We start from the raw sequence: 135,000 nt of genomic DNA, 5'->3' as shown, positions 1-135,000 counted from the left end.
TTATTTTATTTCAGAAATGGTTATCAGAAACACGTCACATTCATTATAATGTTTCAACAAAGGCCCATTACAAAAATAAATAAATAAATAAATACCATTAAAAAATATATAAACAAATCAAAGATTAGTCCATTGAAATTGAGGGGAAAAAAAAAAAGTCTCCAAGATCAAAGGAATGGAAAAATAAGCACATGAAGGAGATACTGAAATAATTCTTCCTTTTTTTTTTTTTTCTTTTCCCTCAAATCTTTCTGTCAGCTCAGCATTTGAATTGGATAGAAATATTAGTATTAATCTGGTGTTTATATTGGATTAGAACATTCCTGACTTTTAGAGAGTCCAAGGTAAATATTTTAAACAGAGCCTTATCAGAATCAATTTTCTTGATGGTCTTGTTTGTACTTTTCTCTTCTGCTGGCCAAAATGTATCTGATTATTTCTAATCCATCCTGGGAGGAACAAACCATTCTTTAAATTTGTGTCAAGGTAAATATTACTTTTTCAAAGATATTTTAGCCTTATTTCCTGTGCTTGTGTGGCAACTTAATTCAGAAGGAACTTCAGGTTTAGCTGACTGAGCATGAGAAAGTCAGACCTCTTTATTTTGTTAAAGTGAATTGAATTTAGCCACGAATTAATTTCATATGAGTACATTTACACACACACACAAAAAAAAAAAAAAAAGGAAAAAAAAAAGGAGTCGTGAAAAGGGCCAAGCATCTCTTGATCTCTTGCTAAACACATCTTTACACTGGGCTGTCCATCATTATGGTTGACTGTCAGTGTTCTAGTCAACAATATGCAGAACATAGCGGAAATATTTTCTGAATAATGGTAAAAGCCTGATTTCCATTAAACTAACTGTTATTATTATTGAAGGAATGACCTCATGGAGCCTTGTGACAGGGGAGCAGACTCACTCTGGTACCCAGGAATGCAGCTTTATGTCTTATCTGAAAGCCTGTGCTGTCTTCCTTTTCCATAGCATATGGGTTATTTGGCAAAAAGTCTCTTTTTTTGTAAGGCCCCAGAGGGTGAGCATTTAAAGCAGCTCTGAAATGTACCATTGATCTCCTTACCCAGTGTTTGAGAGAGTGAAAAACGTTGTTTGGAAATGTTTCACAAAACAAAGGTAAGCTTTCAGATTCACCAATTCCACAGAACATATACTACATGATGTAATCCAGATGTGTCTCATATTGGAACTTTTATATGGAAAGCCTTTCTTTCCCTGTCAGAAAGGAAAAATAATTCCCAAAGAAATCTGAGAAGTGTTTAGCAGTTTAATTCTCTTCTCATGAACTCAATAATTAATTATTCAATTAATTAATTAACTTTTATTAATTATTTAATAATAATAATTATAATTAATTATTTAAAACTCATGTGGTTTTAAGCCAATGTAATGGCTCCCTGTAAAAGGGGAGGAACAGAATCACCCCATGATGATTATGCTTGTGTGACTGTTTTTCATTACAGCAGAAATTTTATTTTCAGGTCTTTTGTCAGAGTCTAAAGGATAATCAATCAGTGGCCTGTGAAAAGTGGATTTGATAGACTTAGTTGGTTTCTATATGACAGGAATCAATGTCACAAAGAAGTCATCCTACTTTTGATATTTTTGGCCAAACACAGTAATGCCGAATTTTACGTTGATGAATGGATATGGAAAAATAAGTTCCAATATATCTCGCTGATTGCCTCCCAGAAAGTTTAAAGGTGTGTTGGAAGAGAAATATCGTGAGACTTGCATAGCTGCTGGCTTTCCTCAGTCTTTTCTGGGGAAAAAAATGAATTTTGTCTGTAAAAGTGGCACATTTCTTGAGCAGTAATTTGACTTTAAAAATCTCCTAATGTAGATTTTTTCATGATATACCAAAGTTTTTTTCCTTGCCAGAAATTTTCTAATTGAAACCTCCTACTTTCATTTCTCTGTCCTTTTTCTTTACCTACCCTACTACACAAAAAAATATAGACAACTTTGTGTACAGCTTGCATCACATCCCAATAGGCTTGCTTTCCCAGCATAAATCATTGAGATCCTCAGTAAAGCAACCCTGTTGGAGGGGAAAAAAGGGTCAACCTAACACTCATGACTGTGGAGACAGAGCAAGAAACCTTACCCAAACTGTCTGTGCAGCCTGTAAAGCTTTTGTATGCACTCAAAATGCTTGAAATATAACGCACTCAGTGTAAAGATCAAAATATAACCTCAGGAAAGCAGAAGAGATGTGAGCATACCAACTTATTCTTAATACTTGAGAGTGTTCATGCTGAGCAGCAGTTGAAGGACATAACCTTTATCATTAGCGCTGTTTCCAACACATCCCCTTGATTTGCCTAAATAAATATTGTTTTTGCTTTGCCACTCAAATATCTAATTCAGTATATACAACATATCCAGTAGACACAGTTCTCTCAATTTGTGTCTTTGCAAATAATTCCACTGATTTCCAGGGAAGTGATGCTTATGAGTGAGAGAACAAAAATAAATCATCACGGTCTCTAACAGATTTACTTATTTATTTATTTTTAACATTCACTCCTCCTAACTCATTGAAAATTCTTCATTGTTTTTGATAATTTACAACAGAAACAATGTGAACCACCACATTGTCCCTTTTTTCAAAATGTGGTAAATAACATTGCTGAAGCAATGTGATATGACCATTCAAAGGCACCCGGGGAGTGGAAGGAAAATAAACCTTCAGCCAGTCTCAAGTATCACAGCATTCCAGCATGTCTCATGTGGGTACATTACCACTACAACATCATGCTATGTGTGATAGTGCAAGTCAGGGGTTATTCATTATTTCAGCCTGAGCAATAAACACAATTACCACAACATCTAATGATAAATAAATTAACTGAATCACACTGAGAATAAGAGTAGTGTTTGAGGCCATAGAGAGAAGGAAATGTTCAGGTTCATTCAAACATACTTTTTTAAAGAACTCTGCCTTCAGTTCTTCTGTAGGAATGTTTTCCTACACCTTAAAATACAATCCTTTCATTAGTACATGTCCTATCTGTCAAGGCTAGAAATGGTCAGAAGCAATTCATTTGAAAATGGAATTTCTAGTTGACTATCAGTTTCTCTACAACAGAAGCAGTGATAGCAAAGCACTGTTTACACTACAGCATACAGCCTCATCAATCTTTGTACTCTGATGAGAGTTTCCACCTACTGGAAGTCTTTTCACTCAGATGCCCCCACTCAGCTCACCACTAATGTGCAGCACTTAACAAACATGCCTGTGGTTTCTGAGTCTGGTCTGTCCCTCTGAATTTGCTCATGTTTCTGGAGCTGGGCTGATCTTGTGAGGACTAGGTGTTGGTCTCGTGATGTTGCACAGATTATGCTCACATGTGACCCCATGTCTGTAACAGCTGCCTATAGTAGCAGTGTCACTGGCCACAGTGTCTTGAAAGCTGTTCCAGGAACAGTTCTGGTGATATTTCTAGGAGTAATACCATGTGTGACTTGCTCTCAGAGCACATTTGCGGGTACTTCTATTGCCCAGTTACAGGATGATCTGTCAGCCTGTGTGACCCCTAAACATTTTAACAAAGAATGTAAAGAAGAATGACCTACCTGTTGAGCCAAAAACCCTGCGGATATTCCTTGCGCCCAGGGTTCTGTGCTCAGCAAAGAGCTTTGAGAACTCAGATACCTGTAAGCAAGATTTTTTTTTCCCCACTCATTATATTACAAACCATAGAGTCACAGAACAGTCCAAGTTGTGGAAGGACCTTGAAAGATCATCTGGGCCAATCTTTCGTGGAAAAGGGTACATGAATGAGATTATCTAGCACCTTGTCCAGTCAAGTCTTGAAAAGGACATTTCTGTACTGAATGTAACTCTTCAAACTGAACTGGAGCATATACATAATGAAATAGCAGACCTGCTTTCCCCCATAGTGGTAGTTTTAATTACCGAAATACCTCTCATGAGAGAATTCATTGGTAGTAGCACTGATCTTAAAATAAACTGAGGACACAGGCAAGACAAACTTTGTGGGAACAGACAGCATAATTTCTTAGAAAGTTACCATATCTGGAAAAAAACAAACAAACAAACAAACAAAAAACTTTCAAGCACATAAGGCTTTCTTAGGTCATTTACTTTTTACTTTTTTTTTTTTTTTAATATCTTTGTAGTAACAGAGGTTAATTTCACAGTGAATACATTTTTTTCTTCAGCTGCCAAGATATTAGTTGTATTAGAGGAATGGCAGTGTCAAAATCATATTTTATGACAAAAAAGTAAATAAAAAATCTTGTATCTGAAAAACATTTTCTTTTTGCTTTCTAGAAGCTTGCATACTCCTTAATCCCAATACTTTGCTCAAGATCCAGAGCTGAATGTCAGTGATGCTGCACAAGTATATTATTATCCATTTCTTAATTCTTATATTAATTTAGAAGCAGGAATTTGTTGCCCAGGGCTACTCAGAAAGCAAGTCAAATAATATACAGTGAAAAAACAAAAATCATGGGGACATGCTACAAGCCACAACTGAGTCATAATACTCAACTCTCTGGTTTAAAAAAAAAAATAGGAGAAGAGGAAGAGAAAGAGGAAAAACGAAACATTTAAAAAGCTATGTTTGCTTGAAGGAAAATGCAGTAACTTTTTAAGGTCATAAAAATAGTAAGATATGATCCAAGCTGAGTAAATCTGTGGAAAAGTCTGAAAAACAGACTAGAATGCTTTTAGTGGTATTTCTTTCAACTTTTTCTTTTTGTGAGTGCTGAAAAAGTGAAGGCTTGTTCCATGTGTTACGGTTTAAATGGGGTTACCTGTGATGTCTGGAAAAAAATGATTGGCCAGGGAAAATCTGTGAACTGAAGAGGCATGTTTGAGCTACCAAGGTTAGCATCGGACATGCTACCTCTGATTTCTATCACACCTATTTAAGTTTTTCAAAGGCAGATGTTTAGCTTTTTAAAAGGGACTAGGACTATGCCAGAAGCCTAATGAACTAGACCCCAGAAAGGTTGAATTTTTTCTTGAATTCCACTGAGCTAATGCCATGGAGTTCAAAGGGAGCTGACTCAAGTTTTGTAGGATGCTGCATTTTTACAATGTGTAAAAAAAAAAAAAATTAAAAAAATTGCATAACATGGATTTTGAAAAAAAAAATTAAATAAGGTATAATCTAATATGATAAAGTATCTTTAGACACCTGTGCCTGTATATTTCAATCTAGTTATAGTCTAAGCTGTCCCAACCTCTTCATAATCAAGGTTGAGATGAGGAGAGTTTTAACAAAAATACAGTTTCAACAGAGCCTATGCTGTTAGTAGTTTGGGAATTATTTTGCTCTACAATTTTAACTCAGTAAAAAAATTAAAAGTATTACGCAAACGTCTAATAGAAGAAGCATCCCAGGGATGTCAAAATGAATCATTTTATAATTCTTCAATTCTTTCAAATTTTTGGTAACTGAAAGAAAAGCCAATGAAATGAATGACAATCAAACAAAAATGACAAAACAAAAAAGCAAACACAAAACCAAACCAAAACAACAACAACAAAAAACACCCCATAATTTTTCTCTTGTCTAGACCACCAGTGACACATGTAATTCTTTCTTTATCTAAAGAAAGACATTTACAGCTTAATTATCTTACTAAAACAACTTTTAACCTACCCGGCAGAGTACTTAAAGATTGCTTTTTTCCTGAAAGTGAGGTTGAGAAAGTTATAATTTGACTAAATTTTTCGAGTCAGCCCTCTTTTCATATGACGTTCCACAATACCTAAAACATCACAGTTCATTGCACAGCTTCCCATTCCCATTTCAGCTCCACACTGTGATCTGTTTTGTCCCTGAGCTGTCAAATGCGCAGTGAGTTAAGGTATTTACCGATGACCTATGTTAAACATCTACACTGCAGGTGTGAGGTAGACCATGACAAATGGGGAAAAGTTAATAATTCTGCAATAGATTCATTTGACATATAGTTGATATCTCTATCATAATGAGATTAATTTCACCTAAAAAATAGCAACTTTACTCCACTGAGTATAAAATGAATCCCCAAATCTGGTTCAGAAATAAATATCTATACTGTTGATTAATGTATGAAATGAGGAACTTCAGCCTTGATACTTTTGAGAGTTTCTATTTCATTTTAGAAGGGACCTAATCAGTCAGTGTCGTGAAAACTAAGCATCAAGACAAATATTCTAATTGGTCTAGAAACACCTGAGAAAGTAAACAAAGTAAAGAAACACAAGAAAATAAATAAAAGTAAAAAATAAACTTAAAAATAAAATAAAAAACATAAAAATAAAATCAATTTTTTGGGGAAAAAAAATGTGAATACATTAGCAACCTTATTTTGTATTTCTGAATGACCTAGAACATGAAATGAAAGCATACATGCTTGTGTGTGTGTCTGTATATAAAGCTGGCACTGGAAAGAGTGGAATAAGAACAGTGAAATCCCTAAATCACTGTGGTTGATATCAGTCATTCCAGTGGATCTGGCAGTATTGCTTGGAATTTTATTAAGAGGCACTTACTTATTTTTCAGTACTGGTATATTGCTTGAAAAACTAATGCATCTCATACTGAGATGGTTATAAGTATTTTTGTGAGACTACAGGGCACAAGCTACATGTTCTGAGACCTGAAACACATGGATCATACAGAAGTTAAAACACCTTCCTTCTGCTGGTTCAAACACAGACAGGCCTTTTTGGATTTTGAACATTGTAGAAATAAAAGGATAGCAACAGAGATCTCTGAAACACTTGGAGATTACCTAGGGGAGAGTAGGGATGAGAGAGGAGTGTTTTCATGATATATCTTGTTTGATGCAAGGGCACTATTGTACCCAACCATTCTTTCTATCTCTCTGCACTTCAACTTGACACAGCTCTGACACGGAGACCAGATGGAAAACCTGTTTTATCTCTAGACTTGGGAGATGTTCTTGGACAATAATCCCTGCAATGCAAACACTTCCAGTCAATGGGTCTTGATTTCATACTAGGCTAAGCAGAGCAATTTATTGCAAGTGGTTACACTGCAATGTAAGACCTATTTTGCTTCTATTCTTTTATTTTAATGGCACTCTACCTGAATGTTTTGAACTAAGGAAGAAAAAGGAAGCAAATTAATAAAACATATCCAAAATACTTCTGTCTTTGAGAAGGAAAGTGTTTCTGGAATTAAAATTTTCCTTGAGGCCTTTGAAAATTACGTATGAAAGAATCCAGCACAGCACCCTGGTCTAAGTCCCTTCTTCACAGAAAACCCAGTCTGAGCTGTTGTTTAGTTCAGCTGTGAAAAGCTGGAGCTAAAACTGTCCATAGACTTTAGGCTTCTGATGATCCCAGTTGCTCGTGAGTGCTGGGACTGACACACTGCTGTTTGCACTGTACAGTGAATGCACCGTGTCTACAATTGTTATGGAAGGAAACAGTATTTGTGATTATGTTGCATGTTTGTTGGCATATGCCTATTCTACCCAATACATTTTGAATCTTTTTTTCTTAGGGAAAATCTTTTTTTCTTAGGGAAAAACCCTTGAAGATCTAATGTTCCAAAAATATTTTGTGCAACTGGTGTCAGGGGAGAGGAGAAAATCCTCTTAAGAGAAAGTCTACAGCATCAGCTCAACCCTTATTAAACTAACAAGGGAAAGGGTTGTTACAAATATCCTACTCACCAAAGTCTCTTCAGGCAGAATTCATGACCTATTTGACAAGACGTGAGACAAATCCATGGAAATCAGGCTCCATTTACTCCACTGCTAACGAGATTCCTTGTTTTAATGCTGGCAGTGAGGATTTGGCACTCATTTTGCAAGTAGTAACCAGAGACCAGAGAGCAAATGCAGTGGCCATTGAGAAAAACCTGGAAACTATTAGGAAATGATGAGATTTGGTGAGTTGTACTCCTGAGAAATGGCAATTCCCTACATTCATTGGTACCAAGATTCTCAATAGCTTGCTAAAAATTTCCCATCCTCAACTGAGAATATCAAAAGCAAAAACTTCATCTGTGGCACGTTGAAACCAAGATGCATCATTATCTAAAGAAATGAGATTCATTTTCACATTTTTTGTTTTCTCTTCCTGGACAAAGACTGCAGATATTTATGGGAAAGCATGCTTGCTTATATCTTTCATGTAAGAAGTCTAATTTATAGAAATAATCCTATTGCTCTGTGACTCCTCAAACACACACACACATATATATATATTTAATAATATCTGAATTATCTTGTCTTTAGCCTGGAAAAGAGAAGACTAAGGGGAGACCTCATCAATGTGTACAAATATTTGAGGGGGGAGGGTGTCAAGAGGACGGAGCCAGTCTCTTTTCAGTTGTGCCCAGCGACAGGATGAGAGGCAACGGGCACAAACTGAAGCACAGGAAGTTCTGGCTGAATATGAGAGGGCATTTATTTACTGTGAGGGTGAGAGAGCACTGGAACAGGTTGCCCTGAGAGGCTGTGGAGTCTCCTCCTCTGGAGATATTCAAAACACACCTAGATGCCATCCTGCACAATGTGCTCTAGGTGATCCTGCTTGGCGGGGGGGTTGTAATAGATGATCTTCAGAGGTCCCTTCCAGCCATGGACATTCTGTGATTCTGTGAACTTGGAGCTGAATTTGCAATTGTTGTCCTTTTAACCGTGAAGGCCTGACTGGAATGTAAGCCATACCACCTACCCATCACTTTTTATAAATGCTAACTCTAGTGATGTCTTCTCTGTTAATAGCATTTAACTCAAATTTTTACTATAAAATGAGTGGAAATTGCTTCCCTCATCTCTGAATTCCAGTACTAACTTTCTGTTAGTGCATTCACCCTTGGCATCTCCTATACAAATCCAATACTGAGTTTTTATTGCCACAGATATATCTGCTTTATAAAGGCTACCCTAGACTGCCTCTCATCCTCTGCATTGTCCACCAGTTAGTCCATTAGGCATTTATACAGTTCTAGCCCAGGAAAAATAGAATTGAAAAAAATGAATTGATCTGGAAAATGTATCAGTGCCTTTTAACATTCACTAGCTCTCTTCTGATATCTCTACTGAATTTACAGTATATTTTTAATAATCTGCAAATGGATCAGCTAGCAATATTCTTCCCGTGTTTGCTGTTACAGCTGCAACTAATCTGAGGACGTAAAGCCAGCCAAAAGTCTCAGCAAACCTTGTATAGACATGCAAATGCATCTTTACCCTATGCCATTGATGCTTTAAGCAGAGCTGAATAAAAACAGAGGTAATCTTTAAATCTTCAATGACCAATTTCTCTTGTCAGTGGAATAAAGGATTTTCTCAGAAGAACTGATTGAAAGAAAAGTTTTTTTCTATCTCAGTATATATATGTAATTTTTGTGTTACATTCATAAACACTTAATATTTGCTCAAACTTATTCTCAATAAGAATGGATAAAAGTCTTGCAGGCTTCAGTATCCATAATACAATGGGGAGATTCACATGGCCAATATTCCCATTCACCTGCCTTTTGTGGCCCAGCTGCCCAGTTACATGTTAGAGCTTGGACAACTTACAACACAAAACAGAGTCAGGCTCCCAGCTTCTACAAGCCTTTCTCATACTGCCAGTTTCTTGAAGGCAACAGACTTACATTAAGGGACCGATTTGAAATAGGCTCTCCCATGTGCTCTCTCAACAGTCTGCTGCAAACACCCAGCACTGTCTGAACCCTCTACAGACATGAGGTATCCTGCAAACTCAATGCAAATTTCCGTTATAAAAAGTTATTACAGAGGCAAAGGTCTTGCTGACTTCAGTCATTTTTATAATTATCTTCCGTCCCAGCATGTAAGCAGATGTTTTTCTGATGCAAACCTACAAGAGATGACTAATAATGTTCTAGACACGACATTTTCAGCTTTCTCAGCAAACCCTAACAGTCACAACTGATCCTCCCTGTTTTGTCCTAGAGACACTTGAAGGAAATACAAAAATATAAAAATATTTAAAACAAAACAAAAAAAAAAACAGTGCAAGGTGCAAGAACTACTTATAACAGGATATGCCAGCTTGTCTCAAAAAATATTGGGGCTGTATTGAGGTTTCCTACACCAAAATCTACAGTGATCATAGCAAATATATTGTAGTGTTTCTTACTTGTCTGAAAGCAAAAAGTCTTGAAGCAATAGAAGATAACTATAAGTTCTACTGGGAATGAATACAGACATTTCCAGAACACCTTAAAAATCTGAATAAATGAGCAATTCCATTGTGTCGTGTTGAGGTCTTTGTATTGTGTTTGTGAGATTATCACTTTGCATTAACCAAGATTCAACTCCCCTAAAACTGGCTGTCTGAAAGCAGTGTCAAGCCTAAGTTGTTTTTTCTAAGACCCCCTTCAGTAGCCAGTAAGGCTTGATAAGCAGTGCATAATTTACTGTTTTAACAGTAAATATGGGATTATATGTACCTCAGGAACGTCTCCCCATTTATTATAGAGGGATGAATGAACTTAGACTGAAGAGATAGCTTTTAGTTAGCTAAATAAATTAATGTCAGCAATGTCAGAAGAGAGAATTCTTCTATCTTCTTAAAAAATGAAGGAATATATAACATGACATACATTCTGCAACGTTATTATTATTATACTAATAATTCATATTAATTACATCATATTAATTATTTTTATTATTTCTGCTTTTTTTTGGTATCTTAATTTTTAAGTTAAAACTGTGAATTTGGACTCATGATTTTTGGATGCTGGAGGTAACTACAGACAACCATTTCACATCTGGATATGGCTAAAAGCCCTAACTGGCAGCAGGATGCCTGTTAGAAACAAAAGAGAAGATGTAAGTCCATAATCTTTTTATACTAGTATATTCCATATACAACTAGTGCATTTCACTTCTTAATTAATAGTAAGCAGAGATGGGAAACATAAATACGCTTTAGTTTTTCTTTGCCTGTGACAGGTGATGTACTATTTGTTAGAACTATGTGCTGTCTTCAAAGCATGTCATCTGTGTTGCTGTACATTGCACTAACAAAGGCTTTACTACCTTATAAATTCTGTCACACTCAGCACTGGATTTCTTTTTTGGCTACGGCTTTAGATACTTGCTGCCTGCAGCTAGAATTTGCAATAAGGCTGAGCATTTATGTACAAATTTTCTATACAAATTAAGATCTTCCCCTGGGCCCACAGGAAGATCATTGCAAGTGTTAAACACTCCACATAACCCCAACCCACACCAAGGGAGAACCTGATTGGTTAAATTGTTGTTTAACCTGCTGCCCAGTTGTGAGTGGTCAGCAGCTGTATGGGACTGTAAGAGTTAGCACTGCATGCAGGAACTCAAACCCAGGCAATATGGGGTCAGTTCCCTTCACTCGCACGTAACCGGCAGTGAGAACTGCAATAGCCTCGCTACTCTCTGTTCACGCAGCTGGCTAAACTCACAGGCTGGAGAAGACCACACAGGAAATGTTAGACAAAGAGTTGGACAGTGTCATTGGTAGAGTAAGGCTGTTTAACTGTCTCTTGTGGAAGCTATGCCTAAATAGATCCCAAAAGTAGTGGGACTTGGCAAAGATTTAAAAAATGAATAAAAAGTGGTGAGGTGTTTTTTTTTGTTTTTTTTTGTTTTTTTTTTTTTTTTTAATGTTGCAAAGGAAGGCTTTGCAGTTCTGATCTCTCCCTGATGGTGTTTATGCACATAAGCACAAGCAGGCGGTGAAACATTAATCAAAAGGCACGGCTCTATTTTACAGCAAATACCCTCTTCACTGCATTCAATGGCCATGGTCATCTGTCCGTTGTATTTTGAAAGGTGATCTGCTTTAAATAGAACAAGCAAGGAGCAGGAAGGAAAGGTTAAGTTGTTCAGGTAGACTTTATTTTAGAAAGAACAAAGCAAGCTAACAAATAATGAAGCCCACCTGTTTAGGCAGAGCTTTCCTGAAGCTCTTTCAGAAAAGGACTAAGAAAAAACATCACATTTTTCTCCAATAACCATGAAGTGTTTGGCTATTCTCTAGTGTTATTAAGCTGTCAGCACCTGGGAGAAAAAGCGAGAATCAAATACAATATACAAATATCAGTTTTGTGGTTTGCATTTGATTCTCAGCAAACAGCTGTGAGTTTGTGAGTTTTCCATGAGAGACAGAGAGGACCTCTTTGTTAAGGGCCAACATTTCCATTCAACATGTCACAAGACAGACCATGATGTCACCATTTGAATATTTTTTTAGAGCTTAAACTGTAATTTCGTTGCTACATATTGCTTACCTTTAGCTAGGTGATAAGCAGTTATTTCCTCCCATAAAAGTTGATAAAAATTTAAGTAATATACAATTCAGTAGATGTTTGCTTTCAAAATATTTACATTTTAAGAAAACTAAAAAAGTTCTGACCTTCAAGAATGCAGCTTGGCTGCAAACATCATTGAAAATTTGCCCCTGCTGGAGAAATTAGTTGTATAAGTGGTTGGAGACCACTTCATGCTGTGAGGCTTTTAATTATAGCTACCCATTCAGTATAAAACACAGAGAAATAACACAGTTATTCATTTTCTTGGTGTTCGGCAAATACATGCATGCAGGTAATGCCTAGCTAATTACCTGTGGTTTGAACATGAAAAGTGTTCCATTCAAGAGCAAAAAATATTGTTTTCATTGCCAGCTGGGAGGAAAAGAAACTGAAAAGAGATCCTGCAAACAAAAACTGTTATTCCCATGACTGAATTTTTAGAGATTTGTGTTTGAAAGATGATAGTGATGAACTACTCAGGGAACAATCCATTGTTTCCTGAAACTTTCTTTGTTTTGGTCTAGGACAAGATCTTCCACAAGCCAATAGGACAATGACAACATTCATAAGCATATCATGTGAAGAGAATGGATCCTGGTAGTCAGTAAAATTTATCACATAACACTGCTATCTTAGTACAGTTATATCAGAATAATGGCAATTTGCAAGTAGTCTTCTTTATTCTACTGTTTTAAGGCCTTCAATTACAAGTCTCAAACACTAACCAAGAGGAAAAGAAGATGCCTTCTTTAGGCTCACTCCATATGATCAGTCATGCCAGGACATTCCTCACTCCCTCCATCATACCCCTGTGGTCCAGCAATCACTCATGGAAAGAAACGTCCAAATTACTTCACAAGATTTAAGACAGCATGCCCTCAGTCCTACATGTCAGTATAGAACAAGTGGGCAGTTAATGTTAGTGAGAAATCTGGAGAAATGTTTAATCTAGTTTGTAAGGGAATATAAAAGTTGAAAGTAAGATTTAATTTTCACATTTTTTTTTCAATTAAAAAAATGTTTTTATTACTCTTGAAGTATCTCAAATGTGAATATTTTACTTGGTGCCCTTATGAGATGGAATTTTAAATTAGTTTTAAATAACATGATGTATACAGAGGTGAAGACAAATTCAAATTGAATGGATTCATTAGCAGAAAAAAAAAAAAAAGAAAGGAAAGGGGAAGGGGAAGGGGAAGAAAGAATAAGAGAAAGACCTTTCTTTCAAGACATTGCTTGTGACCCAAAAGCTAATGTTTTTTGTTTTTTTGCTAGAGCTAGCCTTTATATTCACCAGCTGTGTACTGCATCATTACTCAGAAGAGCTGCTATCCACAACTTTATTGCAGTCAAAATCAGTTGATATTGATGAGTATATCTAATATTTACTTGCCATGCTTCATGCTTCCTAAAGTGTTCCTTTGGTTTTATCTGCAATAATGTCAGAAGAGAGTTCTTCCTATCACCACTCTAGAGTTTTCTGTTTTTCTTGTAATTTTTAAATGCAAATGAAAGAAATTGACATAGATATTTGCTTCACTCTGTACACTCTTAGTTTCACTGCAACAATTATGGTTTTGCAAAAAAATTTCTTTCACTTTGTGTGTAGATAAACAGCTCAAATAGACATGAATGCAGACGGCTTAATAGCTATATTTTTTTGGATATACCTTCTTCTATCTCCATAATATACAGTGCCTTCATGCAATTTCAAAAAAAATAGTAATGCAAAATTTTAACTACTCAGCCATTCGTGATAGATTTAAAAATATATACAGGGCATCTTACACTGAGAGGACATGAAATAAGTTCTAGTAGTTTCACCACCTATAGGTAGAGGAGACATTGGACTGACAAGGTACAGCATCAGAGTCAGGATATGCGACTGACATTATTTAGGAGACATAGGATTTAATTGATTACTCTGATCTACAATACTTGTCTCTGCTCTGAGATTGAAGGCCAAGATTTTTCTCAGTGCTTCTGTTCTAGCAAAGCTTTTTTTTTTTTTTTCCTTCCTAAAAGTAAACTACAAGAAGTAAATAGAATTTATAAAAGTGAAAATAAAGCCACAGAAGAAAAAAAAAATGTTCTTGCTCTTTTGCTATATAACAACAGTCATAGTCTTATCAGCTCTCACAATCTTACTGCAAGTTTAATAGTTTTGGTGCCAGTCTTGTATTGTCAAAGAATCATAGAATCATAGAATCAAAAATCATAGAATATCCCGAGTTGGAAGGGACCAATAAGGATCATCAAGTCCAGCTCCTGGCACCGCACAGGTCTGCCCAAAAGTTTAGACCATGTGACTAAGTGCACAGTCCAATCGCTTCTTAAATTCAGACAGGCTTGGTGCAGTGACTACTTCACTGGGGAGCCTGCTCCAGTGTGCAACCACCCTCTTGGTGAAGAACCTCTTCCTGATGTCCAGCCTAAACTTCCCCTGCCTCAGCTTAACACCATTCCCATGGGTCTTGTCACTGGTGATAACGGAGAATAGGTCACCTGCCTCTCCACTCCCCCTTGCGAGGAAGTCGTACACTGCGATGAGGTCTCCCTTCAGCCTCCTCTTCTCCAGGCTGAACAGGCCAAGTGACCTGAGCCGCTCCTCATATGTCTTCCCCTCTAGGCCCTTCACCATCTTCGTCGCCCTCCTCTGGACACTCTCCAACAGTTTAATGTCCTTTTTGTACTGTGGTGTCCAGAACTGCACACAGTACTCGAGGTGAGGCCGCACCAGCGCAGAGTAGAGCGGGACAATCACTTCCCTCAACTGACTAGCAATGCTGTGCTTGATGCACCCCAGGATACGGTTGGCCCTCCTGGCTGCCAGGGCACACTGCTGGCTCATATTCAACTTGCTGTCAACCACAACCCCCAGATCCCTCTCTGCGGGGCTGCTCTCCAGCGTCGCGTCGCCCAGCCTGTACGTATAGCCAGGGTTGCCCTGTCCCAGGTGCAGGACCCGGCACTTGCTTTTGTTAAACTTCATGTGGTAGGTGATCTCCCAGCTCTCCAATCTGTCCAGATCTCTCTGCAAGGCTTTTCCACCCTCAGCCGAGTCCACAACTCCTCCAAGTTTGGTGTCGTTGGCAAATTTGCTCAAAACACCTTCTAGTCCTACATCCAAATCATTTATAAAAACATTGAAGAGGAATGGCCCTAAAATGGAGTCTTGAGGGACCCCTCTATTGACCATCTGCCAGCCAGATGTGGCCCCATTTACCACAACCCTTTGAGCCCTGCCCGTCAGCCAATTGCTCACCCATCGTATGATGTTTTTGTTTAGCTGTATGCTGGACATTTTGTCCAGTAGGATCCTATGGGAAACCGTGTCAAAAGCTTTGTGGAAGTCCAAAAAGATCACATCAGCTGGTTTCCCTTGATCAACTAGATGGGCGATCTTATCATAAAAGGAGATCAAATTTGTTAGGCAGGACCTACCCCTCATGAACCCATGTTGGCTGGGACCAATGACTGCATTGTCCCCCAGGTGCGCTTCAATAACTTCAAGGATCATCCTCTCCATAATTTTACCAGGCACTGACGTGAGACTGACAGGCCTGTAATTGCTAGGGTCTTCTTTCTTACCCTTCTTGAAAATTGGCACCACATTTGCCAGCTTCCAGTCCAATGGGACCTCTCCAGATTCCCAAGATCATTGAAAAATAATTGAGAGAGGTCCCGCGATGACATCAGCCAGCTATTTAAGCACCCTGGGATGAATTCCATCCAGACCCATGGACTTGTATGGATCCAGGTGGAGCAGCAAATCCCACACACGTTCAGGGTCAGCTGGGAGTTTGTCATTCCCACCGTCATTGTCCTCCAGCTCAGGGTACCCTGGGTCCTGAAGCCCATCATCAGTGTTGAAGACAGAGGCGAAGAAGGCATTAAACATCTCTGCTTTGCCTATGTCATTGTCTGTGAGGAGACCCTCCCCATCTAGTAGCAGACCTATGTTTTCTTTGGTTCTCCTTTTTCTGTTCACATATATTAAAAAACCTTTTTTATTGTCTCCCACAGACATCAGAAAGCAGTTTGGCTTGGAAGATGCCCTTAAAGATCACCTAGTCTAACCCCAATGTCATGGGCAGGGACATCTTTTACTAGATTAGACTGCTCAAAGCCCCGAAAAGCTTGACTTTCAACTCTTCTAGTGATGGGCCACCTACAACTACTCTGGGTGGCCTGTTCCAGCGTCACTAGACAAATTATAGCATATATGGCAGCATGCACCATAAACCCAAGAGTGCTCCAAACAAAAATGGGAATTAATAGAATATGAAGAAAATAACCTTTTTGCCTTTATTAGCATTTTCGGTTTTTGTTGCACTCAATAAAGACAACTAATGATTCACTTGTCCCATTTGAAGAACATTCCTTTAGAAATATTTTGATATTTTCACTGCACTGTAAAACTTTTAATTACATTTTTCTATAAAATCTGCACAAAATCTAGCCATCGTGTTGTCTATAAGACTATGTTTACATTTCCTGGCTTCATTTCTTTCTGCTAAGTGACTTTGGAGAAATTTTCCAAATAAAATTACAGAAAAACATGCATGGCCATTCAAAAACTAAAGGGAAAAAAAAAGAGAGAGAGAGAGAGAGAGAGAGGAATTAAGGGTACTGGTAAGTATCAAGAAAAAATTGCAAGTATCAGAATAAATAAATAAAAAAAAAGTCCCTTCCATCTCAAGCCATTCTATCCTAAATTAGTAGCTGTCACTATATCAGCAATGGCTATTAATTTTACCTGGCAGTTCTTTTCAGTTTATTCCAGGAGTTAGACATTGTCTTGTATAGAAAATGTGTCATCTTGCTAAAAGTCAGAAGGAAAATGAGCTTTTGGAAATAGTCGAAAACTCTGCCATTCCTTTATGCATCACATCAGCTGTTGAATATTCCTTCTAATGATGTTGTGATGTCCTTATGTAAGTGGGTATTCCAGTTACTCAATATTCCACTGATATGTTCTGAGCACTTGCTTTGCCCCTGCCCCCAGAAACATCTCTCTTCTACGTACACTTAAGCACTACATAAACAAATCAACTTCTTAATTTGCTTCTGGAATGACAATTATTGCTCTGATTGATAGGCAACATGAACTTATGGGTGTCAGGTGATTTACCAAACAGTTCTCAGGCTTTTTATAACACATTAGCTTTTAAAGCTAACAAATCAAAATGGAATCTCTGAAAAAGAGATGGATGGATGGGTGGTGCTGCATCTCCTCATTCCTTCAGTCATCCACATGAATCTCAAAACTTTCCTTTACATCATTATGTTTAAAGTCTTAAGAGACTGGAACAAATAAAAGGAATATTTGGTTTCCCAACAAATGAAAAGACCCAAGAGTGTACAAACTGCCATTTGAGAACCAAACACTGATCTTGTTGAATATAACGTTAAAATTCCCATTGATTTAAATGAGATCAGAATTAAGCCCTAGGGGCTTAAAAAAAAAAAAAAAAGGAGGAGGGGTGGGGGAAGCTTAATCTCACCTTTAGGTTGGACGACAAGGTTTTTATAAGATTCTGCAAAGCACTGATCTAACTGCACCTTATCCCATAGTAGAGCTTATGTCAGTCAGTGCAGCTGTACAAAGACTTCTTTGAGTCAAATGCCAGGAATTCGCTGGAAATGAAATGTCACTCAGCTAACTGTATCACTTATTCAGCCTACAAGACAAAAAATATTCCAATGCTGTTCACAGAAAGGGAATAATATTTTGCACACCGTTCACATTTTGTGTTCTTCCTTGTCACAGCAGCTGAATCTGAATGACATCTTGTTTAATTGTTCTCCAAAATTTCTGAACATCTGAAGTTGTTTAGTTCTTGTCCCTATGCATCACTACACTGAGTTTTAGAGAACAAACAAATATTTGGGTGGAGTCTGCACTGATGTAGTTAAATTTCAAGTAAAGAAAGCATGTTTTCAACCACAATCAATTCCTAACCATTCGGCTTCATTTCACTGTCATCTGTGGTATGCTTTGATACGTTTAACAAGCTGTCTCCGTCTTAACCACAATACCTTGGAGTATTACCATTTTTACATTTATCAGCATGTTGAACTTAACATTTTTCCTGTAGGAGTAAGAGTGGACATACTTTCTCTACGTAACACAAACAGCTGTGAGCTTGCAGTGCTTCAGAACACTGTTTGTTATTTAAAAAAAAAAAAAGTATATATAGGAATTGTGGAAAATGAGCTGAAAGATATATTTCATTCATAGCAGATGCTACATGAATTGTATGATAATAAAATCTATTTCAGTGAAAAATATACACAGCAGAATAACCCCTCAAAGGCAGGCAGGCAGGCAGGAAGGAAGGAAGGGAAACAAAAAAAACCTATAAAAGTGAGTGCTAGGGGAGGAAGAATGAGAACAACTAGGTGTTGAACTAACTTAAAACCGATTCCACTCATACAATTATCCATAAGATAGCACTGGCGTCAACAAGATGTCTGAGGTCCATGTGCTAACAGCCAGGAAGGAAGCAAGGAAGGAAGGAAGGATATCAGTAGTAATCTTAGTTGTTTGGTAATAAATCAAGATTTAAAGATCCACAGGTAATCTTTTTGTTGTACAGCTACACAATCCAATTTATTTTTATCTACAAATAAATGTGTAACATGTATCATTGGAGGAAGGTAAGTAACATGAGATACATTTTTAACAGAAGCTAACAAATGCTTTGTCTAATTTATGTGAGTTGTGGTAGACCAACTCATTGACACAAGACTTGATAGAATTGAGTCTATGAATATGAAAACACTCAGGGATTTCACTCAGGAATTTCACCACAGGATGTGTGCCTAATTCCTACTTGATTTAGTAGAATCTGGCTGTATTAATTTAAACACAGCCACTTGAGAATATCCCCTAGTATGTCAGATTTCCAGTTGTTGTATTTCTACACTATTACTAAATTAACACAGTCCTCCGTAGAATCTAAGGGCTGTCCAAGTTTTTTGACTTAACACTATAGAGTTTTTTCTTTCTCATTTGATTGAATAATATATATATCCAAATTTGTAAGTTCCTTTATTTACTTATTTACTAACTATTGAGAATTTTAGTTAACAGCTACTCATTCTGCATTTTAAGTATGACCATGTGAAACATTTCATCAAGCCCAGCATGAGACACACCTTGGTCAGTCCTTTGTGCTCACAGTGTTTTGCACCTGCTGCTCACACAAATCCTTATCCTAGAAAAACTTAGTCTTTGTGAGCCCATAGGGCTGCTTAAATTTCAAGTACTTTTAGTTAAGTGTATACAGAGCAAATACGGTTTGACATGGTGTGTTTATTAATTTCAGATTTCTTCCTTTCTTCTGTTTTTCGAGTACGTTGAAGGTCCCCAGCATATTTCAGATTTAGGCAAAAGAGAAAGGAAAAGAAGGAAGGAAGGAAGGAAGGAAGGAAGGAAGGAAGGAAGGAAGGAAGGAAGGAAGGAAGGAAGGAAGGAAGGAAGGAAGGAAGGGAGGGAGGGAGGGAGGGAGGGAGGGAGGAAGGAAGGAAGAGAAAATAATAATGAAAAAATACCTATCGTTATTTGTATACAACAACAATAGAAAATGAGCATCACAGGGCCCAGCAAACTGGGACATATTAAATTGGTCTCCAAACAACTTAAATAATTTGATACTTTGCCTACTGGACAGCTATCAATTTTTGAACTGGAACAAAAAGAGAGACATTCAGAAAAATCTAATTTACTTTTCCTCAGTCTAATGTACTTGCCAATCTTCTGTACTTGCCAAATGTAAATAAAGAAACTCTTCACTCTATTTTCATTTTTTTATGTCACTCTCTAGCACACTCCCAGATAGCCATGTAGATGCCTGTTGAAATATAATTTATTTGAAAATATTTTAGACCATTGATTCGGAGAATGGTGTCTTGGGTAAATTGACAATGAGTATATAGAGATGTAGAGGACTTGCTCTTTAAGTGAGCAAGAGAAGCATATGCTGATGCTTGGAAAGTAAGTGTTCTTCCTGTGTGGGAAAGGTTCAAGATGCTGTTACTAAGCAAACATAACAAAATAATGTTAATGGTTTTATTTGATTTACTTGCTTTTGATTTTCATTTAGTTGATATTATGCTAGATATAATTCCTGTTATGAAGTATTTAAATTGTAAAACACTATTAGCATTTATGTGCTGTCTTTACAGATACCTTTTTTTTTTCTTTTAATACTGGAATTAGACAGTTTATTGTCTAGAATATTCTGCTAAGATATGCAAACAATATTTCTTCTGTCCTGCCACAGCATCTCCCTGTAGCAATAGCACATTGAGTAAATTGTTCAAATAACATTGAGATATTTGTATGTGAAGGTAATTAATTACTATCATAAACTAATTAATTTAGGGGAATGAGAATCCAATTTGAATTAAAAATGGAATCTTTCTACTCAAAAAAGTTAAGCTTTTTTTTTTTTTTTTTTTTTTTTTGGCAGTCTCAAGACTTTTCTTTCTTTTTCTTTAAAAAATCAGAAGTTTTTTGAAAGCAACCCATTCCTAAAAAGCTTCAGTTTCAACAGCTTGCCATTTTCCAAAGGAAAGTGTTTCATCCCAACATTCTCCAACAGCTCTAAACATTTCTCTAGTGTTGGGCCAGCACACATGGGAAGTGTTCATTTCCACTGGCTGTATGAAAAATTGGTTTCAGGACACAGATGTTTGCAGTACAATAAAACTACTAATTTGTATTTGAGTATTAACTTCTTTTCAGATATTCCACTATGGAAAAGTGTGCTTTCTTGCATTTTCCATCTTCCCTCTTTATAACAACACTGGTTTACTTTTCATGCCAGAGTTGTAGAGTCATTAAGAACCCAAGTTAAACAAATCCTGAACTTTTTTTTTTTTTGAGTTTTATCGAAAAGCCTACTATTTCCATACAGCCAAAAATGTAGAATTCATGATTCCATCCATTCAGAAAATTACATTGTACTTTATTAGTACCTGTTAAGGAATAAATTTAAAGAGAAGTTTTATCATAGAACAAGTCAATCCTGCAGTCCATGTAGTTAATAACATTCCTGGGTATTTCACATTTCATTCTATTAATTGCCTGTATTCTCAATTATTTAAATAGTGATCCCAACTTCAGTAGCAGTTTCATTATTCTCAGGGAATATGTTGATTTTTTTTTCTGTCTCCTGCATGGTGCAGACCTTTGAAACTATGATTTAACATTTCTTTCAATTATTCTTAATGTATTTGAACTGTTTGTTTGTTTTCTTGTTTGCTTTTCTAAATTACATTCCGTTTTAGCATTCAGTGCTTAAAAGTACATACTTAGGTTGAAACCCTTGATGCACAGATGCCACTAGAAGTTGTGACACAGATTTAGTGAAGTTGGGCACGTCTCCAGGACTCCCAGGTGGAAGGGCTTCTTCAATCTGCACGTGGAAGACATCATAGGAGCAGGTAGTTTGGCTGGGCTGAGCAGGGCTCCATATGGAAGAGACATTTCTTATTGCTTTTCCTTGGCAAAGAGGTCAAAAAAGGAGCTCAACAGGTGGAAAAGGCCTTCTTCCATTTCCCTCCCTGTTTCTCTACACATGAGAATGGCTATGCACCACAAGGTGAGGGACAGGCATAAATATCCTTTAATGGAGAAAATTTCATTTTTTCACAACCTTACTATGTGTCCTTCCTAATCTCTTGACAGGTAACTCTCCCGTTTCCTTGAGGGATGAAGTTTCATCAAGCTATGCAACTGCTTTTGAACTTCTAACAATTTGGGCTTTTTTCGTTCTTCAGGAACTTCTTTCAAAGAAAAAAAAAATATAACTGAGAAGTCTAATTTCTGGTTTTGTTTTTGTTTGTTTGCTTGTTTGTTTGTTTTCCTAATTTTCTATAGGGTAGAACATCAGAAGTTCCAAGTGAATTCAGAAGTCAGGCTTTTTACTCTGGTCTCTTATACAGAGATAACATTTCATCCACTATCAATTCTGAGGAAGTTCAGTGACTGGAACAGGACATTTTTTATTGCTCTGTTGACTTCTCTAAGACCATTTTAGACCTGTTTCTGCAGTTAACAATTCTGATCTTAGGCATAATTTTCAATACAGAAGCACCCTTTGGCTTTTTCACAGAACTACCAGTTTTTAGAATATGTCTCTCTGCACCTTACTTGTAAGACCTTCTCTACCTATAAGGTAGTCCAGTGTCTCACACAGAAAATGCATCAACACTCTCACAATAATTAAACTTTTTGGAAGATTCCTGATTCTGCGAGTTGCTGCAGGATTCCTCTCTCTTCCTGACAGATCAAGTCTGTCCAGGTTTTAGGGATAAATCTCAACTCCAAGCAAAACCAAAATCTCTGCTAGTCAGGCTCAATTAAGTCCTTTCATCAGTGTCAGTATGATTTGCCAGGCATTTTTCTGCCTGCTTCATCATTAACAAATACTGTGGATACTTCCAAGACCAGAAAGTAGTATTTTGGATTATTTCAAATCTGAACGGGTTTTTGAGCTTTCCATGCAGTCATAATGCAGCTGAAAGTTGTAATCCATCTGAGGAGCTGGATTATTTCTACATTACTTTCAGAGCAAGTTGATGCCAATTTATACAAGCACCTCATACTTTTTTAATACCCTAATTAACATGGAGGAAATCACTGCTTGTTGTGTTCTAATGTTCACATATTAGAATCTGTGAACGTTCCGCAAAACTGTTCTCATTGTTTTATAATTAACAAACAGATTGTTATATAGTGAATCAGCTTAGCAAAGGTTGATTGCTAGATACAAATCTCTTTACCATCAGGCAGAACACAATAGGCAAGATCAATGCTTTCCAATAAAATATGTATTTAAATGAGTCACCAAGATTTTTTGGCAGCCAGTAGAAAGAGATAGGAACTTCCAAAAGATGATCCTTGCTATCTGACACATTGTTCTTCAGAGGCAACAATTTGTCCTTCAGAAGTGACCATTGACTAGAGTAAAGAAACAGAAGATAGATTAGATAGCTGAGATTAGATATCCAACTTTCACCAAGCTCTGAAAAGTCATTATGTGCAATGTTACTTTCTTCTTACATACAGTTTTATAATAAAGACAATGTCCTGTAAACAAGATGATTTTTACCATGTCTGCTATGCACATAGAAATGCATTTTTTTTCACTTCTCCTTAAAGACCATCTAATTAGACCCCTCCCGCTATGGGGCGAGGGGGCTGTGGAGGTGGGGTTGGAATTCTCCAAATGATCCTAGAAATATTTCCTGGTGACACCAGCTACCTGTAGTGGTGTACACATTAGGACTTTAACAGTCATTAACTAAGTGGTAGCTCTGCTGAATTCACTTAGTGTATTCATTTTGATAGCATCTCATCCTCTGCACAGACAGTTTTCCCCAATAAAAGCAGGGAGTTTTACAGTTAACTATAGAACAGATCTATTTATTCTTAAAGACCAGAACAGTTTCTGTCTGTGAATTTCCATGGGGAAATGACTCTCCAGTTGTTGGGAATTATTCCTGAAAGCTGTAGCTGTAATTGCTTCAGAATGGTATTGAGAACATATAAAATAATGCTGACATTTAAGCTGTAGTGAGAAATCATAAAAACAAATCAGAAAATTTTCTAGGAGATATGCAATGTAGGGCAAATTTTCCTTCTCAAGTCGTCTGCACACATTCCGTTATTGTTGAAGGAGACAATTTTCCCTTGCATTTCAAAGACATAAAGAAATCCCAGATGGAAATAGGCTAATTGTAAATGAAATCCAAATATAAACCGGTGGGAAAGCTGCAATCACAAAACAATCATACATGATTCCATTACAATCCCGCAGTTAATGCTTCACTGATTCATCACATCCTGACTAAGGATATTTCCACAGATGTTTTGAACAACAGGGAAAACTCCTCTGGGACTCAGTGGGCTAATGGCCCAGGGTATGGGGTTGGAGGGATTTATGGCAGTGCCGCGTCGACACCTCCAACCAATAGATGGTTATTCAGAGGCTTTTTCCCCCTCCCTGTTACTTTGGCCACTTCATCTACTCATTTGTGAACCTTCTTTCCTCTTTTGCTCCCTACAGTCCTACCATTATTAACAGAAACTTTTGTACCACTTTGGAAAAAAACTTTTGAAGGTTCTGAATTAATGGTTTTAGTTTTTTTGTTTGATTTTTTGAATTTGTTTTGTTTTGTTTTGTTTATATGTCATGTGAAATAAGTTCTCACACCATTGTAAAAGATGGTAAGTCTCTGAAGTGATGATCATCATTGCTCTCATTACATTGTAGAACCTGTATGTATCTTTACTTTGACAAACAGCAATTTCTGTTGACTGCTTTTACAGATGAATTATAATCCTTAATTCTAATTGCATTCCATGTAGTCATCACAGATCTAAATTTCTAAATTGGTCCCATTCAGCTTTCCCAAACATTGACTCTAATACACAACCATTCTTTTCCAACTCACAGTACTTATGAATCATCTAATGAAATTAATGTAAATGAAAAAAAAAAAAAAAAGCAATCTCAGAAAAATATTATTTTATAAACTCTTTTCCTGGCTGAAGTTCCATCCAAAAAAATAAAAAATAAAAAGTTATTTCCAAAATTCTTTGTCCAGGGCATCTACAAAAAATTTAGAAGACATTGTTATTAGTAGATACATGTATATCTTCCTTATCATATGCCAGATCTTACCATCACCTCTCTCACTCTCTCATAGGTCTTTGTCTGTTAAAAGCTATACTAAACCCCATAGGTTCTTTAGAAAATGTCCCGAAGCATCAACTTCTTTCAAATTGGCAGTGAAAGTTAATACATCATTTTACTCCAGTCCTCAGATTTAATATGAATTACTTAAAACTCATAATCTCTCATGCTCTGTCACCTGTCAAGCAGGACTTTAACAGCATTCCAGACATTTTAACTGAAATACCTCTCTTGAATGTCTGATTTTCTCTGCTGCATTTTTCTGCTTTAAAATATTTGACTTTTCCAAGATCAATCTGGTGTGAGAACTAGACAACTGTTCAGATATAAATTCACAATATGTTTTCATGTCATATAGATTTTACAATCAATGACAAAAAATTATAGATGAAGATACTATTTATCTCAAAACAAACAAATAAACAAATAAATAATGAAAAGAAAAACACCAGAACACTATAAAAAAAAATGTGGCAAATGCTGAAAAAACAAGCAGAACTCGTAATGTTCAAATATTCTATTGGGGAGTAGGTTAGTTCTTTAATTCAATAAAAGAACATTATAAATCTATATGAATGTGCAAATAACTCCTAACTATACAGTCTGTTTCATCTGTTGTGCATTTATCTTCTAATACAGTAGTGACTAGATTCATAAAGGCATTAGACACTGAGGCTTCACTTTTAGTGAAATGGGTATAAAATATTAACTCACCAAATAAGAAACACCCTCCCTATGCACCAACTAAGTACCCAGTGAAAGAGGTCTGTAATTAGTGGAGCTCCCACATTCTTCAGTAATATAAATAATCAAATAAGAAATGGTGCTGTATTAAAATTTAAATTCAGGTAAATATCCATACTTCCCAACATATGCAGAAAATTGAGAGTTAATTTCAGGTTACTTTTTATTTTCTTATTAAAAAAATCTTGAGTATATTGCCCCTTTACATCAGTTTTATGAAACCTGGTCACTAAAAAATAGTTTAAAAAATAAATAAGGAAAAAGAAAACTTATAGCTAGCCAGATATGCTTACAGTTTCCAGTTTGTTATCCATGGACATTTTTTGTTGTTGCATACAAATCTCTAATAGAAAACAGACAGATATATTGCTAAACTTTTCACATGCTAACAAACATAACTCAATCTGCCATTACATCACTTCCCAACAATATAAACACTTCTTATTTTAAGGATCAGATTCTGGCACACTTTTTACACTAAATAATACTGATTCTGCTAGTGAGCTCATTCAGTTAATGCAGTAAGACGTAAATCAGAATTAGTAGAGTCTGAATCAGTACCTGAGTGACATGGGCTTAAGGTTGACAATGTTGTTTAAAAGGTAAACTATTCTGCCATAAAGTTTTGTATAATAGGTCTACTTCTGGACAACATCTAAACAAAAGTTTGCATGACACTTGGAAAAAAATCCTGAGTCTTTGCAGAACAGGTGCCTTGGGAAATCACCACCTGAGAAGAGAGAAAGGCCTTGCAGCCTCAAAATATATAGAAAACCACACTCATTTGGGGCTTGCCTGTTGATTCAGTTAAACTACTGCAATAGACAGTCTATAAATAATTCACCCCATCTAAACACAGAAAATGAGACATGGATCATAATCATTCTTCTACAGCAGCTTTCACCCACCTGCGTGGGAATGGCTACTGTACATTTGACAGAAAGCCAGCCCATGCCAAACTGCTAGAGCAGGCTCTTACACTGGCAGTCCAGCATTATAATAGGAACCTTGTGATTTATTTTTTTTTCTCCAATAAAAATGAAATCAGCAATTTTGTGACCACTGAAACTCTTCACAAATTCATATCTAATTTGGTAATAAGTTCTAAATAGTTGTAAATGAAGGTAAGAAAGGTTTCACTGCTTGTTTCCAAGTGCTGTATTGAGAACGCATGTAGTTTAAGTTTGATTTTTAAATATTATTATAAGTTTAAAAGAAAAAAAAAGGAAAGCCAAACAAACTATTTCATTTCAGCCAAAGAGAATGTTCCATTAAGCTGGAACAAAAGTGTTGAGGTCTCTGCTTTAGAAAGCAATTGGAAACTTCTTCATTCTGGATCAGCAGAAGTTACATGTTGTGTGTATGGGTTTATATACCTACTTGAAAAATCAGTTGTTTGCACAGCTGTATACCAGGAGGTCTGGAAGAGCTCTAGGCCAATTCAAAGGGAGTCTATACACCCTTCATCCTGCACCATTTCTTACATCTCTGCCAAACATCCTCCATCACACCTGAGACATCAGTCTTTGCTCAAAATCTAGGTCTTACTGTAGGTTGTTGCATTTGAGCTATATCTAAATATTGCAACTCCTTTCTGCCTGTGTGACATCTAAGTGGAGACTTTCTTATCAATCCTCTGAAAGACTGAGTTGTTCTTGCTCTTTCTTATCATTGTTCTTGAAGAGCTCTCTTGGTTATCCCAAATACTCCCTGAAAGGAGTTTTGAAAATCCAGAGTGTCAGAATTTTTTTTCTCAGTTTTCTTCCAAAATGGAAGCAAATTCTACCAGGGCAGTTTGACTTTGCCTGAAGGGAACATGCAAATGAGTACACAGAAGCATAGTAAGTGTCTCTGAATAACTATACAGGGATGGTCTTGTAGCACTAAGAAAATTTAAATTTAAGAAACTAAAATGAACTAAGAAAATCTATATACTGATGTTAAGAACACAGAAATTCTATGGTTATGTTAAAGGAAATTAATATTAAAGAAAGTTTCCTATATGTAGAAATGCCCCTCTGAGATACCCATTGTTAGGCTCTGATAGTGATATACGATTTATGAAGCCACATACAGGGATAATAGAAAAGCTAAACAACCAGTCTCAGGTCTGACTGGAAATTAATTTTCAATTTGTTATTTCTATATTATAAGAGATTGTTAGGCAGAAGTTAAACAGTTGATTTATTCCTCCAGAGAAACCAGTGATAATAAAAATGCATAGATCAAACAATGTTATCCTTACCAAGGCAGACAAAAATTTATTAAAAATCCATATGGTCCATATGAGAGCAAATCCAATCCTAGAAATAATGGTAATGTGTATTCTTCTAAAATTACATTTTGATAAGAGTTCAGACTACAAATGTTCTAGTGTAAACAGAAGAAAGTAGAAAAAAAAAAATCAGTAAACAGATTTATTTTGAATTCATTTAACACTACCAAGAAAAGAAAATAGATTAACTCTGTCGACTATAAGTCCTCCATCCTCATGCCCTAAGGCAGTCACACATCCAAATTCCTGACATTTAAAGCAGGCATTGACATCAGAATTGTACATATACATGGAATCAGAAAGGTACACACCACTCAGAATATTTTAGCTCTGCTTACATCACTGCCCAAGTCCACCTTGTTTTGATCGTGGATTGTAAATTTGAGGTATGATCAAGGAAGAAAACAGAAAAATCTAGATAAATATTTGATTTAAGGGATTAAAGGGTATGAACTCACAAACTTCTGTAAGTAAAAATCACTTAACACTTTGCTTACTGGACATCTCTAAAATCACTAATTCTTATATCTACTTACCATGAGGAAAGAAAAAGGCAGTAGAAAATTTAAAATGGTAATCTAAGATACTGTAATCTATCAGCTTTATTAGTGACAATGATTAATATTTGAAACTGTTGTAGGGAAATAACTAATATTAAGAGCAAGTGAGCAAATGCCAATGGGTAATGACCTTTCATTTATTTTACTTCATTTCATCCATTCATATTCAGTCTCAAGCTGTCTCTAGAAATGTTTCTACCAAACTTTTATTCTCCCAGAAAAAAATCTGCCAGAAAGAAATCAAGAACTTAAATCTTCTCAATCGCTTATTTCAGCAGCTACTAATTTGCCATGAGGTACAGTGGATATTAATCTATCCATTTCTCTTCCTATTCTGAAGAAGGAGAATATGCATTTACTTACTCCAACTGACTTTGGATGAGACAAGCCTCTGAACTATTTTCTGTCTTTTTCCTCATTGGTCAGGTTAAGACAAATTTCAGGAAGGAAAAGTATTGTAAAAATAGAATTTCACTGGATTTTACAAAAGGTCTAGTAATATGTTTTTTCCCATTATTCCCTCATAACACTGCTGAGTATTTTCGTATAAGAAAATGTGCAGTACCATGGACTTAAGGCAGTAAAACACAGATTAATCTCTGCCATAAAAAAGGGTATAATCTTAAAGCACAGTCTCTGTGGTTTCTGAAATATGAGCATGTGCTTGCATACCTGGTTGGACTGCTGAGTTGGGGCTTTTGGGAGCACTGTGATGTAATGTAATGTGCATAATTACAGAAGGCCTACCCTGGCTTATCTCACTGGTTTCAAGTATCTACTAGTGATGTTTTGTTGTGGTGTTTGGAAAAAATAACCTAAGAGTGAAAAGGAAGAAATCAATATGGAACTGGAAAATACTACTTCTTTCAAATCCACACTTAAAATGCAAAAGCCAGACCATCCAACAAACAAACAAAAAATCTTTTAAGAAATGTTTTTGTTCATCAAATATGAAGGACCAATTAGAGTCAAATATATAAACAGAGGTATCATTATTGACAATAAATGTGTTTATATATATATGTGTGTGTACATATATATACAATTTATAACTTGTTTATCTTTCTCAAAATACTTAAATCATGAGGATGAATGACAGGTAATTGTTTTGAAAGTCAGATTCCAGTGATAACTGAAATACCTACTCATTATATTTAAAAAGTGATCTTAGTTTCTATGGATAGGCTTTGAAATACAGAAAGAAAGCAAAAGTGGGAGAAACATGTTTACACATATTGATATCTGAGTGCATGTAAGAGGCCATTACCATTTAATGTTGCCTTTCCTTCCCTTGGATTGAAGTCATGAACATACAGCAAATACCACATAACCTCAATTTCTAAGGTATCTCCATCAAAACTTGCTTGTTATATCTTTCAAAAGTTAACTTATCAAATTAATCGCAGTCTCAAAAACACTCAAAAAATGAATGTTTCAACACAGTGTTTTCCATCTCACTTAACTATTGTATTCCTATTAGCCCCACTGCATGTGGGTTTGCTGACAGCTAACTTATGCTGTCAGTTCTGTTTCTGTACAATCTATTAACCTCATCTACTGAAAACATTCAGATAAAAAATTTCCCAGGCATTCCCTGAAGATCTAATGTTGATTATTACAGTTAAAAAGAAGATCAGTAAGCTACTTTGCATTAAATTCTTGGTAACATAACATCCTTATGAATAAATGTATTAGAAGTACACTGACAAACATTTTGCAGCTTGATATTCTCAAGGTAAAATTAAATGGGTCCTCAAATGTCCCTTACCCTACTTGGGAGACAACCACTTAAAGAAATGGTGACTGAGGTGCCATTCTCTGAGAGCAACAATATGTCTAAAAAGAGAACTTACCAGCCAGTGACCTGAACATTTATTTATGAGACAATACATATGTAATATCATAGTCCACTGTTCTATACACCAATTTTTTAAGGGTTTTGATCTAGTTTTCATTTTCCTGAACACAAAGCTGGTTTAAAAGAATCAAAATTTGGCTACACATATGCAGATCATATGATCCAGAAATGTCTTGGAATGTGGGAAGCAAATGGTCCAAGGATGGAATAGACACTGAGGGGCTTCCTGGGGGATGATTTTCCAACATGAGGATGTAGCAGCTCTTAGCTGTGAAAGAAGCAACTAAATGACTCCCTAAACAGACTTGTAAAACTCTCCAAGCTTTGATGCAATATGTCTTCCATACTTGGTATTTTGAAACATTTGTTTCAGTTCCTAGCTTTGAGGTCTGTACACTAAATATCACTCCGTGCTCTGGAAAATATAAAATGTAAAAGCGTTAAGAATAATTGGATAAGTAAGTTACTGGAAGATTCTGAATGTGGAAAAAGAGACAATATGTATGTAATTGTTTCGAAGTACTATGTAATTAGAGTACACTGAGTATCTGTAATTACTTGTCAGTGCAAAGCAGAAACATTTTCTATAATGCTGTCTGCTTTTCAAAACAAGGAACATATTTCAGCAAGAGCAAATTTTCCAAAGTGCAAATTTCTGAATTATAGAAAATGAACAAACAAACAAAAAGGATTAGATATCTGCATTTTAATTAGCCATTTTCCACACTTTTTTTCTAATCAGCTATCTTTAAGTTAAGAACAAATAAATTTTTAATTTTCACACTAAAATGGTCACTTCAGATACAATACTGGAATGTTTCACTTCAGGTGAACTAAAGGAAATGCTCCTTATTCTTGCACTTAACTTAAAATATTGCCTCAGGAAGGTAAAATAACTTCTTACTGAGAACCAGTAGACACCTATTTCTATGTGTAGAAATTTTTTTTGTTTCTATTTAGAAAAAAAAAGTGTTTCTCAGTTAGCAACAAAGCACAAAGAGACTGAATAGAATTGAGTCTAGATCTCTGTAGCTGGAAGCAATCACAAATTTCCCTAGGTCAACAAGAACAAAAAATGTGTCACACAAAATACTGTTTTTCTCCATTATTCTTGCTAGTATCTTGGGCCTGCAGGACTGGAAATTCCTTTAACTGTGAAACGGAGAAAATGTGCAGTTTAAAGTACACAAAAACTAGTAAAAGATAAAACAAGGACCTGTGGAAGATGAAACAGAAGAAACTTAGGAAGTAGAATATTAAACCAAATGCACACAAAGACTGGGTTACAGAAAGCTTTTCTTGTGTGAGGTGAGTCCAGACAGGACTTCTTGCATGCATCCTAAAAGCCACAAGGTACCATTTCCAAAATGAAGTGCTACAAGTCTAAACAAGCAGGTATACCAAAAACTCCAAAGAGACAATGCTGGTGTCTTTGCTGGAAAATTTTAAGAACAGCTGAATTTGACCTAATAACAGCATAACACAGAGCATCCAGTTGTGAAATGTTTACCAATACATATACTCTAAAACTAATCAAAAGAGCTTTTTGATAATTCCATTTTTAACAATGAGCATTTCCAGAATACATGATGTACCCATAAGGGCATAATTAAGACCCTGTCCCATGCAAGTTTCATTCCAGAGCACAGATGTGGGATGGGCTGTTGTCATAAGGCATCAGACTGAGGCTTCAACTTGAAAGGAAATACATGATACATATAGTCTATTCTGCCAGACTCTACAAAAGGAATGTTCTTAATTCAGTACTGAAGGATTATCCAGTTCTAAAAGCTAATATATACTAATTAGAATTTTCTTGCCAACATATTTTCCCTATCACCAGTTTTATCTTACTTGAGAAAAAATGCAAATCTTTGGGGAAAATGTATGAGCCTGAGAATATTGGGACCGTTTGTTTACATTACTTTGTTGGAAACCATTGGGATATATTTTGCCATTTTTTTATTGTTTCAAGATGGGGTAGTATCATATGGTTTGTGAGCAGCAAGCTTTGTACATTTATTGAAAAGGCCTGTTTTCATAATTCTTCATGGTATATCAGGTTTAGAGACCGTTTTTTCAAGAAATAAGTAAATATAAGGAGACAGAAGAGGTTAAAAACATGGTTTTATTGGAGGTAAAATACATAACACATATTGATGTCTTTCTTTTGATGAAAACCAATTTAATAAAAAAAAAGGCAATAATATAGATATCTATCTGGACTACTATAAAGCATCTGATATGGTTTAATATGACAAGTTATTAATTAAACTGTATATTATTAGGTTATCTGGTGAAAAATGGACTAATGAGGGGAACACGAAATGAGGTGAATACAAGACCTGAGCACAAGAGTAATGGAAATAGAATGAAATAGCTTTGTAAACAAAGAAGGTTAACGTAATAAAGAGAAAATTTGAATTTCTCCTGTAAATAAAATCAGCATAAACTGAAGGCAAATATTCTTGAAAACTGAATAAGGACCTGACAGTACTGGCTGCATAGTGAGAAAAGCTTTTAATTGATGCTATAACACAACTGCAGATGGGAAACCAGCATGAGCACAGATTCATTGCCACAGGAACACACCTCCTAACAAAACTGTTTTATTATTTTACCATGAACGAGTATTTGTCTTACTTTTCATAAGTCAGTCAGCAACTTGTTCTAATCTGTACAAACAGACTAATTTTTAATACACAACTATCTATTTCTAGGTAAGGAAAGTTAATATAACTGCTACTCAAAATCAAGCTAACTTTCTGAACTTTGCCTATGAAATGTCACCGTTCTTCATTGTTGGTTATCTTAATGCCATCAACGTGAAAAAAAGCCAAATTAAGACAGTATTGTTTAAAAATTTACTAACACTGATAAAATATTATGCTTTTTTAAAGGTATGCTACCAATTATGCCAAAGCAAAGTAAATAAAAGGATAAATCTATGTTGTGTAAGTGTTGAAATAGGGAAACTCAGAAATCATTAGCTTACATAGTCTGTCAGAACAAAGGCTAAGTATGGTATGATTCCTCTCTGCAGACTTTTGGGGAAAGACAGGAATGTGACACAGCAGTAAAAAGATGTTGCAAAAAAGGCAACTAGAGCATGCAGTCAGGCATTAGCAATGAAGGCATTTCCACCACAAATTAGGAGTGTCATTTTCCATAAGCACAGTTCTGAAAAAACTTTCCAGTGTCTGTAGTAGAGATAGGAAACCTAATTTGTTTTAAAGATGAAACTCCTTAAATTTTTGAAAGGAACTACTGGAAACTTTTGTCTGCAGTTGTAGAGAGGATATGATTTGATATCTGGTCTCTGATAGTTTTTTGCTCTTGGATTGCTTGTTAAATATATTTTAAATTCAAGTTTAGACTTGAAGGAGACAGGATTTACTGAAAACAATAGAGCTCAGAGATCACGTTGAACAGGCCCTCAATGAAAAGCATGGTGTGTGGGGATGTTTGTGTGTGTACAGAAAAAAAAAATCTAGATATTTGCACAAGTTATGATTTAAGCACCATTACTTGGCTTAAATCAATTATTTCTAAATATATACTAATATGAACTTGGCAAATTAGATGATACTAAGAACATGTCTTATTCTTTCACTGTGGTATTTCTGGGTATAAGAACTATTACCCATGATAAAAAATGCTTTATACTTCTGTTACTCACATAGATACCAGGTTTAATGGCTACAAAGTTGTCTGGGCATCAAATCCAGTAGCATGTTTGTTGTGTTACTAAACTATGGGAAACCATTGGGCACATAACATATAATTATAGATGAAAGATTTCTTAGGTCATCTTGTCCCATCCTGGCCAATGTATGACTCTTCCTTATAATATATACCTCAATACTTTAAATGGGGTGAAATTTTACATTAAGTAATGGGTCTTCTACCACTTCCCTTAAAATATTTTTCTATATTTTTATGTCAATGTGAAGTTTAAACCATATATTTGAAAGCAAAATTATTTTGTATAGTTAACTGTTTTCCAGTTACTGGGATGTTGGTATTCCTTATTCTATTATAGAATATTTCTGGCTGTGCAGACTAAGTAATACTAAAAAGATCCTGTCCTGCACCAGCATGGTGGAGAAGAGGAAGGTTTGTTTGCATCGCTTTCTATTTTTTCTCTACCTCTTGAATATTTGAATTGTCTGATTTTAAAATAGTTTCTGGTCTTTGAAGTTTGAGTTATAATAAGCTTTAGAAGTGAAAGACTCTGTTGGGTTTAGCATGTTCATTTACACATGAGCAGTCAGTGCAATTATACGTAAAAACTCTGGTCTGTTCAGGATCCTGTTACACTTTGGGTGATGAAAATTTGTCTTTCTAAATTCCTCAGCCTTAATAATAAAAGTTTGTCTTATGGTGTTACGTGAAGGAGATCAGATCATGATCACATTATCCAGATCAAAATTCTATGACACTTCTTTTTTCTTCAGAATCAGTGTAATTCATCAGTGCTAGGTAAGCTAAGTGCTAAGTAGCACCATCTTTTGACTTAGAAAAGTCACCTATACATATTTTTATTATCTTTTTCTCATTTCATGGCCACAAAGATACATCATCCTCCCTACATTTTTTTTTTTTGATTTCTTATAATTTTTATTCATGTTTCCACCCTATTCAGGTAGCACATTTTCTTCAGCACTTCAGCCTAAAGAAAAGACAGCTATATAGACATCCCAGTTGCAAAAATTTTGGGAAATAACTGTTAAGTCACTTGGTTATATCAAGTCTAGGACAGCTGGACATACTTAACCATAGGATGGCTTACCAATGTTTTCAATACGTGTTCCAATCTGAGAACTAGAAGGCACCAAAAGAGCTTATCTGGAAAATACTCAAAAGAAAAACAAATAACGTTCTACTTTACATAATACATAGTTTAAGCATGTGACTTTTTACCACAGAACTTTTAAAATCCTAAAAGTTTATATGTGTTCAAAAAGTAAGTGAGTGGAAGACAAACATAAGACAACTAACAAACTTTCCTAGCTTGAGGACTCTTACTGCTGCAAATCACTTCAACAGCTTGACAAATAGAAGTCTGAATACTGGATAATGGAACAGGTTGCCCAGAAAAGTTGTGGATGCACCATCCCTGGAAACGTGGCCCATCATGTTGAGGGAGGTGATTCTCCCCCTCTACTCTGATCTCGTGAAACTCCACATGGAGTACTGGGGTCAGCTCTGGGCCCTCAGCACAAGGCCATGGAAGTAGTAGAACGAGTCCAGAGGAAGGTCATGAATATGATCAAGGGGCGTGAGCACCTCTCCTATGACGACAGGCTGAAGGAGTTGGGGTTGTTCAGACTGGAGAAGGGAAGGCTCCGGGGAGATCATACAGTGATTTTCCAACACCTATATGCCTGCAGAAAACCTGGACCAAAACTCCTTGTCAGCGAGTATAGTGATAGGACAAAGGGGAATAGCTTTAAACTAAAAAAAAAGGTAGATTTAGATTACACATGAGGAAGAAGATCTTTACTATGATGGTGGTAAGCACTGGAACAGGTTTCCCAGGGAATTTGTGGATGCTTCATCCTTGAAAGTGTTCACTGCCAGTGTATGTGGTTTTGAGCAACCTGGTGTAGTGGACGGTGTCCCTGCCCATGGCAAGGAGGTTGGAACTTGGTGGTCTTTAGAGTCCCTTCCAACCCAAACCATTCAGTGATTTTATGATTCTATGGATAGGCTGTACAGAAAGCTGAAATCTACAGATACAGGAATCAACTTAAAAACTGAAACTAGCAAGGAGATTAAACAGCATGTTCATAAATGATCTCTGAACAGACAGACAGACATACCAATGATTAGTCAGTGTTTACTTCTTAACAATAACAACAGCACTTAAATCAATCCAGGAGAACTTTCTCAGTAGAAGACAAGTCTGATAGATATTAACACTCAGAGAAACTCTTTTCTATACAGAACACAGTAAGAATTCACAGAATTGTGTATAATGTAAGTGGTACCTTTATCTGTGTGCAGTAAACATTTATCTTGACAAATAAGAAGGACGAGGTTCTTGAATTGTTTACATTGTGTTTACCTAGACAGTCTAACTTGTCCAAGTAAAGACTGAGCACTGGATGAGTAAACCTCTTGGTCTGAGCTGATATTGTATGTTCTTACTAGTATAAGAATTAATTTTTAATTTGCTTAAGACTTCCATGAAGTTTTTCCAAGGATACTAAAATTCTACCTGTGACTAGAAGTGCACTGAGTAAGAAGTAAATGGGAAGATTACCAGCAAATGATTGGTCTACGCTTTAGGACTTCATTAGTGTGTATGTTTAAATATTGTGCAGATAGGAATCCAGTGTGGTTTCCAATCCACTAATAAAAGTAATAGACAATTCTGCGCTTCTTTTTAGAGGCTGTTTTACTACAATCACCCTCTTTCATCATAGTCACAGTGATTTCCCCGGAAGTGAGGTGGTATTCCTACACTGAGTGTGATAGGACTTGTTCTACATTGTCTACCAGATTCCTGAGATAAAGTATTTCTATCTCTTTTCCTGACACGGGCAGTCTTTGTAACTAACTCAAAGTTGAATCAATATTTAAGGAGAAGGACTTCCCATGTCCTGCAAAGGAATGGCAAGTGTTTGCTGGCCATTCTGTGAGGCAGCAGAGCATGTGTTAGCCAGCACACAACAAACAAAAATGGACATCAATTACAGTGAGCAGTTAGCTAAGCTCCTGGGGATGTTCCAAATGCAATGTGAACAGTAAGTGATTTCCCAGAACATTTTGGTAAGAACTAAGTGCACTGGTGAACCAGTTTATGGAATCTTGTATTGCCATTATTGTGACTGTAATTTCTGGTGGTTCAAAAAATGCTGCTTGGGTACAGTTCTTTAACCCTATGAACTCTTTAACTTTCACAGGAAAGTCAGTATTTCAATGGACATAAAAGCTCTTCTTCAAAGTTAATGACACTATGTAATGCAGGGACGATGATTTATTTTATAAAATGATTCATGTTTATTCATTTTATATTAATATTTATTATTATATTAGAGATAACCCCCAAAATGCACTGGATTCTACCACTTCAGTTGCAAATTAAAAATGATTTGCTTATAATTTTATCATCAAAATTATGTATTGTTAATGACTGTCTTAGGTGTTCATAGTGAGCTGAAAGTCAGTCACTGCTATAAAGACATTCAGGTAAGCACATTTCCCAGCAATTCAAGAGACCTCAGATTTCCCAAGGCAGATCCAAGCTGTAAAGTTCATTAAGCCGGAGTTCCATGGGGATGTGTGTGGTTGTGTGTGTCTGCTGGCACTGGCAATTCTAGCTTGACATGCTTCTGACTTTGACAGAAGAGTCTCAAGTTGATACATTGACTTTGGTCTAATATAGAGCCAAATCCAAACTACATCAAACTTTGTGGGAGTGATTCAAGTCTAGTGTTCCATTGCAGGCTTCTTTGCAATCACTCACCTTGAACTATATACTGTCTCAAGTAATTAAAATATAATTTTCATACCCATAGTCACTGTGGTCTTTGTATTACTAAATTACAAATGTCCAGCCAGACCCATGCCATGATTAATGGAGTTTCTTAAGCACCACTCATTTCGGAGGGAACCAGACAGAAATGTCATGCTGGTCTTCTCTCCTCTTCCATTCTCTCAGACCTGGTGAGAACCAGCAAGGCAAATCTTCTGCCCCCCAACCCCTTGTATTAAATGTGGACCTCCTGGTGGAAAATCCTAAATGCTGATAAACAAAGCAGCCTTCAGCACATCACAACCCTCTTTGAGAAAAAAATATAAATAAATAAATAAATAAATAAATGCCATATATTATCAAATGCAGTATATACAGGCCTAGCAATAAATATAAACATAATTTAAAGCAATTCTGAGGATGAAGCAGACCTTAACATTTTAAACCTACACATTTTATAACCACAAAATGTGGAGCAATAAAGAGAACAAGTAATTTTCACACAACAATCACAGGGTGTCATATTTATTTATTTATTTATTTATTTACTTTCCCACAATCTAAAAAGAGCAATTTCCATCTTGGAACTTAGACCAACAAAACAGAGCCCAATAAACAATTTGAGTCCTTTCAGACAGTGCATGATGTGCTAGATCCTGTAGAGATGAGCACTGAAGGCACAGTTAGTAGTGCAAACTTGTTTATTATGACAAGGAGGATGCCTGCTGGATATATGCAATATGAAAACTTGGAGGCGGGGGGGATCAGCACTTACATAATGTTTCAGGAGTGACCACAGCAGCTCATATTTTAAGTGCAATGAATTCTAAAATGAGATTAGCTTCAGGCAGATTACTTGGATTGCTGAATGTTAACTCAGTGATAGCACTGAGCATGTTTAATGGTAGGATGCAGTCATTTAAATCAGTGTTGGGATGTATAGATGGAATATAATGTTTATTCTGTTTTACTGCATAACAAAGATTTGAAGATGTGGAAGGGAGTGGTCTTCAGCCTGCTTAGCTTCAATTAATTTAGGATTTAATCACCTTAGATTCTATAGTCAAAAGGAAGTCACAGATTCAGAGTTATGTTAAGAGATGTGCTGTGGAGTATCTCCTTCACATATATAATAGAGGGAGTTTCTAGAGTCTAGCTTCCTATCTTTAGTGTAATCACAGATGTCATTTTGGAAAAAGTGGTTGGCTTATGGTTCTTACCAGACAAGTGTAAGCTCCTGAGTGGATGCAGCAGCACAGACATCCTGGGATCCAGGGACAGTGGAACAGGAGAGGGGGATCCTGTGCCATAGTGCTGAACTTGGACCTGAGGTGGCAGATCCTGTGATACTATGTCTACTCTCAGAACCATGGTTCAAGAAGGATGTTGATGGATTAGTGAAACTTTAGAGAAGTGTCATAAGAATGATTAAATTACTGAATAATGTTCATTCCAGGGAAAGAATAAATGATGATATTATGCCTTCTAGTCAAGGGATTCTGAAAGTGTATTTATTCCACTTGCCATAAAACATTAGGGGTTGATTTGATCACAGCCTGTAAAAAAACACCTCCAAGGCTGCAAAATTTCAACAATGAGCTGGGTCGTCAGCCTAGCAGACAAAAGTATAGCTAAATCCAATAGCTGGAAGATGATGCACGACTCATTCAGACAAAAAATAAGGCACATATTTTTAACAGTGAAAAATTTTTTCACTGGAACAATTACCTCAATTTGCCATGGATTATATCTCTCTCTGCCAGTTTCAAAATAAAGATTGAATTTTGAGTGAAAGTAGGGCAGAGAGAAAGTGAGAGACACAGATACACTTTAGTTTAAGCACACTTTATTTTAGGGAAGCTTTATAGTGTGTATTATAAAGAAGCTCAAACAAGATGCTGTCAAATATTCACTTGTAGCTTTGGGACCTAGGGCTTCATGAAGTAGACAAATTATGAATTACTATTGTTCTTATTAGAATTAGAAAAAAAATACTTCCATGTAAAATATCACAATGAATTCTTAGTACACTGAATGAATTGTAACATCAATGCTGTGTTATGCAGATAGCTACTTTTGCCAAAACAGTCTTTTCTTGACAATAAATTTTCGTAAGTACAGAGAGCTTAAGAAGAAGAAAGGCACATAAATGATGACAAGCAGGTGTCTTTGGCTTGAAAACAGCTATTTTGATTGTAACTAAAAAGTTACTGAAATTGAAGTTGGACAGACTAAACATTTTGCTACTGCAAAATCAGAAAAAAAAAATAAAAATAAAGGAAAGAAAAGCCCTCACAGGCTCACTAGTGGTCGGGAACACTTTTTAAGCAGTTATGTTCTTGACACATTAGAGCTGACAGAGATTTCTGTTTCATGTACACTACATTTTCACCAGTTTTTCACACCTCACGAAGATACTCATTATTAATGATATGGAAAATTGTCAAAAGGAAGATGTTCACAGAAAGAGATGCCCTTGTGGTTAAGTGGACCACAGTAGGTGTCCATGTGCACGTATGTATGGAAAGAACTCCCAGAGTTATTTCCTGGGCAGCATGGCCCAGGAAAGCACTTCACACAGGTAATTGTTGGGTACCCATTCTGCTTTTGTGGGAATGAATTAGGTTTATCTCTGATGCCCTATCTTCATGCCTTGCTGATCACAGCTAAACTTACCTGCTTACCTAGATGAAGCTCGAGGTTCCCTTTCTGGTGGTGATCCCTTGCCTTGCACTGAACTCAGAGGCATCTGATAGAGATTTCCCAGGTGATGCTCAGCCACCAGGGTAGCAAACTCCTCCCCTTTTTTCCAGAGAAAAGCCCTGGCATTTATTCCCCAATTTTTCCTGTCTAAAAGAGGGTTTTTTTTAAATTATTTTATTTTTATTTTATTTTATTTTATTTATTTTATATTTTATTTTATTTTATTTTATTTTATTTTATTTTATTTTATTTTATTTTATTTTATTTTATTTTATTTTATTTTCCCTCCTCCAAAGTGTGCTACAAGGCATTTTCTGTTCTGGAGCATGAGTTATTTCAGAGCTAGAAATACTTGGTCTATCCCAGTGGATGTCTAGATTCCCAGCTTTGCAGCAAGAAGTACCAACGTTTATCCCAGGCAAACTGCAAAGTACTGGTGTTTAATACCACAAAATAAAATTTTGTATGTGATGTGAGAGGTGGGGGAGGGAAGAGGAGAGAAAGGGGAGGGAGACAGAAGCCAGAATTTAGAGGGAGAAGAATACTGGAAAATAAAACCAACACAAATTTAAAACCCTACAGTGTGTTCTGAAATATCTCTAAAATAGAGTCTAATGTAAATACATAATAGGCCATGTTGTAAAAAGGTTTTATTATATTCATAACAAGGTGCTGCTAAGCACATTTTTGGCGCTATATAAATAATAAATAGTGATAACAATGCACATTCATGACTTCACCACATGTGAGTAATGGAGCCAATACAACCTAATGCCAATAAAATCTTTATATCTCCACATGCCATCATGTATTCTCTCTACATATTATGTCAACATTTTTAAACTACTACTAAAACATTGATCAGATCACTATGCAATTGGATGTTTTAAAATCTCTGACATCTGGAAAATTTAAGTTCCTAAGAAAAGAGATTTTTAAAAGGCTCCAGAAAGTCAGAGGGAACTTTCTTACCGAAAAGATGGTCTGGAAAAGGATAAACAGAAAGCACAGGGTGTCAGTGGAAAGTAAAATGATTTCACTTGGTTTAATGTGAAAAACATAGAGAAAGCACTTAGGTTTCTTAAAAAATGGGAACTCTGTGATCACATTGAAAAAATTTGCAAACAGTAGGCAAAGGACAAAACCCACATGATTTTAATTTTGTAAATTATACAATGACTCAGTCAAATAATGTTCATTAGACTTATAACAGCTTCTGTTACTCTCATGCTTTCCCTCATCTTTTCTATGTTCTTGCCTTCCAGGAAAGAGCTGAGGTATTTTAATCTATCCAAAACCAAGAACTCTTTAGAAAATGAAAGCTGTTGGCTTTCTGTATCCTCTATTTTTCAGAGCACTTATAATATTGTTTCAGGTTTTAGATTTCAGACTTCTCTGTCTGAAGCAGATACTTTTTGTGGTCTGGGTTAGATTGATGAAATGGCCTGTTTTCTTCAGGCTTTGCTGAAAGTATTACCATATATGATGGCACTTTCCAAAGCAGAGTCTCTTCTCCACCTGCTAAGCATATCTTAAAAGACAGTAGCAGGCTAGAAGTATTGCTAACAAAGCAGCAGCACCACTTTCCTTGGTTTCTATTCTAACCTCATTGACAAGGAAATGCACAGCCATGTTCTCCATTGTACGTTTCTGTGATAACAGATCAGCTGCTTGAGCAATCTATTTCTGAAGAAACAAAAGAAGGGAAATGAAAGATGGGGTTGAAATGGGACAATTCACAAGTTTAGATAATATCCTCCAAAATATTACCTAAGGATAAAGAATTTATTAAACAAGACTAGATATGCTTCCATTATGTCTGGAACTAGACCTCTGACATTAGCTAATATTTGCTACTTAGGGGAGGAGAAAAATCCTCATTGAAGCACCTCTTTCCTTCAGGCTGACTCATCTGTGGTTTACCCATGCTTACAGACTGTAGGATCTTCAAAGCATCTTTGCCAGCTAGGTGCTGGACTTGTAATAACTGGGCAAAATTATTGCTTGGTTTTTGCAGCAAAGAATTAATAGTTCTTCTCCATTAGATGTGCAGTACGCTGTAACATCACTGCTTTCCCAAATATCCAACCCTGTTAGAAATTCCTAGCACTCTGCCAACAATTCATCTGATAAGCAAAGGAAATTAGCACTTCATCTGGCACCTGGCTTCTAAAGACAAACAACCTGATTTTGCTCAGAAGGGAACTTCCTCCCTTTGTGTACCCAATGCTGATTTTTATGAACAATTTTACAGGAAAAAAAAAAGAAGGCTATGAGGGTTGTGTATATATTCATAAACTAAACCTATCTAGGGAGTGTTACTGGGCAGTGAAACATAGTCTTCTGATCTGTTAAAACAGTGCCTGGCATGGGGCCAGTTCACATTCTCCCCAGTCCTTATGATGTGGGGATTGCCCTTGGCGTTGCCAAGTTTGGATGCAGCCACCCAATTTTGAATTTGAAGAGTTTTCCTGTAAGGATGTGGCCAGAGTGTGTCACTTGGCCACAAGGCCAGAGAACATTTCCCAACACTATTCAGTTTACTAGCATGGACACCATTAAGGTAAGGTTTCAAAGAGATATAAGGGCTAGTAACACAATTGTCTGAGCACTTCAAAATGATAATAGTACTAAACTCCCACTGAAATCAGTGGTAAGTGGCTAATTTTCTCAGTCCAGGAATCATGTGCACAGCTTTAAGCATATGCTCAAATCTCATGAATTCAGATTAAACGTGAACATAAATGCATTTTCAGTAGTAGATTAGAGCTGTATAAATTATTTCCCTATAGTTACTTTTAATATACTAGGTGACAAACACCAAGAGCATATTCGTTATTCTTTCTTCACCTGCTTTCAGGTACTTTTTATCATTGCGAATGTCAGCCATTCTGGTTAAAGAAGATGCAGGCTTCCAGCCAGACCAGCTATTAGTGTAAACTTTCTTCCTTTTAACCTAAGTGCTTGTCTACAAAATGCCAAAGTCAATCACTTATCTAGATAGAAAATGCTGTCTAAAAGTGAAAAAAAATAAATGCGTGACACATCCCCCCAAAGAAAAACTTTAAGCTTTATCAGTATCTCCAGGGTGTTTCTGTAGTGAAGGGCACTTGTCCTTCTTTGTAATTCTGGACCATCCTGGCTCAGGTCTTCAGAGGTCCCAAACTCTTCATGGCTCTGGTGAAGCTCTGAATGTGGTCCAGTATTTGCATTGCTATTCAACAGATGTTATATCTCCCAGCTGCAGTATTCAGTTTCTGGGGTAGTATGCTTAATGGAATAATAAACCAAACTATCACCAGTTCAGTTTTGTCTTGCAGATTACAAAACTTGCTTATCTCATGAGGAAACCTGGCTCACTCACATGCTGCAGTCATGAAAATTTCAGACACTCCATTTACTTTGTCTGTTCTCAATAAGTCGTAAATGAGTTAATTACCAAAGAGATGTGTTTTTGCCATCTCCTATCAATGGGATATAGAAATATTTAGTACATATGCCATACTTAGTTAGATGTGTGATTATTTCTTGATCATTTTTCTTACCAGCCAGAAGATTTTTTGTTTGTTTGTTTGTTTCTTTCTTTCTTTCTTATGTCCTCCCTTAATCCTGAAGTGTGTATAACTCTCATGGTCAGGAAAGAAAAACTCTCAGATAGAAGGGATTTATTTATGTATTTATTTAATGGTTCTAGAGCTTACCAAGCCAGGGAGAGAGATGGAGAACTTGCAGAAGAGAAACAGAGCTAGGGATTGCTTGTACCATTAGTGAGCCATCTTAATTGCAGGAAGAGTTGCAATATATCTGTAAAGAGTTGATGTATTGTCACTATCTTGTCTTATTTTTTATTATGTGCTTACTTTTACAGCAGTGTGGCTTACAGATCATGTATAAGATTAGTTGGTAAAATTTCTTTAAATAGCTCGAACGAAACTGCCAACATCTACTCATCTATTTTATGTATATGGATTTAGGAAGAGAAATAGAAAAAGAAAAATTTCACACCGAAATTTCAGTTAATTGTGTGTATCTTTTTTTTTTTTTTCACCATTAACCTGATAAAAGAGACAATCCTAGCCCAGTTAATAAAAAAGATATCACACTTCTCAAATTCACAAGATGAAACTTTACATGTTCAAAATTTACCTTGAAAATTTAAATATTTTATTTTAGCTGAGGTTAAATTTTAGAAGCAGGTACTGGTCATGATTAGAAAATAGGTTTTTCATGAAAACAAAACAAAACAAAAACAAAACTAATATCAAAATATTAGAGAAAAAGTTCCATCTAAATTAGAAACCACATATGAAAGTGTCTTAAGGATGAAAGCCATTAATCATGGCCACTCAAACAGCAAAGCAGGGAGAGGGGGAAGATAATGGGAGTAGTACACAGGCAGAAGACAACATAATATTAGAAATTTATATGAACCAAATGTCTGAATTAGATTTGGTCAGCTAATTTATTTTCTTTGGCTAATTTTCATACATTTATATCTGAATTTCAACCTAAGTGTTTTCAGCCTGCATTATTATACGAAAACGTTTTGAACTAGAATATTAGCACATATTCCTTAAAAAGGTCAAAATAGTCTGACAACTTGTAATATATATTGAGTGTCAAAATTAACCTTTCTGCATGTTTCTGTTTCAAGTAAGTCATGTTTTCTCAGGTCAAAAACAAAACAAAACAAAACAAACAAACAGAAAAAAAATGCATAAGGCACATAAGGCACATCTAAGGACTCTGAATAATTCTTGCCCAGTTAGTGCTGTGCCTCTACTAAATAGCAGATAAAAATCCACATCTAAATCTGATTTAGCCAAATGTCTTGACCATGAAAAAAAAATTGTATATATATAATATATATATATATATATATCCAAGTGGATGTCACAGGATATCAGTCCTGCAGTCACCCTCTCAGAGGGGACTTTCTGGAGAAGGTGACAAGGGCACTCTGGGCATCCCATGGCTCAGTTGCAGGCTGCCATCCAGCAACCCACCGAGACAGTTTGGAGTCTCCAGTTCTACTGGAGATTTGCAGACCTGACCCCAGGGAGGGAAGGGAAGGGTGCAGCCCCCACTAGTGTCTTGGGGGGGGGGGGGGGGGGGGGGAGGAGGAGGTGCAGCCCTTAGCCCCCACACCTCTGTGTGCTTGGGTGAATTACCAACCCATCGTTGGACCACTGTACCTTCTTGTCATTAAAACCACAGTTCATATAGTTCACAGAGTTTTTTGCTGATTTATGTTACCTGTCTTCTTCTCTTAAAAATTCCTAGAAAAAGGATGCCAGAGAATAATAGCAAAAGGTAGTCACTTTATACATATCTCTCTCTCTCCTCTCCCTCTCTCTCTTTTTTCTGTAGATTTGTTCCATTTTTTTCCAACTCTTCACTCTCTCTTCTGAAGGCTGCTGCTTACAATCAAGCTCTTCCAACCCCCCCTTCCTTTACTGAAACAGCTTTTCCTTAGCTTTTTCTCTGGATAGATGTTTGTATAGGATCAAATGCTACTGTGGAGAAAGGTTGATTGGGATTCTGAAGAAAAGGCTGGTTAAGCTACGCCTGTTTTCCATTCCCTTCTCCTTCAGTCTATAATTGCCTCGTCCTCAATATGGTTTTATTTTCTCCACCTCTCAATAATGCACTTAATCAAGTTTCATTGTATTATTCTCTGTATTCCCTATATTACTGAGCAGAATATGTATATGACCCTTTCCCATATATCTTTCTTTAGAGATCTTAAGTAGTTTGAGCCCTGTGTGATCCTCCTTGGGAGCTGGCATGTCACATGGACAGAAAGCCCTTTGCTATTTGAGTGGTATGCCAAGTAACCATGTATTCCCGATCAGTATGTCTACAGTCATTATTAGGCTATAAAAGTCAGCTTTCCCCAGGGTGCAGTACGCCTTTGGAAACAGACAGCCCTGCAAACCCAAGCATAGATTAGGTGCACACTTTCAGACATATGGGTTGAAAATTTGACCCTGCACTGTTTCTATACATGCATACATATATATAATGTGTGTGTGATTATTTATGTATGTATATGTATGAAATGCATAAAAATACATAAGCCAGAAAGAGAAGAGAAACCTGGCAAAAACACTAGGGGTCCTTCTTAGCAGCAAAGCTTTCAGCAGTGTTGAAAAGAATGGAGCCAATCTCTGAGACAAATTTAGCTTTTACTGGAAATGCCTTCTCTTGAGAAGGGGAAAGGAATGGAAAAAAAGGGGGGGAAAGGGATAATTTATGGCTTGCTGTTTAAAACCTTCCTGGACCAACTTCACTTTTGCACTTTTTGTCACCTTTCAGCTCTGAAATGGAGCCTGGCCTGAGTAGTGTTAGGGCTCATCTATCCTCTCTTGAACTTGCCTGCTGAATTTGCAGGCATCAGCAGAAAAGAACCCAAATACAGCTTGAACCTGGACCTTGGAGGGGGGTGGGGATCTGCCAAGCCTGAACTCAGTGCTCAGGCTTCAAGAGCCCTGCAAGAATGTGGTAAAGAAAAGGAAAGGAGATTCATTCCTAATGAATGTAGCTTGAAATATATACTTCAAAACTTAAATGAATAGGTTTTTAGTTACAGTGTGGTGCAGAGAAAAGTAGATGTGGAACAACTGCTTACACAGACATAAAACAGTCTCTCATTCTCTCACTCTCTGGGTCCCTTAGGATGTGGTTGGGCAGATGGATACACACATGTGCAGAGGAATCCTCAAAAAAAACCTAGGAAGACAGACAGAGAAAAGTTCTTACGTAACATAAATGTAATGAAGTCCTCTATTAATGAGGCTGAGATTGTAACTGAACTGGGCACATCATTTACAATTACAGGTTTGTAGTTTAAAAAAATTTTTTCAGGGACTTCTTTCTAGCTGTATTCTTACAGCGATTAGTAGGCTCGTCATTTTATACAAAACTAGCTAGGAGTAAAATGCTAAAGGCTTTTAAATTTATTTTAAATATAGTAAATCTCATTAAGTTTGCAGCAGATTGTTTTCAAAGAAAGCATTTGGCAGCAACTATTGTGACAATTTTTTCCAGTACTCTTACCATTACACTCTGTATGCTGCGTTTCCCATAAATGTTTGTGACAAAAGAAAAAAACAGCTAAGAAATACTGCACTAGATAGCAGTTTATGGTCTTCACAGAATACCTATATCTATACAGTGAAATGATACTGTGTTTGCAACTATAAAACATTGTATACAAGGCTATAAAAAGTTAAGATTATTCAATTTTCAAGAGTTCTTGAGGGAAGTTAAATGCTTGTCATTTTCCCAATGGTTTTAAATGGGAATTGAGAGTCTAGTTCCTTTCAGTATTTTAGGAAATTTAATCTAAGAGACATTTAGTGAGCTTAGTTATGAATTCTGTTACAGTTACACTGCATCTGATTAGGTTTCCTAATGAGAACAAGGTACCATATATGAGTACCATGTATTTTGCATAAAGTCTCTGAAATCTCAGTAAATTCCCTGACAGGCCTGAACTACCAACTACCAGGATTGTCTCACATCTCCAGGCATATCCATTTTCTCTCATTTCTATGATTCTGAGGTAGCCATAGGTTAAGAGGGAAGCAAAGACACCTGAACCTCAGTCACTGTGTGGTTGCATCAAAAACTTGCCACAGTTCTCTGCTTCCACCTAGAGATGATATTGACTGGGTAAAACAAATCTGAAATTAATAAACTTGGAATTTTGCTAGGGAATAGTAGGCATTTGTCTGCTTAGGACACAGCACATATGCAGAGAATCTATGCTTATAGGACATTTCAAACCAGTCATAAATGTGCTACGTGTGGATACACCTTACTACACCTATGCAGCTTGCGTAACAAATCTGCACACTCTGCATCTGCTCAGCAAATGCACATGGATACAACTGATGCATAATCAGTATTCAAGCACACTAATTGCATATATCAAGGCTATGTGAGACTGAGCACTCTGCTCAGCTCACTCTGCAGCTCCAGCAGATGTGTGGCATATCTACTGCACTGGACACTGAGGCTACATCTATGCTAATAAATTAAATATGCTATCCTCTGGCACCGCGACAAATGATATAGAGTGGCCCACATCCATATTACTAAACTATCTTATCGTCCCAAATAGAGCAGTGGCATCCAAAGTAATCAGTGGGAACAGTGCATGTCCAACTCATTGCCAGGTCCTGAACTGTGTCTGGGAGTTACTGGGAGATGATTAATTCCACTGAATCAAATCCATAACAAGGATTTTTCTAATATTTCACCAATGTAGATGAACAAGTTCCCATGTCCACATCCATGCCTTGGTTCTTTCTAATTTATGGTACAGCCTAAATGTACTAAATGGTGTGCATGCATACATGTGTATGTTCTGGAAATCCCTCAAAATAACCTGACAGTTAATAAAGATAAATTAACATAGCAATAACAAATCCCAATAATCTCCAAAATCACATGGTGGGCAGCAGCTAAACTAAGAATTAACAGCTGCAGAAGTAAGGTCCGAGTCTCCCTTTTTAACTTGTAGACGACATAACCCTTCAGCTCTCCCCATCTTCTTAGATGAATGTGAAAATCATCAAGATTCATTTCGGTCTCATGTTATTCAGAGGTACAGTAATTAAGAAAGAGGCCAGATAATCCCCCTTAATATTGTGGCTGAACATAAAAGTAGTTTCTTAAAGGTCTTTTAAGCAAAAAGCATACTGAAAACCAATGGCTACTCAGACAAATATTCCTTGTTGTCCTTCCATTTGGCCTCAAAAAAATTGCAATGGGCTACTACAAAGAGAATGACACACAGTTGAACACCTGATTTTGGTAATAGGGCACTAAATTCACCCTTCCAAAAGCCATCTTTGGAAACGGAACTATAGGTAAATTAATGTTTTCATATTGGATTGTGGATGGATTTCAACTCCACGTGGAAAATGCTGAAATATCCTACAAGTGGATTATGCCAACTCAAATGTATGCATACAGACTGCTACCAACTAGAACAAACATTGTGAAGTATAGAGGTGTTTACAAAAGTGAGGTTCTCTGTGGAATTGTTTACAAAGAATTGTTTACAAAGAGACCTCAAATCAGAAAGATCTATGCAGAAAACCTACTTGTTTATTGATTATTATATATTTATTTAGCCTGCTGATTATTCATGTGTCTGACTACGTCCATCTATCTGCAGAATTTTTGAGTTGGTGGGCCATCACTGAATACACTTGAAAGAGATTTCAGAAGCAATTGAATATTTCAAATATTTGATGCTGGGAAATGAAAAACTGCAATCTGAAGTTAGCCATAATGCAGTTATTTAGCAGCAGTTGACTGGCCAATGGATATGAATGCTGTGGCCAACATAAGGACTAGAGAGAAGCTACAGTATGTTCTGTCTCTCTTCCTTATGATTCTGCCCCAGATAACATGCTAGATTATACAGCCCACCCACGCTGTGGACTCATGGAGCACAACAAGGCCGTAGGTGTGAAGCAGCCACTGACTTGGTGTATGGATTATAGTCTGACAGAAATAGCCACAACGTGCCTCACATAGGCAAGAAGCAACACTTAGGCAGAGGTGCTCTGCCTTCAAAGATGGTACACTGGCTTTTACCTGGAGAACAGTGTCAGGACCAGGCAGGACGCACCTGCACTGCTGTTGTAGCACCTGTACCAGGAGACATAACCTTGAACAAAATGCCATGCTGGAAAACACCCTTTGCCTTGCCTGAGCAGGGCCTTATTAGTTGTCTGCTTCTATGCAGCACAGAGCAGGACCTAGCAGGATAGGACATAACTTCATCTGTCAGTTTCTGGGGCTGCAGTCACCGTCATGAGATACCATTTATCAAATGAGTCAACATCCGGAGTTATCACTTAGGCCCTGAGGAAACTTTAGCATTAAAAAGATTTATGCCAGAGAACATATGATTTGGTTTACAATACACTGTTTTATCTGATAAAAATAAGTGCAGAGCAGTTGCCAAGGAAAGAGCAACAAGGAGCAAAAACAATGCAACAAAACTGCTTTCATTTAGCTCACCTTTCAGTCTGCTAAATATCTGGAAAGAATTCCCACATACATTTATCCCAAGCATGTAAAATCCTCCTTTGTCAACACTACAGAGCCTTTACAGGATTTACCCAGGGTTTCTTAGAGTGCTTTTCCCTCCATGAAATGTTAAGACTTCAAGTTCTTCTAAACAGTTTTGAATTCCAAACAATTAACTGAACAACGAAGCTGTCTCTAATCTCATTTGTTCATGTTGTAATTCAGCCAAAGAGAGTAAAATACAGTGAGATTTCTAAGCCAAGCCTTCTGTGAGATATCACAGAGCAAAAGCGTCAGAAGATTTTGAGGAGAAAAAAAAAAAAAAGTTGAAAACTCCTTTACATTTAGCTCATATTTTAAGACAAAAGGACTTCCTGAATAAATTTAAGTTACTAAATAGAGAGTTTCACCTTCAAATATTGAAAGGATATAACTTTTCTGCTTGCATTTTGGACAAATAACCAAAAGGAGATGCAAATCTCCCTTAGGAGTTGATCAATATGAAAAGACACCCTGCTTGCAGCAGGGGATTTCCCAGCTGAGAACAGCTGAAGTGAGCATGTCTATGTGAACCATGAATGTAGCAATTACTGACTAATACAGATTGTCAACAGCTGACAGTGATAATGCTATTCAAAGGTTTTATTTATAATTCCTGCATCTGATATTGTCCAGTGTTCTCCCAACAACAATAAGGAGAGGTTTTGTAAACAGCCGCACTAGCAATTAATGTTCTACTGCAATGGATTATTTTCCTTGCTCTTTGTTTCTGATCCATTTTCTACAGTATTATTTCATTTCCTCTTACAAAATATGCCCTTCTCAAAGAAAATCCTATAGAACGAGAGAAATCTCATTAACTTACCATCAGTTGCTGTCTACAGCTCACATGGACTAACATGAAAGTTAGTTTGCCTCTGGCACGTATACTGCCAATAAAAAAAATAAGGCATTGGTATAGATGTAATATGTCCATTATTCTTAAAATGTTTGGCTTAATGTGAAATATTTTTCCAGATTTGCACATCACATGGCATATGAGACTAAAATTTATGGCTGCTACACTCATTATTCTGTAGGGTTAGAACTGAGTAAAATATGAATTATTTCCCCTAACAGATGTTGGTTTGAAGTTAATTTAATAGAATTAATGATTATAAAACCTTATGTTATAATTAATGATTATATAAGTTCCTGCATCATAAAATAGGAAAATACAATGGTCTGGTCCTGGTTTAGCGCATTGTAAAGAAGAAGTAAAGTTCAGATTTACGCTAAGTCTGAATTCCAATAATAGGTTTCCAAATCTAGGTATCTATTTGAGCTTCTGCATTTGGAACACTATAAATCAGGTCTGTTTACAGAGAACATTTCTGTTATCTTTTTTTTTTTTTTTTTTTTTCCCTAAGGAATCAGAATCCATAAGCAGTCATTAGCCTGGATTATTGCAGTGAAGTAAAAATTCATTTAATTAAATCACTGAATTGCCTGTATTAAAATGCAGATAATAATAATATCAGAGAGTATCAGAAAAGTATACAGGAAGCTACTGAAATTTGGATGTAAGCAAAGACCAGAGATATATGAATGTATCTGCCTGAAAAATGAAAAGCAAAGAAATAAAGGAGTAGGATCAGGGCAATATAGTCCAGAACTCTACAGAGGACAAACTTTATGGTGAATATTACATTTTTGGACCATGTCAATAGAAAAATGCATTTAGGCCAGAACAGCACACAGAGATAATTATAAATTTTGGAGTATGGGACAAATGTTGAAATTGTGCACAATAGAGACTAGTGCAGAAAATTTAACATTTATGTAAACAATTCACCAAATTAACAAGAAAATATTTTTATTTAGGTTTGCTTTAGCTTTTGAGTCCATCACAAGCCATTTAAATAGTAATTTTATCCTACCAGCATAATAATCAGAAAAGGAATAATTAATGCAATTCCATTCCAAGTAATTACATTTGGTTCTAAATGTTAATAAATCTGTCCTCTCAGTTTTTTGCTCCCTTCCCCTAATTACTATTGACCTTTTTCTCTGGAGTTATCTGATCCATTCATACATGCAACACATTGCAAATGAGCACATGGTAGCCTAGAGTGCAATCTCCCTGGTGCTGCTTGGGACCATGAAGAATGTGGACAGCCTCTTTGAAAAAGATATTCTCTTTAATGTTAGAAGTGTTAATGATAGAAGGTTTCATGTCCTTCTATCCTTCATTCACAAATGTGAGCATTGTGTGAGCGAGCAGCTGAGCAGTACCTAACTGCTTGCCAGAGCTAACCCACGACGGATTCTTAAAACATTCACCTCACCTAATTTCACCTATCAGTAGATATGGTTCAAATAGTGAGGCCTAAGCTTTTCTTCTCATCTCATCTCCCTCAAGGATCAGCTGAAAGGTGCAGGTAAGGATTTAGCTCACCTATTTCAGACAGCTGCCCCAAGGGCTCGCTTGGTGCCTGTGTCAGTCCTTCTCCTCTCACTGACTGCAGAGGGAACCTAGAAAATAACTCAGGTGCTGATGGTAGTTAAGTGAAGGGACCAGTGTGGAATTGGCATAGGAAAACCATTCACTACTCATCTCACTACTTGGGCAGGCTCTGGAGTCCTAGCTTTGGATTGCCACAACAGAAATATGTACACACTAACACAGAAGTGTGTTAATAAAAGTGGACTGTGTTTCTCGGACAGCTGTACGAGGCCAGAACTTCAGGGACAATTGTCCCACCTCCCCTGTAAGGTTAGCATACCAAAGCCACCAAAAGGGCTTGCAGTCTCTAGAATGAAAAACGAAATCTTTTCAAAAATAAAGCACTTAAATCTGCTGAGTGAAACAGATTAAAATCAAATGTTTGAAAACAAAGCCCTCCTCTAACCCAGCATATTTTCGCAGCATGAATCCTTTCCTCCAGCTTTGCTATCCAGTCCAGCAACTTTCCATAGCTTCTTCCATTGCTGCAACTTTTGCAGAAGCTCCCCAGGAGCTCTGGGTGGGCTCCCTCATGCAAGCTGGCATGCAGCTGCCCCAAGGAACCCTGCGGGCTTTGGCGGTGCTGCAGACTCACTGCCTGCTGTGCCCCTGCTTTGGCAGCTTGGACTCTGGATGTCTCCCTCAGCTCTCTGTTCATTGTCAGAAAAGAGGCATTTGCCCCGTTTCTCATGCCCGGTGAATTATGCATGAATCCCTCTGCATCATAAGCAGATAGACTTATATGACAGTCCAAAGTCACGTTACTTTATCAAAATATAGTATTCTGCTCACAGTAAACTGTGAGCAGACAACTAAAGCAACCCATCCGTGAGAATCAGACTTAAAATACACTTATTTTTTCTGTGAACAAGTAGTAAATCTGATGTGCACAGGAGGCATATAACTTCCGATGCATGTGCAGGCCACATGAGCAGAGGAGGTTCAAGGGGTTTAGCCAATGTTTCCTGGAACCTGGGCAGTCGCACAGTGCTGGGCTGGCTGTGTAGGGCCACCATAGTGCATGCAGTTGCCTGAAGTCTTGGACATATGACTAATAGTACGTCTACTGTCTCCACATGAACAGCAGCCTGATAAAATCATCTGCCCTACATAAACTATCAGTCAGCCTAGACATGTATTACCTTTCCTCAAACCGCACCTTCAGAGAAATCCAAGATGAAAAATAAATGTACCTGGGAAAACACAGAGACTCAGTAGGCATGCCCAAGCTGAGTTCTGTGGTATCACATCTTTCTTGCGAGCAGCACCCAGGTTAGCTCACTGAAATCTTAGAGCCATGTCTATGTGAGGTTCAAACACAGGAATGACTGCAGTGTAGACAGACATTTGATAAATGCTATGCAAGGAACAATAGAAAGGGGTGTGTTCCCAAACACAGTTTTCAGTTGTAAACGGAAATAATGGAAACATGAGGTAAAATATTGTTTTTGGATATTGTCAATGCAGAGTATGCATTTTTGGGGGCATCCATTTGTATTTTTTTGGCAGCTTGTTTAATTAGGACAGATAGCATTTGGCTTTTGCTTGTATTTTTTCTTATCAAATTTTTTGGCTTTCAAACATAAAGCAGCAAGAAAGTAAAATTAGCAGGGAAAAATATTTCCGTATTCTAAGAACTGTTCTTTGCTTCTTACTTCTCTACCTTTCATCCTAAAATATTGCAGCATACCTGGATTAAAAGCTCAGCTCTATTTGTGAAAGAAAACTCTCTCTTCTGTCTGCACAGGACAGAATATCATTTGGATATAATTTCTGGCTCTTTTTGGATAGAAATTGCATACATAGGAAGAAGATGAGGGACATGATGAACTTCAAAAGAAAATCTTCGACAAAAATGACTGAACAGAAGAAAAAAAGAAAGAAAGAAAAACAACAACAACAACAACAAACAGTTTCTCTGGGGCTTGCTGCTGTGCCTCTGGTGCCTGGATAACATTCCAGGGTGATAATCATCCCATCCCTATAGGGGACCTAAACAGGCCAGTAAAATGAGTGCTACAAATTTGTAGTACTAGCTGTATATCAGATGCTTAACTTCAAATCCAGGTTCTGAAATGGGTCATCAGGGTGCGTATATACAAGGATCTCTTTCCCCGCAAAATAAAAATCGAGCTGTAAGTATCAGTAGCTAACATGCTCTGAAAAAAAAAAAAATATATGCTTTTCACATCACTTTTCTGCTCACTTCTCCAAGAAATTGATGCCATGAGCAGATCTCTGCTTTGTAAAGCAGGGTAAAATTTGTACCCCCAGAGTTACTATATCTGGTACTGGAGAAGAAAATAACTTGTTTTTCTCTTATAGATTGTGACCATATGTAGTGCAGCTCTTTTAGTTGTTCCTGCTTTGATTTCTGTCCTTTAGACAGTTCCCATACTGGAGAACTCCTGGAAATCATTTTAGAGTCAGAAATTCTTTCTGTGTAAAAAATTTGAGACTTCCTGCAGCTGTGGGATATGAGCCAGCAGACAGGAGATTTGACCTTTCTTGCCAACTCCTGCACAGTGCATGGCAGCAGAAAGACCCATAATACCATCAAAGTTTGATGTGGAGCTTTTCCACTTGAGAAAAAAAGTCAGCAATGAGTGTTAACCACAAGAACAGAAAGAGAAATAAAAATATCATCTGGCTATTCAGAACAGCTACATACATAGATTTTTCACACTAATTTCCATGAAGAGGAAACAGTATCAGACATGGCACCAAGCCCACTTACTTCTCAGTCTGGCACATCTCTTCTCCTTAACCACCCCATAGCCTGGATCTGGACCACACATAAGGGCTTCATCATACTGGTGGTACCAGATGAGCATCCCAAGCCTTTGTTCCAGACACAGGGGAGAGGTGGTCCCAGAATGGCTCCTCCCAGAACAACTTCAGGGAAACATTCTCTGCTCTAGAGATGGAAAAATATGCTAACTGGGTCATAATGGGATATCACTTTTGCCAGCAGGACAGGAATAAAACAAACTTGTTATAATGAGTGAAATTCTGGCTATGGGAAAAGTCAAGAAGAGGTTGACATTAGCTTTAGTACTGACAGGATTTAATTTGGTATCTTTATTGTCAACTTTAAAAGGTTTTCAGGTAAATACACTAAAAGCATTACAAAGAGAATATGAACCATTTGAATCCAAATAATCTCTCATGCAGGTTATGAACATTTACTCTCTAGTTTCTGAAATACTAATTTAACGGTTGGGAAACCTGGATTCCAGTTGCTAGAACTCCCCTTAGCAGACAACCATGAACTGAAAAATTGGCACCATGCTATTCTGCTTCATCTGGTAATCTTATCTGGTCAGTTAGTTCAGGTATCTCTTCACTATATGTTGCTTTACAGTAGGAGACACATTCTAGTTTTCCCTAAGATGTTGATTTTAAATACCATTTAAAATACAGATACAAATTGGACAAAGCCAAGGGCAAGAGTAGTGGTATCCAAGTTGGGCATATGTGGCAAGCAAGTGTACGAGGAGAAGAGCATTTATGATTTACAGATACAAAAAGATACATGTACAAGGAAAACAAATCATTAGTTATTGGTTTGATCGTGGACTTCTGCCTACGGACCTCAAATGCAGGGCTATAGTAAGATAAGGGAGAACTAAACTTCAGTGTCTGGCTGGATTGGACAAGCAGCTGGACCTTTTCTTTCCTTTAATGGGACCTGCTCCAGCCACACTGCACCACAGCTCTTCCCTGCTGTTGCTGTGCCACGTCCCATTCAGCCTACCAAATTCCGTGAGAGCAACAAGCAGAAGCAAACATAAATATTTGTTCTTTGCCTCCTAACAAATTTACAGTGTTTAGCTAAGGTTAAAATGCTTAGCCATATGTTTGTCTTTTTTTTTTTTTTTTTTTACTGTGGCTTTGTTTTGTCATAAATAATGCTTTTGCCTGTCTAGAAATTCAGAAGTTGATTTAAGGGACAAACTTCACGTTTCCTCAAGGAAGGAGAAAATGCACTGAAATGATAAAATTCCTTGCCTTATAGTACAGAAGCTACCACAGGATGGGCCTGCAGGGCATCAGGAGTACCAGTGAGTCTTTGCACTTAATATTTAGCCCTTACCTAAGCACTTTCCTAATATATGCTGTTCAGTGCACTGCTTTCTGAAGTGAGGTGGGTGCTATCCAAACCATTCAGCATCCAAAGACAGTACCAAAATGTTTTCGTTAATAGCTGTCTACATCTACTCAACGTGTTGTACTCCTTACTGGTCCTTAGATTTTATAGTCAACAGTGGTCTAGTTAGTACAATCAATAAAGATTTCCTCTGTTGCCCAAACAAAGGCTTTTTCATTAGAGATGTCCTGTGGCATCCAAGGGATTTACATGGGGTTGGCAAATACATCACAGGACCTGCAAGAGGTCAGTGCCTTGCTGGAGCAGCCACTGGAAGCCAGCCAGCATGCCTTGGAGCATTAAATGCCCATGCATAAGCAGTTGTATGGATGTTGATGGAATCATTGCGACCATTGTGAAGTATCTGCAATAGTGCTAAATCAATGGAGCGATATTGGCCCCATTGACTTTATTATTGAGTTTGCCAGTGAGTCCTCAGACACCAGTTCATGTACAGAAACCTGAATAAAGCTGGAGCTGAAGCCCATCCTCACAGAGCATAGTCCAGTAATATTTACTTAGATCTTTCTTGATTTTAGCCATGCTGTAGTACCAGGAGGGAAGTGTATCCTCTCTTCTAAAATTAGAAAACAAAGGCAATATTTCAGTTTTGCAGTCCTGCACTTTTGGACACTTGAATATTGAGTATCTGAGTATTTGTTTGCACTTCAGAATGACTAAAAGCAGAGCTAGCCTTAATGCCAAATGCCAGATCCAACCTCTTTCATTTGGCACAAGTCAGGTCTCTAAATAGCCACAACTGCTCTGTGCACATGCCCACAGACTCCATGCCCACATGCCACAGGCTGGATTCCTCCGGCCAGGACGTTTGCCCAGGCTGTGCATGCAAACTCAGCACATCCTTGCCGAGGGAATGCTAACTGCCATGTCCAAACCTCTGCTCCATTCCTGCTTGCCGTCTGAGCTATATCCTGACATCTTCTATGTAATTAACTTTCTCAGCTACAGTGTTAGCCAGCTGCAGGATTCTTACCCAATGACACATTTACTCTCCTGCCAAAAAGGCTTCATTTTTTTCCCTTTTTTCTTTTTGTTTGTTTGTTTTGTTTTGTTTCTGTGTAACAAAGACAGCCAAACACGTTAGCCTTTCTTTAGGGATTCCCGTACTCCGGGTAACTGTACCATCTGCACTTCTTTTTCAGAAGGAGTTCTCAAGACCCAGCAATCTCAATTACACACGTTTTTACTTTGTAGCTGGGCAAGGCAAACTTTGCAGCTTTTGGTGTTACTGGCCCATGGCCACGGTCCACATTTTCCTAAAAGTGCTCTCCTAAGCTGTGGGTCATACAGCTAGTTTAGATGGGCTCACACTTCCCCTGCCACAGGCAATTTCCCCAGCATTGTTTAAAAAGCTCCCTAGCATAGACATCAATAATGCAAACAGCTGGGAATCAAATGCATAGTTTTACAGAGAAGCATCAAGGCATATGATCCTATTGGCAGAGCTGTGTAGCACTCTCTTTTTATTCAGATTTCAGGCTTCAGTTGCCTCAGATGAACTAACTGCTAGTCAGTTCATCCCCCAAAGTGACATGTATATGTGAACAAAGCAGTCTAAAGTACTTCACTGTATTATAGTTCTTTGAGAGATGTTGATACACACATAGGTAGGCAGAGAGGCAAGGACCTGTAAGCCTGGGACCTGTGATGAAACCAGATCTGATGAACAAGGGAGCTGTGCTCACTGTCCTCCATGGCATCTTTCATGTGGAACACACCCACAGGTAAAATTTGTCAGAAGGCACTGACTTCAAACCTGCAAAGTACTCAGTTACAAATATTTGATATAAACACCATTTTCCAAAGAACATTTTAAAATTAAATAGAATATCTCATTAGAGAACATATATATTCACTCTTGTGTTCTTTGCCAGCTACTTGCAAGATAAACCTACACAACATGTGCAGCATTTAAAATTACCAGTTGTGCTTTAGGCATTTCTGGTAGCTTGCATATATATTGCAAACCATAAAAATAGGAAACTCCAAGAAAAAGGCACAGTGTACATGACAGAATTTTTGCAGTGTCGGGAGGATAGAACTTCTATGACCAAAAGCAATTTGTTTAACCTGTAAAAAGTATTTCAAAGGAAACACGATATGTTCTAGAATGTTTCTTGCATAGGAATTAGAACCAGAAAAAGGAGCAACATAGCAGAAATGTGGTACAATTTTGAATATGGAAAGTCCTGTTGTGAATCAAAAGGGTGGTAGATCCAAACGTAGGCTTCTTCAGTTCTTTCACATGGAGCAGTCTCTGTGGGTGAAATCATCAAAAGTTTTTAGCAGCTCTGAGCATTTCACACACACCAGGACAGAACATTTTTGAGACAGGGTGTTTTTGTTGTTGTCACTGTTGTATGTTTGTTTGTTTTATTGTCTTCAAGGGCCAATGCAGAGATTCTGAAATGACAGAGACAGCTGCACTTTACAAGATGAAACCTGATTTATTCCTGAAGTCATTTTTTTTTTTCCTACAAGAGGCTATCACTGATTGGGGAACCCATGGGGACGATACACTGCAATGGATGTGCCCTAGATAATTTAACACAGCACATAATTGACTGTACTGTTGGGCACTATAACATTCTTTCTGTTTTTGCAGACTTGCCAGGAAAAAGTGCTTTAAAATTGTCTGTCAATTCATCTTTTACTCTGAAGTTCAACTATGTAAAAAGTTTTCTACTAAGGAGATCTACTCTTTCCCTCTTAGAATCTGATGTTCTAACCTCAGTGCTTAAAAATAAAATAAAATAAAATAAAAGTACAAAAATAGAAATAGAAAAGTTTCTTTTCTCCATTCCCACACTATACATTCTCTTCAGTAGGATTTCACCTGAATTGTGATCCCAGAATCTTTACTGCTAAACCTGGAGCTTGAACGATCCCAGTCAGTCTTTTAGATTTTGGGATGAGTTTTGCAAGGATCTTAGCTAGTTAGGAGACACCTTTCTACTTGTGATCTGAAAAGATTTCATCTGGAACACATGAAAGACAATAAACACATCTACAATTTAGAGACTCTCAAACAGAATATTCAAACAATTCTAAAGTCCTGCTGCCACAAAATTCTTAATCATTCTGGAAGGACATTTCTGGTCATTTAATGGACATGCACAACCTTTGTCAGGATGTAACACTATCTTTTGCCTGCTGAATATTAAAAAAAAAAAAAGTATGAAACCCGCAATACACTTAACTTTTTTTTACTTGAAATGACATTTGGTGTTAGGATGTTAGAGAATGCTTATAGTATTCACGTAATCACCTCTGTGAAGTTGGCAGCAGTCCAGATCAAAAGGCAGAAGATAGCTAAATGTTCCTTCAGAAAATGTATACAGCATCTGAATAAATCTGGTCACCCAGATTATAGTCTAGTAGAGCTAACGCAATTTACCCAAATATTTCCAAAGTTCCTCCTATGTCTTTATTAAGACCTCCCCAGGCTTGTCTCTCTTCCAGCCTTTCATTTCCAACTTTCAAGCCCCAGCTATTTTTAGAAGACTCTCAATGGAATGTGGCTTTCTTTTCGTTATTTAGAAGGCCTCATTTACATGGCTTCCCTGTTACAGAATCGATAATTCTCCATCTTAATGAAGTGCAGAAGTACTTCTTACTGAGGAGATAATATTCTGTTGATAGATTTATGGTAACTGAAGAAAACCATACGTTGTCCACTGCAAAGCCACCCACACAACTCCAGATGCTTAATCCTTTCTTTAGAACAACAAAGGAAAGCCAGGTGACCTGATGTTTTTCTCAAGCAGTTCATCTACTTCTTAACCTCTCTAAGGGAAAAGCCACCCTGGTAGAATGGGTTATATACATCAGGCCTATACACTACCTAGTCCAGTTTAAGTCTCATATCTGGGAACATAAGTTAACTCCCTAGTTGTTGCACATTTCTTGTGCAGTCCATGTGCACACAGAGTATAATTCCTTCCTAGTGACTAAATTCCTTTTAAGACACTACCCTTTTTCATAACCATGCTACAGCCTATAAGACCAAGTAGGAAAATTATGACTATTATAGAGATTGCCCAAAGCCAATTAAGTCCTGGGGCCTTACCTACTTATCCCTTTTGGTAACGATGAATACATACCCTTGCACAGTGGCACAATGACTTATACCAGCTGGGCTGGTACTTTGCCCAGCTTACTTTAGTACCACAAAGCAAAACTAGTACAGTTGCTTTTCCGTGATGCTGAAAAGAGGTGAATTATCCCATGGTATCCTCTCTGACACACCGATCCCCACATTTTGGGACCCAGATTACTCACCTTGTTAAAAGCAGTCTGGGAGGTCCATGCAGCTCACTCTAATTTGTTAGGTAAGGCTGATGGTGCTGGCAGGGATAAGGAGCTGTGGAACAGTGCTAAGGAGCAATTGTTCTGCAGTGCGGCCCTAATTTCATGTTTAATTCACACTCCACTCCAAACTCAAGCAAAACTATGGTATCACAGTCATAGAATCATAGAATCATTAAGGTTGGAAAAGACCTCCAAGATCATCAGGTCTAACCATCCTCCTACCACCAATGTCGCCCACTAAACCACGTCCCCAAGCGCCACGTCCAACCTTTCCTTAAACACCCCCAGGGACGGTGACTCCACCACCTCCCTGGGCAACCCATTCCAATGCCTGACCACTGTTTCTGAGAAGAAATTTCTCCTAACTTCCAACCTAAACCTTCCCTGGCACAACTTGGGGGCATTCCCTCTAGTTTTATCACTAGCTACCAGTGAGAAGAGGCTGACCCCCAGCTCCCCACACCTTCCTTTCAGGTATTTATATAGAGCAATAAGGCCTCCCCTGAGCCTCCTCTTCTCCAGACTAAAAAACCCCAGTTCCCTTACCTGCCTCTTGTAGAAGTTTTGTTCCAGGCCCTTCACCAGCTTCGTAGTCATCAGATGTAAGGAATAATCACGGATTATAGACAAGGATATCTGTCCTAATTGAGGAAAAAAAAATCCCAGGGTAGATGCTAGTGGTTTTTTGTTTTGTTTTGTTTTTCTCTTTCTGAAATTCATGGTTCCAATCTATGCCTGACCCATGTACACCACATTATTTCAGGCTTCAGACAAGCTCTTTCTTCTTCCTCTCTTTCTTCAGTTCTACCTTGTTTAGAAATTGTGCTTATTCTATATAAATGTATAGGGGCAGTCACTATTAGTAAAATCACTCTAGGCCCTAACCATCACTGCATCACGAAGAACTGTGTAATGCCATCAAAAAACAAAACAACAATGTACAGAAAGAGAAGAATGAGTCTATCAGACAGAAGGACCTAGTTCTTCTATCACTATTGCATAAACTTAGTCAGAGCTGACCAAATTTTTCATTTGAGTCTTCATGGCCACGGAAACTTTGATAGATCATTTTGACCTAGACAAAACAATTACAGAATTGTCTGAACTATAAATATTCTTGTTTCTTTCTTCAGCCTTGGCTTGCATTTCTTTTTCTTCTACTTAAGCAATACCATTTAATTCTGAAAAGTTCAAAGGGAGTGAATTAAAAAATTAGTAAATAAAACAAATATAAGATAGATACATAACAGAACCCTATTATGGTTTATCTAACTCTCACTAGTCATGAGAAAGGAGTTTTCAAGTCTTACAAAGGTTATACTCCCTGGGTAGATTTCCAAAGATTATGAAAATTGAGACTACAGCCTTGACATGAATTCATGGATAGTGTTGTGCAATCCTCTCGCATTATGATGTGTTTGTATGCTTTTGAAGCAACTTGGGAGGTTACTGAGTAAAAGTGCATAGGATGTTCTCCACATAATTTTAATCCCCTTGAGAAAAGAAGATGATGCAAAAAAGCTCTCAGCAGGCCCTGATAAATGATAGCACAGATTTTTAAAGGAGGAGAACATACTGCTCCAGGGCTCCCCAGAAACCCAGACATGCCATTCTTCTCTACCCAGTGCTGAAGATTAGTTAAGTTCCAAGATGTATCTGCAGAGGGTAGACATTCCCCTCATTTCCAGAAAGTTTATTAAAGTACTTCTGTAGTGGTTGCTCCAGCTGTCAGATCCTCAAGGGCATCTTCTTGTAACAACTCTCAGTCTAGCTATCCAAGTCTTACTGCTCTTGGAAGCAAGTCTGGTTTCATGATCGAGCTCTCCAAGAGCTGACTTCTGCTCTGGTGCAGAAGAGAATACCTCAGGCTAAACACTATGGAGTAAGCGAGGTGATTTTTCAGTTGATAAGAAAATGAGACCTAGGCTAAAAAGTATGCTAAATCCAACCATAGATCTACGTCAAACAACCATTTTCCTGTCTGTGTAGTATAGAATACAGCTTAAACTGTGTATGTAAACTCAAAAGTATCTTTTATTTGTACTACATCTGTTGCTGTTGTGTTTTTATACACCTTTTCAGAAACTTAATTAACCTGTGGAGAATGTTGAGCAAACTATATTGAGTCCACTACTTATATATCTCAGATATATACACTTCCAATGTCCTAACTTCAATACACATTCTCTTAATTTAAATATTTTAAAATTGCACTAATTGTTTATGAAACGTGATAGAATAACATGAATACATCTATGTGTATGTGTCCCATAAAGTTCGTGAATGTATGAAACACCTGAAAGTACATCTATTGGCATGAAAATAAAAACCACGTGTGGCTGTGCATCTGTGATTTTTGCAAGCATGTGTAGCTGACTCCACTTTCCATTTAAACTTAACTTTATTTGAAGAAATAAAAACCATGGTCTTTTTTCCCACTTCTGTGACATTTGGGCATCTAGAAAAATATTTTAAATATTTCCTAATTACTATTATTCATATATTTCACTCCCCGGAGAAGGACCACAAAGGTGATCAGAGGGCTGGAGCACCTCTCCTATAAAGACAGGCTGAGATAATCGGGTTTGTTCAGCCTGGAGAAGAGAAGGCTCCAGGGAGACCTTACAGTGGCCCTCCAGTGCTTAAAGGGGGCCAACAAGGAAGACAGAATGAGATTTTTTATCATGGATAAAGTATAGCAATAAGACAAAAGGTAATAGTTTTAAATTAAAGGAGGATTAGACATTAGGTAGAAATTCTCTACCATGAGGGTGGTGAGGCCCTGGAACAGGCTGCCCAGAGAAGTTGTGGATGCCCCATTCCTGGAAGTGCTCAAGGCCAAGCTGGATGGGGCTTTGAGCAATGTGGTCTGGTGGGAGATGTCCCTGCCCATGGCAGAGGGGTTGGAATTAGATAATCTTCAAGGTCTTTTCCAGCCCAAACCATCCTGTGATTCTATGATTCTGATTTCTAAATACTATAAAAAAACTACACATAGCAGGTATTTGATGATGCTTGTCTCTAACAGGCTTCTCCTGTTATTCCTGTTAGGCTTATTTCCCTAACTTCAGTCCCTGCAACCACAACTCCACCCCAACCTGCAAAGCTCTGTAGTTACAAGTTTATCATCTAGGGCCATGCTATTTATCTGCCAATGCTCACGTTAAGCACTTTTCTTGCCATATTAAAAGGAAACTATAGGCGATGAGGTTGAAAACCCATGTTAAACTGCAAGTATCATTGATTAAATGGTGACTGACTCACAGAGATTAGTCATGGCAAGAGTCTCCCATGCCACATGTTACAAGATCATTCATTTAATATGTATTAATTTAACAATGTAAATATATGCCTTCAAAATTAACCATATTTTGCACTGGGAAGAACCTATTACAAATATTCTGGACACCATGGTGGGACCCCTGTTCTACACGTGCACCCAGTTTCTGGGTAGTCCTTGTTTCACACACAAGCCTTTGAAAGGGTAAGCAGGGGTGCAGAGTGGTGCCACCATTCATGCAAACATAGAAGAAGGAATGAGATTTTATTTCCAAACTCACACCAGTAAGCACAGAGATGACTGACATGCAAATGGGAAAACATTTTTATGACTTCATAAAAAATAAAACTGGCGTTTCTTCTTGACAGAACTGCTTACAAGGAAAGGATGAAGTCTCCACCCGAGCAGCCTGTGCCTGTCATTATCATAACATGCCTGTAAAAGCTGAAGACCATTTGTAGTGGGATGTCAGCAAAGCTGAAGCTTCATTTAAACACAGCCTGCCCCAGTTAATCCCCCAGCAAAGAAGTAGCTGAAATTCATGCAGTGGGACAACTGCTGTCCTGCTAGAAGGCAAAGTGTGGTATTGGATCAGTACAGGGAAAAAGGCAGCTCAAGAGAACAGATACAGCTTCTGGCTCTAATTCCTATGTGGGATTATGCATCTGATTCTGGTTTCTAATAAAATAAGCATGAATACATTTTTAACTGATTGCTATGGTTTACAGCATTCACAGAAATCTTCCACATGGTCTTTGCAGCTCTGAACAACCTGGTGCAATACTGTTTACATGTTACACTGGAAGACCACCAAACTCATAACCTGGTATGAACCACAGAGTATCTAAAATCTTAGGAGGGATTAAGCCGTTCCAAGACCAGAGAAATCTCGCCAGCAGGAGCTGCTGCAAGGGAAGAGAAGGAAAATGCCTAACCAGGGCTACACCCCTGCCCTTGGGGCTGCTGCAGGCGAGGATTCTACCCTCAGCCATGCTGGACCTTGGCTCAGGCCATGCCTGACTCCAGTGCCCCTCACTGGGCCTCATCCCAGGCTTCACTGGCAGGCCCAAGCCTTGGCCCACCCTGGTCCCCAGGGAGGTGCCTGGGCCCGGGACTGCCTTGGTGCTCCCAGTGCCCTGCTCCTGGCAGGCCCTGACTGCAGGCCCTGCCCTGGGACAACCCATGGGGAGCCTCCACTGCTCCTGGCCCCAGGGATGCCCCCCATCTGTGGGCACTGTACCAGTCTGCAGCTCTCTGGGATTGTAGTAGATACTGCTATGAGATGGGTAGGTGTTGCCTGGAAGATTTTATTACCAGAAGTCATAAGGACATGATAAATACCAGTGACTGTGGAACAACTGAAGGCTGACTACTTAAATCAGTGCTAATATACACTGCTTCTTTCCCTGTCTAAATGCAGAATGTTCTTCAGTTCACCACACAAACACACACACAAACCAACAACATAACACCAGAAAGAAACCAACCCTCCACCTTCTCAATTTTTAAAAAAGAAAATGCAGTGGTCAATTGCAAGTAATCTCTAGGTTTGCTGGAGATTAAAAGGAGAACCAGGAGAATCTGCTCTTTTTTAATGATGTGTCTTTTGAGTGTTTCATATGTCAATTTTGTTTGCTTAACATCATAGTACCCTTCAAAATCACCATACCGTCAGACAGAAGTTGAATATCTAAACCACAATCATTAGGACTGCAAGACAATTATGAATCTTATAGCTTAGCTTTCAAATAGTGTCACCTTTCTGAATAAATCTAGTTCAGTAGATTTTGAGGAGAGTATTATTAAAACAAAGAAACAAACAAACAAAATCCCTTTCATCAGGTTGCATAACAGCTTAGCTAATAGTAAAAATGAAAGTAATGCATTGCATACAGGGGCATTGTTTATGGGATGTAGGACACTGAAAGTAATTCCATTATCATAATTATGGCCTTAGTAAAGGTTTGGTGTGTATTGGAAAAACAAAAACAAAAACAATCAAACCAACAACAACAACAAAAACCACAAAACACAACAAAGCATTCAATATCAACATACATCCAGAAAGAACACTCATCTTAGAACATTGTTTACTATAGGTAAATTTGCTTCATAATTTGTTTTTCAGACCTCTGGGCCAGGATTTCTGAAGCTATTTTTTGTCTGCTTTTAAAGTGAGGTTTAAGAATATGGCCCATCCTTTCTGCTAGGCTCCCCTACTTCTCAAGACCTCATCACCTTACACTTGTACATAGTACAGCTGTTTAGCTGTGGCAGTAGGTGGTCTAATGAAATATTACCACACTATTTCTTCAAGGACTCATTTGGCTTCTTGTGTCATTTATCCCTCTCAAAATCACAGTGTTTACTTTGGACTGTTTTGCTGGAATTGCTCCTTGGTGCCTGATTGATTTGATGAAAAGAAGGACAGGCTGCCAGTGCCCCTTGGCCCCCTTTAATAACAGAAATGCTTCTCAGAGGGCTGGCAGCATGCACTCGCTCTAGGCACTGCTCCAGGTTTCCTCTGAGGAGCCTCTCTTTGATGACACATTGCCTGTTTGGAGGAGCCCTGTTGACATCACCAGAGTTGGCTTCCCCTGAATGCTGGCGGTAGGAGATGCAATTGAAGGAGACATGAAAGGCACGGGAGGATGGGGGAAGGAGTCATCTTCCGAGAGTTGCAGATCAAATGCCTGGTTTCTCCTCCAGAGTCAGAAACAGATTTCGCTGATGCCAGGCTTGGAAACTGAAGCTGTCGGCCCAAGCACAGCTGGAACACCAGCTGAGCTGCTATTGTTTGTTTACTGACAACAGTTGTTCTCAATGAGAACTTCGAGAAAACAGTACGGGTCTGAAGAAGAAGGATGTTGCTGCTGCTGTGATGTACCAACTATCAGCATCTCCCTGCTCTGACTGAAGTGGTTGCTGAGAGCTCTCAGCACTTTGTAGGCAGTGATCATCACCTCATGATTAGGCCAGTGGGCAATTAAGGCTTTCAGATATTCCCACAAAGAACTGATGAAGGTTTACAAACATGAGGTTGTGATTCTCACTACTGCTATGAAGTATGACTACTGAAACATTTATTTCCACTTCGAGTATTTGTTCATATGTCTACTCCACTGCTGGTATGCGTACACAGTACGGGGTTGAAATCTAAACTCTGTGGCTAGCAGTATCCACTGGGGACACTCCTGCTTTTTGCACTTGCACCTGCTTTGATGCTGTAAGTGTAAAGGGCTGTTCGGGTATAATATCACAACTTCTTCTCAGCATTCATGTTCTCCCTGTAGAATCATATATGGCATAGTCAGTATATGCAGTAGTGTTAGCTTAACAGTGTTGATTAGGTAGTTGTTTCCTTGATATTTTTTTTAATCAGTTTATAGGTAGATAGTGAATGAGCTTCCTTCCTTGTGATAAACTGTCCCACATTGGGATTGCTGGATTGAAACATAGCTCATCTATTAAGACAGCACTACTGTACTGTATTTACTACTTAAATAAAGTACTTCTTTAGAAGGAAGGATGTCAGAAACTAGAACAAGTATCTAAAGATGCCATTTTACTACTTATTTTCCTACACCCTTCTCTATTCAGTACTATTTGAAACGCCATTTGAAAACCCATAGTTCAGAGCTGAAGTTCTTCTGAGCTCTGTATTCTCAGTCTTCAGCCTCACTACTCCTGCTTCAGCAAGCTCTAGTCACCTTCATCCTTTTTATCCTGCAGAGAATATTGCTTTTGAAGGGTGTGGTTTTTTAGGACAGCAGTAATTGCATGTGCAGCATATGTGAAACATCTCTTTAGGCGACTTTTGTTAAAGATATAGTTAGTTTATTCACTGTTGTAGCAGAGGGACTCTGCAAGCAGAAGCACAGACTTCAGAAAGTGGAGACCTAGTCAGCATCTGTAGCCATGTTCTTACCTAATTATCCCTGTGGAGACTGGAGTAACTTCTATCATTGCTTTCAGAGACCAGTGGCTTTGTTTAGTTCAGTAATAGAGAGGGCATCAACACTGTGCACATTTCCATCATTAACTGAAATCCATGCTTGTCCAAAATGAAATTCACAGCACTGAGTAACTGAAAAGGAAATATAAAGGGTTAGGCCAGGTGTAATCTACATTTCAGATGGGTAAATCTCATTTCTGTTCCCTCCTCCACTCCCCCCATTTATTTACCAGAATATCATCTGTCCCACACATCTGGAAACACAGCGTTTCTTACAGACACAGCTGCAATTGGGACATTGTGATATACAGACCAAATGGTCAATCTTTTATGACTAGTATTCCTTTGGAAACTGTGATTTAACCATTGCCCTCAGCTAACCATTAAAGCTAACCATTAACAATATCAAATCATTTCTGTTTCCATCTTTAAGAGGCCTTGGTGTTTCTCAGGTAAGAACATAGATCAGTGGTCTTGTTCTGTTCTGACAGGATGAAGAAAACAGAAAAGAGAAAAATCCCCCAAACAAAAAGTATGCTACCTCTGTAAGCTTATTCCGAGGAACTTAACTTCTATATTTTATGCATATGTCTAGTTCTTGAGCCTGCCTTTGCACAACTGAAGCAGGAATTTGGCTCTCTGGTTTTATCATCTATTTAAGAACAAATACACTACAACAAAGTCTAGCAGCTGGCTTCTGATGTAGACAGCACAGCAGCTCCCCAAGGGTGCCTGCCAGGCATCTTAAGTGGTTCAGATACTGGCTGATGATCTCTGCAGACTAAATCCTACATTTCTGCGAACACCGATTATAACTCTGAGCCGAGTATTTTTCTCCTGCTGCCCACCTCTTTTGTGTGGTTTGTCAATTGCTATAAAATTTTGTGCAATTTTACCGCTGTTGCTCTCCCCCTACTCATTCGTCTAAGCCACATCTGGTATGTTACATGTCTCCATCTGAGAGATTCCTGCTGACTTTCCAATAGCTCCAGCAAAGTGATATTGCCATAGGTTGTTTAAAGAAGTGGAGGCCCCTTTGCAGCACAAATCATCACAATGTGTCTCTATCTGCCACTGAGCCAATAAATTTAGTACCGATATTTTTGTCTGTGACTGTTTCGAATCAGCAGATATACTTTTGTTAACAGGAATTGTGCAATTGTTTTTCTTTTTTCTTTTTTCCTCTCTCCATTTTGATTTGCATGCAAGCACCTGTGAGTATGAGCATTTACTTTATATCTATCTATATACAGGTTTGTCTACATGCAAATGTATTTGAAAAGGTATATGGGCACAAATGCTTTGTGACTGGCCCTGGGTGAGCAAAATTAATATCCTTGACCCAGGTATCACAGAAAACCTATATTAATAGACTTTGTTAACAGAATTCCCCAGGCATTTGCACCTCACAGCTGAGCCACAAATTGAGATATGTCCACACCCCCTACCTCCCCAATATTTCTATCTCATCGCAAGCATCTAATTTCCCCTTCCTCCCAAGGCAGCACCTCCGGCACCTGCAAGGCTCCCTACCTACAGCTGGCGAGGAGGCAGCACGTGGTGCACCTGGCCGGGGGAAGAAGCATGGCCTCCAGCCCATTCGCAGTGGCTGAGCGCTGCTGACTGCTACAGCGCTGCCCAATGAGGCCGATGGAAGAGAAAGAAAACAAACAAACCTTAGATAGATGAGGTGACAAATGCATCTGGCATTCATAGTTACTTATTAGACAAGCTTAAAAAATCCCTTTGGCTTAATACATTTCAGAAAATTAATACTGAGTTTGAAGAAAAAATTAGTCACCCTTAAGAGCTCCCTTCAAGAGAGGCCTTTTTGGTGTTGTGTCCAAGCAAATAGCTGTACAGATTCCTCCTATTGGCCTTTTTGTCTTCATCCTTCTCCAGTTTCCTTCTCAGCAGCTGCTCTTCTGTGAAGATGGGAGACTGCTTCACACCACCTTGGCATTGCTGTGCATGGCTGAGAGCTATGGGAAGGTAAAAATGGGAAGATTTTCTACCCTTCCTATAGATTATCCCTGGAAGAGGTAGAACAACTTTTCACATGATAGGGACATCACAGTGCAGAGCATAAACACGTGTCAAAGCCCCAGCTGATGAGGAACAAAAGTATGGATATAGCAGGAAATTAAAATGCTCTGTGATTGTTTCCTTTCGAACGAACAAATCTTTCCACAGCTTTTTTTTTTTTTTTTCCTAATGCAAAACACTTGCAGCATAACAAGTGTCAGGCTTTTTGCTAAGAGATTGTCTGTCTATCAAAATTATGAATATGTGTATGAAAAAATGGTTGTCCTTTAAAAGGCAAGCTGACAACATTGGCTTATCCCATATGGACACATCTATGCAAAGTAATGATGGAGCAATAGAAGAGGAAAAGATGTCTCAGATACTTGCCATTTCTTATTTTACTTACTCACTTCACAGTGAAATGTTTACAGTTTCTTATAAAAAAAAAAATCTTTCTTCTTGAAAAATACCGGTTCTGTATCTTGAGTTATTTAGGCATCACAGGTTTCATTTTCACATTATCTTTTAGTGTTAAAACCTGCCTAGAACATTACAGGAAAGGGTACAAAAAGTGTGTTGATAAAATCTTTTCCATTGCCATTTGTGAGTGTCAATTTAAAATTAATATTGAATTTTGAATCAAAATTGGACAGAAAAGGAAACATCCTGTTTATAAGAAGTCCATATGTGTATGGGGAGCATTAATTTCATTTGAAGCTGTAGAAATTAATACATATAGTTTTCCAAGCAATCCTTTGTTTTGAAAATATAGTACTGCAAAAACTAGTTTCTCAACTCTGTTTTGGGAATTGGGCAGGACCTAAACAGAGGATATGAAGTAGCAGGTGATATGAAATAGGCTGTGATTTACCAGTAACATTGTTAAATCCCAATGTTTCATGCTGTTTTGGGAGAAATGGTACAGAGAAGAAGGTATGTATATAATACATGGAGCTAACGAGTGAGTCTATTTTGAGAAATAGCAGCCACCACACTGAATAAGTTCTGGACAAGAATGAAGAGGCAGAAACAACAATCCTTTGCAGTACTACTACACCATGGTGCTTGCACGGAACATTTTTAAAGAATCCTTTCAAAACATTATTTCATTTTCTGGGGCATTATTAATCTCTAGTCCATAGAAGAAAACAAAGCAAACAAACAAAAACACTGACACGAATATTCCATAAACAAGTACGTAAAACTGGTTATTTTTTGTCTATATGCTTCATTAAGGAAAACAAAACAAAACAATCTTAAGCACAACATTTAGGTGCTAAATCCGGAACTACGCTGTAGACAGATATACGTGGAGAGGGGAAAGTATTCAAAGTACAGGCAGAATAGCAGCCACAGAGCTGTTCTGCAGACCTCAGTGTTTTAAGTAACTCTGTGGGCTGAACACATTTTCCCTTTCTCCTCTGTAGGGGACTGAGCATGAGGATAGCTGCTTGCAGAATTTCTTACCTTGACCATTTCTTTGGCTGTTGAGAGGGTCAAGTGGAATAATGCCTCACGTGCCACCTCCCGCTTTTTGCAACTTAGCTGTACTTTTCTCTCATCAGAAGGCTGTCAATCAATGCCTGCTGGTGGAGAACAATTTTTCCTCTCTGCAGAGGAGAAAAATGGTTCTGGTAGAACTTTCTTTCCCAAGACACATGATTTCAGCAAAAATGTGACAAGGCATCAGGTTTTCTGCAAGGTTAAGCATGATTGCAACTGTTAATAACAAAAATCAGCTTCTCATTTTTATTCACAAAAAGTTACCAAAAATGGAAAAAAAAAAAAAAAAAAGAGCTGAAAACATTTTACAAGGAATCACTGGAGAAAAGTGGAAATTATCCACCCATCTTCAACTATAATATAGTAAATACTTTCCCTCTTTTGAAAATATTCCTAAATATTTTTTTCAATTAATAATCCCCAATTATTTATTAAAGATGTGGGTCATTTGTTAAAATAATCATTAGTTTTCCTGTGCTCAAAACTGGAGATATGTTTGAAAGTCTGGGCCTTCCAGTGGCCAAATATAAAGAGTTAGAAGACTGTTGTTTGATCAGCCTCTCCTGTGTAGTGTCCCATGGTTGGATGAATAATCAGATTTTTCAGGTGATAATAAGGGAACCAAGAAGCATTTAAATAAGGTCAGTTTTGTGATTGTCTGTCATCAATTCACTTAAAGAGAGATGAACTAATTGTTACAGGAAAGCCTGAACAAGAAAAAACAGGAGCTGAAGTTCTCATGTTATTGTCATAACGACTTGTGCCTGTTTATTTTGAAAAGGATAGTTTTGTGGTAAAGACATTGACTGAGTGCTCAGGAGCCTTCTGCTCCATTTTTGTTCAGCCACAGCTTCCCTTTGCCTCATGTCTCAGAAGGGGAGGATAATATCTTCTCTCATCACAGAGAAGGCTGATACTAGGCATGAGAACAATAGTTTCTTGATTTTGCAGTGATGGAAGATACAGTTTCTGTCTTTTTTCTGCACTTAAAACTAAGAATTTCCCTTCTCTTTTGATGTGGTTTCTGCCACTTCACTGCCTCTGGATGTTCCATTTCTCTGAAAATTATGCAAATCTTAAAAACTTGAACACGTAACAAACAATGTTTTCCTCCCTGCCCCTGGTCTCCTTTACAAGCATAGGAACTTCTGTCTTTAAATGGAGAAGTGCTGTTGTCTAGAACAGGGATCACCAATCTCTTTGTAACTGAATCACTCTTGAGAAAGCAACAGATCTGCCACGCATCCATCACTGGGTTCAGTTCTAGACATTTCCCCACTTCTTCAGCATCAAAGCTGAGCTACTGAGTATAGCTAAACCCACTGGATTAGATCCACAGCCAGCTGGGTGGCCTGTTACTTCTGACTGCAAAATCCCAGAACAGACATTGCAGCTGAATCTTCAGTACTCGGGAAGTGTTAATTTGCTTGGTCTCGATGCTTCAGCTCTACCGTACTTACGTCTCACCAGCAAGAAATGTCTTAACAACTGATAGCCACTGTTCTTGAATATTGTTTTCCTGAATATTGTGATTAGTTTTGCCATAACTTGAATCATTGTTTATTTATCATAGGCAGATCCTTCCCTAAACGTTGTTTCTATTTTCAAGTGGGCAGCAGCAGAGACTCTAGGAAGAGAACTGGACTGAACGATTAGAAGACGTTATCTGAGAAAATCACGCCTTGCATGAAACTGAAAATTCTGGCTTTCATTTTCTTCATATATATAAAAAGGCATTGGTTGAAAATTATCCAACGCAGCAGCTGACAGTGCTTGTAGTTTTCCACCCTCTCTCTTCTTTTCATCAACATGATTTAAAGAAAGGAAATCAGATCACAAAGAGAGTGTCAGCACTATATCTTATAAAAGTTACTGAATGACTACGTAATCTCAATGACTAAAAACAATTTCCAAGTTACCTTATTACAGATGTTGCTAAGATTTAAAGAGTGATTTGCAATGCATGCCTCCAGCAGCTAGAAGTTGGTGTATTCAGCAGTGCTGAAAGGAGTCCAGAAATGCTCAGCTGTCTTCTGAAAATGAATTCACTTCCTTCTAAAGGAAGAACATGTTCTTGTCTAGCTCTACAAATATCAAGATGACTGGATAATTATCAATGATCATTGACAGGTTAAAAGGTTTTAAAATGTCAGATCAAACATCCAACTCACTCATTTGCCTGATTCCAGTGGTGGCCAGCAGCAGATGGCTAGGAAAAGCACTAAAATAAGACAAGCACAGAATGACACTTACCCTTTGCAAATATATATATACATACATATAATTTGTCTACACAAAAGCTAGACAACAGAGACATGAAGGAGGTCACCTGAACAGAATTACAACACGGCAGCTCACGTTTTCAGCAAGCAGAAATTTTACCTTTGATGAACTGCATAATCCCATTACAAACACATGCACACAGACAGAGCAAAGCAGAGTATTGTGTTGTTTTTTTCCTGACATCCAGATTTATAATGAAATGTATGCTTTTCACTCTTTCCCAAAGTCTGTGAGAATAGAGTGGCAATGAAATTAAACAGTAACAGACCTGAAATTGATAAAAGGAAATTTACGTGTATATGTTTTATAATCAGCCTTGGGAACTCACAATAGATTTTACTAAGGTTAAGAAGTGGGATTAAAAAAAATGTATGAATAACAAGAACATTTGCAGTTATATTATTATAAAATAAACCATACAGGCATGAGGGCAGAAACCACTTATTAACTGCCTGGGGGTAGGAACAATGTTTTCACTCTAGGCATGCTGATGTCTAATTTTTAATGATAAGGATTCTACACCTTCCTCTGGCACGTTTGGTACTGACTCCTTTCAAAAAGCAAGACAAGGGGTTAGACAGACCTTTGGTTTAATCAGTCCCAGGTTTCTTTTGCTTCAAAGTCCACCTTCCTGATCTACAAGGGTGGTCTTCTCCACATTGGGAACAAGGCTGTGCCAAGTTATTACGTAGTTATTTATTTTTCAAATCACTTTTAGAGAGCAGATGTTCCCATGCAAGCATTAGAACTCTCTCTCTATGGAAGTCTGTAGCACAAGCCGAACCCTGAATCTCATCCAGATACCACTCAAGTATGTAGTAGGAAAACTCCCACATCCCAAGATGAGGATTTGGCCCACTGTCTGCGACAGTCTGTTCAGCTTCTGCCTCCACTGCACAGCAAGCAAGCAGTAGACAGATGTTAGCATTCATGATGCTAATATTTAAGCTGCCTGATGTGAGAAATCACAGGCATAATCATTAGGTGGATTTTTCCCTTCCTTTCTGAAAGAAACCATTGTATTATTATTATTATTATTATTATTATTATTATTATTATTATTACAATGGAGTAATAGTAGTTCAGCTTTATTTTTCAGAATTCAGAGGCTTATCCAAAGCTTATCTGAAAGACTCGTGTTTTAAAAGTGGACAAGCAGTCTCGTCAGAAGTGTATCTCAAGGGAGTTTCAGGATTTCAGTATTTCCTGTTCTTTTGGCTGACCCAGAAACAATGAGGTATATAAAACTTATCAAAAGGATCTTAAAGCGGAGGAAATTTGATCATTGACTTTTAGTAGATGGAAGCCTGATGCTCAGGGAAATGAATAAAAAAATCTGCCTAGTATCACACAGAAGTCACTAACAGAACTGGAGCCCAGGTCTCCTCAGTGTCTCTCGTTGCAAGAAACCCAGCCTCTCTCCAGGGATTCCAGGCCTTCTTTCATAGTAATTCCTCTGGTAACAAGAAGAGCAGAGGCTGCCAAAATTTTTAAATATGTATTTTTTCCAAATTAGCCAAATGTTTTTGAACATTCTCAAAACCCTGTAGTTAGATCCTTGGAGAGAGGTCAGAGGACATACTGTTTTATGTGAACTCACTCATTCACAGTAGTATCTGGTTTTTCATCCTTCCTTCTCTGTTTTTCTTAAAGACACTGTACTACTATGGCAGTTTGTTATGGTTTCACTTGTTTCTAATGGTTTTATTTCCCTGGGTCGTTTTGCAGGGTTTTGTTTGGTTGCCATGAAGGGCTTTTTTTTTTCTTCCTATGTTCTTTTCAAATCATTATGAAGTATTTATGCTCAAAACGCTGTCCTGATGACAGCCTTGTTCTCACAGATCCACACCAGACATTTAAAAGGAACTCTTGGAAACATGGATAACAGGATCTTGATCACTCTATTACCTGAACAATGTCAATCATTTCCATCCTTGCAGAATAAATAGAAGAGACCCATCTCTCAGTAAGCCTGGACATTTGTACTGCTTTAAAGGTTTCATCAAAAGTTGATGTTGAGGAGTACACAGCTTTCTGGTGCAGTAGTCTGAGTACTCTGGCTGTGTCACACTGGAACCACAAGCCAAAGAAAGCAAGTAACTGGGGTACTGGTCAGGCCAAGGAAAGTGAATAGCTGGGATATTTACAAGTGAGTATGACTTGAGTTCATACCTCAAAATCGGAATTTTGGCATGCTGGACATTCTGACTTTTCGTAATCCAATTCAAATTCCCCTCCCTGGGAGTAGTTCATATTGGTGGCAAAGATCTCTCATGCTAATACTTTTTTTCTTGTATCTTAATCCATTTGAATTGACACTAACCACTCATTCCTGAAATTCTCCAGCAGGAAGGCAATCCTTGCACACACAGACATATACCAACAACTGAATCGGGACTCACGGCAGAAGCGTTTGCAGAACTCGATCGTGTATGTGTTGAAACACGTTGGCCAAGATCCAATACAGAGTATGTGTATACAAGTCCAGCAAAAAAGAGAGAAGCAGGACCAACATTTCTCAGTCAGAATACCATAAATAAAACTTGGGATAGTTTGCCAGATAAGGCTTTATGAGGAATGATGTCTTGTGTCAATAAGACTAGGAAACCTGTCGTTTACAACCTTATAAGAAAGGAAGTGATTTGTAGCCCAGCAAGAAATTTTTTGGTTTGTTTGAAATGCAAGGCAAGAGGTTATTTAATTGAGGGCTTTGGGGAATGGAATATTTCCTTCAATAAACATTTTAACTATAAAAAAGGTAAAGAGAATTTTTTTTTTATAAAACCTTTTTACAGTTTATTTCCTATCATTAATTTCTTAAAATATATATATATATATATAAATGAGGATCTGACTAAATGAATCAGGACGTTAAATGATAAAGTTCCGTCCATGTAAACAAATAAATAATTATTTACAATTTTTGGCAAAACAAAGTGAAATTTCATTGATCTCACTCTCTCACACACACACTTGCAAGGAAAAAAAATGAGAAAAATAAAAAACCATCATAAATAATTTACATAGAATAGGAAAATTATGATACAGTCCAAATATTAACATCTTCATCCCTACACTGATGTCTCTGTTCAAGAAAACAAAAAACCCTACACAGCCATTACAATCATTACATTTAATGAAGTAACCCTCCCTTCTGCTTGGGACTTGGGGATACAATTTGAAACACCAAAAGAAAGAAACTGAAACACACTTAAAAACCTCATGAAGAGGGTTTGGAAAAAAAAAAATGAAACAAAAACAAACAAAAAAGAATTGATAATATGACCAATATAAAATGTGCAATAAAGCCAGCAACTGTGGATTTCCTTCTAATGAATATAGCAATAAAATCTATTTCAAGGGAGAAAAAGTTGATTCAACATTTATCTCACTACGCCCTATAAGAAGGCAGAGATACTGTATTATTCCATTAGTAAACCCATCTATGAATAAAATTACACCAGCAAGTGTTCTTTTTGTGAACAAAGCCCATACAACTTAAAGAAAACAAAAACGAAATGTTAAACATGTTTATACTATTGTATATCTGAATAACTGTTGTATCTGTTTAGAATAAACACTGGTATCCCTTCAGCATTATTTTATAAAGTTCTATATACAGCAGACAGGTAAAAATACAAAATATTAAAGATAGGGTAACTGGATATATATTAAGGTTCCATTTATAAATTCCTTATTATTATTTATTTAACTTTAAAGCATACTTGAATATAACCCTTGCTTAAGTGTATACCATGCTTTGACGATATCTACATACTGTGATATGCTTTAAAAATAGCTTTAAAATATCATCCTTTGTAAATGTATTACTGATGCATTATATGACATGCTTTAAAATAAATTATCAGAGAAGGTAGCTTGGTGTGATAATCATAATAAATATTAACAAAATATTTATAAGTGGAACCTTAAGCTCTTACATTACCAAATTAAGTAACAGTGGCGTTGCCACCTTTTCAAAAACCCAGATCAGGATTCAAGATGTCAAAGTGCGTTTTGCAGCAGAGGTGGGAAAGTGGTTCAGGTTAATTTTGCTCCACATGTTCATGGGATATTTTTTATTATGAGGGAATGCAAAATATAATGGAAATGGAATAACTAGCAATCATTTTATGAAAGTCAGACAATGGTGATAGTTTTGGACTTTTAAATTAGTCACTCTTCCCTTTCACATGGGAGTCTCTAGTTCAATTCTGTTTTGCCTGAATTAAGTCTCTGATAATAGACAATGCTTAGGTTGCAAATTTGACATTTCTACCAACTTTAATTCTAATGGGTGTTATTAAGAGCATCTTCATCAGCTAAAGGACATCTTATTGGATCAAGAAATCTTCATAATTGACCTTCATTTTATTCTCCAAAAGCTTTTTCATTGTTAGTATAAACACTGTTGGTGTGGCCCTCTGTTACTTGGCTACAGTTGGACCCAGAGATTTTCTCACTGAAGTCCAGCCCTGATCAGAGCAAGGAAGCATCAACCACACACCTAAAAAGTTATTTAAGCACTTTTTTCCTCATTTAAAGATAATGACTAATAATCATTATCTCCCCCCTTTTTCCATATATATATATATAAATACATTAAGTAATTACATTTTTGTATGTAAACGTCATTCCTTAAGAAAAGGCAAATAAACAAACAAATGTGGTTTGCTAAGTTTTCACTCTACAAAAGTGTTCTAACGTATCAATCTGCTTTTGCTTCAGTGGTGGGTCAGACGCTCGTGTTTAGGTTTCGTTAGTGCTGGCTGTGAGAAGGCACTTGGGTGAAGGGATGGCCGAGCCACTCCTGGCAGCATGGAGGTACCTGGTCAGTGGAGCCCATGGACAGAGAAGGAGGTACACAAAAACAGAAAATGGGAGTACCAGGATGTACTGAGGTGTCTAGGTTGCATAGCATTTACAGTACTTTGCTGGTAATGCAGCAACCATTGCTCAAGCATCTGAAAGAAATGGGGAAGAAAAGATGTTAACTCGTGGTTGATTTATTGGTTTAGAATTCAATCAGACAGGATTGAATGATACCTGTATAAGGTTGCAATGCTTCCCATTCTACATTTTCCTACATATGTGAGAACATTCACATAAAAATAGGCATCTACTTATATGTGCACACGAATATGCACCTATGTATATATTAAATATAAAAAAATCATATATAGAGAAAATGCTTTCCAAGGTTTTCCTATTTCAAAACATTTCAGAGGTGGCACAATACACAGACATGCTCATTAAGAATGTCTACTCTCTCCTTCGTGTCTCTTGGAAAGAGGGGTGATCCCGAAGTAGCTCTTTGCCCGCAGGACACACTGAAATAGCCTACAAAGGAAAGTGGATTTGCAGAGGGAATTCTAAGCGCATATCTCACTCAGATTTCTATCTCATTTTTTTCCAGGTGGGTAATATTAAACATCTGGGTTTTGTTATTCAAATTGAGATTACCACAGGGGCAAAGAGCATTCATGGCATTTCAACAAATCAAGGTTCACGACATGTTATGAGATTACAGATTGCTTTCAGTAACAAGAGGCTACTTTTCATTTCCATATTTCGTGCTTGCTCCATAGGTTGTATCAAAGGCATCAGCATTTTCCAGACATTTTCTGTAACTAACCTCTGCATTCATATTTGAGATCAGAGAAATAGACCATCTCTTGAGAGAAGACAAAAAGACCCAATCGTCCACCAGCAAAGGTTGTATCATAGATTGGTCCAGAATCCACCATGACTTGCTTCCCTTCATAAACTAAAACTCTGTAAAGAACATAATATAAATTAGAAAAGGAGGATGATGGAGTGTCCAGTGCTAAGGGCTAGTAACAGCTTCCAAGAAGTGAATTCATTTTAACAAGTCACCAGATAACACAGCTTCATTGTAAAGATCACTCCTCAACTCTCTCTCACGCCCACATGGCTGGCAGCCATAATACATTAATCAAAAGTAGTGGAGCTGTTCTATAAGTAATTTTATGCGCACCATCTGCAAAAGATTTCCCAATTCTTTATTTAGAACAGTCAAGTCTCCTGGAATGAACTATGTCATGTACTATCATTCATTGATAAGACTCTGTCCCTGTGAACTCAGAGGTTAACACAAGACCTAGCCACATAGCTTTGCAAAGTCTTCTTTACAGCCATGTGAATGGCTGATTTACTTATCTCTAGGTGCAAGGGCCAAAATCAGAAATTGGAAAAACTGTCCCTTTAGATTCTAACAAAACATTAACTGGAGACATGCTAAATTTCAGTTTCAGATGTCTTAAGCTCCTAATGAAAGCTGGAAGGATTTGGACACAAACAGCTAGATTTATAAACTGGAAAAGGAGTCGGTTCTTTTTTTTTTTTCTTTTTATCTTTTTTTCCCCTTGAGTGTCTCAGACACCCACCCTGGAGCCAACAGACCTCTTCATTTTTATTTTCTACCAGACAAGTTGCAGTTCCTTGATCTTAGATTATCCACTTCTCATGGGAGACCTTACGACAGGAACCTTAAGAACCTAAGGTTCTTAGGCTCTCAGTCTCTAAAAATAGCCAAACGTGAAGTGAGTCTACAGTTTTTTGATTACAGCAGAGACAAAAAAAAAAAAAATGCAGATCTAATAATGTTAATATTAAATTGCTATTTCTGTACAAATAACATAGGTCCACAACTATACTATTGAAATAATTGCTTTTGTTTATTTAGTTCCTTTTAAAACACCCTAAAGAATGAAGGAATCTAATGTCCCAGACCATATAATTTGTCACGGTAGACTAATCTAATGTGTTACCATATGAAATATGTTTTGTCTGACACTAAGGAAGCTACAGGCAACAGCAACATGAATGAAAAACTCAAGTTTCTTTTTGACCTCTATCAGCCAGTGCTTTGCACTGCAATCATTTGATGCATAAAGACTTATACATAGAAACTTTTTTTTTCCCCAAGAGACACACCAAGTAGTCTAACCAAATTTGTCCCCTTGTCTTTCACAGCCAAACTCCCCTACTCTTACTAAACACAAACCAGCAAGACCTTAAGATGTCAGACTCTGCCCCATGAAAAACATACTTACAGTTACAGTAGTTAGTACAAGATAAAATTGACATAAACAGTTAATGCTTATTCTTTGGAATATCAGATAAACAGCTGGGCTTTAAGGAAAGTAATATGCCATAGCTCCTTGCTATGTGCGTTGCAGATGTGCTTATGGCTACTTCTGCAGTATCTTGTATAAGCCACTATTGGAGACAGGATGCTGAAGCAGACAGGAGGTTGGCCTACTTCCCTGTGGCAATTCTGATGTTTCTAATTAATTTCATTCATTCAAATTCCAGAGGCTATGGAAGAATCTCATGTTTTAATCTTGCTTTGAGTTTTGCTTAGGAATTTTTGGTCCCTTTACAGAAGAGCTATTGAGAAAGATTACTTTTTTTAATTTAAGAATATTTAACTGATGTAAATACTGAACCATCCTTACTAAATTAAATACACCTGAGTCATTCTAAATATAACAAAATGATTCCCTAAATATTGAAATAAACTAATGTAAGTATTATCATTATGAAAACTAACAAAGAAACTGATGAAATAGCTGTTATATCAACAGAAACGGAAGTTATACTAATTCTAATATAGAGGCACAGAAATATTTCTTACTTTATTAGTCCTGTTTTAGGCCTATGAACCAAATGCCACCTGTATGCAGTATAATCTTTCCAGCCAATGTTCTTGGGATCATGCCACAAAGTACGCACCTACGGTAGGAATACAAATGCCGTATTAGAAACACTGCTTCAGAAGTGTACATCCACTACAGTAACTGTACATGCGGCTGCAGATCATTTGCTGCAGAGCATGAAACCAAAACCAGTGTTTAACATATGATGAAACCAAAACCAGTGTTTAACATATGATCAGCATACAATTTTTTCACTCTGTTCCTTTCTAGGGAGAGTAATGAAAATTCCTGTCTGTAACTATAGATCATTTATTTATCTGTCACTGAAGGCCATTACAGCATTGAATCTGACTTCCCTTATGCAGTCCTGCCCCTATTTGCATGTAGACACCCACGCTGAAAGATCTGATGCTGCTCTTCCTATCTGTATGAGTGGCTCCACTGAGTGAAACGGACTGCAGCTTGCACAGATGTTACTACCTCTGGCTTATTCCTTGAAAACTCTTGCACTCAGTTGAGGCCTCGCTCCTGCAAGAACTTCAAAGTGTGGAATTCCTATTCACGCACAAAGCCTCACTAACTTCTTTTCCAAAAGGCACAAGATTCTTCTGTGGCTGGGCCCTACTTGGAACAGGAGTGATTTTTTCTCTTTGTTTTCATTTCTTTTCTCTTTGGCTGTCACTGGTTGCTGAGGTCTAAACCAAGCATAATTCAAACGAGCTGGAATGCTGAAGGAACAAGTGCCAGTACAGAGGTCACAAAGGATTTGTGCAGAACTGAGATCTCTTACTCTTTTTTGGCCACACCACACCTTCCCTTTTACACATGTAATTTTTTCCATTCATGATTTTTATATGTGTAATGTTTTCTTTGAAACACAAGGCAAATGCTATTATTGACACTAATATTATGTGAACTGAAGAAAAGCTTGTAATCTTCTGCAACAATTGAGGTGTGAAAGAAAACTTATTTCCAGACACCTCCCTTCTTGTTAAAAGATTAATCAGGCATCATCACAGCCCTGAAGTTTTAAATCTCTCACCTGTCCAGGGGTGTTTCCGGTGTGCCAGAGAGCATTTCTCAAGTGTTCACCAGTACCAGTTGTTGAATTCACTACCTTGAGTGACACACCAGAATAGCCATAAGCCCTGGTGGGTTTGTCCTCCCAGTAGGTCTGAGTGACCTGCTTCCACATCAGAACATAAAACCGACTGCTGGACTGGTAGCCAAACACAAAGCCAGCATAGTCATCATCACGGTCTGTGTTAACATAAAATGTGCCACTGAAGTCAACAGAGCTGAACTCATCGTAACCTGGGAGATGACAAAAGACATAAACCACTGAATTACAGTGTTGGATTCAGCCACCAACACCCAAGAGTCCCAACTTTAATCCTAAGCTTTGCTTTTTCAATTTCTTCACCTGTAAGAACAGAGGGTAATTACACTTGCCTACCTAACCTATCCTACGGAGGTTTCTAGAGAGAAATATGTTATTTACAAGGGGTAAAAGACAGCAGGCACTACACCTATGTAAGGTTTTTCTGCAGAATATTGCATGCGTGTTACAGCCAGTGACAAATTGAATGGTCAACAAAGGCAAACAGCATTGAGCTATTTTTAATTTGGGCATATACAACCAATGTTTCAGTCCCAACCTTGGAGCACCAAAAAGACATGTTTATCTACTTTATTTTTCCTCGATCACTAGATCACTGGTTGTTTATGCAAAGGTGCAGGCTAACATTTGGTACTTACCCACGGCTATTCCAGGGTCAGAGTTGGCAGTCTGCACCAGTTCCTTGCCTTGATGGCGAATAACCCAGTTGGGATCAATCTGAGCTGTTCCCTTTGGGTCCAGAGGGACCATCTGGAATTTTCTGAAATCTGTTTCACTGATGGCATTGTTTTCAGGGCATACATCATAAATATCCGGGACATTGTCATTGTCAAAGTCATCTTTGCAAATATCACCTCTGCCATCACCTAAAAGCAATAGGAATAAGTGAATACAATTGTTAGCAAATTATCCGTGCTACGTAATGGCTCTTGCACTAGTGGAAGAAATTTATGATGCATGTGAGTACGTTATTTCTTGTTACTCAAAGAATGCTCCAAATAAAGCTTCATTCTCTGAAAGTTCATTTGAAACGAACATTTGAAATGTTGCTGGTAATGACTGGAAGAAACCATCAACTTAGATCAGGGCCAAAATTAATGCTAATAAAACTGGCCAGTCAGTGGTTTATGACAGTCATCAATCTGGCCCTTATTCTATATGCTTCTTTAGAAACAGTGTTGGGGGACTTGGAAGTTTCCTATGCCGATGTAATTCACTAATGTTTGTATTAAATTTTCAGTATGATTTGTCCCAGATGTGGATATAAGGCCACATTTTAATACGTGCAGTATAAATGAATTCAAGCAGTGTTAAAATCTTTTCCCTACTGCAAATTACCAAATCCCTATATACTACTGAAGATACTCAATGTTTTTTGTTTTTTTTTTTTAAGACTTTATCTGTGTCTCAAGATTCCTTCAGCAACAATTCATGCAGGGTGCTTCAGATTGCAGAAACGTCACCACTATGTCAAAAGAAAGTGGGGACAATATTATTGTAAAATATGTATACATGCTTGGTTACTCTTTCACTTGTGGGTAAAACAATTTGTCTTAAGATAAAACATAGCACTTCAGAAACACGTAAGAAAATAGAAGGAAGTCTCTGACTTTTACAACAGAAGGAACTGGATATTACACTGGGTACTAATAATGTAAAACCAGACCCACCAGTTAATTTGTTTCTGACTTCACATAACTGAGCATCTCCTTTTTAAAATGTGTTTGTGACTGTTCTAAGAACATAGGAATTAACAAAATGAGAAATAGCAATGATCCAATGATCTAAGCTATTACTAGATGTTTCAGACAAATGCAAACCTACATTACCATGCCTAACTGGCATAGTATTTTTCAGGAATAAACCTTTCATAAATAGAGCAGAAAAGCAGAATGAGTCTTAGGCAACAGCCAAAAAGGATAGTTAGAGTAAGCTAAAGCATCTAATAACTCAAAGACTTTTGAAAGTTCAGCTATAGGTTGCCCAGAGAAGATGTGGAGTCTCCTTCTCTGGAGATATTCAAAACCTGCTTGGACAAGATCCTGTGCAACATGCTCCAGGGGACCCTGCCCGACCAGGGAGGTTGGACTACATGATCTCTAGAGGTCCCTTCCAACCTGAACCACTCTGACTGTGACTGTAAAATAGTCCTATTTTCCAATCTGGCAACTGGCCATGGAAAACTCCAAATCCTGATCAGTTCTGTGTGCTCAAGCACCTGTTTATCTTAGCACTTAGAAGAAGAGAGTGAATTTCCAATTTTATTCCCCTTGCCAACATCAAAGAGGCAATATTCGAGTCATAGGAGAACTTAGTTATCCACTGAAAGTCTTGATGACGTTCATTTGGTACTGAGCTGTTGCTGACAATGTTGACTCTGTGTCAAGAAAGTTAGAAAGCATTTGTTTACCCAGCCATGTCCAACAGCTCTCTCAAGGGCCTCATCGTTAAATGCTATAGCTCACATCTTCAAGAGCGTGGGAGCATCTTTTGGCTTTATTTATCATTTTTCCAAGATTTCTCTTGGGCCTGCCACTGATGACAGTGATGAGCTGGCTAAGATTTTTTAAATTTACTCTTTCTGTGAATGCTTACTCCATACATAATGGTACTCTCACTCACAAGATCCAGGTGACAGATGACTATACCTCAGTTTGGGGACACCCTTATTTTGGAGTATTTCTGACATTACGAGGCTATACTAGAAATTGACAAGTACAAAGATATTACCATTATATCATTGGACTGAAAGGTAAAGCAGTACTACCAATCAGAAACTTCCTACAGCAGTTGTCTTACCAGGAAACCAGTCAGGTCTCTGGATTTTGTCTTTCTAAAAGTACATAAAACCATATTGTGTAGGTATTAAATTCTGCTTTCAATTTCACCAGCATAACCATGGAATGACTCCAGCAAGTTGTATAACTCAGAACAGAAATTGCTCACGTATTTATTGCAAGGGCCATTATTGTAGACATATTGTGTTGGTTTTCAAAGGATCAAATGTTTTCTAATTTACATTTATGACTGTGAAACTATCACTATTTCATTACTGAAATACAGCCAAACACAAAGAAGGATTGTTTGAGAGTGCCCAGCAGTATTTCAGGACAGAACTGGAAAAAACAAGAATCACATATCCATTTCTTAAACTGTGAAAGATGCATCATCAAAATGTATTTAAATTACTAACCTATAAAACAAATTTGAGAAAAGCTGCTAAAAAATACTTTTTAGAAAAATAATTTAAAATAAAAAATGACTTTAGACTTAAGAACTGCATAAATAGTCTCCTTTTCAAAATAAAAGAGAACAGTAAGCCATATTTTTTCCCTTTTAATTTTCAGATGACATCTTGCCTGAAAACAAAGCAAATCGTTTTTTCATTTAAGACATGAAATTCAATCTGAAATATTTTCCCAGGTTTTTTATATTTCAAAATTAAAACCAGAAATATATACATATATATGTATATTAATTTCTGAAAGGTGTTTCTCTATAAATAATCATGTGTTTGTTTGAGCCACTCTCAGAGGGATTTCTTAATGCTCTAATTGCGGTCCAAATTGGCTATACCACTTCCATTGAAGTCCATGTTGCCTCAAATATAAAACGTAGCTCAGTTTAGTTTCGAGAGTATTTCTCTTCGTGAAATATTTCTATTCCAGGATCAGAATTGGATACTAAGAACTAAGTTAAATTCATGTCACATTGCTCTTACCATCAGAATCCTCCTGGTCAGGGTTGTATCTGAGGCGACAATTATCCCTGTCATCTGGAATACCATCGTTGTCATCATCAGGATCACAGGCATCCCCTTTACCATCTTTATCATGGTCAGCCTGGTTAGCATTGGGGATGTAAGGACAGTTATCTTGGTTGTTCTGGTGGCCATCTTCATCTATGTCTTCATTGTTGTCACACTGGTCACCAACAAGGTCATTATCTGCATCAGTCTACAAAAAAAAAAAAGAAAAAGATCATTACCAAGCACAAAAATACTGACAGCCTGATACTTAAATTTATCAATATTTTTCCTTGGGAACTTCTCTGCAGACAAGTGATATTGTGATGAAAAACATCTTTAATGCAGAAACGTGATTTACAAATAGGATAGCTACTTATGCAATCGTCAGTGCATCAGACCTGGTCAGAATTTGTTTGGCAACAAAATGTGTCATGTTATCTAAGAGCACAGCTACAAACTCTTTTAAGTGATGTCATCCATTATGGTAGGGGCAGACACATGAGATACTGGGTGCATGTATGCAGTGCAGTTCCTTCAGTCTACCTGTATTATGCAATTGCAAGAGAAACAGCAACAGCTTCAGCTATTTCCTCATATGTTTTCCTACTTTCCTCTTCCTTTGTCATTAATGAAACTGTGCCTAACATTTACCTGGTCTGGATTATGCATCAATGGACAATTATCACACTGATCACCAACTCCATCACCATCTGTATCGCTCTGGTCTGTGTTATAGACGTAAGGACAATTATCTCGTTCATTAAAAATGTCTAGGAGGAAAGAAGAAAAAAAGACTGAAGAAATCAAAATGATATGTCATCCAGCACAGACAATCATAGACTGTTAGAGTCACCAGTAAATAAGAACCATTCATAAGGTGTTCATAGGCTGATATATCATGAGACAGTGGGTAGTATTAGAAAAAAAAATAATACAGTATCAATCCCACTTTTCTTGCTATGATAAACACTTCTATATGTACTTTCCTCAGAGATTTTGCTAAAGTAAGGCTTGATTAAGTCTTATGTTTCTACCCTTTCTGCACAGATTCTACATTTCTTTAAAAAAAATAGATGAAGAGGTGGGGTATTTTAAAATAATTTGTTTTGTACTTTCTTCACAGATGCTATATGTAACGGCATAGAATGCATAGCTATATCATGGTGGAATGTCTGAATAGTTTTGTATAGAAACAACTGCATTAATGTTCAGCTGCCTCAGCACTAAGTGATTTCATTTTACCAGAACATATGTCATTTATTGTACAGCATGCCAAATTTTAAACAGAAACTGCTCCCCCTCAGGAAAGTTCATTATGCAATGGACAACCTCCTTCAAAAATTATAATATGTAGAAAAGAAACATAATCAATACATGTTGACATAGCTGTCTGGAAAGGACACAAGGACCCTTTCCTACACTATACGGTCCCTGGATATTTGTGCAATCTTTAAGCCAACACATTTCTTTTTATTTTTTTTCAAACATATATGCAAACTCCCACGAGTACTACTAAGAACCTGATGATTTGAAGGACGAGAGAACTCAAAATATTTAGAAGTTTAATTCAGATAAGCATCCTAAAGTTTCTACGTTTACTGAAGGAAATCCAAAACCAGATTTCTACAACTAATAGTACTTCTGGATTCAAATAAATTTGAACTACTACAAAAGTAAGATTTTTGAGAGACATGTACCTGATTTTTCCCTCCTTACTTGGATCAAATCTGGGTCATATAGACATATACAGGTAGATAAAATAAACACCTTTAATAAAATTGTAAGACAAAAAAATGTGTATTTGGATTGTTATGGGCATTGCAGTGCTTTCATAAAAAAGCAGATTAATTTACTGCAGATATTATCTTAACTGCATGGATGATCTGATGTTCTTTTCCCTCCTTAAACTTTAAAAAGGAGAAAAAAAGTCAACAAAATTGTTATATTAGACACTGATTACTTTGGAACACAGAGGAAGGAAAGAATTTTTTCTAAGATTACACTAACAAAAGATCTGCTGTGATTTATTCTCCAACAGTATCCACTGTATTTCTTAGGGACGTTATGGACAAGTATACTACACAGGACAGATGGACCTCAGTCTTCTTTCTTCTGTTGCATTTTTGAGCAGCTAAACTTGATTTTATTCCATGTATAAAAGCAGGTATTCCATCTTACTGGCCATAACTCATAGTGTACTTACAGCACAGCACCTAATTCTCAAGATTGAAAACATACCGTCTCCATCGATATCCACAGCACACGAGTCACCCTCCCCATTATTATCTGTGTCAATCTGAGCAGGGTTGTGCACATAGGGGCAATTATCACAGCGGTCACCAACTTCATCCTTGTCATAATCAAACTGACGAGGGTTGAACAAAAGAGGGCAATTGTCCTAGTGAGAAGAAATAAAGACATTTAAGAATATAAATCACAGCTTGAACTGAGGTCATCAGCACATACTATGAAGTGGTAACTTTTCCTATTCATCTTGGACAGAGGCCAAAATCAAGACATGAATACATTATTTTTCCAGTGGACAAACTGTGCCTAAACTGAAGATCTGAAGAAGCACTGAAGAAGAACTGAAGAAGCACTGCCTAGCTCACTGTGTATTTTGCGTTTTTGTACAAGATATGTGAGGCATATAACTTATCTCACTATGAGAGAGCAACAGACATTTTAAATTGGATCTATACTCAGAAATTTCAACAGAAGTGCAACCCACTGGTACCTGTGTTTTGTCAAAACCAGAATATGTTGTAAAATCAGTCCAATCTCAGTACGTATTATTTTTTTGGAACAAACTGGAATCGATACTCTGATTTCTTTGGAACAAACTAGTATCAGTATTCTCACTTTTAAACCAAGTATTTTCATTTTTCATTTTAAACAAGGACCGACTTTTTATGGGTTGTGTTATATTGCACATGATAATCAAGCACAAAAAAAATTTAAAAAGCAAAATTAATATGCCATACTCTCATTGACACAACATATTTTTCCCCAAAATTCCCTTTACTGGAACTTTTAGAAATTCATCTAATTCAACCCCTAATCTGAAAGACTGCCAAAATAAAATTTCTTGCGCTTTACATATCCCCAAATTACACAGGGACTTTTGCACAGGCATTTGCTGTGTGGAAAGCAAAGAACCAACAAACCAAATCAAAGCAATGGGAGTGAGGGGCAGATCAGCATTGTGGAATCTGAAGGGAGTAATTTGAAAATATTTTTAAATTACTTTTCCTCTGCAAAACCAAAAAAACATTCTTTACTAGCAAATCATTTTTAGCTTCACATTTTAGATTCCTCACATATATGTTTTATATACTTAAAGACATGATATAGGGGCAAGTCAAAATTTTATACTGTACATAAAACTGAACAACTAGCTACAATTTTTCCGTATATATGCAGTAAGCCGTATTATGTTATCCAATGATTCTTTGACTTTTTAAATATGCCATACAGAGGCTTCATGAACATAGTTCTAACTCAGTTTTAACCATCATTTGCTCTAGAGAATCTAGGCTCCCTGTGAAGGGAACAAAGAGGAACAGTAATCTTAAATTCATGCATCCTAAATATGTTCAGAAAAGGCAGAATGAATCCCACTCTTTATATATTTCTGACCTTTTGCTGATTGCAAAGAGATAACATGTTTAGACTAACTGCCTATCTTAAGTTCTTCCAGTTTATGAATCTCATTCTTGCTGGCAAATCTAAAAGAGCAAAGTATGAAACAGGCTAGTAACTTTCCTCCTGTCATTTCCCCTTGATGCTGTTTACGTTTACAGTTACTATCACAATTTGCTTCTACCATACCTCAGATATAATGTCTATCAGATTTTAAAATACAATGGAACAATCATTCTCCCATTACAAAATATAAAACTCAATTGAACTGTTTTCATGCACACAGCAAAACCCGGAGCTGATATGGAGAACTTAGTTTAGCCCTGGGCTCCCCAGGCTGTTTTGCTCTTCCCAGTGCTACTCTCATTTGACCCAGCACAACTTTACTCTGCAGCAGGCATCATTCAGGCAAAGCAACGCAGAGTAACTCAGATTAAGTTTTGAACAATAAGGCTCTCATCTGTTGTAATGGTTTTCCTTAAAAACAGATGTTTGGGTCAAATGTACTGATAACAGGGAAATGCATCTTACTTTGTCATCTTCAACACCGTCATTGTCATCATCCTCATCACAGGCATCTCCTTTGCCGTCTTTATCAAAGTCCTCTTGGCCAGAGTTAGGCAAAAGGGGACAGTTATCCTGGTGAAAAGACAGAATTGAGGCATTAGGTTTACATTATGTCAGAATGACTTGCCTGGGTAGAAGAGCAGATATGTTACACTGGAGGCTATAAAACAAGAAAATCATCCACAAATACTTTTTAAAGAGTCTGTGTTTGTTGCCAAAGATAGTAGTTCATTTGCTGCTTTCATATTGTACAGTAAGTGAAATGCATCTGCAAATCATTCTATTTCTCAGCTTTTCTTCTGGTAAAGGGATGTTTCCAGTAAATTTTAGATGAAACTATCTAGCAAAGAACAAACACACCACACGCACACACGCTTGCTTACATCAACTTCTTATAGACAGCTCATGAAGTATGTTTGAAGATTACATATAAAATGTCCAAGTTTTGTTGCCAGAAAAGCATACAAGCCAGGAGATATCTTCAGAAACAGTTGTTCATATGGAAAGTTACTGCAATGAGGTAGTACACAGCAGTAAGGGGAACCCTGTATGCATGGGTTTTGAAAAATGGGCCTTTATACTGTTCTGCTGCACTTTTGCTTTCTCATAGCTCTGAAATTGAAAGGTGAATTTATCTCTTTATTATGTTAACAAAGCCTTGTAAAGAATGATTATTATAAAAGAATAAAGCTTAGATTAGACTGAAAAAGTAGGAAAAAAAAAATCAAAGTTTTAACATGTATTCCCTTTTAAAGAAAGTACTAAAATCAGCTGAAAAAATAGATTGCAATTCTACCACTAGCTAAGAATAAATATAACTACAAAAAAACACTTTGTTATTCTCGCTCTTTCTCCCATGCCATATCTACCTCAGACCAAAACTGTATCTGCCAATGGACTGCAGAAATATCTTTTTTTTTTTGGTAACATCTACCCTAAAAAAAAAGAATACTCCAGTAATATTACCAGCCCTGTTTTTAACCTCAGCAGTTCCAATAGTATTGACAATTTAAGAAAGAGAGAACTGGAAAACTTGTGATAAGTATCAAAACCATAATGTAACTGCAAACTTTTTATGGCATATTTTTACAAAATACTTGTGAACAGCCTTTATTCTCCAACTCTGTACTGCCTACCAGTGATACAAAATGATTTTTATTTTTTTTAACAATGAAAAAAAAAATAGTCAAAGCTTGCTCAATCACTTTGTATGTTTGCATCTGTATGCTTGTCTGTCTGTATTCTCTATAGATTTCAGTCCAATTTCATACAAACCCAGTAGTGAGGCAGCCGTTTCCCCTAAGCTCCCTCAAGGGCAGCCGGTTCCCATAAGCTTTACAAAAAGAAGTAAAGGATGAAGAGAAGATAGATCTAACCAGTGCACTCAAAAAACATTTTATTAGATATTAGAAAGAAGACTTAGACATAGAATCATAGAACAATTTAGGATGGAAAATAACTCTAAGATCATGAACTATAAACACTAACCTAGCACTGCCAAGTCTACCACTCAGCCACGTCCCTGAGCACCATCTACACGTCTTTTAAATGCCTCCATGGATGATGACTCAACCACTTCCCTGAGCAGCCAGTTCCAATGCCGAAATTCCAGAAATCTTTCCTGATATCCAACTTAAATCCCCCCTGGAACAACTTGAGGCCATTTCCTCATCCTATCTCCTGCTGCTTGGGAGAAGAGACTGATCCCCGCCTCACCACAATCTCCATGGAGGTAGCTGTAGAGGAAGTACACCTTCAACACACCTTCCACCTGGGAACATAACCTCAAGACACAAACCCACAGTAAACTAGGCTTCATTGGTTCACCTGTTGACCAAGTTCTACATTGGTCCAGTAATACTTATCGAAAAAGAAAATATTACTTTCATGTGAATGAAAAATAAATTTACAGTAAATATATTCCTAAGATTTTATTATTATTACCTACAACTACTTGCTTTATTCATATAGCTTTGCTTAGGCTGTAAGTAAACTTTGAACTGTTATCAGCTCAAAGAAAGAAGCTTTGGTTTGTTTCTGGTATTTTTTAGGTGTTTTTCTTTCTTTCCCCTTAAACGAAATACTTCTGTCTATTAGACCAACACGTATCTTATAGAAAGCATGAATCAGTCCTTGGAAACAGGTTTTTTTCTGAATGGGTACAGCATGTTAGGATTTTAGTGAAAACTAATCATGTGTCTTAAATCTTGAGTCAACATGTTGCAGATCCTGATGACGCGAACCAAAAATGAATATATGAACTGCAACTGTTGAACTGGGTGGAACCACAATGAACACACATCAGCTAGGGTGAAGAAATCGGTATTTGAGAGACTCTGAAACTCTCTTGTGCTGATAAAGCCTAGATTCACAACTTAACTGGATTACACCTGGGTAACTTCTGATTCTCTCAGACTGCCTGATTTCAAGCTTTCCTAGCTTCTTGATCCGTATTCCTATTTTTAACAACATAGAAACAGGTCCCAGGGAACATACCATGGCAAGCAGTCACTGGTAAACCTATATACAGCCACTTTTAGGCTCCCTCATGCTTACTTCCTCCTTTGCATAGTGATCTTTCATTTTTCACTACGATGGCTCAGCCACAGCAGCAAGGGTGAACAGTCCCATGCCAGGTCTAGAGCCAATGTGGCAGGCAGGTCATTCCATCTGGGAGAGAGGGTAAGAGCTGTGACTCCACATTCTGAAAGGTAAGAGAGGCTGCACTTCCCATCTTCTCCCACCAAGCGTTACAAAGACAACTCTGTCTAGTTACTCGTATTCATCTCTGTTTCCCATTGCTAAAAATTTTCCTCAGGCTCTGAATCCAGTTTCACAGTGTAACTCTAAAAGGAAAGGATAGTCCACAAAGGATTCAGAACCACAGACCTTACTTGACCACTAGTGTCTTGTTACAAGCCTTGCAGGTGAGATTTCCTACTCACCTGCACTCAGAGATGCTGTTTAGTTCTAACTAGCTGTGCGCTCTACACGTGCTTTAGGCAGCTCCTATTCAGTATGCTAACGCCACTCACAGGCACCCCTGCCTTCAACATATGCCGAGCAGAAAGAAATCCAAAGCAGAGGACTCTGGATTTCATTTTGAGAATCCTTACTGAATCTAGTGTTAAGTGAATACATATTCGATGGAATCTCCAGAAAATAAGAATGCTATAAACATTCAAAGCTTAAATGAAAGCAACCACCAGCTTGATGCTGAAAAACATTACTTACAACTGTTTGGAAAAAAAAAAAAAATCTGGTTATGGTGTAACTTTTTATCAACAGTATTTTACCTACCTTCACACAGTGGTATGTAGCATTAGCAGCACAGACCAAGTTGTTATTTGGCCAGCCATCCAAATCAGAATCCTCACCACAGATGCGTCCATCACCAGCATAACCTGTCCTACATTCACATTTGTACATAGGATCACTGAAATGGCCTAGATAGATGCACTCTGCAGACTTATGGCAGCTGTGTGTCTTGTCCTTGCATGGATTCTCAGGTTCACAGACCTGTAACAAATAAAGCATACTAATTGGAGCATGATAATCATCACAGCCAGCTCTGTGTGCCTCAACTTTATCAAAAGCAGGCCAGTTATTTAGATGCCTAAAGAGAGGAACTTTGTTTTAATTGTGGTTAGTAAGCCATATTGCTGTCAGTTCACATCTCTAGACATTGTGTACAATGAAAATAATTAAAACAAGCCACAGGAAAAATTGTACATTATTCAAAAGAAATTAAAGTGGTCAACGTTTTCAGGACTCTTATCTGCGTTCTTCCGTATGTCATTAATGCCCAGAAATTTACTGCAACGGAAAGTACACTGTACTCACCTGTTTGCTTCAGTGTTCCACCTGTCAATACTCAAAGACTACCTTTATTTTCTTAAATCAAGAACAGCCTAATGCATTTTCACATTCCCCTCAAGTAAGCTTTTGTTACCTCTTCATATCACTTTGCTTAATTTCTTTGACAGTTTCTGAGAATCTTATGTTTATATCAACCAGAGTTTGATTCAACAGCAACAGAGAGAAGGCATTCTAAGGCATCTGTTTTAATATTTTTGTCCTGTCTCTCAAACCATAGCCTTCAATGTCACTTTCACTTCCTTATATCCTTCCCCACTGACAGTTGTCAGCCCAATGGAACTTAAGGAGAACGTCTCCCATATGTCTGATGATATCCACATTAACAGCAATATACTTATATGGGTAACTACCCTAATTCTTCACTTCCCTATCCCCCAACTAGGTATATACACCCAAGAGAAATCATTGCAAACTAGGGGAATGCCCACTTCCTGCATGTTACACTCATTTGGTCCTAGGCAGATGCCTAGAGAAAATAAAAACCTTTAACAGAAACCAACAAATTCAGTGTTTTGTCACTTGAATCAAAAAACACCCTGAAGCAGAAGCTATCTATTTGAAGTTATCTTTGTTTTGCACCCAAGTTTATCGCATTTTAATTCACAGATACTTTCAGTGAGAATTACTCAGTTTCTGAGCCATCAAATTCTCTCCAACATCACTTACCTGCTTCTCTGTCTTGGCAACTTCCAGTCCTACCCCATAGGGCTGACTTCCTTTATAGCGTGGAGGACATGGCAAGCAGTGGAAACCTGGATTCGTGTTCACACAGCGATGAACCTGATTCACCTTAAAGCAAACATCTGACACAGCTATACACTGTAGGAAAGGAAAGAAAGAAAACAATTAGATGGCAACATAATTCCCAAATAATGAAAACTTCACAGTAATTTCCTGATGTTAGTGGAAATAAAGTCAATACCTCATCAAGATCCTCACAGACTGTACCATTGCCAAGGAAACCTGTTGGACATGGCCCGCATGACCAAGACCCATCTGGGTAGCTGTTGCATTCTGCTCCAGGAAAGCAGGGATTTGACAAACACCCATCTGGAAAAGACACATAAAAGCATATATTAAGTTATGAGCATGAAAGGCACATAAGACCATTTAAAAAACAGCAATTCTCTGTTCATAAGCATAGATCACATCTGATACAGACAAGTCTCATAAAAACCTTCAAAATTAGGGTTATTAAGTGTATTTAACATTGATTAACTATTGTTTTAATATGAAACTATTACAGGTTGCTAAATCCAGTTGAATGCATTTTAGGCCCTGATTGAGAAAGGCATCCCTTTTCAGGAAGAGTCAGTATCAAGAAAACATATAAAATCCCAGTGATCTAATCAGCACCCAAAAAAAGTTAAAAGTGCTTTCCTGTAACCAAGGTGTCATTAGCAGATTTCTGTAGCGTCAATTTGAATTTTTTCCATTAAAGAAACAAAAGCGAAAATAACTACACAAACAGAATAACAAATGATTAAATACCAACCAATTGGGCAATCCTTCTTATTGCACATATCATGTTGTTTGGTATCTCCCACACATGGCTTTCCTCCATACTGTGGCTCCGGACTGTTACAGAGGCGAGACCTTTCCCGAATTCCTCCTCCACAGGTAACAGTACAAGCAGACCATGGAGACCAAGGACCCCACTGGCCATTCACTAAAATATGCAGAAGAGAAGGGAAAAGAAATGTACTGGGGACAACATTTCGTGCCAGTTACAACAATCATTTGCTGGGATCCCTGACAGTTTCTCACTGCACACACAGAGGAAGAAAGATGCTGGCAAAGCCTTCTACTGAGATAGCAATATTTCAGAAACAAACAAGCAAATAAAAAATACCCAACTGCTTTATGGGCATTTTTGGCCAATAATTCAAAATAACATGCAGTGCCCACCGGCTTGGTGCGTTTCCACTTAAGCTGACCAGAGCAAGTACAGCAGCTTCAAAGCTCCCTGCTAAGATTCCATTTCATACAGACAGCAGCAGGTAACTACAGGATACAAACTTCTGCTGAGCCAGACCTGTGCTCTAGGACTCTGAGGTTGAAGCTATTACTCTTGTTTGTTAATATATTCACCAGTTTATCTTCAACGGCATCGCTTAACTCAGTATAAGTGACTTATTTGAATGATTCTTCTGCACAATTTATATTGGTACAATCCCACCAATTCTGTTGTCATCACTCCTGATTTTTCGTGAAATAAAAGCATTTTTGAACCAAACTGTTTGTTCTTAGTGCTGTAAAAAACAGAATCGCAATAGTGTGTGTCCATAAATAAATCATCCTTGTCAATATTGCTAGCTTTGCGTGCACACGCAGGTAAAAAAATAGCTCTTTAAGTAATATTGGGTTAATATTAGTATGAAATTCAGGCTCATATCCCATAAGTAGAATGGAAAGCATGGAAAGAAGAGGGAGTGAAAAAAGGAGGAAAAATCATATGAAAGGAAAGAAAAAGAGAGGCATGAAAAGCAATCTCTAAAGAGGTTAGAACATGTAGATGAAGAACAAAGAGTTGTAATATGAAATAAATGTGTTCCATATATATAAAATATATATGCATGCATTCAAAGAAGCCTGGCTACTGTGGATTATATGTCTATTCCTAATATGTACAGTACAAGCTTCCTATTAGATAGAAAATATTTATATGTTTACTATGCACCAATAAATAAACTATAAAATGAACTTCTCAAACTGTTAATGTTTAAAGCCAAATACTAACTTGGGAGGCTTATAAAACTTCAGACTGCATCCTTATGTTCATTCTAAAAACACTGTGAGGCAGATTAGCAAGATGGTAACTACAGCCATGGAGAACTGTTGTGAATATCAAGAGGTTACACAGAAAGTCAGTGGCAAGCCTGTAACAGACATCCCCACTTCTTGACTCCTGATTCCTCCAGAACCTCTGTGACCACTACTTGCTGAAAATGATGCTAAAACTCAGAATCTCAGAGCAAATAAGAGTTATTTAACCCCTAAACTACAAATGATATTCTCTGTCATAGAAATTCACTATAATCTAGAGCTGTATAAAGAGAAGAAGTTCGACTTCTTGAACAACACTATTGAGTCATTGTCCTGGTTCCAGTTAGGACAGAGTTAATTTTCCTCATAGTAGCTGGTAGGGTGCTGTGTTTTGGATTAGGATGAGAAGAGCGCTGATAACATGCTGATGTTTTAATTGTTGCAGAGCAGTGTTTACACCAGGCCAAGGACTTTTCAGCTTCTCGCTCTGTCCTGCCAGCGAGCAGGCTAGGGGTGCAGCAGGAGCTGGGAGGGGACAGACCCAGGACAGCTGACCCAAACTGGCCAAAGGGGTATTCCATACCATCTGACGTCATGCTAAACAATATATAGGGGTGGCTGGCCGGGGTGGGGCGCCGGCTGCTCGGTGATAGGCTGGGCATCGGTCAGCGGGTGGTGAGCAATTGCATTGTGCATCACTTGTTTCTTACACATTATTATTATTAATACTATTATCATTATCACTATTATTATTATTGTTATTATTATATTCCTGTCATAATAAACTGTCTTTATCTCAACTCACCGGCTTCACTTTCCCGTTTCTCTCCCCCATCCCAGAGAGGGAGGGGGGAGGGTGAGCAAACGGCTGTGTGGTGTTTAGCTGCCAGCCCGGTTAAACCACAACAGTCATCTTTTATTTAAGGCCACAGACTTACCTGGGCATGGAACCTTTTCACATTTCTCTGTTTCACGCCCATTTCCCACACAGTTTTTCCCACCCATCTGGGGGATAGGGGAATTGCAGAGGCGGATGCGAGTGATATTTCCTACTCCACAGGTAACTGAACAGGAAGACCAGGGAGACCAGTGACTCCAGCCACCATCTTGACGTACTGCCAGAGAAAAGAGCAAAATTCAAGGAAATAGCCCACCTGCAGCAGTAATACAAACGCACTTGTAAACTTAACCTTCTAATAAGCCCCTCACCACAGCTGATGCACATCGTGTCTCTTTCCTACCACTGTCACTTACAAAGTCCAGCATTTCAGATTGGTCATTCAAGTACAGCTTTCTTAAGAGTCTCAACAATCAGTATAGCACTAAAGTGAATGTTAAACATTTTACTTAAAAATAAACTCGTTCTAATGGAACTAATATTTAAAATGCATATTTGAACAATTAGCAGCTTCAGCAACAGCCTCAGGTACTCCAGTAGCTTGGATATAGAGGCTATCTGCAACAATATGAACTACAGTTCTGAGGGAAGAGTATGATCCTTTTAATACCCAATTCCTAAACACTACAAAGCGACTAAAATGGGCCAATAATCATGAAGGAATGGCAGATCAAACCTAGGACCCCAGGTATTGCAAAGATGAACTGAGTGCTATCTCCATGCTGTCTTCAAAGAAGAGACTCCAGTTTGTAATGTGTAAGGAAAGATGACGTACCATCTTTTTATTTAAGAGAGTGCCCAGAATACACATAGATACTACGTTGATAGTAAAAGGAGGAATATTTGAAAGGGGAGACATAAAGAATGTAACGATAGCTACTTTAATTATACATATGAGTGTTCATATGCCAACCGTTATGAATAATAAGTGTTCACAGAAAATCCAGACTAAGCTTATTTTTCCTTAGAGAAGTCAAAAGAAACTTTAAAAAAGGGGAGAAATTTTATTACTTACTCCGATGGTCACATTTCTTGAAGCTACACATCCTTGTTTGGATGTGTGGGCCTGTACAAGCACTCCTGGTGACATCACATGACCTTCCTCGCATCTGAGTCCCAGAGCCACAGGTAACTGAGCACTTTGTCCAGTCTGACCAGGGTGACCAGCCTTCCTCACTGTCATCAGCTGGCAAGCAAAAGATACAAAAAAGTGCTTAGCATTAAAAGTTGTTTCTATTACCGCACTTGGAAGATTTTCACTTCCCTTTCTCTGTATAATACATGCTTTCTCCTTTAGATCTCTTTCTAATTTGAGCTACCACTGAAGTTATGGAAATGTGGTTTAAGAAAATGAGAGGTTAGCCCAGATTAGATCCTGAACCTCCCTGTGTGCAGTGCACTTGCACAAGGCACCGACCCCTTGAAGAAGGACATCTTACTTCTAGAATGCACTGAGACAAACACTCAATTCCCATATGCCTTTGACTTCAGCGTACAGATCAGTATGATGCACACCTCTGAACACAACACTACCATGAACATGATCAAGAGCGTATTGAAAGAATGTGCTCTATACTCTGAATAGGTAAAAAACTCTTAGTTTATTCCAATGCGTTTTTATTTAGAACATCTAACCAACTGAAGTAGAGATGTTTTCTTCTGTAATAGATCTGATCTGTACAGAGTGAAGAGTACTGAACTCACACTGAAGTCCTAGTAAAAGACTTAGTAAAGACTTGGTAAGTAAAGAAGACGTAGTAAAATTACTAGAACTATCACTCTAAAGCCCAGGCCACAGCCTGCAATTCTGTCTTAAATTAACCTTGTCAACCTGTTCCATATAACAAAAGAAGGCAAAAAGATGTCCTAACTTATGCTAGTCTGTTTTAATTAGGCAGTATGGAATAGGAACAACAGTACATAGTGTTGCAAACAAATAAAAACCAGAATGCCTAACCTTTGAAAATATGACTGGGGAGGAATATGCATCTAACCTCTAGTGTCCAACTTAGCTATGCAAGTTACCAGCTTACTTCTAAGCAACCAATATAATTAGTGAAGAAAGCACAACTCCTCCAGAAGGTAACTTTGAGCAGCAAAGTTATTTCATATGATCCTTTCATACAAATAAGTTTTTTATTTCTTCTTACTTGCTTTACCTCTTGTTGTGACCTCTCCAACCACTAGTAGTGTTTTAAAAACTGACAAAAAGTATCTCTTTCGTTGGCTAAATACTTACAGTGTGAGCAGACCGGGCAGCATTCACCTTCAATAAAAGATGGATCAGCACATGAGACTGGTGGGCAGGTTATTTGATGGCATACAATTTTAGAATCCTACAGGCAAAGAAAACAACATACTGACTTACACTCACATAGAGAAGCAAATAAAGCTGTTTTTTTTTCTGGGGAAGGTTTTATGTATAGAAGTTCTTTGATTTGTTCTAAATGCCACGGACATGGGGACTTTTTTTCTTGAAAAAGTTTCCTAAGTCTAGGCCAAGCTCTCAGTAAATGTGACCAGACCTGGACAGTCGAGCTAGATTAAACCTGCTGTTTGTTTCTGCAGAGAAGAATATCTCCCAAACCTTACCTTGCAGGTGCACTTCGTGCAGCTATCTACAATCCAGCTTTCATTATCTGCAAAGACACGGCCATCCTGCCAGCAAACAGACTGGTTCTTGAGTGTTTTGTTAGGCCCAATCAATTCCCACATAATTTGGTTCTCTTCAGACTAGAAGATGAAGCAAATGAAAAAGTTAGTGCACTTTGTAAGCAAATAATTTTAAACAAGGCAAAACTGAGAAACACTACTGGATTTAAATTTTCCATAAAAAAATCTATACTTTTACATATGTACATAAAGATGATGACCTCAGGTACTGCAATACTGTGTATTAATTTTTCGCTAATAGCACAACTACACTCATCCAGTAGCAGGGGAAATCTGTTCTCAGGAGTTTTTCTTCCTTTACATGGGAAGATTTTACTCTTGAGACATATGGAATATTAATAAACTTCTTTCAGAAAAGATCAACTTATCCAGAATAAGATTTGCACACTTCAGTAAAACATTGCCATCTCACTTACTACAAATATCTCATATACTTACAGTTTTGGTACCTTTTGCATACTTGTTGATGCATTCAGAAATGTATAAGCATGGTAACATTGCTTTAACGGTATACAGATAAGGTATAGTTTGCTAGCTTTCAATTTCCAAACTTGCAATATCTTTTAAAGGTTTGATTTCTTCTGTGTGTGAGTGCATGTGTATGTGTTCTTTTAAACCCAGTCAGTGAAAACCAAGCCTTCATTAAAGAGCCATACTCAAGAACTACCTTACTAGTCACTTTGAAAATGTGGGTCATAGAAACCTCTATTAGCCTCGCCATCTATGAATCAAAGCGCCAGGGGGAAGAGAAAGGAAAGAGCCCCAAAAAACAGACCTCTTTCAGTTCTTCAGCCTTGCAGGTACTTACCACTTTTTGGAGATTATCAGCTAAGTTATTCACCACAATGCGCAGGCCAGTGAGCTCAGTGAACATTGTTCCCAGCTCTTCACAGGAGCGGTCACAGAACTCAGCCTTCTTCTCTGGTTTTTCACCCACATACTCGGTTGTGACAGCAGGGCTCAAGTGAAGTATTTCAGTGCTCTCGTTGATGGTGTTCACTTCAGCTGGTAGCAAGAGAGGGAAAAAGAAGAGTTGCATATAAAAAGTTCTTCCACAGACTACAGATTCCTGCTGAAATCACAGATTGGCACCCATGGGTAGAGTTTAAACACAGCTCTTTTGGAACAGCTTCATGTTATATTATACCCTGAATAAAAGAGAAGGGTGAGATGTCAGCTGGTTCCAATAATCGTCTTTCCCTTTTCAAAATTAAAAGTCAAGCTCTGTCTTGCACAGTGCTCGCTTTAAAACACTGTTGGCACTGCAACACGTTCATTTATGAAGAAAGCGAAAAGGACATAGTAACAGAAAATCAAATCCATTTCATCCACTCAGAGTCATGAAAGGTTTCTTATTTTTTCATGACCTATCGTGTTTTCTCAATGAGAGAAAAAGACACAATAGAAGCCTCCTCGCAGCAAGTCGTTGGCATTGTTCTGCCCATATAGCCCGTGTTTACTTGGACCAATATGCAATATATAACCAACCTCTGGGCTGCTTATGTTTCACTGCCTGGTGTCAAACTCAGAGGAGCTGTTATATTGTTAGTTTAATTCTGAACTGAAACGGAGATCAAGCTAAGATCAGGTTGATTTGTCGCTCCAACCACTCCTCCATCAGGCAAAACTTAATTAAAATGGAACTTCTCGTGCATTACAGAGGGAGAACTGAACATGTTCTAATATCAGAGTTTAAAAGACCTCCCTGTCTATAGCAAACTCTTGAAAAAGAATGTAACAGACAGCATCAGCAGTAATTAAAAAATAAAAGATATAAAACACTCATAACTACATAAAATAATCTGGCTTCTATTAAGCATTTAAATCTTCACCAGGTAAATATTCTACAGCTTCCATGAAAACTTTCTGTAAGGACTCAATGGCACATTCAACTTTATTACCAGCTACATAGAAATCCATACTGTCCCATCACTCAGTAAAGATTTGTTTACCAGATTTAGAAGTGCTGTAATAACTTGAGGTTACCAAGTGAAAGAGAGAAGCAAAGCATATAGCAGTGTAAAAAGAAGAAATCAGCAGAGGAATGTGAGTCATAAAACATATCCTTCTGAACACCCCAATACCAGTCACTGTAGACAAGCCATGGAAGGTGGCAATGCTAAAAAAAAATTTTATGGCTTGATTTCATGCTTGATCGTACATGAAGCGCTAGAGTTAAATGTACAGGCAATGAAAATGGGAGCAGAATTATTCTCTATTCTCTATTCACTTAGAAGTCTAAAAAAAAAAAAAAGAACAAAGAACCAACCCATAAGATGACATTAAATAATTGCTTCTCAACTGTATTTAAGATATTTAGTTTGATGTGATTTTCTATTACTAGGTATGGAGTATCTGCTGCTAGCCACCGTCGACAACAAATTGTTTGCAGTGTTCCAGGATTTATATAATTGCCTTATCTTCACTTACAGGATGGAAGAAAACCGATACACCACATAACGGATCAGACTTCTCTGTGTCATAACTGTTTATTTCAACTGCTTTTTGATTCCCTGGAAAGAATGCAATTTTCCTACCACACTGAAACACCAGGTTTCTCAGATTCCCCCATAGCACTTCTCAGGTCATTAATTTCATATTTTTCAAGCCAACATGGAGTGTGCCTTGACCGGAACATTCTAAGGACATTAATAAAGCTGCAATCTCAGCAGGAAACATAAACCAAAACGATGTTAGAAGAGCTAAATCCACACTTCCTAGTGGTACTTGGCAGCGACTGAAAGAAGATGCCTGGGGATCACTGCAAAATCAGTTCTCTGCTGCTGGCTTCCTGCTAATTTCCTAAGGAGCACATGATTACCTTAAAATGAGAAACCAGAACAGCAGAATGTGCATCCCTTCACATACGCAAATCTCATTCTGTTGATCTAGCTGGAGAAGGGATTTTACTGATGTGTCTACTTAGGCATGTTTTTGTCATCTCTCCTACTCAGCACTGTGTGTAAGACCTGCTTAAAATATTTGCAACCACCACACTACAGAGATACTTTCCTACCCTCAACTCAACTGTAGTCTCAAGCTACCATTTCATTATACCTCACCTTCTCATACTGCAATAAGGTACAGAAGGGAAACACAGTCCTGGTTCTGAAAAAGCAGCAGGATTTTTGTGCCCTCGCTGCTGAGGGCAATTCACTGGTAATGTCTGCCATGTGGGACACTCTCATGTAAGTTGTCACCTTAGCGCCTGTACCTCAGCTCAACGGGCAGGCGAGGAAAATGGGAAAATACCTATGTATTCTGTGCTCAGTAGCATATTGCCCATGGCTTTTCATCTGTGATAATTAACCTGGATAGGCAATGCCAGAAAATCCCAGTCATGCACGTAAGAAAATTCTCAGGTCATTCTGACAGCCTCCAACAACAGCATGCCATTAGCCCTCTTCTGCCATTAGACAAGCAATTTCCATCTTGTAGTGTTCTCTTGGTATTGTAAAATAAAAGTCAAAATACTGTGTATGAAATCATTCGCTAAGTATTTCCCAGGAAGGATAAAACCAAAATCTGTGTAATTTATCAGACCTGAAAATTTGGTAGTTGACAAACATGACAAAATATGCATTAAAAACGATGCTGCTGGTTATGGCGGCTAAAGTAGGTATGTAACAGTATGCAAAACTCAATTATCCCTTTAGACTCCCATTGGCTTCCTCTTTATAGTAGAAATACTGTACTAAAATATTCCATTTTTACTTGGTGATATTTCAAAACATTTCCTTTGTGGTAATCAACCAATAGTAATATAAATGATTTGAAGACACCCTCTTTCATTTGTTTTGCTGGTTAAATCTATTTACACCTAGGGAGCCCAGTATCTTGAATAATGACACGGTTCTGTCTCTGACCACTGAATATGCCCTCTACATTCTACCTCAGTTTCTGGGAATATTGCTTCCCCTGGCAAATGAAGCAGGGTAGCTGAACGGAATCCTTCCTGAAACCATGTCTTATTTAGATTACAGTTGGACCTAAATAAATGTTCTATTCTCCCACAACAGTTCTGATCTCAAGCATTTTCTTCCACCAACAAAGCTGAAAACCAGTAATCAGTAGTTCTGTGCTGTTTGTAGTTTCTGAGTACAGAAAACAGTGTGGCTGGGATACATGATAATCAACAAATGAGGGCTTGTTTTCTTACTTGTGCCATCTAAGGCCACTTCCATTCTAGCCCACAAGACTCGTTTCTAACACATCATCACACTTGTGTCTGAGGTCCTGCAGCAAGGCACACCTCTGGAATGTACGGGATAACCAACCAATATCCTTTATCAAGATTTAAAAACCAACCAGCAAGCTCACTTAATTTTTTGTACATATACATACATATATATATATACATGCATATTTATGTATCTTAGAGACTTCTCATTGTAAAATCTCAGAACTCTGTCTGCCTTTGAAGAAGTTAAGACCTGATACTGCTTAACTTTCGGGGTATGTAAAAGCAAGGAAAAAAGTTGAGCATTGTCTGCTTAACTGACTTGCTCAATGTCATATGTCTTGGCAAAATGACAGAAATAATGGCATTTCAGATGGTAAGAGTTTCAAATAAAATCCCCAAGTCCTGACTGCCTTGTGCAAACACCATGTTCTTATGGAATCAATTGTCTTTGAGTCTTGACTGAGCTCCTGCCAGTTACAAACGCCGGAAAGTAAACTAGCACCTCCCATGAGCTCTACTGCAAAACCTTAGTGCATACTTGACAAATTTTCATTACTCTGTCATGAGGAATCCAATCTACTCCCACGCACAGAGGGCTCCCCTCCTGGTGAGGTCAGCACGTACAGGACTAACAAGAATCCACGGCAGCCTGTCACACACATGCCTTCCATAGTTTCTTATTTTGCTTTCATTGTTTTCGTTAACACCCTTCTGGGATTCAAACCCAAAGCCTATTTCATTCGAGAAACTCATTGTTGAGTAACTCTGTGTTTTTAAGACGCGTCCCTGAGATTTGCTCATGGACCCATTGAGAATCAGGAGCAGAATTCAGAAAATGTTCTTAGTCTTGTGCTCAAAGCATCAGAGTTTTCCTCATGGAAGAAGATAGATATTTTCATACATATACATTTTTACTTCTATTTCTATTTCTTTCTTTTTCTTGACAGCTTTTCTCCCTGCTTCGAAACAGAGACTCAGAGTTACAAACCAGCAGCATGAACTAAAGATGTAGGCTGGAGAGAAGGAATGCTATCTCAAGACAGCTAACAAGCATGCTCCTTTCACCACCAAAAAGCAACTTGCTTCCTTTTTCATCACCAAATAAGAATCCTCTACAATTTCCAAGGGATCTGTTGCATGGCTTTAATATAATAAATCAATATTGGCAATTCTCATTTTCAAAGTCAACTGAACAATATTAATGGGGGAAGAAAAGCCTTACTTGACTGGCTCCTCTGGCATCCTTTTTTACGCAGAACATCCTCTATTGAAGTATCAAAGATTAACTGAATATTTTGCAAGAGACCCTGTAGTAATAATAAAAAATAAATAAAAAAACAGTTAGATCAATTTGGAATTAACCAATAACTAATCTGTCTCAACCCCGTGCTACTGACTGGATTTAGCTGACTGGTAAATATGAAAATAAAACAATCTACTAGACATTAAAAAATGTATTGATGGTTCTGTTATATACAATTTCAATACTTTAAGCAACAAAATTAGGTATTTTCTGAAATAGGTCATAATAAAACAGTAATAGATTGTAGTTCTATGACGCATTGGCCATGAGGTCAAAGCCAACTTTAGAAGCTCCTGCCCCATTGCACCTCCATCCTTAACCAGTCATTCCCATGCACTCTTCAATTGCACTGACACTACCCTGAGACGACACTATAAAAACAGACCAGTATGTTTCACTTAATCTATTTTTAAACTAATTCCTTTCTTTTTTGAGACTATTTCTTATTTCAGTGGCCAACTGAACTGTACAGTTCCAAAACTAGTTCCATCAGCACAACTTAGTCATGGAGGCAGGAATGGAGAGGCCGTGGGCAACAACTTCTGACCTTCCTGCCAAAACTAGTCAACACATGGAACCACTCTCCAGCATGTCATCCTCTGACTGAAAACTAGATGGCATAATAGGATGAGAAAATAAAGGGCTTTACAAATTTTTGAAGCCATGAGTTCAAGTTTGATTTCAACTGTAAGTGAAAAGAAGCTATCCTTAGAGTACATGGACCAGATCACATCATTTTATGGACAGGAAATCATTTTCATTTAATAGGAAAACCAGAAAGTTTGTAATTGCTTTGTTTTAAAACAAAAGAGAAGCAAAATGCTTTCCACAAGAAAAGAAAAAAAATCTTTAACAAGACTGATCAAAACATTTTGTTCTGATTTTTTTCCTTTTTTTTTTTTTAATTGAAATGAAAGGTTATTTATTCAAATTGGCAAATCAAGATATTCTGTTAGGGTATGGTCCAACATCACACCCTTCAACTCAATTAAAAATTCTTTTCTTCCTCTATCTTTTTCAAATAAAATTGAACAAATATCAACAGGTTCTGTGAACTGAACAGAAATACTTCAACCAAAAAATAGGTCTTCAAGCTATTTCCAGAGTTCTGCAAAATCACCACAAAAAAAAATGTGACATTCAGAAGCCTTACATCTGGAAAACAAAGAAGATTTGTGTGCACTTCTCCCGACCTTAGACTTTATCAGTCCTTTACCAGTCCTTTTGCTTTCAAGAACTCCCAAATTCATGCAATATGGATCCAGCAATGAATAAAAACACATTTTGGAGAAACGCTTGGGAAAACCTGTGACCTCGTCAAATCCAACGGACATTGTGAGAAAAAAAATGCACCTATTGCATCTTCAGAAACTCTCTGCAGATACGTTACCTCACCAGAGACCTCCGAGTTACCTACCCTGAAGTGATTCTCCCGAATGGACCCTTTTGCCACATACATTCTGCTGCTCTCTGCTTTCAGCTGTTCATAGAAAGGCTCCTCCAGAATGAAGCTGTCAATAAGGTCACAGCCAACATAGAGGTTGTAGTTCTCCCCTGCCACTTGCACAGTGAGGTTCTTCCATTGCGAGTCAGCAAGGTCCACGTCTTCCAGGGAAATCACGTTCTGGAAGCCATCCACCCAATAGATGAGGTCCAGGGTGTTGGCTCGGCCATTGGAAATTATCTCAAACTGCCTCTCACTGATGCCAGGACCCTCTAAGGCAAGGATGGTGCCTCTAGATTGCCTGTCCTGTCTCAGGGTGGCTGAAAGGATAAAGCCCTCATTTTGCCGTATGAGTTTGACAATCTTTTTTAACTTCTCTGGTTTAAATGGAGGTATATGGTCAAACCGAATGAAACGGTATGCTGGGATAGTGGGATCTGGACCCCGAAACAATTTTGCTCCAACTGTCTTTCGGTTTATATTACTGATTTGAAGTAAATCAAAGGTATTCTCCTCTTCCTTGTCACCATCTGAAAAAATTAACAGTGTGTGACAATGTGACTACAAAAATCATCTTAAGAAACATTTCTGCACACTATACTTAGTAACTGCAATTATACGATGCACATGAAGATCAGCAGAGCAAACCTGGTACTCTCCTACCTCCACAAACATAATTGCTTTACTAGCAAGCAACTGAATAATATTTTCCATCTGTCATTTTCATTTACATGACACCTCTCTTCTTTTATGTCTGTATGTATCAATATGCCATCATATAACTAAACACATGACTATATAATTTATAGCATTATATAATACACAATTGTACATAATGTTCATGAACTCTACGTTCATGTATGTCTATGCACAGATGCAAGTAACGATGTAATCAGTAGATATTTTTACATATATGAATGGATAAGAAAACTGAGCCAATTTCTGTATTTTGACTATCAGCTAACAAAAATCAAATGATGAGAAGCCATGTGACAACAGGAAGCAAGAGATGTGCATTTTAAAGGTTCAGGACAAGAAATCAGATGTAAATGAGGGCCTGGCACTGTGCCAAATTACATTTTACTTATATTTGGTCTGTAGAAGTTTATTTCTTTAACTCCATCTTTTTAAAAAGTTCATACCAAGTGATTCTGTTTATTGCGCAATATATTTATACTGCAGAGAAAAGTATAATAGCAATTACTTCTGAGATTATATACATTTCAATCAATAATTTCTAAAGAAAAAAAAATTAGAAAATCTTCATTTAGCAGTAGCTAGATGCATCTACCAAAAAAAAAAAAAAAAAGCCCCAGCAACTACAATTCCAGACACTTTAAAAAAGTCATATATGTTTACTGTGCCTACTGTATGTCAGGTAAGACTATTTCTACACCAAGTTTTAGCTTTGTGAGTTAACTATATCTAGCTAAGCACTTACCCTGAGCATCTGAGGAAACCCACAGGGTTATCAAGACAGCAAGCCACAACAGCCCACTCCTCTGCACCATAACTCCTATGAATAAACCAAAAAGAAGTATTAGGGAAATAACCTTTTTCAACTACAAATATTTTAATTTGCCTTAGGACATAAGCAGAATTCTCATTATATACCCCAACTACACATAGGAAATCAAATTCCTATCTTTTTTGATTATCGTCATGCTTATTCATTACTGATGCCAGAAGTAAAGTAAAGTGGCATCAAGTGAAAGGATGAAGAACTCTACAGTAAGGCTCCTTTTCATTTAAATGACCCTACTAGGAAAAAAAAATAAAAGAAAGCCACACAGAAACTACACTTTTTTTGCACAATCTTTTTACCAGGTGGCATAGGGACCAGATGATACTGCATGATATACAGCACATTAGTAGCTGCAACTTTACTTTGGATCACAAGGCTGAAATTTCTCATTCGGATGAAAACCCTTGCAGGACAATAGGACCTCACTACATGCTAGTTTTAATCACTAGGGATAGTTTTCATTCAGTGCCTTTCCCAGTGTCTTCACACAAACGCCTCCCTCCTTCTCATACACATATCATTACCCATTCCTACAACCCTCTGTACCCAATCATAGCTGGAGAAAGTGACTTCCAACGCGATGCTATTTTCGCCCCGCGGCGCTGTACGGCGAAAAGCCACATAACTGCATCTCCACACGCGTGTGCTCTCACAGAGCAGGCGGCACTCACTTGGACGTGCAGACACTCACTCCTCCGCACACACCTCCCGCTCCAACACTCCCAGCGCTACACACGTTTTTGGAAGCACTCGGGGATACCACCTTTGGCTGCCAGACATTTCTTTTTTTCCCGCAGCTCCTCTGATTTCTCGCCTCTTACTACGGACGGGGCTGCGCTCATTGGGGATGCGCTTTACCTGCAGCACCCCTCACGCCCAGCACCTCCCCGTGGGGCAATGCCCAGACGCCCCTGTCCTTGTCCCTGTCCCTGTCCCAGGTCGGGTCGCCTCATCCCCCACCTCCAGGCTCCGTAGCCCAGGGCGAAGCCCACCGGAGCAGCCCCCGGGGGTGCTCCTCGGAGGGGCACGGCGCCCATCGCCTCACCTGGCATGGGGGGAGCCGACGGGGCGAGGAGGCTCTGCCTGCTCCGGGGGCGACGCCGGCGGAGCGGGGTGCGGAGCGGGGCGCGGAGCGGATCGCAAAGCCCAGCCGCCGTCGCACGTCCCTCCGCGGCCCCGCGCCCCGCGCCGCCGCCTTTATGGGCTGCGGGCCGGGCCCCGCTGTCAATCAGCGGCGCCGGGGCGCGCCCCCGGCTCGCTGCTCGGCGGCGGTGACACGGCCCCCCCTCGCCCCCTATCCGCCCCCCGCCGCCCCCTCCCCGCCGGGCCGCCCGCTCTCGCCTACCTGCGAGGCGGCGGCGGGCCCGGCCCCTTGCCCCGCGCCGCCCCGCGACCGCCCTGCGCAGGGGCGGTGCGAGAGGCGGGACGGGCCCCCCGGGGCGAGCGGGGAGAGGGGGAGGCGGCGGGGCCGGTGCGGAGACCCCGCGAGCCGCTGCCGGGACCCGAGAGCGGCCGGGAGCCGCCGCCGCGGCCTTCCGAGCCCCGTCCCCGCGGGCGGCTGGCGGGGAGAGCGGCTGCGGCCCCTCCGGCCCGGCCCGGCCCGCCCGGCGCACCTCGGCGGCTCAGGGCTCGGCTCAGCCGTCCCCAGCACCGAATACTCTCGTTTTCATCCCTTTTTAAAAAATATTTTTTACGTTACGGCGGCAGCAAAAAGGCCGCCTTGGGTACCGTCCCCCTGCCGTTTGTCAGGCAGTAGTTTCTCAAGTGAGCCCCAGCACCCCGGCCCCTCTTGCCTCCCCGTGGAGCACTGGTCCCTGCTGACCTCAAGGAATTTGGGCTTTCTTCTCCATGCTTCTTATGGAGGGAGCCATCCCTCAGGTTAACGTGAGCACAGGAGAAATCTCACTCAGGTATTGCGCCCAGCGTGGAAAACTGGAAAGTGCCTCCACAAGCAAGGTGTCTTGGACCAGCAGGTCCCCCTGCTGAGGAGCAGCCATCACGCTGCAGGCACAGTGCTGTGTGGGGCAGGAGAAGAAATCCCTGTGGTGTGTCCACAGAACCTGCCCTGAAGCATGGAAAATTTTTGGAAGTCAAACGAGAAGACTAGGACCCCCGCTGCAGAGGCCTGATCTGGGCTTGCACAATATCTGTGGAAGGATTTGTAGCTGATGAGAAGAGGCATAGATTTGGGCTCTGAGAGGTGTGATGAATCCGGAGAGTGGAGCCCCATCAAATGTATAGGTGGATAAACACCACAAATATTAAAAAAAAAAAAAAAAGATACAGAGAAAGAAAGCATAGAAAGCCATCAACTTTCTCATCACAATTTGAAATTCCAGTAGAAAAGATGTTGCTCTTTCAAAACTCAGAAGACTTCAAAAGGCTCAATCTGTCACTAGAGCAGAAAACGCCAACGCAAGCATCACTGTCTTGCTTTCTGCCATGGAAGCTCCTTCCAACTTGGCTGGCCTGGGCCTTGCAGGGTAGTGGGAGCCAAGGAACTTTCCCCTTTCTCACAGGGTCCAGGGGACTGAGCCAAGCTAGGAGGGAGAGGGCTTTTTTGTCTTCCTAAGACATTTGGTTTTCAGTTTTGCGAAACCTCAAGAATTTAAAAAACTAGCTAATGAAGTTCACAAAACCTCAAATTCTACTGCGTTTACTCATTCCCCCCACTATATTAAGAGTTAGTCTTTATATATGTAGCTGTGCAATGTGTTTTCCACAGGACTTTGAACAGCACTGGCACAACTGTAGTCTGGGTTCACAGTTGGAGAAGAGAGGGCAGCAAAGACTTTAGGAGACTAGAAGGTATCTGAGATAATTCAGTTTACTATTGGTACATTCATATGAGAACACTTTTTACAGTGGAAATTTTCAAGTCAGTAAAAAAGTGCGAAGTTAAGAGATAAATTTTATCCTGATTGCTTTTAACCAGCTACCACATAATAAAACTCTTCTTTCCATCTCTGTGGGCGTTGAAGGAATGAAAGATTGATAGCATATTGTTTCAAGCTGAGTGATTTATATATAGGATGGTGACCTTTGAGACGACAGATTTGCTTCTGTTCTTTCCACGACTGTGAAAATGCTCACTGCTTACTTTTCCCTGGCCACCTTTAAAGAGGTAAACATCATCTTCAGTCCAGGATTCCTGACAGAAAGGCTCACAGCAATGAATGCGCATGCTTCTTTCCCCAGCTAGACAATGTATACATGCAAACGTTGGAGTTACGTTCATGTTTCTCAATCTACCTGCTCTTTAAGTAGAGTCTGAAAATGAGCAATGATAATTACAGAGATCATAAAGTCAGATTTGCTTACAGTTAGGAACACTAGTGAAGTAACATTCTCATACGAACGGTTTCCTTCAGTGTTTTACCTTTCTTGTGTTTTGCTTCAGACTGGCCCATCATACATAAGCACAGGTACTTAAATTCTCATTTCTTTATGACACCTCTTTCTGTCTTCTGTTTGGGGTTTTTCTTGTTTTCTTTTTGTTTTTTTTTTTTCTTCTTTTCTTTTTTTATTATTTTTTCCTTCTGCACCAGTCTTAGGGACTACCATTTTGGACCGTGTGAGCATGCATTACTGAAAATCACTGGGGAATGGCAGGACCCAGTGAGTCTGGTTCTGCACTGTCTCAGAAAGAACTGTGATGGATCTCTATCAAATAACTCTAGTTTTTGCCAAAGAGTTTATTGCTGACATTCTGTCTTAGCTTACACTAGGGCAAGACCTTCATTAGAAGAAATCCCACTGAAGAAAGTGGAATATGCTATACATACTAGAAATTTTTGGACTACTTTTCTGACAACGTTAAAGATGTTGTGGAACAGTGCCAGAAGACAAATTCCATGACTTTTGCTGGGTGAAATCCTGATCAACATTTCACCCCACACACAAAAGCAATCCCACTCATTGAAATGAAGCTAATTGCACAAATATGTTGTAAGAGTCCTTCAAGTCTTATCCTGCAGTCCTGGATTTTCATCTGATGCTGATAAAAATTCTGGAACACTGTCCGACTGGCACGATGAATTTTTCCCAGTAGCTTCAGCAGAGTCAAACATCTGAAGAGAGAGATTACTTTGATGAATGCCACAAGAGCTTCTTAATTACATCACTGATTGTGTAAAAACTTTAACTTATTTTTACTATACACTACACATATGCAAAATAGTGGATTTTATGCTTTTTTATTTTTATAAATGAAGATAAATGAATAATTCCTATTTTTAATTTCTGAAGGCATTAGATAGAGGTTGCATGTTTCACAGGAAGCACTTGAGGTTAGATAGTTGCACTCTATTTCCATCATCCTGCTCAATTCATAGAAATAACAAAAATTAGTAAGATCAAGCAAAGATAAATTGTCATCATTATCATGAGTAATGGCATGGATTAGCTCTTTAGAGCCTTTTAAAATCTATTTGTACATATTTACATAAGCCAGAGAAGCAGAAAGGAAGAAGGTTGCAAGGCTCATCCAACAAACTAACGATAAACTTAGGACTGTTACTTCTGTGTCTGCACATAGTCTTTTGTTCATTAAGGCAGCGTCTGCCCATGTCTTACAGTCTCCAACATCAGTGAATATCAGATGCCATATGATACACTAATAAGTGGTAATAAGTATGATAGCTACATTATTCCCACAGAGGTAATTTCAAAGACCCTATACATGTGTAAGATCATCATTTTGTTGAAAACCACTTATTACTGCAGTTCCATGGAGAATAGCAATACTACTGGCTGTTGATTTAGGCTGTACAGAATGCTTCTTCACCACTATATTTAGTGTCATATAGACATACCAGAATGAGAAGACAGCAATATGAGCACTCAGATGTTTGTCAGCACTGGTTCTCCAGTGTTGGTTGTACAGGAAATGAGCTACCTTTTATAGAAAACATCAACTTCTTTCTGTACTCCAGATTAAAAATTATAGCAATAATTGCAGCATAATTTGTTGATTGCTTGTGTCATTTCCATACAAGTGAATTAATCTCATAAATGCAATCATTTTCACAAGCTCAAAGGTGAAATATTGGCCCTGGAACTGCTGACCATTTCTGAGCAGCTTGGTAGTGATACCAATACAAGAGCAGTGGGGTAAGACTCCATGCCTCTGCTGTGTAGGTTAGATTGAATGCTTCAACAGTCCTTGAAATCTGTGAATCCCTGGGCTTCCTTTGCAAGTGCTGCTGGAGCAGCTGTGGTTTAAAGTTCTGTGTTTCTATTAATGTAAGATCCATGAAATTCAGCATTAAAATGGAGATTGCACTTTTTTTCCCCCCAAATACATGAGATACAGCAATACATTTTTTTTTCTTTTTATGGCAAGGCTTGATTTTCATAATTCACTTATAACGGGGTTACAAAATGAAAACAGATGACTTCAGATTAGCATGTGACTCAGCCATTCAGTTTTCTGAATGAGCTATTACTGATAGGGAGAAAGACCTGGGTGGTTCCTCAGACAACATGCTGGAAGTACTCCAGATAAATGAAGATTTTTAACACCAGAATAAATTACACAGGGGACAGTGAATTCATCTAGGATGAGGAAGAAGGTTATTCTTGATAAAGCATTATGTATGGTTTAGTTTAAGTTCTGTTGCAAAAGTGGTCAGAATAAATGGACATCATCACCAGATACTTAGTTTTCCATTTTTTTTAATTATTATTTTATTATTATTGTTATTCAGATGGAGAAGTATTCCATTTCCAATCTTCTTTAAATAATTTCCAGGTATAAAATGTATCCAGTTAGAAGTGCTAACACCTTCTGTCAGAGGAAATGGCCTTGGGCTTTACAAGTACCAGCCAGTATACTTTTGCAATAATCTTGTCAAAGAGGGAAATCTTACTACCACCCATTTACAAACCCAGTCTGCCTCAGTGAAGGGCTTATACACAAAAGCATGCTCAGTGGTGTTAGCCAGACAACTCTGAGTTTAAAACTAAACACATGTATGAGCATTTTGCTAAATTGGACCCTATATTATTTAACTAATATCCCACAATAACTTATGGAATGAGCAGGAAGTGGAGCCCTAGACTTCTAACTCACAGTCAGGAACTTAAAATGGGAAACCTTTTTTTCCCCTATCCTTACAGTACATAAGACAAAACAAATGTTCTTCTACAAAGAGTTAAATGTGTCCTTAACCTTTTTTACAGAATGTTGGTATTCTTTCCCCTATTATGAGCTGCTGAACATGGTAGGGTTGCCAAATATTTTCAGTCTCCAAAAAAGGAACATTCCCCTACCAAGTGCAATGCAAATGAGCACTGAAAATGCTCAGTAAATCCCACTCTGTTGCTCTGGGTTCTAAATAAATAAATAAATATTTTTACTGGTTTCAGAACAGATTTTTTACCCAAAGATCTGTTTTTAGTACAACTTTATTACACAGCAAAGGTATTGCTATTTTCATTTATAACAGGAATAGAATACATCACTGCAGCATTGCTTTTAAACAACTATGACTAACGAGCCTTATTATCTGGGCTGTAATATTATCATTCTTATTTTATTTGCTGTCTTGTGCTTTCTGTATATCAAGTGGAATTCATTCTGACATATTTACTTATGTTTAAAGATAGCCCAAATCTCAAAGCTTTTAGCCAGTGTGATTTAATCCATATTTAGAAGTAAAACACACTGAAGTTAGTAGTAGTTTTAGCTTTGGAGCAAATGAATACAACTAAAATGATAACTTCAGTGGTTCGGCCCAGATATAAGAATGGTCCAGGTGACCAGATGCCATTAATTTCAGTAGGAGGTGAGAGAGGGGGAGTCTTTGAAGGCCAACTGCCTTTTCACCTATTTAAGTGAAATAAAATACTAAACACTTCCTGAGGTCTTAACAGGTTATAGCGAATGTTTGTATGATCTCACTCTGAAAAGGATTTTTATTGGAGACTCATTGGCATTTCATCAGAATCATGTCAGCTCCTTGCTTACCCATACAACTGTCCCATGATGTTCAGGTTATTCCCAGTGTTGCATGTGGTGGCTGTTACGGGGAACCATTCTGTGGGGACTTTAGGTAGGAACACGGGACGGGAGCCCCTCTTCTGGGCAGACCTGAAGCCTCCGTGCCCAAGGTTGCTGCCTCTGCCACACTCCCTCCCTTTTCCTGGCAAGGCCTCTGGCATCTGCACCCTTCCCTTTGCCCTCCATTTTTCTGTAGGTGCTGCAGTGTGGCCAACATGAAAGTGTGGTCTGAGCAGGTACAGTGCATTCCTGAAGCAAGGGGCTCACAGATTCTGAAAAGACCAAGAGGCGAAACAGGGAAGAGAAACTGAATGGATGAAAGCCCCAACAGGGAAAGAAAAAACATACTAAAAGAATTGAAATTGATTGCAAAAATAATTTGAAAGGCCACAGAGAACTGTCTGGAGGTTCGATATCTCTCCATATGTGCAAAACTCCCACAGACAGAGACATGGGTCCCACAGGATGAAGTGAAGAGATGAAAGAAAGCAATTCATGAAAATACTACAGCTGGCTCTGGGACTCTAACTGGAAGAAAGAGCTTCATTCAGCTGTGGCCTGGTAATGATTATGATGATTAAAGCTGAGCAAATAATTCCCATATCACAGAATCACAAAATCACAGAATCATATATATATATATTTACTCTATTATGAGTTTTGCCTCTCTTAAGAACATCTCCACACAGACCACAGCTTCCCCTAAACACATTAATTATTTGGGTGTGCTTGTATATCCATTTCTTGCGTTGCTGGTGAATATCTAAAATACAAATTATCTTGCTTAGCTGTGAATGGTCAGAGTCAGATGGCAGCATTTCATCTCCCCAGGAAGCACACCATCACTTCCCTAACAAATACATTGGCATACATTTTTAAAGTGTGGACTCTTTTGGTACTCATGCTTATAAGCATCCAGTTTGCTTTGCAATGGCTCCAAAAGCCATTGTCTAAATGGAATTAAATCAGTTCAAAAAACCTTTGAAGTAGTTCAAAGGAGAAGAAAATCGGTTTTGCTGTTACGTATGTTCCTTCTTCTACTGTGTCTGTCTCTGGTACTCTTAAAAAGTGAAAAGGGAGAAATTTACTCTGATTATAACCATAGCCTACTCAATCTGACATGGTTGTATAATGACATGTTGGGGAAACTGGAGCAATGGGAAAAATATCTATTACAGCATACATCAGAAACAAAACAATGTATCTCCACACACAATAATCCTGATGACATTTGTTGCAGACTGATGTTTTGGTATACACTGGTATATTTTTCTACACTCTTATGATAGACTTTCACAACAGGAACTTTGCCCGTTCTTGCAAGTTATCCACTATTTCTTTTGTTATTTATTTTTTATTTGCAAATAGTTCTGTTTCACTCTGTTCAGGAATTAATTGGCTTCATATTAGTCAAAAGATGATAAGGAAACTGAAATTTGTTCCTGTTCCTACAAAATGTATTCCTCCTATTTCTATCCATGCTCTCTGGCAACAGAAATCGTAAGTTAATGAACAATGATATAATTCAATCTATGCATGGTTTCCTGACTTTAATATTCTTACTTGTTTACTTACAGCACTTACCTGCATTTCTCCCTTGTGATACTATTCTCCTACCATTATTTCACTTTCCTTTCCACAAATGTTCACAGTGATATGCTGGAAATCGGGGCACAGGAAGGGGCTGATATTTACCAAATCAAGAGGGACATCAAGATTTATTCTTGTCTTCCATTTACATAGTTATTTATTTTATTTTATATTTTGATCACAGAGTATTATTCACTACCAGGAAAACCACATAAGAACAAAGTTGGTTCTACTTCAGGAAAAGCTCTGTTGAACAAAAAACTGTCTTTTTCTTTCTTTCTTTCTTTCTTTTTTTTTTTTTTTTTTTTCTAGCCACATAATTTATCTTGAATTTGCATGATGATTTGCATGGTTCACATTAAGGAAAAGAGAAGCAGTAAAGCTGACTTGTGGCATTTTTGCAATTGGTTCAATGTTTTTGCAGAGGTGGGGATGAGCCAATGTTCATGGTGGTGGATGCCTACATGCGTTTGTATAAGTGTGCGCTTGTTTGAAGATGTGTCCCTCAATGCAGTATCCCTGGAAGCTAGCTGTGTTATGCTAGCTTAGAGATAAGGAAATTCAAACCCAGCTTGGGTAAAAATGTGTTGCTTTACTTTTATTTACTTTGATTAATCATGTACTGCCTGTTAACAAATGACACCATGAGCTTCCTTTGGTAAACTCATCTTGCTTTTGTCCAGTTTTCTCCCCATCGTTCCTTATTCTTTGTTTTGGTATTTACTCTAAACTCTTTGTGTATTACTGTGATCTTATTTGCTCTCTCCTCTCCCGTATGAAATACATTTACATTAATTTTCCCCATTTCCTGTGAGACTGTCCCAGATCAGTCAGGTTCACTCAAATTCTTTGTTACTGGGTTTGGAAACTCCTATGCCAGCTTCTTCAGAGTTCTGGTACAAAGTTTATTTGACGATGTAAATTTAAGCATGTCATACTCTGAGTTTTTCTTTCATCTCAGATATTTTCATTATGCTTCTATGCCCTTTTTTCCTTTTTTCATTTTCCTTTTCTTTTTTTTCCCTTTTGTTTAAAATTTCTGTATATATATATTTAATATGAACACAAGAAATGTATATAGTTTTTCAGTCAAATGAATGATAAAAATATATTCACTGCCTTACTTGGTATTTGCCAATGTATGTATGTCCAATGTTTGCATGGCCTTTCATAATCCTAACATAGTGCTGGATGTGTTGTTCAAACAATTATCACATCATCACCCTTTACAAGTCTTTGTTAAAGTCACTGTTTCCTTTGGTGTCACATTTCATCGGATTAAGATATGTGTTCTTAAGGGAGACCACCTCAAAATTTTGTGTTATCTGAAATTCTCAGCATTTTTGGTGTATAGTTTCTGGTACGTACAATTACTGAACAAAATTGTGTCAGGAAGAGACCCTTATAGGACCTCTACATTACTAGCTCCTCAGCCACACACAGTTTCTTTTTCAACTATTACTACAACCACAACAATTACTATGACCTATTTACAACTGCTTTGTATCGGTGATGGATCTACACTGAAAAGATTCTGCAGAAAATAACTGAGAAGCACTTAATACACGTGATAACAGAAGACTTTATATATATTTTGCTCAGAAAAACATTTCATGATTTTCTTGATTCTGCTCTTGAAGAAAATTAATTTTTTGTCCATGAGCTATTGAAAAATTCTAAAATTCTAATACATACAACATTGTTGAATTTGTATGTTGTAATCAAGAAAAAAATAAAATATTTTTGCTAAAAAATATTTCCAGTATTTGGCAAGATCTACTTCTTTCTATAGTGTATGTAATATTTCTTACTTTCCTCATGAAAATATTCATCCGATAGATTAGTCATGCCTGGGAGTGTTTCTATATTTTGAGGTAGAAGATACCCTGAAAATCGAAATCATTTTAATTACTTACTATTTCTCCTGTTACACTTATTTTCAAAAGGAGATGTTGATGGTTTTGTACACACAGATATTCTTGTGAACTTGCTGTATAAATAAGACTATGGACTTATTCGTATGGAGTAAGAAATGCCCATATAGAAAATAACGAGAGGCGGTATTTTTGTACTAACTTTCCTACTAAGTGCTCTCTTGGTATTAAGCTAGAAAAACTCAACCATATTTTTCCTGCAAAGTAAATAGTGTAACTTTGAGAAATACTTCTGTTAAATTATACAAATACCATATCGTATTAGTCATTGTTCAGCTTCTTGCTCCTTTTGGGCCCCAGAATGTGTGTGGGCATTTGGTATTTAAGGATGGCAGAGTGAGTTGCCCAGCTATCACTTTGTGAGTCCCAGAAGAATTGAAGATATTTTTACACATAACTGGCTATATATCTTCTCTTATTCTTTCAGACATCCACAATGATAATAAAATGCAATTGGCTCCCACATTCAAAAGTAACTAAAAGTAACTAGTAATTGTGCCTCTTTTTTTTTTTTTTTTTTTTTTTAGCTACCCAACACACCTTCAGAGTGCCTTGTTCATAGAGAACAAGTCTATGGAGATATAATTCTGTAATTCATAGGAAATATGCTTCTGTGTGGGGTTAGTTTTTCAATGTCTTTATAGAATACAGGAGGGGAAGTGATATTCCTACCACTAAATTTTGTATACTAGATGAAATATAACAGAGTGATTTCAAAATGTTCCTTTTAAAGGCTTTTAGACAAAGCTAAAAGAATTGTTTTTCCATATGGCTTGCAGAACATTACTGTGATAAGATCTTAATAGGCAGTCTATAGCCCTGTTCAGGTTTGATCTTGAAGAAATATTTTGATCAACTACAAAACAGTTCTCTTCAGACAGGAAGTAAGCAGCAAGACACATCCCTTGCATCAGCCTCTTTGACTGGGAACTATAGCTATGCTGCAGTTGCACTCATGTGAGTCCTCATGAAGCCATATAAAGCAAATAAATAAATAAATAAAAGTTAGATATTTAAAAGTTATTCTTTTCATCATCACAGATAGATAACTAAATCCTGATTTGTTTCCTTTATTAAATTACTCAGTCCTCTCTTGTTGCTGTGATTTTCTCAGATTCATTTCCAGTATATGTAAATTAGCAGAATATTTGGAACATGAATAGTTGCATGTACATTTTGTGTGCCAAAATTAGATTGGAGTTCATTTTTTGTAGGAAAACATATTTTCAGTAATTAATAAAAATCGAACTGCCTGGCCTGTGATTAGAATTAGTATTTCAGCCTCCTGGATTATAAAGCGAACTTAGACACCATCTCTACAAGAGTGGATTTCACTCTGTAAATGGAAATGATGCAGTCTCTTTACCCAGACTGAGGTTACTTCTGTGCGGTGTCAATAACAAGGTATATATGGACAATGGAGTAAGGTAGATTCAGCCAACTACTGCTTCCAACTACTGGTCTCTTAAACCACCTGCTGAAGGGAGCTGATGCACATAATCAGAAGACAAGGCTATTTATGCCATGTGGCTGAAGTACCCCTTACAGAGTTTTTTCTCAGTGCTGGAGGATAAGCTCACCTTTTCATCCTACCTTCCTGATGTGCATCAGCTCATCATGAACAGGATGTGGATTTGGGTCATATATCTCTCTGTTGTTGTGCGTTGCTTAAAAGACTGCTATGAAATGATCAGAAGATTGACAGCTTTAACACGTCAGAGAGAAACAGTAGTAATTAACTGTGCAATGGTTGTAGTCCAAACACTGTCCACAAGCTTGAAAGACATTTGGCTAATGATACCAGTGTCGTAGCCATAGGTACTCAAGTTGTTCATTGCTACTATCTCAGTTAAGAGGATGTCTTTCATCTTTCTTTTAAACACACAATAGTGATTTCTGCTCCTGTTAGGACACAGTCTGACCTTATAATATAAATCTGCAGTGATTAGTTCTGCCAGGAATATCAGTAGCTTCCAACTGTATTAGACATATGGCCTCCAAAAGTCAGATCCGTGGAAGAATGTCTGTGTTGCCGCAAAACAAAATGATCTCAGATTATTTGTTGGAAAAAAGACAATGAATACTCTTTTCTGAGGTTTGGACTGGTTAGAGTGCTGATTTTCTTAGAAATTCAGTCCCAGATATAATTAAAAAGTCATCAGACTTCTGCATCACAGAAGTCTGTGTAAGGATGAACACATAGCCAAAAGGAAATGTGTTTAAGAATTTTCATAACACGAGGCCAGTGCGAGATCTTCTTTGATCTTTACTAGATTGCTTTATAGACAACCTATTTCACAACTGCGTTTAGTCATCTGCCTTCATGATAGAAAGCAGATTTGGTGTACGCTTGTGCGTTGTAAAAGAGGTAACCAGGTCATGGCATAGGATCAGGTCAACCAGAACAGTATTGTCTTATGGACATTCCCTGATTAGGCCCATTCTACAACTTCACATAGATTTACAAAGATGTTAAAAAGGACTCTATTCCAGGTTGAAAAAAAAAAAAAAATAGTCTACACCCCCACACATACCCTATTACAATGAGGAAAAGGAGATCTATAAGAATTTTAAAACTTATGTTGCTAAGGAAGAAAAGATGTCAAGTAGGAAAGTGAGATTTTAAAGAATTCCAATTATGGTGGGTCATGAGCTGCTGTAACTATAAAAACTTTTCTCACTTAACTTAGAAGTTGGTTTTACAAGAATTAGATAGTCTTCCATTGACTCCATCTATGGTTAACACAGAGATATGGGCATTTCCAGAGGGTGACTTCTCCTCTCCTAAAAGGAAGACTAAAGTAAACAAGATCTGGAGGTTCTTACCAAAGACCAAAATTAACAAAACATGGGCAAATGTTGCAGGTTATAGTGACAATAAATGTCAGAGATGTCAGAGTTCACACACTGTTTTGATAAGCCTGAAGCAGAATTTTTTTTTTTTTCCATAAGTGTTACTGTCTAACTTTTCCAAGGTCCTTTCGGCCTTTTCTGCTTGAAGCCTCTATGAATTCATAATTTGTTCTTTGATTAGCAAGTTGCTACCTGTCCTCCCAAGCCAAGAACACAAATGTGGAAAGTAGAGCTACGTAAAAATAACAGTGAAGACAAAAATAAAGCATACTTATACTCCAAGAGTGAATGAATGAATAAGGACCTTGAGTCCATCACACAGAGACACAGGAAGATAGAATGTGCTAAATTCAGGTATAGATCTTGATGTTTAAATCAATGCTGGACTCATAAAAGCAAGATTTGGGAGAGGAGTTGATTTTTCATTGACATTCTGAGCTCTATAACAGCATGATAAGCCTTCAAGACAGTGAGGCTGGTAACATAAAAAGCACAAGTTATTCCGGGCCTTGTACCCACACCTCATTATGCAGAGGTTCGCAGAGTGTTATAAAACCCATTGAAAAAGACACAGAGATTCCCTCATATCAAACCACGTTTATCCAAAGGTTGGATCATCACACAGACTTATTCCACAGGTTGCAGAGACAGTGTGAGAAAGCAGTGGCCGAGTAGTGACTCAGGTTTTGGACAAGGATGGGCCTACACTTCCCTGTGGATTTCACAGTTACCTCTGGGAGCCATGGACCCTGACACTGAGGACTTCAATTTTGCAGTGAGAGTGCTAAAGCTATCTCTGTGTCAAGCCAGTTTCTCTCCTGGACATCCTTTCTTTCTCCTTTGCTTCTCTACCCCCACTCTCTCTCTCTCATCTAATCCTCTCCCCTTACTTGTCACCTATATGTGACACCAGTCACAAGATCTCCTCCTCCCTGCCATCTTCTCTTGTCTAGTCCCCAAATCTGCAGTCCTTCTCCTGACCAACATTACTTTTCCACAGATTCCCCTGGTCTCTGCTCTTCAAAATAACTCTTAAACTGTGTTCTTGCCGGTCACAAGTCAGTCTACTTGCTCTTGCTCCTCTCTGTTCACACATTCAGGGCCCAGGAAACAGAGGCCTCTTGACTGCCCAAGACCAAAGGAAGCAACATCAGCAGTGTCAGAAAAGAGCATGTTTAGCTCCAAAGCCCCAGGGACTGATATGCTCTGTGCCTTTGGGAGGTTTGTGCTTTGGGAGACAGCTTAAGGTGGCATTGTTAGGGACTGAGATGCACTCACTACTGAGCCAAACAAGAAATGATCTGCAAAATTTTAAGAAATATCAATGAACCTTGAACAGCCCAATGTTTTCCAAGTACAGTTGCTAAGTACAGTTGCTTGTTCCACAAAATGGGAAGACTTCTGATTGAAATTTGAAATTTTATTAAAAAAAAAAAAAAGAGGGTACAAAATCTTCAGAACAACTTTTGAGTTGGGGAAATCACATGTAAGATGGGCCCATTCCAACCTCAGAAATTCAGAAACAACCTTTCCAATTTTTTTTTCTTTTCTGAACCTTCCTAAAAAAAAAAAAAAAAAGTCTCCTGACAACCTCAAAACCTGAAACTTTTAGTTTGGAGTATCAGCAAGGGAAAAACTTAAAAGCCAGTAAGAAGAAAATCAGGTAGCCTTAACCTAGTGATGTTGTTATCTGCACTGCCTGTAACATTCCTATCATATGTATAGCAGTTGTTAATGGATACCATGGTAAAATCTGCAAGTATCAGATTCACTACACTGTCAAATATTACATTACAATATTACAAATATTACATTACAATATTACAAATATTACAAAAAATTAAACATAAGAGATTTATGTCAGTAGGAAATAGAATTTGACCCTCACAGCGTAGGAATGTTCTTAGGAAGGGAGGATCAAGGATATTTTCCTAGGCAGGCCATAGTCTGTTGAGTGATTATTCTAATAAGAAATTTATATCTACATCTCTGACAAGTGCAAAGGGTTGAAGATAAGTAATGTTGAACAAAGAAAAGAAACCTTTAATCTACTGATTCATATTAATTTGGACTTACTTTATGGACACATGCAAATTGAACTGGAATCAGTACAGTTTACTAAAGCTGAAAGAACAAAGCAGAAACCTCAGAAAACACACAGTTCATGCTTTGAGCAGGCATTATGAAAATAAAATGTGATGCTGGTTTTATAAGCCTCTGAAAGTAGAAAGAACTCCTGCAGGAAAACTTCAATGCTCCAGTAAAGTGGTATGCATAAATTAAAATAGAATAAAATAAAATAAAATAAAATAAAATAAAATAAAATAAAATAAAATAAAATAAAATAAAATAAAATAAAATAAAATAAAATATAAAATAAAATAAAATCTCACTAGATAAAGTGTAGCTGATCTTTTGTATTTCTTTTCAGGAAAATTTTACATGTCTGTTTGATATATTTTTGTGTCAGTTCTATGTATCCATTTTATGCAATAGTTCTCTGCTAAGAGTAAAATTTATTGGGAAAATGTCTTATGCTTCTTACACCATAAATATGAATATTTTTTGTTAGTTTTCTCACCCACAAAACTTAAGAGATCTCAAATGACAACTGTTAAACTGTATCCTAGACAAAGCCATGAAAAGAACTCAACTTAAAGTGGCGGCCATAAGTAACTCCTCATTACAGCTGTGTTTAGAAGGGAGTGTGAAGAGGTCACTAAAACTATACATCAGACCGGCAAGTCTTGCCAGGAAAACACGTATTTCTGAGGCTGACATGGCAACATGCGTTGTCTCAACATATTATATTGGAACAAATTCTGATGTCCATACTCGGTTTTTAATCATTATTTACTCAGAAATGTCACTGAATTCAATGGGAACAGTGCCAGCATAAAGACTGAAATACTGTTGGGACTGACAGTGGCTTACTGTTTAAAAGATGACTGTTCCAAGTACTCCAAAATTCACATTAACCCTGGCAGTTCGGAAAATCATTGGCCTCCTGAGGCAGCAATGCAGTGTTAGTGTTGCAAGTTCAAGATCATTTTGAGTTCCAGTGTCCCCCCTCTTGTACCTGTGAAGCCCCATGCAGAGTGTCTTGATCTTTCATTTTACATATATACCTAAGGCTCAAACCTTGTCTCAACCTTTCCTGAAATGAACCTAGACTTTTAGAATATGTCTCGAGCACATAACAGCTCTGGCCTTTCAGGCAAGTGCGTGGAGGGAAGGTGTTCACATAGAAAACTTCTCAAGGTTTAAGTTAGAAGCTCAATGTCAGCTAGCAAAATAAGCCAGAAAAAGCATCAAGTGAATTGAGGCTTAGTGCCTTTTAAAGAGCAAATATCTCTATGACTGCATCAGCTGAATGCCCGGGAAGCAGAGAGACATGCTGCTCCTACTAAAGCTAAGCTAAGATGTATGTTTGGGGACTTTGGAGAACCAGCGCAAGTTTCACATGGGCATTTAGAACTGAATGGAAACCATGTTCCTCAGTGTCCTGAGCCACGGGTCATCCAGACAGGGCCACAACCGAAAAGAGTTAGCCTATTTTCTGGCCAGAAATTTGGATTTGTATTTCAGGGAAAAGACAATACAAAGGTTATAAGGAAGGGTCTGGAATATACATAGATCTTGTACTGTATCTGTGTTGAGATATGAATTATATGTGCATCCAGAGCTGAAAGTTTGGAGCATACAAAGATCTCATTGTTAGATACAACCCCAGACATCAATAGTTTTGGATGCAGAAGAATATTTCTAGGTGCTTGAAAATCTATATGCAAATTCCAGTTTTGTTTTAGGAACACTTTCCAAGGAAATTATCACTGATGTAATAGCTAGAATTTTACTGGCATATTTCCTGACCAACAGAATTGAGTATAGATAAAGCACAGCAACTTGGCAAGTCTGGTGACAAGGGATTCCTACTACAGGTCCTGTAGAATGAGCTCTTCATTACACTTCCAGATGCTTCGCAGATGCTTTCTTGGGTCAGAGCGAAGATTTGGGGGACATCATTGTAAGGAGAGAGGAGGGGGATCAGCAGCAGGGACAGAGATGGCATACAGCACAAGAGGGTACTACAGAGGCAGAAGAGAGGAGGGTGGGTAGCTTAATTGCATTTCCTTGTTTTAAGAAGGTGAAGTTTGTATTACTCTAAGTGGTAGCTTTTCTGTTCTCCTAGGCTCTGTATTAAAAAAGTTCAGAGGATTTTCATGAAAATGTAACACTGTATCTGCTCCAAGTATTTTAAATAGTCTCCTGAAGGAAGTTTGATATCCTAAGACATTTCAAAAAAGCATATTGACTGGTTCTGAGTTCTAACCAGTCATACAGTCATCGAAGAAAATTTGCATTCTAACTCCCATGGTTCCTTCAAGTCTATCTAGATTAAAAATGACAAAAAATGGAAAGTTAAAAGTCTGTAAATAGTGAGAATACAACAGTCCCCTGGGTGTTATGTAATGCATATTTTAATTGGGGGAAAAAGAAAACAAAAATGGTATTGATATTTATCATAACTGTATGTTTATATATTGTGGTTAGCCAACTGAGAAAAATATCTCTATCAGCTATTTCCTTTCTCTGTCATGGTTCGTAAAAAGCCTTCTGGAATATTTTAGATGAGAAATATGAAACTGCTTTTTTATATATTCCATTAGAACTATTTACGCAGTCCAAGAAAGTGGTGGAGAATATGTTGAATGGGAAGTAGGCTTAGCTAGTCAAATGCTGGTTGGCTTGTGTCAGATATCTTGGACAAAATCTTGACAACCTTGCAGGAAAAAAGAAATTAATATATAAAAACATGGGCTGGTGGAAGAATTAAAGCTGTGAAGCATACTCAGTAATATATAGGAGTTCTACTACCGGTGGTGCAGCCATCTTTGGCAGATGAAGTAGAAAGAGCATAGTGCAAGCACATTTTTTTCATTGACTAGCTTTTTGGATTTGTCTCAAAGAACAATCTTTACTGATATGCAGTGAATGATACTGTACATGACGGCAATAGAATTCACTTCACTTTCTCCTTGCTTTCTGCATGAGTGATGATTGTAATGACATTCTCTGCCTTTGTTCTTTTGTTCACTCCTTGAATTGCTACTTGTAAATGCCAAGTTGCTTTGCACCTGATTTGTCAAAAAAAAAAAAGCTTCTCTACCACTCAAACCTAGCAAATAAAATCATCTGAGGTTGGTTCAGTGGTTTACAGGAGGAATACAGAGTTCTGATAAGTTGTGTGTTATTTCCCTGACCTCTTCCCTTGCCTGTTATTTTTTTATGATTGCTCCTGATTCCATTTCCTCTCTCAATCCTCTGTGTCATGGTGGTGGATCTAATTAAATGTTTGGAATGAGAAGGGTGTGCCTGCCATGAAATAAAACAATGCTTTTGGTCCTGCACATCTGCAACATAGCATTTGTTTTACTTCGCATTAAACATGTAAAGTAAATTGTTTGACTTTGAGAGGACTCCCCTGCTGGCAAAATGATGATATGCAGAAATGACACTTGCAGTATCTTAGCTCTCCTCAGATGAGATCCTTCTCACAGTAACAGGAGGGACAGGGTTTCCAGATGTCACTGTCTCCAAAGGAAATAAGAGCTTCCTCTTTACATGGCCCACACAATGCGTTTCACTTCACTCCACACTACTATGTCAGAAGTGCAGTATCACATTGGTACTGTACCCCACAACATTTGGGATGACAAAATATAGGACTATGAAGAAAATCTATGGTGAGTGAAATACAGTTCAGTGGTTCGGTTCATGTTAGATTGAATCACAACATTTGAAATTAATTAAGGAGTGACTGATTATATCTAAACCCTTGATACTCTCTCCAAGAAAAAGAAAAAAAATAATAATTAAATATCTTTGCTCTTTTAAGCTGATGAATGAAGAAATATCCCCTGGTACAGCAAATGCGAGATATGTGACTAAGATCTACTAGATGACCTGAAGAGTGTACAAGAAAAAGCACAATTTGTGCTGAGGATGATTACTAAAACTGTCTGCACTAACTAACATGTCAAATGGGGCATTTGCACATTCAAGTGCTATATTTGTAAAATTATTGTAAATACATGCAGGCGTTTTTTGTTTGTTTGTTCAAGCCACTGAATTTGGAAATATGTAGAAGGTAGATCTTTCTGTTTCCCACTTTCAGACTTCATTTGTCATTTCTCCAGCGACTGTGTCAAAGCTCTGTTGGTTTACTACAACCGAGGAGTGCACCTGATACACATTTAAAAAAAAAACGTACAGTTCATTTCCTGCAAACCAGTAAACACTTTCAATTCAGGCACCACTTTATCTCTGAATTCCACTTAGAATGATATAAATATTTATTTCACTCATCCTTCAGAGCCTGTTTCCAGACCTCGCCCACAGCACAGTCTTCTGAAGTCAGATTTATTCTCTTCCCTGCCCAGATTCAGGGGTACTTTGGTCACTGAACAAAAGGTTTTCTAGCTTTAGAGAAGGCTAAAGGTTTTGAGTTGTCCAAATCTCATTTTGCTCTCCTTTTGGGTCAGACACTGAAATGAGGTTGAACCTATGATGCCAATGTGCATTTACATTGAGAATATTGAGATGTAAGGGACATAAACAGGAAACAACAATTAGTGATACATAAGCCATCGTGTTCTATGTGCAGGGCTCAAAGTATGGTAGCCTTCTCTGATAATGGAAAAGAAAATTCTATGTTTCCAGCTGTTCACTCTGTCCATGTTTCGTGCATAGAATAATTATAAAGGATATATGGAGGTGTGGAAATTATATTAAGAAAACAGGAATTCCTCAAGTACCTCCACTGTCTTTGTGCTAGTGAAGAGAGCACTACAATACTTTCATCTATTTTCCTTCTTCTATCTGTTCTTGGTTCTGCTGTCTGTAGTTACCGTAATACCCTGCATTGTGCTTACACACAGATCCTATCCTTTCCCACCATAATGAAGGAAATAACTATTTGTTGGGGCAGTTAGTTATTTGAGGAGGAGTTAAAGAAATACGCTGAGAAATGGAACAGCTTTCAGAAGCTTTCAAAGATACATGAATATGCAGGACAGAAGGAAGGATCGAAGTGAAGAGAAGGCTATATAGTGAGAAAAGTGCAGGGATGAAATAGAAATTGTTTTCATAAACAGGAAAAAAATATGCCATTCTCTACCAGCAACATTATCTTGTTGCTTTCCTGAAGAAGCTGTTTTTCTGGTTGCTGCAGTACTGAGATTCAGCTGGTTGTGAGCTAGGAGTTCCCTGCCCAGCCAAACAGGAGGGCTGGGACTGGAATTCCCCAATAGTGATGATGGTGACTGAAAGTGAAGGTGAGTTACAGAAATATAGTTGTAATATTTGTAGCACACACACAAAAAAAAAGGAGTTTCTGGGCAAACTGAATTCAGCACAAAAAGCATGTGAACTTTCCCTAAGGTGATGATCTAGACAAGAAATACAAAAACATGGGGAGAAAAGGAAAGTATGAGAACCTGGAGAAAGCAAAATGTAGAGAGTAGAGAAAAAATAAGCCATTAAAAGTGGAAAAAAAGCTACATTAATAAAATAAGTACTATAAAGAAATTCCTTTTGCTACGCATGACTCAAAAAACACATTTCTCTGGCGTACTGGAAAAGTAATGTCATTTTTGGATCATTGTGATATTCTACCTGAGTCAACCTGGTATGTACTATAACCCCATATTTTGAGAAATGTCGTGTGAGGAAGTGAAGACTTCATTTGTGTAGACTTGGAAAGGAGGTCATGAAAAACATTCTTTCCACTCAGATTTTTTTGAATGGAATAAGGCACCCTGTCTCTGACTGGCTTAGATAAGCATTCAGGTGAAATCATATTGTTTCACAGACCTGACTCTCAACATAATTCAATCCCCTCATGGGCCATTTGCCATACTGTCTGACTGAATAATCCAAATAAGCCACAAGCACCAAACTGTGGTGAAATAGAGGAAGAGGATTCAATGTAAGACAGTGAAGTAATAGTATCCTATCTGTGGAATTATCAGCAAAGAACTCTTTCTCAGCATGGTGCTAGAGGACATCACTATGATGCCGAGGATATTTTCTACCAGGTGAAGAGCCTAGCCTGACATTTTAGTAATTACATGCTAGCAGCATTTTTTATAAATTTCAGTTGAAAGGACAGGGGTCAATGTGGATCCAGTTTTCCATTTACGTGGAGAAGGGTGGACTTACAGAGGTCCAACAGTTCTAGGCATGAGGCAGTCTTTTCTGTCCTAATAGGAAATACTTTTAGAAATAAAATACTCTTTCAAGAAAAAGAAATGTAAATTATATGCCAACTTACATTTCCCTCACAGAGGTATGTAACTTACTAATTTGGTTTTCTCTCTTACTAATTTGGTAAGACATCCAATTCCTGGGGCTTTGGGGAATAGAGGAGGGAGACTCATTTCTTCTTCTCCCACTATTCCTCTTCATGAGGGAATAGAAAATAGACAGCTACATCAGTGGGAAGCAGGGGATGCAGTTCCTGTTTCCGAGAACATCTATGTGGTTTATGTGAATCAACAAATGAATCTACTCAATAGAATAAATAAACACTCTGAAAAAGGATGCAGAACTCTTCCCCACAATTATGCTAGATTAAACTCAGTGGCAGTTATACAGCGGTTAAGTGCATATCTTCATAAAGGGGTTAGTCTTTCATAATATTTTCTTTAAAATGTCAGCCTTGTCTGAAAATTAGACAGAGTGGGAGTGAGAGAAGGTTTGTGTCTGTCTGTCTGTCTGTATGTATGTATAATAAAAGGTAAAATAAATCCAAATGAATTGAAACTTACTTGTGGAATTTATATTTTAAAAATAAATAAATTTAAAAATAACATCCTTATGCTTGGGGGAACAAAAAAAAAAAAAGTAATTAAATGCAGCTTTTCACAACAACAGCCACACAGATCAAATACTCACATAGATCAGACCAACTACAGATTAGTAGACTGGTCAGGGCAGTAGTGCAGTGCCTGTTCCTTCCCTCATGTATTTACAAAGAAGTAGGGGGAGCATGAAGGATGCCATAAAGTGAGCAGAGACCAAGAAGAAACAAGAAGTTTCCAGTTTTGAGAGCTACATTTTGGAGAGACAAAATAAAGATTTCTTGCACAACTGTAATATGTCTTGGGGAAAAAATCCTCTTGAAACCACATTGTGATTTTTTTTATTTTCAGAAGCCTTTTACTAAATATATATATATAAAAAGAACATTCCTAAGTCTGGAGAAAAAAAAAAAAAAAAAACATTTAACCATTCTAAACATAAATCATCATCCGCCCCCACCCCATTCCTCCAGTGCAGAGCACCTGCTTTTGCTTTGTCCAGCTCTGGCTGCATATTAAAGCTACTGAGTTTTCCTAGAGAAGGAATGTGTCTTCTCTGCAAACTGCCCTGCAGTCAGCACTGGGTTTGGAAAAGAAACCTAATCTCTGAGAATCTCCAGAGGGCAAACTGATTTCCTAAATGGCATGCTGCTAAGCAGTGGAGTGGCTTTAAAATCCAAATTATTTTGTTGCATTTGGAAGGTTTTCCTTGTTTTTTTTTTTTGTTTTTTTTTTTTTTTTGTTTTTTTTATTTTTTATTTTCTGTAAGAAAAGAACCTCCTCACTTCCTCACTGTGTCTGCAGAAGGGATGCACCACTGGAAATGGAGCAGAAATGGCAAGGCCAGTGGAGTGAGCAGTACTGTGATAAAATTTCATGCTGCCACGTGGCTGCCTCTCTTCCTATCCAAGCCAAGCACAGTGACAGTCAAGAAAAGCAAAGGTATAAAACAGAGGAGCACCTCACAGCAGTCACTGAAAACTGCCCATTACACTCTCAAAGCAGTGAAATTTCAGAAGCAGCCTGCACCTACAGCAGTCCTCTCCCAATCCTGCTTTTAAATAAACTCTGAAATGGGATCATGCTGCCATCACTGATGGCACATTGCTGCTGCTTATAAGCCCAAATTGGTTAATTTTGTTCTCCTTGCAGCTCTGTGCTATCTATAAAATCTCTCTGCAACCAGGCTAAAGATGCTTCTTTGTCTAACTATTCCAGAGTACCTGTGGTGCTTGAATTTGCCACTTGAACACCCACAAGATCAGTGGGGCTGGATGGGATCCACCCAAGGGTGCTGAAAGAGCTGTCAGAAGTGCTTGCCAAGCCACTTTCAATAATTGACATCAGTCCCGGTTCACTGGGCCTGTCCCAGTTGACTGGAGTTTGGCGAATGTGACAGCCATCTACATGAAGGGCGAAGGAGGACCCAGGGGATTACAGACCTGGCAGTCAGGTGCCAGGTGACTTTGGTGCCAGGGAAGGTCATGGAGTAGATCACCTTGAGTGCCATCATACAGCATGTACAGGACAACCCCATTCCCCACACCCTACACATGAGCCTGAGTCCCCACGTCTTTTCAGTCTTCCAGAGAGGAAGATATGGCAAAAAATGCAGAGCATGGGGAGTAGAGTTTACTCTTTTCTTTCTTCCTGTTTATGAAGATGCGTTCACAAATTTCTCTAGTACACTTTATTTTGTATTATTTAATTACAGAAAGGAGAAACACCATCTGGCTTTCACTCTGTTGTACTGTGTGTCTTTTATACACACACCTTTGTTATTCAAAGCAAGAGCACAGCTCTGGAGCGTAACTGTCTCCATCCTCCTTCAGCTTTGTAATGGACCATTTTTTTTCCTTCTCTTCACTTTCTAAGACACGAGTCTTTATTATGACTGTCTTGCCCCACCCCAGAGTTGCATGCTAGCAACACATGGAGTACATATACGCCAGTATGAACAATATTTCATCCTCTTGGCTATGGAGTTTGTATTTAAATGACATGATAGACTACAGTAATTTTGAGTGATGAATTTGCATTAGTCTAATTACAGCAGATTGCCTTTTTTATTTATTTATTTCATTTTTTTTCCCACCTTCAGGAAAGCATATAAGCCAAAAAGTAACAACCTGACTAGAGTCCTTGTTTTCAGTGGGATTACAGGTGCCTGAAATTTAACATATGCCCAAGCACTTAACTAAAGCAGCTTTAATGGCAAAATCATAATTGCCATCAAAGCTCTTTATTTCATTCAGAATTGTGTATTTTTAACTGTGATTCTTTTACTTGAGTACACATATTTTCTAGGAGAAGGGACAAATATCGATGTAATTTCTAAATAAATTTCATTCTCTGCTCACCAACAAAAAAACAAAGCTTGACTGGAAGAAATTTATTTCAATAGGTATTTTCTTACCTCCAACCTCTCAAATTACTGCTATACAAAATAGGCAGCAACCTGACAGCTCAGCACATTCATATATCAACCTAGGCAAATATGCCTATGGTGCTGCTTCGTGGTATGTTGTCCTATCAGGTGTGTCCTATCAGGTGTGAGCCAGGGACAACAGCACAATACAGGCTGACATTGTGACCAAAGGAAGATGAAAAAATTAAAATTTGATAAAACCACAGGA

At 37.9% G+C, this 135,000-nt stretch overlaps 1 protein-coding gene across 1 annotated transcript; it reads right to left on the bottom strand.

The window, feature by feature from the left end:
- Positions 1–77,808: 77,808 nt before the first annotated feature.
- On the bottom strand, positions 77,809–111,408 carry THBS2 (thrombospondin 2). The gene is made up of 22 exons (XM_066994080.1): positions 111,166–111,408; positions 110,037–110,111; positions 108,569–109,125; positions 107,071–107,155; positions 102,474–102,670; positions 101,585–101,725; positions 101,232–101,328; positions 100,008–100,178; positions 99,033–99,209; positions 96,824–96,997; positions 96,251–96,378; positions 95,995–96,147; positions 94,750–94,968; positions 91,414–91,521; positions 89,479–89,638; positions 87,892–88,010; positions 87,214–87,448; positions 84,131–84,358; positions 83,415–83,686; positions 82,351–82,448; positions 80,326–80,465; positions 77,809–79,654 (listed from the first exon to the last, which is right to left on the bottom strand). The coding sequence occupies exons 1-22, from the start codon at positions 111,170–111,172 to the stop codon at positions 79,647–79,649; spliced, it is 3,549 nt and encodes a 1,182-aa protein (XP_066850181.1). The 5' UTR covers positions 111,173–111,408; the 3' UTR covers positions 77,809–79,646.
- Between the last annotated feature and the right edge of the window lie 23,592 nt (positions 111,409–135,000).

The sequence above is a fragment of the Anser cygnoides genome, chromosome 3, assembly GCF_040182565.1.
Source record: "Anser cygnoides isolate HZ-2024a breed goose chromosome 3, Taihu_goose_T2T_genome, whole genome shotgun sequence".
Lineage (NCBI taxonomy): Eukaryota > Metazoa > Chordata > Aves > Anseriformes > Anatidae > Anser > Anser cygnoides.
Note: the sequence above shows the minus strand (reverse complement) of the source record. Positions and strands in the feature narration are given on the sequence as shown.

Coding starts and splice junctions, on each gene's coding strand:
- THBS2 (XM_066994080.1), bottom strand. Junction 101,329..101,584: donor GCACGAAGTGCACCTGCAAG/GTAAGGTTTGGG, acceptor CTTTGCCTGTAG/GATTCTAAAATTGTATGCCA. Junction 83,687..84,130: donor TGACCCTGGAATAGCCGTGG/GTAAGTACCAAA, acceptor GTCATCTCCCAG/GTTACGATGAGTTCAGCTCT.